The sequence below is a fragment of the Eschrichtius robustus genome, chromosome 14 (genome assembly GCF_028021215.1).
Source record: "Eschrichtius robustus isolate mEscRob2 chromosome 14, mEscRob2.pri, whole genome shotgun sequence".
Taxonomy (NCBI): Eukaryota; Metazoa; Chordata; class Mammalia; order Artiodactyla; family Eschrichtiidae; genus Eschrichtius; species Eschrichtius robustus.
In genome coordinates, this window is record NC_090837.1 from 24,533,151 (window position 1) to 24,640,997 (window position 107,847).

Genomic DNA, 107,847 nt, shown 5'->3' on the forward strand with positions numbered 1-107,847 from the left:
GGGGCGAGCCGGGCAGCGCGCTCTGCCTCCAGCGTCCCAGCCAGCAGCGATGCCATGGCAACGCTTGCCAGGCTAGACTCGACAGCGGAGCGCGAGCGTGCAGGGATGGAGAGACGAGAGGCGAGCGGCGCATGACTGCGGACACGGGGAGCAGAAGCCTGGAGCCGGGCATAGGAGGACGAAGAGGCTGGTGCCGGAGTACCAGGTGCTTAACCAGCATGGCTTGGGTGTATGCCTCTCAATTAACCCTGCACGTGGTTATGGTGGAGTCAAGATCCGAACCCATGTCTGAGACCTCATGGCCATGTTCGTCCCACTATACCGCTTGGCCTAACAACTCTTATAGGTGTGGATTTTTTTTTTTTTTTTTTCCAAACTGCCCTCTCCTTTGTACCTACTATTTTTCTGGAGTAGCAATGTTGGAAAATGGTCCTAGAGCAGTCGTTCTAGACCGGGTCCTAGACAAGCGCCATTACATCACTAGGAATGGAGATACTCAGGCCTCTCCGCAGAGCGACTGGATCAAAAACGCTAGCGTGGGGGGCCCAGAGATCTGTGTTTTAACAAGCCCTCCGGGGGATGCTGATGCTTGAGAACTACTGTGGCTAGACAATTCCAGTGGCCTCTACAACCAGGCTATCCTGGGTTTTAAATTTCAGCTCTGTCCATGCCCCTTAGCGGATGACCCTAGGCAAGCTTCACTCCCTTTCTGAGCCTCAGTTTCCTAGTCCACAAAGTAGGGATAATAATGGAGTCCACGAGGGCTTCCCTGGTGGTGCAGTGGTTGAGTGTCTGCCTGCCAATGCGGGGGACACGGGTTCGAGCCCTGGTCTGGGAGGATCCCACGTGCCGTGGAGCGACTGGGCCCGTGAGCCACAATTGCTGAGCCTGCGCGTCTGGAGCCTGTGCTCCGCAACAAGAGAGGCCACGATAGTGAGAGGCCCGCGCACCGCGATGAAGAGTGCCCCCCACTTGCCGCAACTAGAGAAAGCCCTCGCACAGAAACGAAGACCAAACACAACCAAAAATAAATAAATAAAATTAAAAAGAAAGAAAGAAAGAAGGAAAGCCTGGGTTTGAATCCAGCTTTAAAAAAAAAAATCAAGGCAGGCACTTGCCGCTCCCAAATTTTCAATGCTTCTCCTGTTCTCTGGGGCTTCTCAAAGATGAACAATAATGATCCTGGGATCCTATTCCCAAGCATCGTTGGTTCTAGGGATTTCTTTTCAAGGAGAGCAGCGGGAGGAAGAGAGGAGCAAAAAAAATCATCAGAAGCTACTGTGGATTTGCTGTGAAGTCACCGCGTCTAATACAGGTGGATTCAGCATGATCCATAAACCGAATGATGCAAGGAGAGGGCAGACCCCATGTCCAGCGGGTACCGAAACCAGTGAGGTGTGGTCCTGCCTGCTGCCCTCTGTCCCTAGTTCTCTAATTTCTTTATCACAGGTAGCTCAAACTGGTTCTCCTGAGGGATTCAGTTGGTCCCTTGCCTTTCCTCTGTCCACCTGCTGAGTACTTTTGCAGTGAACAAAACCTTCCCTTGAATTCTCCATTATCTTGGGAAGGGGAGGGACCCACGGTGGTCTCCTTCATCCCCTTTATGCTCCAGGCACTGCTGCCGCCTCCTCTGGGATCCACGCCTCGTCTCATATCGAGACTTGGCATCCTTCTTGTCTCTAACCCTCACCTTATCCTGCGGGTAGACCCATGACATGGCAGAGTACATCCCCAAGATGGTAGATGTCATTCTCACCACAACTCACCAAGAACCCCATCCTCCAGGGGACATTTACGGGGCTAACCTGGGCCCCAGGCAACCCACAAGTGGATAAGAGCCTCAGATGGCACCCCAAAGGGAAGTGTCAATGTCTTCTCTTCTGCCTCTCTTGAAAGTGGCTTGAGCTGCTTATAATGCAGTGCGGGTTGCCATGGCAACAGGAAGAGGTGCCATCATTCTGGAGATCCATTTCAAAATAAAGTTTCCTCCTGTAAGCTGGACCAGGTGGTTACCTCACCTATTCACATGAGGCTCTGCGAGCCTAGGTAGTCTGGGGCTCATTACACCTGCATCCCCCACCCCGCAGCCCAAGATTTTCAGGGGAATTCTGACGCTGGTAACATGTCCAGGAGAGGGGACTCTGGTTTCTCTTTATCCCTAGAGCAGCCCCTGGAGACATTCAGGTGGTCCAGGAGTCTAGGGTTCCAATTACAACTCTGTCATCAGCCTGCCCGGTGCCTCTGAGTACTCACTTACCCCCCTGTGCCTCCTTTCAAAAATTTTTTTTAATTTTTTGATTTTATTGAAGTATAGCTGATTTACAATGTTGTGTTAATTTTTGCTATACAGCAAAGTGACTCAGTTATAGATCTATATATTCTTTTTCATATTCTTTTCCATTATAGATCATCACACGATATTGAATATAGTTCCCTGTGCTATACAGCAGGACCTTGTTGTTTCTCCATCCTATATATACTAGTTTGCATCTGCTAATCCCAAACTCCCAATCCATCCCTCCCCCACATCCACCTTGGCAACCACAGTCTGTTCTCTACGTCTGTGAGTCTGTTTCTGTTTCGTAGATAGCTTCATTTGTGTCGTATTTTAGATTCCACACATAAGTGATATCATATGGTATTTGTCTTCCTCTTTCTGGCTTACTTCGCTTAGTATAATAATCTCTAGGTCCGTCCATGTTGCTGCAAATGGCATTATTTCATTCATTTTAATGGCTGAGTAGTATTCCACTGTACATATGTACCACATCTTCTTTATCCATTCATGTGTCGATGGCCATTTAGGTTGCTTCCGTGTCTTGGCTATCGTGAATAGTGCTGCTCTGAACATAGGGGTGCATGTATCTTTTCGAATTATCGTTTTGTCTGGGTATATGCCCAGGAGTGGGATTGCTGGATCATGTGGCAACTCTATTTTTAGTTTTTTGAGAAATCTTCATACTGTTTTCCACAGTGGCTGCACCTAAAAAAAAATGTAGGTGAATTTCACACAATGTAAAACCAACCACTTTAAAGCAAGCAGTTCAGCGGCATTTAGCACAGTCCCAGTGTTGTGCAGCCACAACCTCGATCTAGTTCCAAAACATGTTCGTCCCCTCCAAACACTACCCCACACCCACTAAGCAGTCATCCCCCTTTCTCCCCTCCCGCCAGGCCCTGGCAACCCTGAATCTGCTTTCCGTCTCTTATGGATTTACCTATTCTGGTTATTTCCTATAAATGGAATCATATAATATGTGTTCTTTTGATTCTGGCTTATTTCACCAAGCATAATGTTTTTGAGGTTTATCCACATTGTCACACATACCAGCACTGTGTTCCTTGTTATGGATGAATCGTATTCCATCATATGGATATAGGATATCTGTGTGTCCATCCATCCGTTGATGAACATGCGGGTTATTTCCACCTTTTGGCAATTGTGGATCATGCTGCTGTGAACATGTGTGGACAAGGATTTGTTTGAGCCCCTCTTCTCAAGTCTTTTGGGTACATGCCTCTCTGTGCTTCATTTCCTTTTATACCCCCCTGACCCTGCACCTGGTCAGGGCATTCTGGAAAGGTGACAAGATGGGCTTCATCACCTTGTTACCTAAACTAATCACACAGACCCCCCTCAGCCTCCCCAGCACCACCTCTCTTCCTGGCCACACCTGCCGTACCCTCTAAGGAAGGGCTCTGAGAAAAGCCAGATTTCATCTGCCCTCCAGCCAAGCTATTAACCAAGCCTGTGTGCATCCATCAGGGCCTCAGGGGAGCTTCTCTCTGAGGGCTGTTCCCCGAGCCAGCAGCTCCCAGGCTCACTCAGATAGAAATTTCATTTTGACTCATCCTCACTGGGGGGAGGGTGGAGCTCCCTAAATTCAGGGGAAGGTGCTTGTACAGCAGAGGAGAGGCGCATCTGGTGTGGCCCCGAAAAGCATATGCTTTTCAACAGTTCCCCCATGACCTCTGCCTTCCCTTCTCATCACCTTCAGAAGCAATGAACTTAACCCCTGGCCCACTTACTTGACACTATTCAGAGGGCTTTACCCACATCCCCTGCCCCGGGCATTGTCTGAGGAAATGTCAACATCATCTCCATCTGATAAGGAGAGAGAGGCTCAGAGAGGGGGAGTCATTTACCCAAGGTCAGCCAGCTAGAAAGTGTTGAAGCTGAGATTCAGACTCAGCACTGTTTCCAAAAGCTGCGCTCAGATCTCTGGAAAAACCGTCTGCATTCACGCTCACCCGCTCCTTCCCCTAGGAAGGATGCAGTGGCCCACAGTCAGCTCAACCCCACCACCTTGCTGGGGTCCGTTCATTGTCCTGCCCTGGGCATGCACAGCAGCGGTTAATATCTGTCCAAGAAGCACATCATTGGTTCAGGATCATTGCCATGGACGAGTAGAGTTCATGTTTTCCAGTTTTATCTCTGTCCTGCCCCCAGTGGCTGCCTTCCTGTGCAAAGGGCAGCAGTCCCGCTAGATAAGGCGTGGACAGGAGCGTTAGCCTGGACTGTCGTAGATACAGACTCCGAGACAAGGATTCAAGTGCGTGTAGTTTATTTGGGAGGTGATCCCAGGAAGCACTGAGAGTGGAGTAAAGTAGTGAGGCAAGGAAGAGAAAAAAGCCAGACTAGGTGGATTAGTGAGTGCATCACTCTGCTAAGGCTGTAGCAGAATGCCACAGGTTAGGGGGCTTCAGCCACAGCCACTATTTTCTCACAGTTCTGGAGGCTGGAAGTCCAAGATCAAGGTGCCAGCAGGGCTGGTTTCTCCTGAGGCCTCTCTCCTGGGCTTGCAGACAGCCAGCTTCTCCCTGTGTCCTCACCTGGCCGTTCCTCTGTGTGTACACCCCTGGTGTCTCTTCCTCATCTTCTAAGAACCCCAGTCCTGTTGGATTAGGGCCCCGTTCTCTGACCTCATTTAATCTTCATGACCTCCATAAAGGCCCTGTCTCCAAATACAGTCACATTGGGGTCATATTCAATTCATCCTATGAATTTAGGGAGACATAATTCAGTCCATAACAAGAACCAAGTTGTTGTGGCAACTAGGACACAGTCCTGCTGAGGTCCCTCTAGGAGACTGGGTGGGACACGCCGGAGTTGTCCCACCTGAGGTCCAGGAAACCAGGGTACTTACTCACCAACTCTTATCTGTCATGGTTGAAGAATGCTCCCCGTGCATCAACCCCTTGCCACCTCCAGGCTGCCCTTGGTGCAGACCAAACACATGCCCTTGGCCAGAGAAAACCGTCAGCAGGGAGTCACAGGGGCCTGCAGTATGAAGCCACTGGTGTGCCTGGGCACAGTGAGTGTCCAGGGCACATCCCATGAGGTCAATGGATCATGCATACTCCCATCACCCACCACGGCCCCATGCCACTCAGCAGAGCCCACCCTGGGCTCCATGAATACAAGGTCTCCCCAGTTTGAGGAGCTTCCACCCTCTATGTGCCAACCTGGCATAGGATGGTGGGTAACACAGAGTCCTGCCCTCTAGAAGCTCCCAGCCTAGTCAAGGAGGGAGCAGAAGTCACTGTGGGCAAACCATCACGAAAGAAGTTCAGGGAGCTTATGGGAATATACATTAGTGACCCAACTTGTCTTTGAAGTCAAGAAAAGGCCTACTGAGTGCCAGACGCTGTACCAGGGACTGAGAATTGAAAGTCACAAAAAGTATAACTATTCTTTTTCAGGACCTTTTCAGTTTCAAGTGGCAGAAATAAGTCTACCACTATAATGGTTTCAGGCACAGCTGTAGCCAGGTGTCCAAACAACATTACCAGGCATCCATCTTTCTCCAGCAGTGGGGAGGCACTCACCAAAGACTGCCAGGCTCTCTGCCACCCGGGTCTTTGTCTTATTTCCTTTCTCTGCCTTCCTCTCAGCTCAGTTGGCAGCTAAGACATAGACGTGGGAGTCAGGCAGACTTGAGTTTGCATCTGCCCTTTACTCAGTATGCGACGTCCCTCTGGGTCTCAGTTTCCTCGTCTGTAAAATGGGCATAACACAACCTGTCTTGCAGGGCTTTCCAAAGAATTAAGTGATTTGATTGCAGAAAACACATGGCTTGGTTATGGGATCAGTAAATATCTTCTCTCTCTGTCTCTCTCTCTCTCTCTCTTTCTCGCCCTCTCTCAGTTGGAAGGACCATTACAGACTATCCAAGACTTGGAGTTCTTAGCCCTGGGAAATTATTGTAAGTGGGTCTTACAAACACCACAGACACCAACCCTGTCTGCAGAGCGTATAAGTAGCAAGTCCTATCCACAAATCACTTGCTCTTTTACATGCGTGTGTCCAAGCTGTTGGTTTAAATGCAGGTTGATGTGGACCCCACACCGCATTCACGGTCACTTTCTTTAGCATCACCAACCACAGGACCTGAAAGTGTACTCTCAGATTTATGGAGTCCACGATCAGTTTTCCTTTGAGGAAGAGACCATCGGACTGGCGAGGTCCGGGGCCCACTGGTGTCCCCCAGCCTCTTTGTTTACGGTGCCCAGAGCAAGGCTCAGAGACCAGGCGGCCTTGCCCGAGGTCACGCGAGCCTTCCCCCCTCCCTCGCTCCTTGTTCTGCGCAGACCTGCCTCTGCCCTCCTCTCCTTTGTCCCTGGCGTGTGCGTGCCGTGTGGGCCTGCCTCCTTGCGGGGCTGTGCCCTGTGTCCCTGCTGCTTCTTTGTCTGGGCTTTTGTGTCCAGAAAACAGAGAAGGCGGACAGCGTGTGTGCCATTCTCATCCATCCCATCTCGTGATCCATCTGCAAACAGAGCCCCTCCAGACGCCCCGCACCTGCTCCCCAGCCGCTCCGGCAGGTGCTGCAGCCAGCCTCTCCTGCGGCTGTGGAGAGCCCGGCGCCGCCTGCAGCCTGCAGCCTCCAGCACAGCCGCTGCCTCCCCATCCTCCCCGCCCCTCCCACCTCAGCTCTTTTGCGGTAAGGGCAGACGCTGGCAGAGCCAGAGATGGGGCCCGGAAGGAACTGGAAAGGGGGAGATGAGCCCTGCAGAGCCTCGCTCCCAGATCCAGTGCGCCCGCAGCCCCGTCAGTGCATCCTCTTGTCATTTCACCAAATCCTCCTCACCCCACCAACTGCCACCAGGGTCTCTCCCTCCATCGTCCCCAGCTGGGACCTCCAGCTTCCACGCCAGGGCCCTCCAATCTGTTCCCCCCACTCCAGCCAGAAGATTCTCGAAATGCAAAGCTGACCTCATCGCTCCCCCTGCCCACAGCCCTTCAGGGTCTCAGGATGAAGAGGAAGCTCTTTACCTTTACCAGCAAGGCCCTGCCTTGGCTGACAGCTCCACGTCCATCCCTCACCAAGCTCCTGCTCCAGCCATGCGCCGCCCGGCCCCCCCAGCCCTGCCCGAGCATCCTTGTCTCCAGTGAAACCTTCTCCAGCCTCCTGGTCAAAGTCAAGGCCATTAGTTATACACACTCCTTGATTGACCCATGCCCCGCTCCTTCAGGGCTGATTTCAGTTTGAGATTATATATTCATTTGCTTGTCTGTTGTGTACACGCGTGCACACACACACAACACACAAACACCAGCTCGTAAGATCCTTCATGGGAGGAACCTGCTGTTTTTCAACCATCGCATCACCAGAGCTTGGCCCAGGGTCTGACTCACAGGTGGCCTTCCATGTATGTTTGTCGGAAGTACATCTGAACCTTGAAGTGTAAATGCTACAGTTCTGGAATGCCTCTCAGAAACCATTTTATAGATGGACAAACAGAGACCCAGAGAAGGAAAGTGACTTACCCAAGCCCTCTGTTCCAATGCAGCCATGCTAACGGTGTAATCTATGTCCCCAGGGTCCCCAGCTCCTTCTGTCTTCCAAAGATCACACTCTCCTTTAGAAGCCAATCAAGCAGTTCAGGCACCTACGCAGAAATGGCTGCAGAAATGCTGTCCCCTTTCCGGAAACGGTCTGGCTCTTGTGCGTTGGTGGTTGGTGGTTGTGTCTTCATCTCTTGCTCCAAACACCTGCTCCTGTCGCCTTGAGCCTCTCCTCCTGTTTCCTACCCTTCCTATGGCCTGTAATCCTCTCCCCACACTCAGATGCAGTGTGAACCCTGTCCTCATTGCTCCCCAGAGCAGAAGCAATGCAAAGCTCTTGGAGAAGAGACTAAGGAAATTCGGGACAAATAATAACACTTACTGAGCATTTACTGTGTTCCAGCTCCTGAGTTAAACGCTTTAAGTGCAATGGCTATAGCAGCCCAATGGCACTGGTACTGATATTATCCCCATTTTACAGATAAGGACCTTGAAGCTAAGGGACACAGTTAGAAGGTGTCTGAACCAAGATTCAGCCTCAACAGGCTCCATCCAGCTCCTGCCCTCATGGAGTCTCTTCCCCACCCCGGCCCCATTACGCCTTCCTAGGCTCTCAGCCACCCCCGAGGCACCGCTGGTATGGGACAAGCAGCGCATACGGTCCTCCCCACCTCCCGTGGCTCCTTCTAACCCAGGCTTCCCACCCCCGCGCAGCCACACCGCAGCCTTTCTGCAGGAACAGTACATACTTTATTTATGAGATGTGCCTGGACTCTCTGCAAATCAGCTGGGAATGCCACAGCATCTGCAGGCAGGAGGCAGAAGGTTCTGGAGGCCAAAAGTCTTCCAGGATGTAGACAGGGACTGGTCTCAGGGCACCAGGCTCAGGCAGGGGCACCCAGTAGGTCTACAGAGCACAGAGTGGGTCTGCAGGCAAAGTGATCTGTGCTTTGGATCCCCTTTGCATCCTGGCCTGCCCTAGGCAAGCAGCAGAGAGCCCAGGGCAGGGGGTTGGAGAGATGGGAAATAAGGCAGGCACTAATATTTACCCGGCATCTCCCCAAACCCACACAAAATCCTATAGGGCAGGGATTCTTGTGCCCACTTTATAGGGGAGGAAACTGAGGCTTGCAGAAGGTAGGAAGTGCTCTCTGAATTTTTAACCCTGCTTTGTCATCCCTCTTCCCCACAAAGAGGGGGATTAAGGTGGTTTATAAGGATGCCCTCAGCCCAAGCAGAAAACTAAATATAAAATAAGATAGAAAAATGAGGCTCAGAGAAAGGAATATGGAGTCAGGGATTAAGCTCCTCTTCCAAATGCCTGCCACATGGTAATTTACTTGCCAGTAGTGGATTGTACATTGGTCTGAGCATCCTGGCAGCCAAGGCAAAGAGGGAATGCAATTCGTTTCAAAGGCGTCCAAGGACTACAAGGAGAAAAAGAAGATGTATAGAGACACAGGTGTGACAGAGAAACAGAGAAGGAATCTCAGGCCCCTGATCAAATCTCAGATTCCAAAATTCCTAGAAAATGCCCCATCGATCCCTATCCCACCACCCCTTTCCCTATCCCATCCGCCCCAGGGCAGAACAATCTCCTGACAGCCCCTTGGAGCGTGTGTTTTTATATGTGACCACCAGGTGGCGGTGCGGCGCAGGTCTTTGGTGGACGTTTGTGTAGATCCGGAGGCAGCCTGGTGGGCTGAAGAGGCCGGGCGGTGCCTGAGGGACCTCCATGAGTTGGTGCCGAGACTTTGGTTGAACCTCAACGAAGAAATCGGTCTCATACTCGGCAGAATTAGGCTGCACTGCTTCCCCACAGGGGGAAGGAGGAAGAGCCCTGGCCAGAGTGTCAGTCCCCAGTTCGAGTCCCAGCTCTGCTTCCGGTTCTCTGTGCAAACGAGCACATTAACTTGCACGTCTCAGCCTCAGTCTTCTCACCGGAGCAAGGGTGTGACTAGTGCCTGTTGGGGGAAGAGGAGACTGAGACCGGGATGGAGAATGATCGTGGTCACTAAGATCGAGAAAGGCCAGAGGGTGAAAGACCGAAAGCTTCTGAGCTACGGGTGAGAAAAAAAGGGGGCCCACATTCCCCGAAAGAAAAGTCACCAGGGTCCCTTGTTAGGGACAAGGCGGGGAAGTGGTCAACTCCTCTCTGCTTCCCCTCTGGTGGGTTTGGAAGAGCCAGGACTTTTTCAAGTGTAAATTACAGAAACCCATCTTAAAATGTCTTAAGAAAAAAAAAAAAAAAACGGGGAGAAGGTGTTTTTCGGTTCATGTGACGAAGAGCACATGCGGCGTTTGCGTAACAGGAGGGTTGTACTCATTCTCTCCGTTTCTGGCCTCCAGGGCTTTCCCCACCTCGGTTTTGCTTTCAGGGCTGCCTTCGAAGGCAGGTCGCAAGCTTACACCTGTAAACTTCACAAGCCCAGCACGTAGAAAGCATCTCTTTCCAAAAGGCTCCAACCAAAGTTCCAGAGAGAACTGTCATTGGCTCCCACTGGGTCACGTGCCCATCCCTTGGCCCAATCACGGTGACTGTTACCCGGGTCGCTGGTGTCTTCTTCACCTCTGCAATCAGGTGAGTCAACCTCACTGGATGCGTTGATTCGGAGAGGAGGATGGGCAATTCTCTAAACCGAAACTGGGGTGAAAAGGGCAGACTGCCACCTCAGGAAGGAAACGGTCATGACCTGCTGGCCTGCCTCCCCCAGGTTTTGTGTCAAGAGAAGATTCAGGAGCGTGAGGCAGGAAAAGAGCCTCTGCACCTTGAGATATTTCACCTCCATTAGTCTTGTAATTAAGCGACAGGTAAACAGCCCCAGGAAGTAGGGATGGGGGGCCGGTCATCTCCCACCGAGTGGGCTTGTGCCAGACTCCGCACCCGACCCCGGGTGCTGTGGCTGGGTGGCGGCTTCCCAAACTCAAGTCCCTCAGCTGGTGAGCTGGGGGCGATGGCCTGCTTGGGGGGGTGGGTGGGGGAGGAAATGGTTGAGTGCCTGGCCCTGTGCCCAGCTTGACGCAAACCTCAATAGATGCTGTTTCTTTACAAAGGGCTGCGGTGATGAGCTTGTTACTGTAATCATCATTGCTTTGGTCCTTGCTAGTGTTGAATAGGTGTTCCACCCAGCTGCTTATGACAGGATTTGCAGGAAGAAGCCCAATATCTCCCTCTCTCTCTCTCTCCCCCTCCCTCTCCCCCCCCCCCCCTCTCGATCTTCCACTTCTCACCTCCTTTCATTCTAGGTGGTTTCTTTACTCAGTAAGACAGTAGTATGAGGACCCTGTAGACCAGAGAAAGAACCGGAAGGGCGGGAGCGGGTGTGCAGAGCAAGTGAAGAATAAGAAAGAGAAACGTCACACAACGTCCCATCTCATTTTTTACAGCACTTTTTTTTTTTTGGTATTGTCACTGTTTTTTTTTTAATTGAAGTGTAGTTGATTTACAATGTTGTGTTAGTTTCAGGTGTACAGCAAAGTTATTTAGTTATACATATATACATATATATGTGTGTGTGTATATATTTTTTACATTGTTTTTCATTATAGGTTATTACAAGATATTGGATATAGTTACCTGTGCTATACAGTAGGTCCTTGTTGTTTATCTATTTTATATACAGTAGTGTGTACCTGTTAATCCCAAACTTTTAATTTGTCCTTCCCCTTTCCCCTTTGGTAACCATAAGTTTGCTTTCTATGTCTCACATCACTTTCTCAAGTATCAACTCCCACTTTATGAGATAAGGAAATTGAGGCTCAGTGAGGCAAAGCACCCTCCCCCGCCCACACCAAAGGTCATCCTGTCTGGAAAACTCAGGATCCAGGATTGAGACCTAAGTGTGTGCAGTCCCAAATGTGTTGCCATCCTTTGTGCCATGCCACCCACGTGGGGTGGGAGTATCTGGGTGATGAGGCTTAGGAGCAGCCACGTGGATAGTGCTTGCTGTGTGGTCTTAGACAAGTCCCTTTCCCTCTCTGGGCTAAGAGGACGCTGGTTTGAGATCCGCAGTCCCAGACCCTTTGGTCGGTCGTGTTCTCCAAGTGTGGAATTCTGGATGATGGGTGTTCTTACCACTTACTTCTGAACAAATAGCATCAATAATTCAAATTCCCCTTCCTTTATAACCTAGGAGAATTTGTCTCCCAGCAAGATATGAAAAATAATTTCACGCTCTCTTTCCTTCTCTCCCAAGATCACCCCTGAAAAATTGTCTCTTTATTGCCTGTCTCTCCAGCCGTCATCTCACATCTGGGGTCCCATTTTTTGTAGTTGCCAGTCTCACTCTTGGCTCTGACTGGGGCTGACTCTTAATAGGGCCGCCATCAAATGCCAATAAGGCAACCCCCATTCATTCATTCATTAAGCAAATATTGCCTGCTTTGACCCCAGGAATCCACAGCTTTCCTATGGTAGATGAGAAGGTCCCTAGTTATTCATACTGAAGTGTGAGGGGCTACTTTCTTAACTATTTTAAAGGAGGACATGGACCTAGCAATTTACTGTTTATAAATCCTATTCGTGCCTAGTATCTCTTTAATACTCCATGAAACCTTATACAACCCATAATGAGCTCAATGCTCTTACAGGCTGGGTGGCCTCAGGTAAGTTGCTTGACCTCTCTGAGCCTCAAGTTCTTGATGAGTTTTATAGGGATAATAATAATGTCAAGGAGTTATTGTGAGGTTTAAATTATATCCCATGTGAAAGAAACCAACGCAATATGTATTATCAATGTCACCATCATCATCATTATTATGAGGAAGGCATGCCCCAGGTAAGGGGGTTGGGGTGGAGATGGGGGGCTATGAAAGCAAAAAGACAGAGAAAGGTAGACTAATACTAATAACAATACTGAGAATGATACCAACAACTTCCACCAACTTTTCCTGAGAGCTTACCAAGTACCTTGTATATGTTCTGGGCACAGGCATGTATAATATGTCATTTAGCTTTTCACAAACAAAGAGGTGGGTATCATGTTTCCCCCGGTAACAGATGAGGAAACTGAGGTGACAAGCTGGTAAGCCCAGGATGCAAATCCAGGGCTGTGATGGCCTCTGCCCCAGAGGGTGGTACCAACTCAGAGCTGTCAGGGTCAGACAGCTGCCCCTGTATGGTTGGTACAGCTTTAGGGGTACAACCTCCCTACATCCAGTGCCTTCTAGGGTCTCAGGGGCCCAGGGTGAAGACACTTCTGTTTGGGAGATGGTGACCAGGCCCAACCTCCATCCTAGGCCTCAGCAAAACCTCAGAATCCACAGAGATTGACTTCAGGACCCTCTCTCTAAATTGTCCTCATCCCTATGTCTTTCTAATGCCCATTCCCTAGGACTGACCATGAAACCACTTCCTGGATAGTATCCCTGCTCCCATAGCAGCACTTAGCATTTCCACAGTGCCTTTCCTAAAGCCCTGGTGAATGCCAGCACCTAAATGCCCCCCAAACTAATTCATACTAGGCTGTGAATGACTATCACAGCTAACTGCCCATTTTCCCACCTATATTCCTCAGGTCACTCATGATGCAAGATGCTCCACCAAAAAATAAAAGATAGTAATAGTTGTGTGGTCAAATAAGTTTGGGAAACTCAATACTCTATTCTCCCTTCCAGAGTATAATACACATTAAACTCTTGCAAGCTGTAAGAACTCCTGCGGTGTCGACACCAATGGTACCCAAAGCTATAGGACATAATTTTTTTTCAAGGAACAAAGTAACAATATCCCCAAATGGCCATTGATAAATCCTAACTGAGGAACCCTGGAGTGTGGGGATAACATCAGTGTCCCTCCAACTAGAATGTAAATCCTTCAAGGGAAGGGATTTGTATCTGATTTGTTCCCTTTTAGATCCTCGGTGCCTTTAATAGTGTTTGGTACATAGTAGAAGTTTGATAAAAGTTTGTTGAATGAATAAATGAATGAATGAATGGAGGTGAGTTGGAGAATGTCAGGAGGTCTGTGTTCTAATCCTGACTTTGCCTCTAACTCACAGTATGTCCTTGGGCAAGTCCCTATCCCTCCCTGGTTTCCATTTCCCTACATGTAAAAAAGGGATGAGGATACATTACACTTTTTTTTTTTTTTAAACATCTTTATTGAAGTACATTACACATTTACAGTGGGGGCAATAGTGCCCCCCAAAGAGGCGAAAATTGGCTCTTGAGGAGCAAACAAACCAAAGAAACCCCCCAAACCTTATTCTTTTTATGTATAAAGCACAGATACACATATTGGACATACACAGACATACATTATATCTGTGGTATTAAAATTCCATGGAGGAGAGGGGTGGCAGTTTGGAAAACAATGTCTAAAAAGACTCCGGAGGGTGGCAATAATGAAAAAAAGCTTGAGAAACACTAGACTTGATCTAGAAGGTTCCTTCTAGGTCTGACAGTCTATGAATCCCTGATTCTAAGTGAAAGGATTGGTGGGAAATGTCTGAGGGAAGAGGGAACAGCAAGAATCAAAAACCTCAGGCAGGAATAAACCTGGTGTTATGGACTGAAGTGTTTCCTCCCAAAATTCACAAGTTGAAGTCCAACCCCCAATACCTCAGGATATAAGGGTATTTGGAGAAAAGGTCTTTTAAGAGGTAGTTAAGTTAGGCTTTTAGGGTGGGGCCCTAATCCAAGAGGACTGGGGTCCTTATAAAAAGAGAAAGAAGCACCAGGGGTTGAAGCACAGAGGCAAGGCCACATGAGGACACAGGGAGAAGGTGGCCGTCTGCAAGCCAAGGAGAGAGCTCTTACCAGAAACCAACCCTGATGGCATGTTGATCTTGAACTTCTAGCCTCCAGAACTGTGAGAAAGTAAATTTCTGTTGTTGAAGCCATCCAGTCTGTGCTATTTGGTCTTGGCAAACATAGCGAACGAATACACCTTGGATGTTTAAAGAAGCATCGCTATGGGGACATGAGGTCAGAGAGACCACAGGGGAGGCAAATGATGGCCAGCCTTGTAGGACTAGGAAATGTTTTGTTTTGTTCTTGGAGTGGAATGGGAAGAGTGGGAGGGTTTTGAGCAGGGGAGCGAAGATCTGCCTTACATTTTTAACAGGACCACTCTGGCTGCTGGGTGGAGAACAGGTTGTTCAGAGGCAAAGGTGGGACCAGGGAGACTGAGGAGGAGAGACGGGAGGATGGCTTGGACCAGGGTGGGAACAACGGGGATGGTGATAAGGGATTGGGTTCTGTTACATTTTGAAGGTGCAGACATCAAGATTTGCCAATGGATTGGATTGTGGGTGTGAGAGTTTTTGGATTATTCCAAAGGTTTGGCCCAGACAGCTGGAAAAGTGTAGCTTTGGTTTTGGATGGATTCTGTTTGAGATGTGCATTAGACATCCACTCGGAGGTGTCAAGGAGGCAGTTGATATTCAGGGATGGAGTTCAGAGGAGAGGTCTGAGTAGAGACAAGCTCCAAGGAAGAACTGCCTCCCCATCCCTCTCCTATCACCTGCCCCAGGCCCATTCTCATCTACCCTACAAACCCATGCTTCCCCAGCACAGCACGTATCACAGGATACTATAGTCCACTGTAGACTTGTCTGTCTTCCCCATCCAACTGGATGAGAGAAAGGACTTTGTGTATCTTGTTTACCATTTCCCAGGGCCTGGCGCACAGTAGGTCCCAAGCAAATGATCGTTTGAATGAATGGGATGCCACAAAGAGGGGTTAAAAATTACTGAAGTGCAAATGTTCCCAAACACTTCCCTCCCCTTCCTGAGCCAGATAATGTTATCTTTTCCAGCCGGCTGTTCAGAACCCCACCCCTTCCTGATTCTATCAGACTTACTTATGACAGAGGAAGAGTGTCTAGAAAAATAGCCAGATGGCTTATGATTGTTAAGACAATCTATATGTACAGAACCAGGAGAGAGAGTAAGGAAGGGTGGGGGTGGGGAATGTATGTGTAGATCTTGCCACTCAGGCTGCAAATGGAATAGGAGTTTATTTCTTTGTTTTAAAAACTTTTAAGGTGGAAGATGTTAAACGAGACTCCAGGGTAGTATGTGTGAGAAAGAACTGGGGAGAAAGAAAAGGAATGTGAGAAGCTTTAGGGGAGAGAACTGGCTCCCTCCATGCATGGCTTTAAAAAACACAAGCTTGGGACAATTTATCAGGAAGACAGCAATGATAAATATATGTGCACCTAATAACAGAGCATCAAAATTCTTGAAGAAAAAAACAAATCAGGAAGCAAAACTGGACAAAACTAAAGGGAGAGGCAGATAAAGCCAAATCATAGTAGGAGATACTAACAGCCCCTTCTGAGTGATTGATGAAAAACTGACTTTTTAAAAAATTGGCAAGGATATAGAAAAATTTAACCAACATTGTGAACCAACTCAACTTAATCAACATTTATAGAACACTATATAGTAAGCCCCCTACATACGAACGAGTTCCGTTCCGAAAGTGTGGTCGTTGAGTCCAATTTGTTCGTAAGTCCAACAAAGTTAGCCTAGGTACCCAACTAATACAATCAGCTATATACCGCTGCTTTTACTCTTGCTTCTGGACATCCTAGGCTTAAAATAAAGATACTGTACTACTGTACTCTATACAGTACTGTACAGTAAAGTATACAGAAGCACAACCACTTGTAGAGGATGCACACATGTGACAATGTACGCCAGACACGTGAACTAACTGACATGATTGGACATATGAACGCACGTTCGCATCTTTGAAAGTTTGCAACTGGAAGGTTTGTATGTAGAGGACTTACTGTAGCTAACAACTGCAGGATTTAAACAGTTTTCAAGTCTATCAAAAATAGACCATAAGCTGGGCCATAAAATAAGTTTCCATTCATTAGAATATTGAAGTCTTGAGTATGCTCTCTGACCACAATGGACTTGAATAACAAATCAATGACAGTAAAATATCTAGAAAATCCCAATAAAATATCTAGAAAATAAATATTTATATACCACACCTTTAACCCATGGGTCAAAGAAAAAAATCAAGGGAGACTAGAAAATATCAAACTGAATGATAATGAAAACACATCAAGTCAAAATTTCTGGGAAGCAGCTAATGTAGTACTGGCAGGGAAATCTACAGCTCTCAACGACTATACTGGGGGGAAAGAAAAGAGGGGCCAAAATTAATGACCCAAGAGTCTACCTTTAAAAGCTGGAAAAAAGAAGAATAAAGTAAACCCAAAGCAAACAGAAGAAAGGAAACGCTAAGGATGAGAGCAAAGCTCAGTAAAATAAAATACAAATGATAGAGAAGAATCAACAAAGCTAAAAGTTGGTTCTTTGAAGGGATTAATGAAATTGAAAACCACAGGCTGACCCTAGACCTTTTTTTTTTTTTTTTTTTATTACTTTTAGCTTTTCGTGCTGACTGTGCATGGACTGGCCCACATGGGTGCTGGTGTCGTACGGGTTACGGGGGGGGGCAGAGGAGAGAGCATGTAACAGCCTCCAAAGCGCCTCTGTTCCAGACAAGCACATGTTCACTGCTCAGCGCTGGCCCGCCTGCTCACTGCTGGATCCTCCGGATGCTCTGCACCTGGAAGGTCTGGGCGTGAGATCCCCACTCCCGGAAATGCTTGTAGTCGCCTGAGTGGTGATCACACTCCAGCACATACTGAAAACCTCGGTAGCCAGGAAACTGGGAGCCAACCCAGCTGGAAAAGGGAAGAGGCAGACTGTTACCCTGAAGAGGCACCAGCATGGTGATCAAGACAGGGACAAGGGGACCCCATGCTGCAAACACACTCCAGCCATCCTGGACTTCCTTCCCTGGCATTCCTGCCCAGAGTGTGCCCTGCTCTCCCCACCACTGGGCCCTTTTGATCACGCTGTTCCCTCTGCCAGTAACACCATTCCAACCCTTCTTTGCCTGGTTAAGTTGGATTTATCCTTCAGGTCTCAGCTCAGTCATCACTTCATCAGGGCCGCCTGACAGTCCCCTATTGTACCTTTGTAGCACTCATGTAATTAGGTAATTAACAGGTGATTTGTAAAAATGTCAGGCTCCTCTGCCAACAGGAAGCTCCTGGGTGTAGGGGTGTGTGTGCCTGGTTCATCCTTATCTAGTGCCTAACATGATGCCCAGCACAGAGGAGCTCAATAAATATTTGATGAAGAAAGGGAGGGAGGGAGGAAGGAAGGAAGGAAAGGACAGAGGGAGGAAGAAGCGGGGAGTCTTATTCTTTCCCCCTCCTGCCTTATTCAGGGGTACTTCCAAGGAAAAGGCTATTCTTTCAATTCATCAACCCCTGCATTGTTCAGGACTAGATAAGGATTGGTGTCTCGTTTTCTGAGCTTCCCTTTCCCTTTCTGTAAGAGGGAAGTGGACTCAAGAATCCCAAGAGTTCCATCCTACTCTGAAACAAGATCCTCTGGTGCTTCCCGAGAAAACTAAAAAAATAAAGTAACCCTACCTCCCACCTTTGCCCCTGCCAGCCAGGAGCCAAGGGGTACGTCAGAAGGTGACTCATATCCTATATAACTGAGGATCTCACACCTCAGCCATCCCCTGCGTGAAAAGGGTGGGAAGGGTCAGTGAGTCCTGGGCTTGAAGCTGGATTCAGTTACCTACCTGCTGTTGGATGTGGAGCAAGTTGCTTAACCCACATCTCTTTGTTTACTGCTGGGCATCCATCCTCTCCTCTTCTGGTGACAGACCCTGTCACATCCACCTGCCTCAGTCAATGTGGGAAAATCCTCACTCTAGCAATGAGCATGTGACCAGGTCTAGCCAACCAGAGCATCCCATTCCTGTGGGCATGGTGATTGGTTTAGAGTTGAACCTGTGACCCAAGCTGGACCAATGAGAGCCTTTCCTGGAACCTTTGTGGAATCACTGAGAAAAAGACACTCTCTTTCCCTGGGGCTGGCTGGAATATAAGGATGAAACTGCCATCTTATCTTCACATGGGAAGAGCTTGCCTAATAATATAGCCACACTGAGGCAGGCAGAGCAAGACGGGGAGAAAGACAGATCCCTACTGTCACAGCTGGATCCAGCTGTGCCTGAAGCTAGTTACAGGGGCCAATAAATAACTGTTAAGCTTAATATCAGTGTGATCTGGGTGTCCACTACTTGCAATCCCAGAAACTTTGCCTGATAGCTCCCTGTGCCTCAGTATCCTCTTCTGGAATGTGGGCATCAGATCCCCAAAGTCCCCAGCATACTGTTTTCACAGGAGGTGTTCCCATCCCTCTCAACATCCTCTCTGTCCCTGCCAAGCAGAGCCTTGCATCCACTTACGCCCCCGAGTGGACGTGGAAGGAGCCCACTTCATTGCCATCCCAGCCCATGGCCTGGAGGGAGGGATAGTCGTCGCTCAGCTCTCCTTTCTTGCCCAGGAAGTTCTCTTGCTCAAAGATGGTCAGCCTCGAGTCGCGGTGGTTCTGCAGGTACAGGGAACAGAGTCAGAGCATCAGGTCCTCAGTTGGAAACCCAGGAGCCTCTGCTGGCCCCTACACCCCTGTTCTTGTCTCCAAAATCAGCCTTCCTTGAAACTTTCTGGAAGGACAGTAAGGCAACAGGCACCAGAAACCTTACAAGAGGTGTACTGCTTGTCCTTCCAGAAATTCCTGTTTCAGAAATTTACACAAAGAAGATAATCAAGGAAAAAAGAAGCCTTGTTGATAACAGGAGGGGGCGGGGGAGGGAAGGGAAGAGGGAAGAGAAGGGAAAAAAACAACCTGAATACCCGATAACAGGGGATCAGATGGTACACTGGGATATTGCACTACGGTTAAGGGAAGGGTGTGGAGATCTGGGTTCGAATCCTGACTCTCCACTTAGCAGCTGACTGAGCGTAATCATCTAAAGAAAAAAAGTATGGGGACTTCCCTGGTGGTGCAGTGGTTAAGAATCCTCCTGCCAATGCAGGGGACACGGGTTTGAGCTCTGGTCCGGGAAGATCCCACATGTCGCGGAGCAACTAAGCCCATGTGCCACAACTACTGAGCCTGCGCTCTAGAGCCCGCGAGCCACAACTACTGAAGCCCGTGCGCCTAGAGCCCATGCTCCGCAACAAGAGAAGCCACCGCAATGAGAAGCCCGCGCACCGCAACGAAGAGCAGCCCCAGCTCGCCGCAACTAGAGAAAGCCCGCGCGCAGCGACAAAGACCCAACGCAGCCAAAAATAAATAAATAAATAAATTTATTTTAAAAAAAACAAAAACACGTCACACAGCATTTCTGAGCCAGTTTCCGCATCTCTAAAATGAAACTAACCACATCTGCTTTTCAGGATTGTTTTGAGAACTAAATGAAACCAGAAGTTGTAAACTGGTAAAGTCAAGGACTGCGTCTGTCAGAGTCCTTCCGAGTCCGCGTATTGGCGCAACGCCTGGGCCGTTTGTGAAACAAATGATCATTCACCAAATGATATACTAGGGCGCTATGGAAAATGATGCCATAGGTGAGATTTAATCATCTGGGAGGGTGATTTTGATATACTTGCAGAGAGAGAAAAGCTGGTTTCCAAACTTTAGGTTTGTTATGATTCAATTTTTATAACCCAGTGATACGCATGTATAGATATATAGATATAGATGGATATACAGATCTAGACATAGATACTGATATCAATCACTGCAGGTATAATCTGTGGGTAGCATATAAGACCAAGGAAATCTCCAGCACTGATAACAGTGAGCTTCTGTCTCAGAGGTGTGGGTATAAGTGACTTTTATTTTCTTATTCGGCCATATCATGTTTTCCCCTGAACTTTAGGTGATAAATATGTGTGCCATATGTGATTTAAAATCCATAAAAGTTGTTTGTGAAGGGAAAAAAGTACACCTTTCCAAGCCTCAGTTTTTTCATCTGTAAGATGGGAGTAATAATGCCCACCTCCACCCATACTCTAAACAGTAGCAAAAATATAAAATCAAGAACACTGATAATGAATTAGGAACAAGAAATAGAACGCTTCTTCCTCGCTTGCCCTGCCATCTCTGGCACCCAGCCTTTCCCACTGTCCCTCAGTCATGAAAAGAAGGACACAAAACACGGAGGAGCTCATATTATAACCAAAGTTGCAATGGGCAGAATGTTTATGGAGGGCTCTGTCCAGATGCTATACGTACATCCTTTTACCCCACAACATAGGTACTATGGCCCCATTTCAATATGAAGAGACTGAGGCTCAGGGGAGGGACTGCCACCTCACACAGCTTGAAGCAGTGACATGAGAATTTGAACTCTGGGACATCTGGTTCCCAAACCCCCACTGGAGGGGCTCAGGCCCCCCCAGGCCCAGGCAGTGGCAGGACTCACAGCGCAGGCCACGGGCCGGAAGGAGGTGAGCCTCTCCGCGGGGTAGGACGTGTTGCCACTCCAGGCATCCCAGGACGGGTACTCACCCCGCTCCAGCACATACTGCTGCCCTTGGAAACCGGCGTGCTCAAAACCCACCCACCTGCAGACAGAGGGTAGAGAGTACAAGAGGTTAAGAGGCCCCCCACCCTGAGTTCTAGACCAGTGGTTATCACGCAGGGGTGACTTTGTCCCCCAAGGAGGAATTTAACAATGTCTGCAGGCATTTTGAGTCGTCATGCTGGGAGGAGGGAGCAGAGGGTTTTGCAGCTGGCATTTAGTGAGTGGAGGCCAGGGACACTGCTAAACATCCTCCAATGCACAGGACAGCCCCCCAGCACAGAATTACCCGGCCCCGAACATCCAACCTGTCGACATGGAGAAGTCCAGTCTAGACCTAGTAGCCCACTGCCCCGCTGTGCATCCTGTAGGTAGGGGACCGGCTCCGTGCAGGTACCTGGCACTCTTGCATGTGTCCCTCTAGGCCATGTAGATGAGGCTTGACCACATGCTGACTTAAGCCTTGGCCATCTCATTAATCTCTCTCTCTCTCTCTTAACAAAACATATCTCATGCTCAGAGCCTCAGTCAGGCAACAATGTTCAACTACGAAATGCTAGTATTATTATTTTTTTTTTTACTATATTTAGTTATAGTTACCTTCTACTTTTGGTGAGTGATATTGGCTTTTGATTTGTGCCTAAGAGGGACATTTCAGACCCAACACTGGGTTTTAAAGGTCTACCCCCACAGGGCTGCCTCATCCAGTGGGAAGGCTCTGTGTGAATGGCACCCCTTACATTTGAGCAGTGCACAACCTGCACAACCTTACACTGCCATCCTGCACACTTCCCAGCATCTCAAACCCAAGGAAGGCACACCGGTACAGTTAGAGCCTGGGAAGATAACACCTAGAACATCTAAAAGTCCCAGCACCCCTCTCTAGATCACTTCCTGTCTCCCCCACCCCGATTCCAACCCCCCTGGACTCACGCTCCACTCAGCACTTTCAAAGATCGCACAGTCTCAAAACCAAGCTCCAGCACACTGGGGCACTCAGCTGTGAACTCATGCCGCCGGCCTTGGAAGCCCTCCTCATCCCACACCACGATCTATGCCGGAGAGAAAAGGTGGAGACGAGCATCAGAGTCCCGTGAGGGGTTAGGGCTTCACCCCAGGACTCAGGGTGGGGCAGATCAGGTAAAGCAGGGTTTGCAAACTCAGATGCCTCCAGGGGCCAGGAAAGGAGCGTGAGGGCTGAGAACCCAGGAGCACAGGCCCTGTGGAAGTGGGTGGCGTCTGCTCAGCGCCACCTACTGTTGTCACATGATAATGCGACCAACTGTTCAATTTCCCAAGACAATCCCTATATCTGGACTTTTCTGTGGACCTTCCATGTTTTCAAAGGCTGATGACAAATTCAAAGGTTGCGTGTTTTTTTTTTTTTTTCTTTTTTAACACAGAGGAAGTCAAAGAAATCATGCCCAGAGACTATATGCAATTACCAGTTTGCCATCTCTGCCAGAGAGACCGTTGAATTTGGGACCATAAGACACAAGTTCAAATCAAGACCCCAGTGTGTGAACTTGGGCAAGACCCTCTCCCTCTTGGAGCCTTGATTGCATCCTCTGTGAAATGGGCCCTCATTACCGCCAGCCAGGGGTGAGGTGGGGATTCAATGAAGGTGGGGGCGGTGGTCCCCAGGATCTGGGTTCGACCTGTGCCCTCCCACTTCCCGAACATCGCCCCCCTCCCATGCCTCCTCCTACCTTCCAGTGTCCCGCTGACTTGGTGCACTGCAGAGACATGTTGCTTGTTTCCTACGCAAGAGAAGAACGTGATAAGCTTCTGCCCTGACTCTGCTCCCCTCCTTGAGGCTGAAGTCTAGTTTGGGCTGATTGGGATCCAGATGGGGTCCAGATGTGCCTGAGGTCGGGGGCAAAGTGCGGCTTTGGCCTGTCCCTCTCCTACCCTTTCCATCTGTGACCAATACCATCTCCTTTTCTTCCATCCTACCGCTATCTCAAAATGTACCCATTCTGGGTCCCATTCCTCTAAGCCCTGCTCTGTATTGTTTTATCTGCTCACTGTGGGAAATTTTCCGTGGCTGCTGGTGGGCGGATGTTTCACCCCAGGCAAGAACCAAGGTGCTCAGCTTAAGAGAGCCTCCCAAAGACAGCATCTGACCCAAAAAGGGAACTCTAATAGTGGAAGTTGAGGCAACAGGATTGCAGGAATAATTCGGGTTTTAAATGGGGGTTGCAGGTACTAGTCTTGATGTCTGGATCCTAGTTAGGATGTGTTGGTTAGGATGAGGATGTTATTCAGGATGGCACAGTGATGTCCCCAGGACTGGGGACCTGGGCTCCCCTCCCTCCCAGGATGCTCACCCAGAGCTCAGATCCCACCCCTTCTCCGAGCCTGGGACTTACCGAGATGGACCCAGAGAACATGCCAGACCTCGCACCAGCGGAGGTCAGGCTCTTATAGGCAGGGAAGAGAGAGGGCCCCTGGGGGACAGAGCCCTGACTCAGCAAGTGAGTGACGGGAACAAAAGCCAGCCCTGGCTGGAACTCCAGTAGAGAGGTGTCAGCAGCATTGGCTTCGGCTGGGAGGGAAAGGTCAGGTTGCCCCCACTCAGGGATTACCCATGAAGAAGGCAAGAGGAGGAAGGTCCGCCTTAATCAGCTCCATGGGACTCCTGACTGGAGAAGGATAACGAGCGGTGGACACAGAATCTAAAAACCTCGTCCTTCCTAGCTGTGTGACCTGGGGCAGGTCGTTTCCCCTATTTCTTCCTGGAAAATGGGACAAGAATAAGCTATATCACAGGGCTGGTGTGAGATTATGTAACATGCCTGGAACAGACATTCAACAAATGCCTATACGTTTCCCCCTCCCAGGTCCCTTCCTCTTCCGGTGGGGGCAATCAGGGTAGGCTTCATGGTGGAGGTGGCATTGAAACTAGGCTCTGAAGGGTGAGGAGGATTTGTACAAAGTGAGATGGAAGGAAATGCTTTTGCTAGGCAAAGCTGCAGAGGTAGGAATATGGGGCTGGTGGCCTGATGGTGCTGGAGTTCTGGGACCCTGAAGGAGAGCAGAGGGACAGGCAGGAAAGGTGGCTGGGCCAGGGCCTCCAGGGCCCACAAAGCTCAGAGAGGAGTCCAGAGGGCTCTGTGGGCAGAATGAAGGAGCTGGTGGGTGTGAACATGCTTTGCAAACTGTACCGCACCTGCTGAATATCCAGGGTTTGTAGAATTCGCTTTGTGCGCCCTCTCCCCACACTCCCACCCTCTGAGTTGGCCTAAGAGGGGCCTTTCACAGCATGGGAAAGAGCATGGCTGGAAACCAGATCGCTCTGGGTGACCTGGAGGATGTCCGATGTCAGCTCATGGCACTTAAAATGGCAATATTAGTTCCCTCCTGGGAGGGTTAAATGTAGCCCTATCAAATGCATAACTTTAATATTAGGTTGCCATGAAGATTAAAGGCTAAGAATGTAGGCTCTGTAGCCAGACTGCCCGGGGTTGTGTCCCACTCTTGCTGGCTGGGTAACCTTGAGTATGTTACTTAATCTCTCTGAGCCTCAGTTTCTTCATATGTAAAATGGGTATAACAAGGTAAATTGGGTTTAGCGTAAGAGATAGGGGTATTGTGAGGGTAAGTGTGAATTACACATGAACAGCAATTGCTGTTCCGGAACTTCGCCTGGAACATAACATTCATCATGTGTCTCCATCATCATTGTCGTCATCATTGCTAATAAAAAAAAATTACTATTGACACATCTGCACTCCCATGTTTGTTACAGCATTATTCACAATAGCCAAGAAGTGAAAATAACCTAATTATCCATCAATGGATGAGTGGATAAAGAAGAGGTGGTATATAGATATAATGGAATATTATTCAGCCTTGAAAAAGAAGGAAATCCTGCCATTTGTGACAGCATGGATAGACCTCGAGGGCATTATGCTAAGTGAAATAAGTCAGACAGAGAAAGACAAATACTGTATGATTTCACTTACATATGGCATCTTAAAAAGACAAAATCAGAGAAGTGGAGAGTAAAATGGTGGCTGCCAGGGGCTGGGGGGTGGGGGAAACAGGGAGATGGTGCTCAAAGGGTATAAACTTCCAGTTATAAGAATAACAAGTTTGGGGACCTAATGTACAACATGGTGATTATAGCTAATATGTATCATATACTTGAATATCGCTTAGAGAGCAGATCTCACATGTTTTCCCCACAACAAAATAAATGGTAACTATGTGATGGGATGGAGGTAGCAATCATTTTGCAATTTGTAAATGTATCAAATCAACATATGGCACACCTTACACTTACACTATGTTGTGTGTCATTTATATTTCAGTAAAGCTGGGGAACATGATTACTCTTAAATACAGGAGGGCATCGTTTTTAAGAGCTTGGGTTCAGGAGTTAAAAAGATGTGACTGGGACTTCCCTGGCGGTCCAGAGGTTCAGACTTCGCCTTCCAATGCAGGGGGTGTGGGTTCGCTCCCTGATCGGGGAGCTAAGATCCCACATGCCTCGTGGCCAAAAAGCAAAATAAATAAATAATAAATAAATAAATAAAACAGAAACAATATTGTAACAAATTCAATAAAGACTTTTAAAAAAATGGTCCACATCAAAAAAAAAAAAACTTAAAAAAAAAGATGTGACTCCCAATTCCATTTTACAGATGAGGAAACAGGCTGAAAGAGGGGAAAGGGATTTGCCTCGGTTTCCTCATCCGCAAAGAGGATTAATCTCAGAGTCCCCACCATCATAATGAGGATTATAGGAGCCACGTCAGTCAAATGCTCCCAGTGGAGCCATCCAGCATGGGGCCGTGCACCCCCTACCTCTGCCCCCACTGTTTGGCTGGCAGCCCATTACCACGGGGATCATGGAACTGCCCCAGACATCTTGACCTTGAAACCCAGACCTGTGGGTGGCCCCTACCACAGGCATCTTGGCCCCCATTACAGTGGCTGCCCCATCCTGCGGTCGCTGGCCCCCTCCCAGGCCTTGGCCCAGGATGAAAGGCTGAGGGGGAGGCCAGGAAGTGAGGCGGGGGTGGAAGGGCAGAAGGCAGAGCTGGCCCCAGGCCACGGTGACCTCAAGGCGCAGCTGGGCTCCGCGGGGAATCTGAGTTCCTGGACCCCCATAGAAGAAGCAAAAACCTATGCAGAATCCCCTTCTCCCTGCCCCACCACCACCTGGGGCCAGGGAGTCAGACTGCAGGCTGGCCTGGCCCAGCAGCGCCCCTGGGTCCCTCCAGCCCTGGCTCTACTATGAGTTCGCCCTGTGTGACCTTGTTGAAGTCCATTGTTCTACCCGGGCCTCGGTTTCTCCATTTGTGACATGGGGGGATTGAATGATGTGACTTCTGGCATCTGTTCCATTGCTCTGACTCTTTATTGCTCTACCTGACATCCGTCTCTCTCTCTCTCTGTCTGTCTCTCTCCCCATCACCGTCCATCTGCCCCTCTGTATGTCCATCTCCATCATCTCTCTTTCTCTGTCGCTCTCCACGTCTCCCAATCTGTCTCCCTATTTCTCTCTCCCGACCTGGTTTCCCTAGCTCCCCCTTACCCGGGCCAGTTCCTGACTCTGACCTCTCTGTACCCTAGTTTTGCTCATCTGCCAAATGGGTATAATGAAAGTGCCAAATAAGGTGGGTTGTCCTGGGAACTGACCAGATGGCAGGCGTAACGCATTTAGCGCTACTCACGGTCCCCTTCTTTCCCGTGCAGCACCCCATAGGGATACCTGTGCCACTGGTAACTGCAGACACAGAGGCCCCGAGGGATAGAGACTTGCCAAATGCCAGAGTGCAGAGTGGCTGAGCCTGGACTCAAACCCAGATCCCCTACCTTCTGGGGGCTCCCCCTTTCCCTGCCCCAGGATTGGCAGCCAGCGGGGACGCTGTGGGCCCATCCCTGGCTGGGGTTTGTGAGAGCGGCATCCGGGCAGGGGCTGGGCAGAGGCCCGGCGATGTGGCTACCGGCCAGGGTTTCTGCTGTGCCTGCCGGGCTCACAATGGAAAGTGCTTCTCTTCGCAGGAACCCGGCAGGGTCGGGGCTCTGAGGCCCCTGACTCTCTGCCTGGGGCCTGCTGAGCCAGCTCCCCCCTTTGTGCCACAGACCACAGGGTCTGTTGTCTGCCAGACTATAAAATGGGGGGTCGGCCCCTGTCACCCACTGCACCAGCCTGCCCTCCTGCCTGCCCTCCAGCAGGAAGTAGCAGGGCCCCAGGTAAGAGGGGACCCACCGCAGCTAAGAGCCCCAGGGGAGGGGAGGGGAGAGGACAGAGGCAGACAGAGGGGGAGGCAGAGAGAGCAGGAACAGAAGAGAGTCAGGGAGACGGAGTAATCAGGAGAAAGGCAGAGAGAGAGAGAAAGAGAGAGAGAAAAGATAAAAATAGAGACAGGCAGAGAGAGGAAGAGAGGGAGGGAGGAAAAGAAAGACAAAGAACAGATAGAGAGATGCAGAGGTATAAAGAGAGCAAGATATTGGGGAGAGAAACAGACAGAAGCATAGGCAGAGAGAGAGAGAAGTAAAAACAGAAATAAACAGGAAGGCAGCAAGAGGGAGGGGGAGGGGAAGGGAGGAGGCGGGGCGGGGGGGGGAGGGGGGAGGGGAGAGAGAGAATATTGAAGGAATGAGCACATCCCAGAAAGGAAGGAACCCAGCTACCAGCCGAGGGGAATGTTGATTCATAGACTGACTTGGCCGGGGTCAGGGTGGGGGTAAGCAAGCGCCTGGAAGCCACAGATGTGGCCCAGATGTGTGGCCTTGCCCATTGTGGGCAGAGCACCCCAGAGTCACCACAGTCTTTCTCAGTGGGAGACGCAGGGAGGGATCTGCTTGCCCCAACCAGCTCTTTCTTATGGAAAGTGTTCAGGAATCCACTGCCAGAGGGTCTTGCTGATCTGCGCCATCAGGGGGTCCTGGAGCCTCCTGGAAATTGTCTCCAAAATTAAAGGGGGCATTTTTTTTCCCTGGGGACAAGGACAAGGCGTTCTTCAAACACTCAAAGGCGTCCATGACCCCAAAGTAATGAGGAACCACTGGAACTGACCAAAGTCCTCTCCACCCAAAGCCTACACAGCCACAGCCTCCTTTTAGAACCCTGCCATGGGCTAAACACGTCCTCCTGGAGCCTCCTTTACGCCCCAGTCCCAGGCCTGTGTCTGCACCCACACACCCGTTCCCAGGCAGTGCCAGAGGCAGCAGTTTGACTGGGAAAGGAGAGAGGAACATGCATTCATGCAATCTCTGAATAGATGTTAATTGAGCATCTCCTGTGTGCCAGGTGCTGAGCCAGGTGCTGGGGATGGAAGGATGAATCAATCAGAATAAGTAAATGGCAAAGCCCAGTTGCTGGGTTTGTCTGCTTGCACTGAAATTGGGAGTCCTACCACTTAGTAGCTATGTGGCCTTGGGCAGGTCACACCCCTCTCTCTGAGCCTCAGATTGCTCAGAGGAGATAAGAGGTTACGGTGAGGGACAGATGCGTTCATTCATGAATGTAACAGAGCCTGGCCTCCCTTAGGCTTTCCCAAACGGGACTTCTTGTTATGAATCTGCTGAGCCAAGTTGAGGTTGCCCAAGCCAAGAAGCATGATCAGTGTTGAGAAGCATAAGTGACTCCGGGGGCGCAGAGGAAGGACATAGCAGGGGGACAGCGAGGACACGGCTGGTGGAAGCACCGGCAGGGTCTGAAGCCTGGAGAAAAGCATACAGGGATGAGTGGTCCCCAGACAGGAAATCCTTGACGGCAAAGGGAGATGGGGACAGAAAACTTCCAGGCTTCTGTTTTAGAAGGAGAAACAGACTAGATGAATTCGGAGAAGCCTGAGCACACAGGGTGATGGGGGATGAGAGCCGGGGAGACAGCTTGGGGGTGCCATCCCTGACTGAACCCAGGCCGAAGGGTTCTTTACAGACTTTTGCAGCTGGGAACCATGTCTCAGCCAGCGGCCAAGGCCTCGACCACAGCTGCGGCGAACCCAGGGCCTGATGGGAAGGAGAAGGGGGCCCCGCCCCCAGGATCAGCCCCAGGCTCCGGCCCCGCCCAGGCCCCAGCCCAGCGGGTGCCCGCTGCCAAAGGGGACGTGCCTCCCGGGAACTACAAGGTGAGGACCGGGGGGCGGGGCGGCTGGTCTCCACCCCGCGCTTCCTCTCCCTCCTCCCCTTACCCCTCCCCTCCCTCTTCCTCCCCCTCCTCCGCTCCCCTCCCCGCCGCTCTGCCCAACCGGCTTGCACCTGCTTACGGTTTGTCGCATGCAAGAAACAGATGGAGAAGGAGAGAAAGCGGGCTGGCTTAGCAGCAGGAAACGGCTGTCCCAGGAGGTCCTCCAGGGCAGAAGGCCGGCCTCAGACCCTCTTGAAAAGTGTTCCAAGCGGTCGGTCAGGCTGAAAGGGCTCCTGGAAAGCGAGGCATCCGGTCCCCTCGGATTGGGTTGGGTTGGGTTTCAACCTCGGGTGCACGGAACTGGGTCATTTCACCACCCTTGGTTCATGACAGGCTGTCATGCAGTCCACCCCAGGCCAGCTTTTATTTATGTAGTCGCTTATTTAATAGTTAATTTCAATTTAATTTTTAATAATACAATACGCACCTGCAAACCCACCACTTGTGTGAAAAGCCAGGACTTGGTAAACATCCTCAAACTAACTTCAAAGTGTTTCCGCCCCACTCCGTTCCCACCCCTCCAGCCCCCTACCCGCCCCCCACCGTCCCGTGAGCCCACCTCCCTCCTCCCCTACGCGAGGCAACTGCCATCCTCACCCCGTCCATCATCAGCTTGCTTGCTTTTTTATGTACTTTGATGCATTGTTCCTTTAAAAGTATATATGTGTATTTTATTTGTTTTTAACTTACTGAAATATACCGTATGTAATCTTTCTGGATTTTTCGTTTTTCTTTTTTCTTCCTATGAGATTTCTTTTTACTTCCTATGAGATTTCTAATAGTCACTGGTACTGTTGTGCATTGCTGTGGGTCATTCGTTTTGGTTGCTGTGTGATATTTCAGAGTGTGATTGTCACTCCTGGGTGATTGGTAGCTTTGCTGTCGTGAACGGCTTGGTCAGGGTGTTCTTAGCCATGTCACCTGCAAGAGTTTCTCTTGGGCAGATAAGTGTAGGAGTGGAAGTGCTGGGTCAAGGGTATGTGAACCTCTCTCCCTTTTACAGCTGGAGAAACTGAGGCTCAAGAGAAGGCACCCACTTGCCTCGGTTCAAGTGAATGGCAACGTTTTCCCAACTTGGGACAACAAACAGATAAAAACCAAAATTGGATGCTTAGTGAGAGGAGGGGATTAGCCCACATTTACACAGGGGCCCCTGTTTCTGGCCTCCCCTATGGTTTGGTGGGTAGACTGGTGAATGTTTCCTGAGCATCAGCTCTGTGGCAGGGGCTGGGGCTTAGAGATAAAGAAATGGATCCGCCCCATTGGTCTTTGGAAGGGTTGAGTGAAAGGGGAGAGGGGTGCATAGAGATACCCAGAAGCAAAGCAGCAGTGACTGTGTAGTGTGTTACTTGTGCTGCCGATGGGCTGAGCACAGTGGGGGGGGGGCACTCAACCAAGCTCACCCAGGGAGAGGGTATCAGGGAGGGCTTCCTGGAGGAGGTGACATCTGAGCCTAGAACAGGACAGGGGACATGAGCTCCAGGATGGGGATATGTGATGAAGAAGACATTCCAGACAGGAGGAAGAGCACAGATAAAGGCCTGGAAGGAAGATCCATCAGTTCCTAAAGATGGTACAGATATTAAGTTCACAGACCTTGGCTCATGGCAAACTCTCGTGTGATCTGGGCACAGCCTGCTCTTATTTACATAGGTACTTAATGCATATTTGACCTGGAGCCTCTCCAGTTTGGAGGTACTCCCTGCTCACTCTGCCCCCTTGGCATGGGGGCTTCTCTCCTGCAGCTGGTGGTCTTTGAGCAGGAGAACTTCCAGGGCCGGCGGGTGGAATTCTCCGGAGAGTGCTTGAACCTGGGAGACCGCGGCTTCGACCGAGTACGCAGCCTCATTGTCACCTCAGGACCGTGAGTGTTGGGCGGTGGAAGGGCACTCCCACAGCCCTAGTAAAGTAATGAGAAAACGACCGTAGCTGCCATTTGCTGGCCACCCGCTCCACTCCACGCCTATCACCGTGCTATTAGAGACACATAGTCATCCCTCAGTACCCGAGGTGGATTGGTTCCAGGATACCCAGTGGATACCAAAATCCTCGGATGCTCAAGTCCCCGTAGTTCAGCTGAACCTCCATATCCGCAGATGTAGGATGCATGGATACTGGGGCCAACTGTATATTATTTCCAGTACTTCTTTCAAACCCAAGAGGGAGGAAAGAGAGGTATGATTCTCCTTCCCATTTTACAGGTGAGGAAACTGAGACTCTGAGAGGTGATTTGATTGGCATAAGGTCACACTGACAGTAAGTCATGATTCCAGGCTCCAGAGAGATGTTTTTCTGCTATAGAAGGAACCCTGCCCATCACTGATGGCAGGAGGAGGCCAAAGAGCCAGGTGTCCATTAGCTGTCCCCTCTCCTGGGCATCAAGCAGCCTTAAAGGTAATAATAAGCATCTGTTGAGTACCCATTAGTGCCAGGCACTGACTGGGGGCTTTACCTAGATGATCCTACAGTGCTGTATGAGGTAGGGGCGATTCTTATTCCCATTTGACAGATGAGGAAACCAAGGCTCAGAGAGGTTAAGTCCCTTGGCCAAAGTCACCTAGCGGTAAATGGTAGAGCCTGGGTTCAACTCAGGTTGATCAGTTTCATCTCTAGAGCTTTAATCACCATGCTCCACAGCCTGCCCCTAACTCTATGGGCTTCTCTGGGCCTTAGTGACCCCCATATAAAACAAGAATAATTGTCCCTTGGACACAGTGGCTGCACCAACTTCAGCCCCTGTGCACTAAGCTCAGGGCGCAGGGCCAGCCCCTGGGTAAGACCCACAGGGCCCCCTTGCCTCTTGTCTCTCCAGCAAAAAAGCCCTCAAGGAGTGTGATCAGCCTGTACACCCAGCATGCAAAGAGCAGAGATAAGCTTTGAGGTCAGACAGGTCTGGGTTTGAGTCCCAGCTCCCCTGTTTGCCTTGTTCAGTGTCCAAGCCTCAGTTTCCTCATCTCCGAAATGGGCAGAGTAATGGTCCCCACTACCCTCCACTGGATTATTCTAAGGTCTGAAGGTGATAATGCAGCATGGGCCTGGCACTTTGGGGGTGCCCAAACATGGCAGGTGGCAGTGAGGATTATTTACCCTCCCCGTTGCCCTGTGAGTTTAGCCAAGTTACCCTGGGCCAGGGTAGGCTGGTAACCTCAGCCCCACCCTCAGACTGCCCAGCAGGGAGCAGAAGCTGCCGGATGTGGCCAGTTTGGGTTTTCAGGCTTTTTTCATTGTCTGTGACTCAAACCCAGAGTATGTCTCCTCAGACAAAGATGCAGCTGGCCTTCGGTGTGTGCTCTGGGACTGCACCTGATGGGAGAGAAAAGATCCTGTGTTCCAGGGCCCTGGGTCTGTGTCAGGACCAGCAGGGTCATGGGAAAAACAATGGTGGAAAAAAAAAAAATGAGGGTATGAGGTGGGCAGGGGGAGGGGAGGAGAGGTGTGCCCTCACATAGATGGGGAGGGGAGGCATGCCTGCCTGAAACCTCGGAGGCCTCAACTGACACCTGACACCATCATGTGACTTTAGACCAGTGACTTAGCCCCTCTGAGCCTCAATTTCCATATCTGGGAATTAAGATTCCTGCCCTACCTCTCTCCTTGCTTGTAAGACTCAAATGAACCTAGGAGATGAGAAAAGGCACTGAAATAAATATTGACAATTCCTCACTCATATAACAGGTCCTCACTGGGCATTATGACTCCTGAATAAGACAGTTTTGGGGGAGGGTGGCAGGGTGGCAGGACCACATCAATGTCTGTCTTTCCATAAGCTCAGATCTCCAGCAGCTTCCCTTCCTCTTTAGTCATGAAAGATATTACTGATTGTGCTTTCTCTTTTAGACTCTCATAACCTCCTGACAAGGTAGATGCAATCATTTCTTCTCCTTTACGGGGGCTTAATGAGTTTAGGTGACTTGCCGAAAGTCACACAGAAAATAAATGATGAACTGGGATTAGAACTCAGGTCCATCTGTTTCCAAAGTCTATGTTCTTAACTCCTACAAGGCACCATCTTCCAAGACTCCCTTCCCATCCACCCGTTCATCCATCTGTAGATCAACCCATCCATCCATCCATCTGTCCATTCATTCTCCACCCATTTCTTTATCCCTCTATTTACCCCTCCCTCCATCCATCCATTCTCCATCATGCATCCATCCATCAATACACTCATCCAGAGACCCAGCCATCTATCCATCTATCCAGCTACCCATCTGCCTGTCCATCCACTTATCTACCCATCCATTCAACCTCCCTCCCTCCCTTCCTTCCTTCCTTCCTTCCTTCAGGCTTCCTTCCTTCCTCCCTCCCTCCCTCCCTCCCTCCGTCTTCTCCTCTACTCTAGACCAGGGAGGACTGAGGCAGATTCACCTCTATTCTGGAAGAATAAGTCTGCATCTTCAATTCTGTCACTCCAGTGTGGGTTGACGCATTCCTCAGACAAGACTTGAGGCTCCTGGGACACATTCTGTTTCAGTCTGTGGTGGTAGCCCATCCCCCCCATCTGCCCCATCTCCTTCTGGGTAGAGGAAGGTGCCAGCAGCCCCCAGGGAGATAAGACTAATGTCAGTGACCCCTCAGCCCTCTCATGTTCCCTCAGAACTCCTGAACACATAGAGAGCAAAGTTCAAGGGGCTCCGTAGTCTCAGCCTTCTCATGTATGAAATGGGGATCATCTTATCTCCCCCAGAATCCCCAGTCCCTCTAACACAAGCTCACTGCCATCCTCAATCAGGCTGCACTGAGAAAGCCCCCATCTGACATCAAGCTTAGTTAGTCCTTTTAGAGAACTGAACACCTGCATATGTACAATCACATTTAATTCTCCTAGGTATCTGAGAGGTGAATATTACTATCATTTCCCTCCCACTGCCCTCATACTGATTACTGTCTTCTGTATGCCAGGCCAGTCTTGACCAAAAATACAGATGATTCAAGCACCTGTATCAATTTTTCCCTACCCCCATACCTCCAGGACTATTATTTATTTAATATATTTCATTTTAAATGACCCTTTTTTGACACAAGTAAACATATATCAAAAGAACCTTTGCATCACTTTTACAAACGGACAGCTAATATCATCTGCTATAAGTAAAAGGTATCCATAAACAAATTTATACAATGAACACAATATAATAGCCTGCTCAAGGCTCTGGGCTGGTGGCCTGTTCTTCCTTTGCTACAAAGAGAGATTAGTAAGTGTTAAAGACACATTAGTATCCAACAAAGACTTCCTCCTAGCTGGAATCCGTTTTTTAAAAAATGTCTTCTTATGTGTTATTTCTCCCAAGTCCTTATAATACTTAAATTATGTGTAAATCCTACATCTGGGGAAACATTTTGCTCGTATAATTACACAGATTGTCTCATTTAATCCTTCACCAACTTCAAGAAAATAGGCGTATTAGATGAGGAAACCAAGGCTCAGAGAAGTGAAGCAACTTGCCTGTGGTCACACAGCCAGTCAGTGGCATAGCCTGGGATCAAACCCACCGGCCTTGGGGCTGCCTTGCAAGGGGAAGATTGGAAGGCAAGTGGAGGGAGGGGCTTCTGCTAACGATTCCTCTCCTCTCTGCCTTTGCCCCTCCTGACTATCCCTGCCCTCCCCATCTCTCTCATGTCCAGCTGGGTTGCCTTTGAGCAGTCCAACTTCCGGGGGGAGATGTTCATCCTGGAGAAGGGCGAGTACCCGCGATGGGACACATGGTCCAGCAGCTACCGCAGCGACCGGCTCATGTCCTTCCGGCCCATCAGGATGGTGAGTGGCTCCTGGACCAGGCCTGGGGGATTAGTGCGGCAGGGCAGGAGCAAGCGTGAGGTCTGATGGCCAGGAGAGCAGAGGAGTCAGGTGAGCAAGAAAAATAAAGAAGGAATGGTGGGCAGGGAGGCGCAGCGACCTCTGAGTTGTCCAAGGGCAATGGCTCTTGTGCTCAACGATTCATAAGGCATCCCTGATACACTCATCGTGTGTCCAGCTCCTACTAGGAGCCCAGGGCAAATGGAACCTAGTTTCTTCCTTCTCTGCTGCTATCAAGAGTGGACTGAATTCCCAGTTGTTATCTTCCTTGACTCTCTTTGTGGAATGTTTCTAATTGCTGACTGCACATTAGACACCCCTGGGGAGCTTCGAAAAATCCCAAGGTCCATCCAAATCATCAGACATGCAGGTTGAAGCTCGTGTGATAGCTGAAAAGAGGGATATTGTAGAAAGGCACCACGAAAGGCACCTTATCCTGATGATAAGACTATATACTGAATTAGCCCCTTTATAATGTTTAACTAAAGTAAGTAGCATAACTTCAAGAAGACTCGAAGCCAAAATAGGTGGAGTTATCTCCAAGCCAATCACAGGTTTTCTCTAGAATTATGTTGATGACGATTCATGAACCAGCCACATCTTCACTCACCAATGTTAGTGTCTGATGGTGACCAACTTTTGCCTTCTGAGATGGGAATTTTCTTGAAGAGTTTTCATGCATGTCCATCTGAGGCTATCACGTGCCCACAGCCAGCTGTTTTGGCATCACCAAACTTATCTTAATGGGTTATCCATTCCGATCATTCCTAGTGTTTTTCTCAAATTGAGGCTGAATTATCAGCCTTAATAATGGACCCTTTGCAAGAATTCGTAGAAATCTCTCAGTCAATGGTCCTTATAAGGCAGTCTGTGTCAACGGACCTTGTTTGGAAGAGCGATCAGCTAGGGCATTTCCAGTAGCTTCTAGAGCCTTGCTGTCCAATATAGTAGCCATATATGGCTATTAAACACTTGAATCTTGGCTAGTCTGAATGGAGGTGTGTAACATACATGCCAGGCTTTGAATACATAGTAAAAAAGAAGAATAAGAATGTAAAATACCTCATTAATATTGCCATGTTGGCTACATATTGAAATCATCATAATTTAGACACATTTGCTTAAATAAAATATATTATTAGAAAAAAATCCCCGAGGGGGAGGGAAAAATCAGGAGCTTGGGATGGACACACGCACACTACTATATATAAGATAGTTGACTGACGGGGACCTACTGTGTAGCACAGGGAACTCTACCCACTATTCTGTGATAACGTATATGAGAAAAGAATCTAAAAAAGAGTGAATATATGTATGTATAACTGAATACCTGAAACTAACACAACATTGTAAATCAGCTATACTCTAATAAAAGTAAAATATTAAAAAAAAGAAAAAAGAAAAAATTCCCAGTGCCTGGACCCCACCCCAGACCAATTAAATCCACATCTCTGGGGCTAAGTCGCAGGCACTGATATCTTTTCGTGCCTCCTAGGTAGTCTCTGGGTAGCCAGGGCTGAGCGCCACTGGTCTAATTCCTCCTCTGTATCCCTGCCACCAGCCTAATGTGGCCCATCTTCTCTCATACCTGGGTGGCTCCAACTCCCTGCCAGCTGGTTCCCTGACTCCTTTCCAGCCCTCTCTCCTGGGAAGTTAGGGCGATCTCTGTCTCCACCATCTTCCACCTACAGTCATTCATTCAACCACAAACACATTGATGTGTTTCTGCCAGGCTGTGTCATAGGCTCTGGGTGTGCAGCTGTGCTTGGGAGAGGCAAGGTCCCTGCCCTCGTGGGAGGCAGCTACTGAAAACCTAATCACAAAAATCAATCTGTAACGGCGAACAACTGTTGCACAGGCTGCACGGGGGCCATGCAGTGTGCTAGCAGAGGGGAAGAGGAAACCAGGGCTCTGATGTTGGGAAAGAGGGGTTGGGAGTGGTCAGGGGTGATCAGGAGAGACAGCTTGCAAAGGATGGGAACTGAGTCAGCCATGTGAACAGCCTCCCAGGGAACAGTTAGGGAAGAGTTCCTGGAATGAACATGGAGTGGGTGGGACCAAGGAACTAAAATAGGGCCATTGTGGCTGCAGCAGAGGGAGTGGAAGGGAACAGGGTGCAAGGTGGGATGGGAGGAATGAAATGCTTCTCTGGAAGGTTCTGCCCTTCGCTGGCTGTGTGACATTGATCAAGAACCTTGACTTCTCTGAGCCTCTGCATCCCTGATCATCATAATAAAAATAATAAATTTGCTTGGAGCACTTGGTGTATGTATGCCAGACATCATGCTAAGTGCTCTGTATGGATTAACTCCAGGAAGTAGAGGCTGACACCCCCTTTTCCCAGATGAGGAGGGCGCTTCGAGGCTGGACAACTGCAATCCTGGGCGAGTCCCATGGTGGCCTGAGCAGACTCCGCTCTCTCTTTCCATACCCAGAAGGCCCTGCTAAGTCACTTCTCTTTGCCCCATTCATACTTCACAGCCCTGACCCAGTCTCTCCTTCCCCAGGACGCCCAGGAGCACAAGCTCTGCCTGTATGAAGGTGCCAACTTCAAAGGCAACACCATGGAGATCCAGGAGGACGATGTGCCCAGTCTCTGGGTCTACGGCTTCTGTGACCGTGTGGGCAGTGTGAAGGTCGCCAGCGGAACGTAAGCGTCCCTCCTGCGGGCCCTCATCCCCTGCTTCAAGCTCAGACAGATTCGGACGCCGTTCCCCTTACAGGATGTGACATCAGACATACAGGAAAGGCTCCGGCTCCTCCTAAATTCTCTCTGTGCCAGTGGCTGGGATTCCACAAAGAGAGCTTCATCCCTCTGGGGAGTGGAGTCATTTGTTGACGAACTACATGTCAATGTAAACAGACCTAGCAAGTTGTTCTAAAAAGTGGGAAGATGGAGCGAATAGGGGCTTCTAACCCTGTATTTGGGTTGGAGGAATAATTAAGTACAAGGGGCAGAGCTGACGTGAGTAGATGAGTCTGGATGTGTCTAGGGAAAGGGAATATTCAGGGAAATCGGAGCCTCTGGGGGCATGAGTAGAATGACATCTGAGAGGTGAGACTGTGTAACGAAAGGGCCTTAACCCCATCACTGATGCGCTGTGGGACCTGGGTGAGCCACATGCTCTCTCTGTGACTCAGTGTTGCCATCTATGCAATGGGCTCAGCAGACTCCTTATTCCGAAGGACTCCTTCTGCTCTGAACTCTCAGGATTTGAAGCATTCAAAACAGAGCCCCATGTCCATGAGAACAGAGGGAAGGGCCGGATACCCGAAGGAGGTCACTTTATCCATCCCCCTGCCTCCAAACAACCATGCCAGACACCCCTGGTCTCCTCTAGGCAAATGTAAGGTGTCTACCTCTCCACCCCAGACCCTTTCTGAGCTCCTGTAACACTGTCAGGGCTCTGACCTTTTTCTTGCTCTTTTCTCCTTCCCTGAAACCCAGTATCCCTGCATTCAAGCAATCTGAAATTTACTAAACATTGCTTGGGAGCCAGGCTCTGTGCTCAGCACACTGGGGGAGGCAGAGATGAAGAAGGGCCAGTTCCTGCCTTCAGGGGGCTTACGCAGTCTAGCAGGGAGATGTCAGTACACCTGTGAGATGATGTCCAACAATAATAGTTAAGAGATGGTCCCCACAGGAGGTCAGAGGAGGAAGGAAGGTTTCTGGGACCGGGGTATGTGTGCTGGAGTGGAGGGTGGGTCCGAGGCTTATCTGGCAAGGCTGGAACTTAAATCAGACTTTGAAAGATGGGCAGAGGGTCTGGGAGAGGCCTGGAAAGACCCTCCCAGCAGAGGCAAGGACAGAATTAGAAATAAATCATGGATAATAACTGGTATTAAGTGCTTACTGTGGACCAAGCACTGCACTAACTACTTTCAATGAATAGTTATTGAGTCTTTACAACACACCAATGAGGCAGGTATGTCATCATGCCCACTTCACAGATAGCAAGCTGGTGTTCTGATAAGTCATCTATCTAGTAAATGGCAGAGCTAGGATTTGAACCAATTATATACGATACCAGAATGTGTGTTCCCAACCACTACATGCAAATTCACTTTCATACAAAGGAAACCATTTTTTGAAACAAAACTCCCCCTTCTTATCTGCCTCATTGCTAACCAGTCCCCAAGCCCTATCTTCACTCCCTTTTATCCTGTTCTCTGAGCTCTGGGTCACCACTTTCAGTGGGATGTGTATCAGTCTCCCTACCATGTACATGTAACCCACTTAGTAAGTACTTTAGATGCATTTTCCCATTTGGCCCCCAAACACCCTAATAAACCAGCTCCCATGACCATCCCCACTTTCTAGAGGAGAAAACTGAGATCTGTCAGAGAGGTGAGATCACTGGCCAAAGCCAGCAGGAAGCCAGCAGGAAGGGGCAAAGCCAGGACAGAGGAGCCCCCGGTGAACCCAAGCCCAAACCCTCACAGGTGAGGGATGGAGAGCAGACTGCAGGGATGGATGGATGGATGGAGAACTGACTGGTCCAGGTGGGGGTCCAAGTGCCAGGTAGTGAGGCTAACCATCTCCACGCTGTCCTTGCTTTCCTACCAGCTGGGTCGGCTATCAGTATCCTGGCTACCGCGGGTACCAGTATCTCCTGGAGCCTGGTGACTTCCGGCACTGGAATGAGTGGGGAGCCTTCCAGCCACAAATGCAGGCTGTGCGCCGCCTGCGTGACAGACAGTGGCACCGTGAAGGCTGCTTCCCCGCGCTGGCTGCTGAGCCCCCCAAGTGAGTCTACACACCACTCTTCTCTCGTGGCCCACCCTTCCGGAGGCTCATCTTCCCCATGCAAATAAAAGTTCCTGAAGCCAAAATGTCTCCTGGGTCTGTGAACAGAGGGATGCCTCAAGGTCCCCTGTCATTGCTGGCATGTGACTTCCTCTGTCTTGATAATTATAATAATAATCAAAACAGTGAGCACTGCTAAGTTCTTTACATTCTCTTAGTGTATATTTTGGACTACTCTAGGAGGCCGGTATTATATAATTATTCCTATTTAACAAGTGAGGACATTGAGGCTCAGAGAGGGAAAGTGACTTGCCCAAGGTCGCACAGGTGTCAAGTCAAAATCTGAACCCAGGCAGTCTGGTTCCAGAGCCGCGCTCTTAAACAAATCTGTGTTTTCAAATTCTACTCCTTCAGGTACCACTCTCCTGATCTTTGCCTTCTCTGCTTACCACCTGTTTTGTTAGTTACTTAATATTTTTATTTAAATAAATAATATTGTGTGCTTAAATGCACTGACTTGTAAATAAAACTTGATAACACTACAGGATGTGGAAAACAGGTATCATATGGCATAGATAGAAAGCAGTCATATAAGTAAATACAATTTTAAAAAGGCCAAGTATTGAATTCTCAGCAGACACCACCGCTTGCTGAAGGTTTTAGCCTGCAACCTGCTCGCTCTTTGACAAAATGGGTGATTAGCAAGAGTCAGAGAGAGGTCTGAAAGGCACGCTTGCCCAAACTGAGATGTTTCTCCCTGATTTAATCAAAGAAAAGTAAAAAGAGGTTTATTTTCTTGTATCTGATTTAGTGTTATTTAATCCTGGGTCCAAGTTCCACCTAGAATCATCTCTCCTGCTACAAATGGCACATGCCCTGCTCTGGAAATCTACATCAGGCAGTATTGACTCCTGAATCAACAAGTAGCATTGATTGATGTTATTAACCATTAATCTATGCAGGAAGCCTAGGGGAGGTGTTGCCATGGATATCTTCCTGGAGGAAGGGATATTTGAAGAGGGCCTTGAAGGATGGAGCAGGAGCTTGCTTGGTGGTGAATGAGGGAGATGACATCCCAGGCAGAGCAAACGGTATGGTCCCTGCTACCCCATATGGCACCTTTGTGAAAATGATAAAAAGATGCTACTTCCTCAGGACATTTGACTGCCATCTGCCAGAAAGTATTGATATAAATCTGTGATGTCTACGATGTCATTATGGTACCCTTGTGCGGTGCCCAACCTGCACAGCTGTACTTGGCAGCCGTGGAGCACCATGTGCAAAGGCACAGAGGCTGAGAGAGCTTGTGGTGGGTCCAAGCTTATTAAGATGGGAGGAGTAGTTTGGTGGTTGTGTGGGTGGATGTCGGGGGTGGGAAGGGACTGCTAAATGTGGCAGAAGAGGAAGCCAGAAAGAAAAGTGGGGCCTTGTGACACCCCGCTCCGTGGTTTTGCTGAGCTTCAAAGTTGAAGCACCACCTCAGATCTTTCTTACCCTCTGGGACATGCATTTTCCATCTTCCTCCCACCCTAGTTCTCCCAACCTTCACCCTCCAATTTGACCAGCATCTTGTGTTAGAAGACAGGCTGTCTTGTCTTGGACCAGAAGATAGGATTCCTGGGTAGGAATCAGGAGATATGGGTGTCAGCCCTGCTCTACTGCTAGAAGCTACCAAGTGTTGGGCAAATCATTTCCATTCCCGGGGACTTATTCTTCTCATCTGTAAAGTGACAGCTCCAATGTCCGTCCAGCCTCAAGATTCTGATGCTGGGATTCTATGGTTCCAAAGTTCTGTGATTCTCCAAAATTCTGTAATTTATGTCTAAGTGTCCACTATTCTCTGATTCCAGTGTCAAGCTACATAGATTCCCATCCTTGGTTCCTAAGGCGTGTGAGTGCAGCTCTAAAATTCTACTGTGGTGGAACCACACAAAACCAACTTTCACATTTCTTCAATGCTAAGACTTCATCAATGGCAAGATGCCCTATGATTTTATGATTTGAGAAAGAAAAAGAGAATTACTATCCATTCAAATATAACACAGCTGCTTTCTGATCACTTAGAATTTTTATTTCATCCTTATTGAAAGAACTATTTTATTTTATTTATTTATTTTTTTTTTTTGCTTTTTATATTTATTTATTTACTTATTTTTGGCTGTGTTGGGTCTTCGTTTCTGTACGAGGGCTTTCTCTAGTTGTGGCAAGCGGGGGCCACTCTTCATCGCGGTGCGCGGGCCTCTCACTATCGTGGCCTCTCTTGTTGCGGAGCACAGGCTCCAGACGCGCAGGCTCAGCAATTGTGGCTCATGGGCCCAGCCGCTCTGCGGCATGTGGGATCTTCCCAGACCAGGGCTCGAACCCATGTCCCCTGCATTGGCAGGCAGATTCTCAACCACTGCGCCACCAGGGAAGCCCGAAAGAACTATTTTAAACTTATTTAGACATAACTTTTTCAGTGTATCAATCTTGTGAGTCCTATAAAAGGAAAACACAATAGGGGACTTCCCTGGTGGTCCAGTGGTTAAGGACCTGCCTTCCAAAGCAGGGGACGCAGGTTCGATCCCTGGTCTGGGAACTAAGATCCCACATGCCGCGGGGCCTGCACGCGGGCCTCAGTCAACTACTGAGCCACAACTAGAGAGCCCACGTGTCACAACTACAAAGCCCACGTGCTCTGGAGCCCGTGCGCCACAACGAAGAGCCCACGCGCCACAACTAAGACCCAATGCAGCCATAAATAAATAAATAAATTTTTTTTTTAAAAAGAAAAACACAATAGACATCCATCAATGAAGTGAGTCCTTAAATTTCTTTGCAGTCATAGTCTAGACCTTCCAGATTGCTTTCAACTCAAAGCTGTTGATGTCCTTATTTTCTCACAGGTGTTATTTAAAAAATATGCCTGTTAGGATTGCTGAAACAATATACACACTTGGCAAAACAAACCAACATAACTTGGAAGTAAATAACAAAGCAATTATTTTATATTTAATTTGTTTTATCCATACATTTATGTAGCTTTTGCTACTGAATTTATGAATAAACAAAACACGGTAATAGAAAACAGAGAACAAATAAAAATTACAAGCAAAAATAAGTAACAAAGATAAAAAGAAACAAGTAAAAGAAAAGAACATCTAAAAGGGCCAGGAGTGTGACATGAGAGTTATAAACCTATTGTTCCTTCCGTGGGTCCTAGTTCCAAAACGTCTCTTGAAATGTGAGCATCTCACCACCTGGAACAGAATTTCAGAGCTTAAAGATGTCACATATTTGCCTCAAAACAGAAACTTTCAGTTTCGACTTCATCAGGTGCTTAGCAGAAGTGATGATGGGTACGATGCTGGAGGATAGCAGTAGAGCTGGACTTGACTGAGTGGCCGTGGTGCCCACAGCCTTTTGGGCATAGAGACATCGACACAAAGTCAGCGATGTGCGTGCAAGAGCAGGATGGGGACGGGAGGACCACCTGAGGCGTGATCCCTTTTGTGCCAGCGCTAGATGGTGATGGATACACAGCAACTGAGTTTTGGAAAAAGAGCATGGTGCCAGGGTGCCCTGAGGAGGTTCTAGAGAGATGAGCATATTTTTAGGGCCATGTTGCCATGACAGCCAGTCATCGGGATCAAGAACCCAAGATCAGGGTACTTTGTGAAGCCTGGGTACCCAACTAGGAAGGAGAACCCCACATCCTTCCAGCAAGAGGAGGGAACCTGCCCCTCTATCCTAGCTTCCTGCCTGCTGCTGGACCACCTCCTTCCCCCACTGTCCTGAGTTTGCATCTCAGCTCTGACATTTACTAGCTCTTGCCCTTGGTCGAGCCCAGTTACCTGACGGAGGCTCTGTTTCCTCATCTGTAAAATGGGAGTAATGGTAATAAAATCTTAGAGGTTGTTGGAAGGAGAAAATGATTAGCTTGAATGTAATTCTTATAAGGTGCTTAGAGCATAGCAAGCATCTGAATCATCATCGGCATCATCTCCTTGAATGTCAGAGATGGAAAGGGGTTTACAATCCACGTGATTGATTGATTGATTGATTGATTGATTTAGCCACACCGTGCAGCATGCAGGATCTTAGTTCCCTGAACAGGGATCGAACCTGTGTCCCCTGCATTGAGAGCTCGGAGTCTTAACCGCTGGACCACCAGGAAGTCCCAGAATCCACGTGCTTTATGCTACATTTATTCTTCCTGCTTTCGATGAATATTGACTGAGGGACTCCCATATGCCAGGCTTTGTCTAGAAGCTGGGGAGACAGGTTCTGGAAGAGAGAAGAGGCCCCTGCCCCAGTTGTTCACAGGCTGGAGGAGCAAACAGTAATGAGCTCGTTCATCTGCCTACAGAGTCACATCAATTTCCCCGGCTGCCTGGTCCAGTGCCCGTCTCATCAGGACATTCGCCAGGGGTGGGGAGGTGGGGTTAGGCTTCCTCAAGGAGGGGACAGCCAGCTTGAGACCTGAAGGGTTTCGCTGAGTTGGGGTGCTGAGAGGAGAGGTCCAACCTAGAAACCAGGTGATCATTCTGGTCCCCTTCTTTAGCGCCACCGCTGAGATCTGCCAGTTTTGTCTTCCAGATATCTCTGGAACCTGAACACTCCGCTATGTCCCCAGCCCCACCTGGGTTGACCAGCTTCCCCTGGAGAATTTTAATAGCCTCCAAACCAGTCTCCCTGTCTGTCCTCTTCTGCACAATAGCCAGAGGATCTCTGCAGAAAGCAAAGCTGGCACGTCCTTCCCCCACTGAACGCCTTCCATATCTCTCCACCTCTGCAAGATAAAGTCCTGACTCCTTCTAGCCCACAAAGCCCTGCAGCATCCAGCCCCTGCAGACCCCCGCAACCTCCTCTCACCCACCCCACATCCTGTCCACTCTGCACTTCATTCAGGGCCCCTTGACAAAGGTCCTTCCTGCCAGACCTTTGCACCTGCGGGTCCCTGTGATTAGCACAATCTCCTATGAACCCTCAGCCGTGCTTCAGGCTTCAGTGTAAACACCCCCGGCCCTCCCTCCTTGGACCAGGTTGATCACCCTGTTCCCAACTCCACGATGCTTGTTGGAGGATCCAGATTACCCCAACTGGATGCAGGACCCTAGTCCTCCTGTTACCTGCTGACTCCCAACGCCCAGCACAGGGCGCTCAGGAAATGCATGTTGCTAGAATGTTCTTAAACACATGCCCCATTCAGACCTCTTCCTTTGATCTCCATTTCTCCACCCAGAAAGGGACATTATAAAACACCCAGCAGGGCTACCCCATAGTGAGTCATACAAAGCCTGTGATATGTGCACAATAAACACTATATAACGTTATTCCATTGTTTCCAGGCCAGTAATAGCTGGCTCCATGGAAGCAGGAGATTTCATTTTGTCAGTTCCAGCACTTTGTACATGGCAGGTACTATTTATTAGACATATAAATGAATGAATTAATGATCTATGAATAAACACATGGTTGGCCATGGACAAAATACTTAATATCTGTATGTCATCTTTTCCTTATCTGTAAGATGGGGACGATAATAGACCTCTCACAAGGTTATTAAAGGTTTAAGTGTGTAAATGTAGATAGAGTGCTTAGAGCAATGCCTAAATAGTATGTAATTATATAGATATACTATAAAGGTAAGTATATAGATATAATATATATATGCATTTGCTGTTATGGTGGTAACTACTATAGAAATTTATTTTATTTTTTGTTTTAATCTTTTAAAATTAATTTATTTTTGGCTGTGTTGGGTCTTCGTTGCTGCATGCGGCATTTCTCTAGTTGCGGCGAGCAGAGGCTACTCTTTGTTGTGGTGCGCGGGCTTCTCATTGCGGTGGCTTCTCTTGTTGTGGAGCACGGGCTCTAGGCACGTGGCCTCAGTAGTTGTGGCTCGCGGGCTCTAGAGCACAGCCTCAGTAGTTGTGGCACACGGGCTTAGTTGCTCCGCATGTGGGATCTTCCCAGACCAGGGCTCGAACCCATGTTCCCTGCATTGGCAGGCGGATTCTTAACCACTGTGCCACCAGGGAAATCCTAGAAATTTATTTTAAATAGGTAATATATACAAATGGTTAAAAAAGAAAAAAAAATTCAAACAGAACAAAGGTTCACGGTGAAAAGTAAGCCTGCATCCTTTCCTCCCCTTCCTTCAGGTATTCAATGCATATGCATATGATGTGTAGATAGATCTATTATCTTCCCAGGTTTACAGATGGAGAAACAGAGGCACAGAGAGGTTAGACTGAGTTGAGCTCTACCAGCCTGGAGTTTTATTTTATTCGTATCTAACAGGGTTTCTCAACCCTGCACTACTGACATTTTAGGCTGGACGGCTCTCGGTTGGCAGGGTGGAGGGCTGTCCTGAGCACTGTAGGATGTTTAGCAGCATCCTAGGCCTCTATCCACTAGATTCCAGTAGAAACGTATCCCCTCCAACCCCCCAGCTGTGACAACCCAAAATGTCTTCAGACATTGCCAAATGTCTTCCTGGGAGGGTGGTGGCCCGCAGGGCGAAATCACACCCTCCTTGAGAACCACTGATGTATATGAATTGTATGATAGCTCTTCCCAGTTTTCTCTTTGCTTTCTACAGACAGCAGCATTAAAACTCTCTGCTCAGGGTCTAGTTTTCTTCTTTTACACCACTTCTTGGCGATCATCCCACTCCCCTGCTTGTAGACAGAGGGAACTTCTCTTAAGCAGAGCAGTAGCAGGGGGTGGGGGAGGCGGTGAGCTGCCCACCCTGTGGGTAAGCCGGCCGGCAGACCAGAGTTTCCGGGGCGGGCAGTCAGCTACCAGGGACGCCCCGCCCCACAGCGCGGTCTGGAGGCGGGACGGGGGGGGCGGGGAGCGGCCGTGGGCGGGGGCCACGTCCCGGACCGCCCCCGCGCGACGTCACGGCGCCATGGCCCCGCCTCCCCCGGCCGGGGCGGCTGGCGAGCGCTGAGTCGCTGGGCACGCGGGGCTGCCGCGGCGCGCCTCTCGTGGTAGGTGGCTCCGGGGCGGCGAGGGGGGGTCCTGGGCTGCAGCTGTCGGCAGGGGGCCGCCTGCGGGTCGGCCTCGGGCGGCGGGGAGCCCTCGGCCCTCGCGGCTTCTTCCCGGGCCCGGCGCAGCTGCTCGGGTTCCGCGGCTGGGTGCTGGGAGGGAGGCGGCGCGGGCGGGCGGGAGGTTCGCGGATTCGCACCCGCCCAGCGCTGCGAGCGCTTTCCCCCGGGTGCGGCGGAGACCCGGCCCCCGTGACCGCGATTCTCGCTTCGGACCCTGCGCGGGGGAGACGCTCAGCGTGTGTGTGTGTGTCTGTGTGTGTTTGTGTGTGTGTTTTGGGGGGAGGCGGCGTGTCTCCGCTGTCTGAGCCCCCGACCCCTCCCCGGCGCGCCCCACACGCGGGCGCCTGGACGCGCGGGGGGCGCGTTGAAGTTAACTTGCAGCTGCCGTGGAGTTACGAGGCGTATCTAAAGTGAAGGGGTTGGGGGGCGGAAATCGCTGCCTGGGGAGGGGGGCGCCGAGAGCATGGGATAGGGGCAGCCCTGGTGAACTTGGGGGTCACCCGCAAGGAGAGGGGGCGGAATTTGACCAGAGGATCCCACCGCCCAGTAACCTCCCCTTCTCAGTGGGAGCTGAACGGGAGGGGCCTCGTAAAGCTGGGACGTGAGTGGCAGCAAGGGAAAGGGGGCATGGTCACCAAGGTTGGGCATGCCTGACCTGGCAAAACCTGTTATTATTATGTGGGACAGAGGTCGAGGTCTTGCTTTTCCACACAAAGGCTGGTCCCCTCGGGAGGAAGGGTGGGAACCATCCGATTGAGTGCAGTAGTTAGAAGGGCTGATCACCTTGTCTGCTTCCCCTTTTACAGATGGGGAAACTGAGGCTCAGAGAGGTCTTGTGCCCACGGCCCTAGGTCCAACAGCTAGGATGTGGCAGAGCTGAAACTCACCCTTATGTGGCAGAGCTGAAACTCACCCTTAGGCCCCCTGAGTTCATGCGTCTTATAGAGGTGTTGGGGAGGGAGGGCTGATAAACTCCTACTCATCCTTCAGAAGCCTCCTTGGGCAGCACCTCCTCCTGGAAGCCTTCCCTGGCACTCCCCAGGCATTGTTGGGTGCTTCGTGTTTTGAATCCCACAGAGGTATCTGGCCCTTTCCCTCACTTATTAACCTCTTTGCAGGTCTGTCCCCCATTCTGGGCTGTGGGCATATCTCCCCATATCCCATCTCAAATCCCTTCATTCAGCTGCGTGTCTAGATGGTTAGGCCAAGCTTCTGTGTTTGGACAAATTTTGGTGTGACTCACTCTGGTTTAGTAGTGATGTGGCCTGGGCGAATCATTCCCCCTCACTCAGCCTCAGTTTCCATGACTGTGAAATCGGGTTTATTGCGTCATTTATAAATGAACCGTTTTTAACCCATTGAATCCCAATTGTATAATATTGATACTATTATTTACTTAATGTATGTATCACTTTCTTTTTTAAAATCTCATGTAATTTTTTTATAGTAACCTTATTGAGATGTAACTCATATGCCATACAATTCACCCTTTTAAAGTATTCAATTTAGTGGTTTTTAGGATTTTCAGAGTTGTGCAACCGTCACCACTGTCTAATTCTAGAACATTGTCATCACCCAAAAGGAAACCCTGGGCCCATCAGTGGTCACTCCAAATTCCCCCACACCCCTACCCCAGCCCCTGGCAACCACTAATCTACTTTCCACCTCTGTGGATTTGCCTGTTCTGGACATTTCCTATAAATGGAATCATGCACTATGGCCTTTTGTGATTGGTGCTTTTCACTTAGAATGTTTCCAAGGTTTGTCCATATGCTAGTATGCAGTACTTCATTACTGTTTTATTTCAGCATTTCATTCTTTTTAATGGCTGAATAATATTCCATTGTATGGTTATAACACACTTTATTTATCCATTTATCAGTTGGGCATTTGGGTTGTTGCCACTTATGGGGCTGTTACGAGTAGTGCTGCTGTGAGCATTCATGTACAAGACTTTGTGTGGCGTATGTTTTCAGTTCTCTGGGGTACAGCCCTAGGAGTGGAATTGTGGGGTCATATGGTAATTCTGTGTTCCACCTTTTGAGGAACCGCTAAAACATTTTCCAAAGCAGCTTCACCATTTTACAATCCCACCAGCAGCAGTTGAGGGTTGGGACATAATCTTAAACAAATTTAGTCTTCAGCAGTCCTAATCTTTGAAATCACTGGCTTTGATGTGCTAGTTAGAAATTAACACACATGAAATTAACATACATGAAATTAAGCTCCTCCTTAGCAGAGTAACTGGGAATGCCTCTGGGACCATCAGTTAGGGAAACAGATCAAGCCTGTGGGCCTCTTAGCCGAGGTACGTGTGCACTGTGTCCCTTCTGTTCCTGAGCGGGACCAGGGGAGGCCATGAGGAACCCAGGGGCTCGCAGTGCCCAACCCAGGACCCAGCACAGGATCTGGTGGTGCCTTTAGGGACCTCTGCATGGGATGAAGGTAAAGCGAGGGGGACAGCTCAGACCTTCCCACACCAGGCCAGCGGGGGTCCCTTGACAGCTGAGGCTCCATGTGGAGGCCAGGGAGACCCTTGGCGGGTTTCCTAGACTGCAGCCCTAAGAGGAGGCCTGTCCCTTGGCTCGGAAGTGGGGTCTGGTCCTGCCTGTGTTCCACCCGCTACCACTATGCTCATTCTGAAGGTGACCTCCCCTGGTGGCCACGTGGTTCCCTTAGATATACCCTAAGTGAGCCACTGCTTATTTCCAGAGATGCCACCCCTAGGCCTGAGGCCAGCAGTCCTGAGCGACAGATGCCCCACCCGTGACACGCTGGACACACAGACACCCCCGTCCCTCCTCTCGGGTGTTGTCCCCCCACCTGGGACGCCCACCTCTTCCCACATGCTCTTTGCCTTCCATGAGGCCAGGCTGCAGGGAAGATCCGAGGTCAGAGGGTGGCAGCATCACAGGATAACAAAGGGGCTTGAAGGTCATCTGTTCTTCCCGAGGTTCAACCTGTAACCTGCTGGTTCGGGAACTTCAACCAGCCTTGGGCTCTGTGTTCCCGGGTCCCAGCCACCGGCCTCCTCCTACCTGGGCCGTGGAGACGAGGCCTTCTGGTGGCCGTGTCCAGCCCCTCCTGCTTTTATTCACTTGTGCGTACTTTCCCTCTCTTGGCCTTTTAAAGTCCTGATTTCCTGTGCACGAAGAAGGCAGCCTGGGGAAACGGAAACAGGGTTGAGGAGGCTAGTCAAGGGGCTGCCCCTTGCTGGGCCTCAGTGTACCCTGCTGGGGAATGGGCATGGACTGAATGCAGTACCACCTTGGGAATCATAAAGTGTTCAGATGCTTTATCGACGTGACTTCGTGGATCAATTTGTAGCAGGAGTGGCAGGTCAGAAGTGGCTGGTATTGATGACTTGAAAGCCCGGGTGTGGCCTGCGTGGCTTTGATTTGCCATGTGGCGGCGTGGAAGCTTGTCTGGGTAGCTGGCTCCTGGCCTCCCCACTTACCGCCCGTTCCTACTGCCTGCAAAGCCCCTTGCTCTCTGCAGACATATCCACCCTGAATGGGGCTGCTCCAGGGAAGGTTCTGGGATGCCTGCCCCTTCCCATGCCCCTGCTTGGGTCTCCTCCATCCTGGGCTGCCGCAGCCTGAGGAGGATTTGTGGGAATGATTCATTCAGAGCAGCCCGAGAGCTGGGGCAGGCCCCAGAAATTGCAGGGAAGGACCGAAGAGGGCAGCGCCCACGTGCCCTGGGGAGCATCTGGGACTGCCGCCCAGAGAAGCTGCTTGTTATCCTGCGTGCTCAGAAGGTGGGCAGCAAGGGCAGGGCAGCTGCCCTGGCTGCCAAGTGAATTTTGCATCAACCAGACTTTTGACCCACGTGGCTGTAGCCAGAAGGTGGGCAGGTTGCCAGAAAGCGGGCTGGGTGATAGCATCCTCCAGGGCCCAGGCCTGTGTTAGAATCCGGCCAGTCCCCTTAGGGGTGATGGGTCTGGGTTCCCTAGCTGCCTTCCTATGCCTCAGTTTTCTCATCTGCAGAATAGAAGCACAAATGGGACCTACCTCCTGCAGTTGTTGATGGGAGGGATCGGGGATAAAGTATTGGGGTTGGCCAAAATATTCGTTCGGGTTTTTCCATAATTTTTTTTTTCTTAATTTTATTTTATTTATTTTTATTTTTGGCTGCGTTGGGTCTTCGTTGCTGCGCACAGGCTTTCTCTAGTTGTGGCGAGCGGGGACTACTCTTCGCTGCGGTGCACAGGCTTCTCATTGCTGTGGCTTCTCTTGTTGCAGAGCTTGGGCTGTAGGTGCACAGGCTTCAGTAGCTGTGGCACTCAGGCTCCGTAGTTGTGGCTCACGGACTCTATAGCACAGGCTCAGTAGTTGTGGTGCACAGGCTTAGTTGCTCCGTGGCATGTGGGATCTTCCCAGACCAGGGCTTGAACCCATGTCCCCTGCATTGGCAGGCGGATTCTTAACCACTGCGCTACCAGGGAAGTCCCTTTCCGTAACATCTTATGGAAAAACCCAAATGAACTTTTTCGCCAACCTAATACCTACCCTTCTACCAGGCAAAATGCAAGGCCCCAAGGTCAGACAGGATCTTCGGAGACACTTGAACGTGTCCCTTTGTGAGCCTCGGCTTCCCCATCTGTCCAGAGGCAATAATTATAAATAAAATGTCAACAGGGCTTACTGGGTGCCAGGCAATGTTCTAGGTACTTTATGTACTTGAACTCATTTAATTCTCCCAGCGGCCCTCTGAGATGTACACACTGAGGCACAGAGAGGTGAAGTAATTTGCATAAGGTCACCCAGCTAGGAAGTGGGAGAGACAGGGTTTGAATCCAGAGTCTACACTCTTAATTTTCATCTTACCCCCTTCTTGATACCCTGTCTTAATGCCTAGCACACAGAAAACGCTCAGAGAATGTCAGTTGCTATTATTACATTATTATAGAATTATTCTTACATATTATATGATTGTAAAATTATGTTATTAATAATTGTTCATCCCTTTTCCTGCCTCTTTGTCCACATTCTTTCCTGGACAGACAGAACAAGCAGGGCTCTTGGCTTGTCTGAAGACTAGATTCCTATCCCCCTCCCCAATGTCCCCCCACTCTCCCCACTCTCATGAGCAGTTGGGGGCTGGACAAGAGCTTGGAGGCAACTGAGTCCCAGCTCTGCCTCCACATTGCTGTGTGACATTGGGCAAGGTGCTTCCCCTCTCTGAGACTCAGTTTCCCCACCTGTGAAATGGGCAGGTAGTGCTGTAACAAGCTGCCAGTCAATGGCTTCACCCTGCAGGTTGGTTTTTGTGTAGCTCCCACAGTGCTGTATTTTATTTTATTTTAATTAATTTTTATTGGAGTGTAGTTGCTTTACAATGTTGTGTTAGCTTCTGCTGCACAGCAAAATGAATCAGCCATTCATATACATATATCCCCTCCATTTAGGACACTACCAGTGCATTAAATAGAGTTCCCTGTGCTATACAGTATGTTCCCATCAGTTGTCTATTTTATACATAGTATCAATAGTGTATATGTGTCAATCCCAATCTAGTGCTGTATTTTAAAACGAGAAAACATTCAACTATTTTTAGAGAATAATTCCAGTGTCTCACTTCTTATGGAAGCTCAAGAGCTTGAGCCAAACTAGAGTGGCCTGAAGCTGCCCCGTCGATGGCCTGGGCTGTCCTGGTCGCTCCCCACGGTCCCCTGGCCCCGAGAGCCCCCTGGCCCAGTGCACGCCTTCAGGGCTCTGAGGACACCAGGGACCTGCCTGGGTGTCACATGAACAAGCAGATCCGTTGCTTTAAAAAATGATATAGGGGGGCTTCCCTGGTGGCGCAGTGGTTGAGAGTCCGCCTGCCAATGCAGGGGACACGGGTTCGAGCCCTGGTCTGGGAGGATCCCACATGCCGCGGAGCAGCTGGGCCCGTGAGCCACAACTACTGAGCCTGCGCGTCTGGAGCTCGTGCTCCGCAACGGGAGAGCCCGCGATAGTGAGAGGCCCGCGCACCGCGATGAAGAGTGGCCCCCCGCTTGCCGCGACTGGAGAAAGCCCTCGCACAGAAACGAAGACCCAACACAGCCATAAATAAATAAATAAATAAATAAAATATTAAAAAAAATAATAATATAGGGCTTCCCTGGTGGTGCAGTGGTTAAGAATCCGCCTGCCAATGCAGGGGACGTGGGTTCGAGCCCTGGTCCGGGAAGATCCCACATGCCGCAGAGCAACTAAGCCCGTGTGCCACAACTACTGAGCCTGCGCTCTAGAGCCTAAGAGCCACAACTACTGAAGCCCACTCACTACAGCTACTGAAGCCCGAGCGCCCTAGAGCCCGTGCTCCACAACAAGAGAAGCCACCGCAATGAGAAGCACACACACCGCAGTGAAGGGTAGCCGCCACTTGCCGCAACTAGTGAAAGCCCACACGCAGCAACAAAGACCCAACACAGCCAAAAAATATATCAATTAATTAATTATTTAAAAAAAGAAAGTTTAAAAAAAATTGATATATTTTTTAAACCACTGGTTTCGATGTTCTCCAAGAGTCTTTCCAGCTCTGCTTTTCTAGGTCATTGGAGGCTGTCTGAGGCCTCTGATACCTCTTCTGCCACTGTAAACCCTCAAGGCTTTTAACACACCCTTGTCCCCATCCCACACTCCCCGGGTGAGGAGCCCCTGTCTCTGGGCCCCAGGGTCCCGCCTTACCTGGTCCAGGTCCCTGGTTAACCCACAGAGTTATTCGGGGCCAGCCGAGGCCCCTCCGCTGTGAGCGCTGGCGGGTGTGTGTCTGTGTACCAGCACATCCACACCGCCTGCACAGCTGCTGGGACACCATCCCACTCCTTCTGCCTGTCCTCACAGGGTACCAGGGAGACATTTTTGTTATTGACAACTCCATTTCCTGGAAACTGAGACTCGAGTCACTTTCCCGAGGTCACACAGGCCTGAAGTGACAGCACCGGGTTTCGAACCCAGATCTGCCCAACTCCAGTGGCTGCCCGAGGGAGTCATCCATCCATCCCATCACTGCACGGAGAGCCACGGAGTGATGTCTGCAGTCATTGGCATGTCCCCTGCACCTGGCCCTGGGCCTGGGTCATACTGGGCACTCAGTAACTTGCTGAATAGGGACATGCTACAGGTTCTCAGCTAGAGGCTGGGTGCAGGATTCAGGAAGCCACCAGGTCCCACTTTTTCCAGAGTGCACCTTCTGGTGGAGGCAGCAAACAAGAAAAAGGGTAAATCACATCTCTGACCCGAGGTGCCGAGCTGGGAAATTGGGGACCACACCTCTCAAACTTAAACACTTTCAGGAATCCCCTAGAGCTCTTGCCAAAGTGTAGATTCTGATTGAGTGGGGTGGGGACAGGGCCTGTGACTGCCTTTCTAGCCAGCTCCTAGCACACTCCAGTGCTGCTTGCCTAAAGACCACACTTGGAGCAGTGACAGCCTATGTCAGAGGTCAGGAAACTACAGCCCCTGGGCCAAATCCGGCCCATTTGCTGGTTTTTGTAAGTAAAGTTTTATTGGAACACAGCCACGCTTTTACTTACATTTTGTCTGGCTGCTTCCGTGCTACAACGGCAGAGTAGAGTAGTTCCAACAGAGACCCTGTGGTCCACAGGACTGAAAATACAACAATTATTGGGCCCTTTACAGAAAGTCTGGCCGTCTCAATCTACTCATCTCTTGGGTTCCTTCAAGTAATAATATTTTGTGATTTGGTGAGTGTAAGGTGGTAATAAAAAGAATGATTGCAGTTAACATTTGAGGGCCTCCTGGGTACTTAGCTCTTTACGGGTAGTTAGTTCACTGCTGTATCCATTTTATAGGTGAGAAAACTGAGGCTCATAGGGATTGGGTCGCTGGCGCAGAGACTGGGGGGCCAGGAGCTGGGTGAGGCCGGTTGGAACCAGGTCAGCTCATTCTTTTTACATGAGAGCTTCTGCCTGGACATTTTTCACGGAGCACAGAGAAGCTTTTGTTTCGATTTCAACCCGTCCAAGGGTGCTCAGGTACCTTCATTTCTTTATTTGTCTGTTCTTCCGTTGAGTCAACAAATATCCTCGCAGCCCATGCTGGGAGTTGGGGGCCTTGCTGAGTCCTGAGAAGATGTGGGGGATGCCCAGCCCTTTGCCTTCCGGTGGAGGAGGCCATGCAGGCTGCTAAGCGCTTTGAGGGACATTGACACAGGGATGGGAGGCAGTCAGGGAAGGCTTCCTGGAGGAGGGGGTATAAATTATACCAATAGGAGTTAGCTGGGTAGAAGAAGGCAGGAAAGGTTTTCTAGGGGAAGGGAACCACATCCACAAAACTGGGGGCTTTGTAGGTTAGAGTTCATGGCACTGAGATTTTAGTATGTTTGCGTGTGTTTGTTGGGGGTGGGAGGGTGTTAAAATTGGCCAGGTCAGAGAACCTGGATTTTACCCTGGAGAATGAAAGAGTTTTCCTCTCCAAGTCCCCTTCTACCCTCTGATGACTTCCTGGACAGAGTCTTCACTAGGTGCTACCTCAGTGTTTCTCTCCAGAGTCCTGTGGATTAACAAAGAGCAGACCCGCACTGGGCCCCCCTGGGGTCCTTGGGCAGGCAGCAGTCTCCAGCTAGGAGGCAGAAGGATCGCTTCCTTTGCATGTGTTTTTGCAGTTACTTTTTAATTAGGGTGTGTTTTTAATTTAAGCTGGGGGGTTAGAGTTTCCTTTGAAAATGTTTTAACGATATTGAATCCATTTAACAAAAATATTAAGTAGGTGAGAGTAAAGAGGGTTCTGGCTGTAGCCAGCGTCATGAAGGTGGTCTTCAGCAGGTGGGAATTTGGGGAGCCCCGTGGCAGGAGGGGGCCAGACCAGCAGCAGCCTTCCTCTTAATATTCTGCTCTTTCTCTGAAGCCCCAGGGGCCCTGACCTGGGGTGGGGGTGGGGAAGGACTCCGTTAGCCATGGTGGTGCAGGCGTGGGTCCTGGTTCTCGCTGGGCAGCTGAGGTTCCTGTTCCAGGCTACTCCCTCTCCCCGTCTTGCTCCTCCTCCCCCACGCCCTGTGTCTGTCTTGGTCTCTATTTTTGTTGCTCCCTGTCTGTCTCTCTTTCCCATCGCTGTCTCCCTCTTGTTTATGTCTCTCCCCTGACTCTGTCTCCCCTGTCTCTGTCTCCCTTCATCTCTATCTCTCCTTGTTTCTCTCTCCCCACGTCTCTCTCCCACCTCTGTCTCTCCACATCCCTGGTTCCCCCATCTCTATCCCTGTCTGTCTGTCTGTCGTCTCCCTCCCCCACCTGCACTACTTCCCCTTCTCCTCCCCCCACGCACACACCCTAACACCTCTCTTCCTTGCTTTCCCTTTCTTCATCTCCATCCCACTTCCTTTGGCTGTGAGTGATATCCTGCCTCAGAATCACCAGAGCCCTTGCAGAGCCCGGGGACCCGGCCAAGCATCCCCAGTGGAGGTGTGGGAGACTTGGTGTGGGCCACTTCCCCGGTGAAGAGAGGGAGATTAGGAGGTCTGCGGAGGCCATGCCGTAGTCCAGGGTTTGGAATCCAGCCCTGGCCCCGGGCCTCTCGCCCGGCCCAGCTGGCCCCAGGGCCATGGGGCCCAGGGATGCGGAGAGGAAGCCTGGGTTGACAGCAAGAGGGCTGAACGCCGCTTTGGGTTTGATCGAGGATCCTGGCTCCCAGGAGTAGGTGCGAGGCCCACGGGATGTCGCCGTCGCCCTTCCTTGGGCCACCGAGAGGCTGTGAGCTCCACGGGCAGGCACCACGCAGTGTGTCCTTGGCTCCCCTTGAGCACACAGTAGGCCAGCAGTGCATATTTAAGGGCTGAGAGTTTGGGGGAGCATAGCCAGATTAGAGACTGAGTCCAGCCCCTTCCTTTCGCCAATGTGGAAACTGATGTCTAGAGAGTGGAGGTGATTTGCTGAGGATCGTGCAAACAGGTTTGGAGCACAGAGCAGAGTCTGGGTCCCCGACCCCCAGCAAGACAGGGAGAGCAGGTGGGTGCTCTAGTGGCCCTCCGTAGGTGTCCTGTGAAAACCGCCTCTTAGGAGGCGGGAGACTCGGGTTTGAGGCCACCTTGCCCTCCTGCTGGGGGACCCTGGGCAAGCTTTTCCTCCCTGGACGTCCTCTCGGTCTCTACATACCCTCCAGGTGATGATGCACGGTCCTGAGGATTGCAGACGGGGTCAGGTCTCTGCGGTCGGAGGCCGCTGACCTCACAGCGGGTGGACAGCGTGCTTGTTCTCAGCAGGGGCTGTGGCTGCCCTGGCCTTGGGAACCTCAGTCCTCTGGTTATATGTTGCCTGGTCTGGGTCACACGGAGGATGCTGTTGTAATCACAGGCCTATTGTGGGTTCGCTGGGGAAACCCAGAAGGAGAAGACATAACTCCCTATTGCCTGCAGAGGACGGAGGGGTACTCCTCCTCCCCCGACTCCAGGCCCCGAGATCGGCCCCCGCCTGCCTCTCGCCTCCCCACCCCTTGTGAGAGGGTTCCTGGTAGTGCAGTGCCTTTGAACAAGCAGCAGCACCCCCTGGAGGGCTTGTTCTACACAGCTTGCTGCACCCCATACCCAGAATCCCCCATCCAGCAGGTCTGCAAGGGGCCCGAGAATTTGCGTTTCTTACCGGTTCTCAGGTGCCGCAGGATGCAGCTGTCTGGGAACCCAGTTTGAGAACCACCATAGTAGTGCATGCTCTAAAACCAGGCAGTGTAGGCTTAAGACCCTGCTCCACTGTCTCCCTGCCTTGAGCTCTCAGGCGAGGACTTTACCTCTCTGTGCCTCGGCTTCCTCGTCTGTAAAATGGGATGATAACAGCACTGGTCTCGTAGATTAGCTGTGAGAATTAAATGAGCTAATACGTGTATACTGCATAGAACAGTGCCCAGGCACGGAGTAAGCGCTATATCTGTGTTTGCTGTTACTACAATTACTGTTGTTGTTACTTTTACTACAATTTCCCTTCTCCCCCACCCCCACCCACAGACTGTTCTGCTTACGGGGAATCCTTTGCCAGTCTCCTAATTTCCAGCGCACATTCACACCTCCAGGACTCTCTGATCAAGCTCTGCCCTCCCCCTGGGGTGCTTCCCCTCCCCTCTGCACCTGCTGAAACGCAGCCCATCCTTTTAGACTCAGCACAGATTCCTGCTTGGGCCTCACCACGCCCCCGCCCTGCCCCAGCCAGAATCCACAGCCTTCTGACTTCCCTGATCACATGACTTACTTCCCTAATCCAGCTCTCACTTCATTCAGCCCATCATCCAGTTACTTGGGCATCAGTCTCCCGTGGTGACCCACAAGTTCCTTCAGATCCAACTTCTCCAGGCTTTGATGGCACAAGGAAGGTCCCCTTGGAAACGTTACCCCCAAAGTACAACAGCCTTGATGTGTTTCAAGAAGGCCGGCCCCATCGGCAGCCTCCCGGGTTGCGAGGTGGAGCCCTGTTTGGGATGTGGGGTTTCCCTAATTCGTAAGAGCGTCAGCTTGGCGTCTGAAAGCCCCAGTTCAAATCTGAGTTTTACCATTTAGTGCTGTGCCGCCTTGGGTAATTTTCTTAGTTATTTGTACCCTTCACATCTTCAGTTTAAAGTGACTCTTATCTACCATCATTGATGTCAGTAGGTTTTTGTGAGGATTCAGTGGGGTCTCATTTATGCAACGAATATTGAGCTCCTTCTGTATGCCAGACTCCGTGCTAGGCACTGGGGATCCAGCAGTGAGCGAGACACACCATCCCTGCCCTTGGGGCGCTGACGTTTTAGGGGGAAAGACGGACGCACAGGGAGACGTATTAGGGTTCGCCAGAGAAACAGAACCAATGGGACATATATAGAGAGACAGATGTATTTTAAGAGATTTATTGCAGGAATTAGCTCACCCAGTTATGGGGGCTGAGAAATCCCATGATCTGCCATCTGCAGGCTGGAGACCGAGGAACGCTGCTGGTGTAATTCAGTCTGAGTCTGAAGGCCTGAGAACCAGGAGCATCTGTGTGTGAGGGCAGGAGATGGATGTCAAGCATGCGTCTCCAGCAGAAAAAGAGCAAATTCCTTCCTCCATGTTTTTGTTCTCAATGGATTGGCCGATTCCCACCCACATTGCTGAGGGCGATCTTTACTCTGTCTAACAATTCAGACATTAATCCTTTCCAGAAACACCCTCACAGACACACCCAGAATGTTTGACCAGCTATGTGGGCATCCCTTAGGTTGCCCATACAATTAACAGGTTGACACATACAATTAACCATCACAGGAGAAGTACAGGAATCACAGTGGCATTGTTCCAGGAGGATGTGCTGGGAAGGAGGTGGTCCGTGTGAAGAACTCTGGGCACAGTCTGGCAAATAAGAGGCCCTCAGCAATTGGTAATTGTGATTATTACTATTGTTATTACTGTAATTATTAGAGAGAGGAGATGAGAAGGGAAGGGAGGTGTCATAGGAAGAAGGTATAGTGTCAGTGACAGTATAGGGACAAGAAGGCATTTGGTGTCACAATCATGATATTCGTAGCCAGTGTTTACTGATGCCCCAGTGTGTGCCAGGTATTCCGCTAAGGGCCTCCTAGGGACAAAAGTCATCTCATCCTCCAGGGAGGTGCATTTTTATCCCCATTTTCGGATGAGGGGAATTGGGCCTCTTATCTGGGGAAGTAGAGGGATGGGATTTGAACCTGGCCCTTCTTCGGGGGGCCTGCGGGCTCCATAGGTGAGTGGTGGGAGGTGAAACTGGTGGGGCCGGGGCAGGTGGGGAAGGCTGGACTCTCGCCTTGGACCTCAGAGGTTGTTTAGCATGTCTTCCTGCTGGAGACCCTGGGCGGTCCTGGGCTGCATGGCGCGGGGAGGTCCACAGCACATCATCTTCTCACCTTATGGTCCAGAAAAACCAGTGTGGGGTAAAGCCCCACACGGATGGGTGAGAAGGGATGGCTCTTCCCTGGCCCCCTTCTGGTGAGGTCGGCTGGTGGGTGGCAAGTTCCCCGTGGGGCCGGGGGTGTGGCAGGAAGTGGTGGGCACAGCCAGACCCATGGCGGAAAGCCCACATTGTGGAGGGTGAGGACACCCAGGTGTGTGCACCTTTACTGAAAGGATGTGATTGCTTACTGTCAGTGTCTCCCAGCTCCGCTGTCTGGGACCTTCTCCACTTAGGACTAAGGACATCAGGAGCCCAGATGAAGCGAGTAGTGAGGACTCAAGAGATTTATCTGTGTCTCCATCCATTCATTTCTCAAATACCTAAATCCCTATGACTTGCCAGTTTCTGAGCAAACAGCTGCATCTTTATCTTTTTGTGTGTGATGTCATTGACACCTCACAATGACCCATGAGGCAGGCATCAAGAGGAGCCCTTATTTGGTGGAAAGATGGGGATTTTGGGTCAGATGCACTTGAGTTGGCTCGTGCACAAGCTGTGAAACCTTGGGCCAGCCCCTTCCCCTCTCTGGGCCTTAGTTTCCTCACCTGTAAAATGGGGATCATATTAGTGACCATCTCTTGAGTTCCTGGCACGATTATAGATAAGGTTATGTGGTGCCTGATGCATAGACTTGCTCAGTAATTCACAGTGATCAGGATTGTGTTGTTCACCCATTTTATAGATGAGGAAACTGAGGCTCAGAGAAGTTCTGGGACTCTCTCCACAGCATCTTGCTCCCTGGCTCTGTTCCTACTGATGTCTGGGCAAGTCTGCAGATTCAGATACTCTCCAACAAGGTCCCAGGCCCCCTCAGAGCCCCAAACCATTTTCCTTTAAAGAAAGGCCATTCACTCACTCTGAATCTGGCTTCCAGAAGTCAGTGAACTGTGAGGAGACGGTTCTCCTCATGGGTTCCTCCCTTTGATTTTTTAAGTGTTCTTGTTCTGAGCAGCTCGTGAAGCTCTTTGAAATTCTTTCTCTTCCACCTGCTTCAGGAGCACGTGAGAGGGAGGAGGGTCTCCCAGTCCTGGGCTGTGTTTATCCAAGAGGGAAGCAGCAGGGCAGGTTGATGTCCCAGGAAACTAGATTCCCAGGGATGTGCTGCTTGCAAATTGTGCTCTTAAGACCCCCACCCAAATCCCACCCCTGTCCCCCGCTCAGATGTCCTAAAGATCACCTGGACGAAGGACCTGTCTTATCTGGGAACATTACATCAGCAAGTATTTATTATCTGCTTGCTTTGTTCTTGGTCAAGCCTTTCTACCTTTTTGGCTGTCCGCCACTGCAAAACCTCTACAACAAAGAAGTGCAATCAGAAAAGCCATAAACTACAATTAAGGGGCAGGGGAAGGGGGAAGTTAATCAAAGACTTTCTAAGCATAAAGTATCAGAACAACCTTCTGGCCTCTGGTAAGGATATTCTCCGGTTAGTTTCGCTTGAGGAAAACTCAGATCCACACCTTTGGGGCAGAAGTGAGAGTGGTTAGCTGGCTCCAGCCATCACTGTGAGTCTTCAAATAAGACTTTGGAAATCAATGTTGCTTAGATTGTCAAAACAAATTTTTTAAAAAGTCATGCTGGGGCCTGGGAGAAGACCACTTGAGAGGTAAGTGCAAAGGTCAAAAAGAGTCTATTATGTGTCTGAATCAGTTGGCTTTGAGTGGTAAAATCCGAATTTAAAATAGTTAAGGTGGAAAATAAGGGAATTTATTGAGTTAGGTAAATGGTTAAGTCCAAAGGTAGACTGCCTTCAGGTACAGCTGTATCCAGGTGCTCCACTGTCTCAGAGCGCTCTCTCTTTTGCTCTCTGTCTCTCAGATGGGCTTTCTTCTGTGACGGCTTCTTTCTCAGGCATGCTCTCCCCAGTAACATCTCCAGGCATACATCCTGCTAATTTAGCTATCTCACCTATAAGAGAACTATTTCTCTAATAATTCTTGCAAATCCTGGGATTGATTCCTATTCATCCACCTGGAGTCTCTTACCCATCCATGAGCATCTGTACCCTCTTACTGACCAGACCTCAGCTGCTGGTCTTGGGCATGGGGTCAGCCCTACCCCAGTCACAAGGACAGATCCCAGAAGACTGGAGAATGCATTCTCAGCAGGCAGGTTGACAGATGCCCACACCAGTGGTGGAGCAGCAATGAAAGGGAAAGGCAGGGTTTATGTCCTGGGGGAGAAAATGGAAGCAGGCACTGCCCTTAATGGAGTATTTAATCTGCTCCAATATGGTATGAAAGCCTTTATGTGTATTTAACTGCTCTCCTCTCTCACAGGTAAGAAAATGAGGCTCAGAGACGTTAAGTGACTCACCTAAGGTCACAAAGCTGACAGGTGGAGAATTCAAACTCACCTCCATCTTCCTGCAAAACCCATTTTTTTCCACAGCTCCCTGATACTTGGGGAAACTTAGTAACCTGCAAAGTGAGCTCAAAAAATAAAATATGAATGCCTTTGGGTGGGCCAAGCTCTGTGTTAAGGTTGGGAAGAGAAAAAAAAATTTTTTTTAAGACTGCAAGACCCCTCAGCCCGTGAGCTCCCGACATTCAAGGAGGTGCAAACAGCAGTTATCATAGAGAATGGTAAGGGGTAGACAAGGGACCGGGAGACATAGTGGAGTGCTTACTACAGGCTGGGTGTTCAGGGAAGATTTCCTGGAAAAGGTGATGCTTAAGCAAAGGCAATAACAAACAGGCCAAGGTAAGGATGAGGAGAGGGTATGTAGGTACCAGTTAGTTGGGGCTCTTGAGTAACAGAGACAGAAACCCAGTTTCCATGGAATTAAGCAAAAAAGTAAATTTATAGGCTCATGTAAAAAGTTGAGGGGTAGTGATGGCTTCAGGCGTGGCTGGATCCAGGAGCCCAACTAATATCAGAGATTCATGTCTCTATCTCTCAGCTCCACATTCTTGGGTTGGCTTCAGTCTCAGGAAGGCTCTGAAGTGGTGACTAGAAATGGCCCCGTACCCTACTTGTTTCGCCTCCCCAGAGGATCTTGCAAGAGTCTCTAGCCAAGTGCCATTGAGCTAGATTGAGTCATGTATCCATCCCTGAACCAGTACTGTGACCTGGGAGCAGAATGCTATCATTATCCAGGCCTGGGTCAGGTGTCCGCACCTGGAGTCTAAGGTAGCCTGAGAATGTGGATAGGAAAATCTGGGGTGCGTGGCACCCTCCGGGCTGATAGTAGTTCTGTTTGGCCAGAGCTCGGGGTCAGATTTCAAGGCCCCCCATAAGCCATGTGAAGAATTACCTCCTGAAGGTAGTGGGGAGCCTTGGGGAGCCTCAGCAGTGTCGTTCAAGCAGAAGGCAACAGGCCCGCTGTGCAGAGAGGGGCAAGAGCAGGGGGCCAGGTCGGAGGTGATGGCGGTTTGGGGTGCTGGACAGGGCTGAGTGGTGAGCTGAATCAAGCTCATGGAGGGGAGGGGGTTCACAGGGATCTGGATTCTCTGGCTTGGACGACAGGGAAGCCTGGAAGGGAACCAAGGTCAGGAGATAACGTGGTGAGTTGAGATTGCCCTGGGAAGTCGGGTATTTCATGATTGCTGTGCAGAGAGGGGCCCGGAGAGGGGCCCAGGGCGAGAATTCTGTTCAGTAAGCATTTAGTGCTAAGTATGCACTATGCTCCACTCTGGCGAGCAAAGCACTCAAGGACCCCAGACAGTAAGTACGGGAAGTCAGTTACGGGCCGTGTTAGCTACTGGGAAGTGCTGGGGAGAAAAGACAAATGGTGCAGGTTAGGGGGGTCTGGGGTGCTGTGTTGGTGGGGGCAGGGTGCAGTGTGAAATGGGTGCTGGGGAGGGGGCGTGAACGAGGACAGGAAGGCCAAGTGGATGTCTGGGGAAAGGGCGTCCAGGCAGTGTGCGTGTGTGTGTGTGTGTGTGTGTGTGTGTGTGTGTGCGTGTGCGTGTGTGTGTGTGTGCGCATGCGCGTGCGTGTACGGACCAGCAAAGGGGCCGTGTGGCTGGAGGAGAGCGAGGCAGGGCAGGTGCGGAATGAGGACAGAAGGCAGTGGGCAGGGTTGAGCCTCTAGAGCCTGTGGGCTGTGTGGGGACTGGCTTCTCCCGAGTGAAGCGGGAGCCACGGGAAGATTCAGAGCAGAGGAGGGCCGAGACCTGACTTCCATCTTCATCCAGTCACTCTGGCTGCTCGCTGACAATGGACGGAGGAGACTAAGGCGGAATCAGCGAGGCCAGTTAGCAATTAGGCAGGCAAGAGACCTGGGTACCTTGGTCCAGGGTGATGAGACGTGGATACACAAAATACAAACGCCCAGCAAGTGTGAGTGATGTGGAGCAAGTGGCTTCTGGCTCTGGTTTGGTGGGGGTTTTTTTCTTTTTTATTGTGTTAGAATACGCACAACATAAAATTTATCATCTTAACCATCTTTAAGTGTGCAGTTCAGTGGTATTAAATGTCTTCACATTGCTGTTCAACCATCACCAGCATCCATCACCCCAGTAACTTTCATCCGTCTTGTAAACTGAAGCCCTGTACTCATCAAACACTGGCTCTGCATCCTCCGTCCCCCAGCCCCTGGCAGCCACCATTCTACTTTCTGTCTCTATGAACTTGGCTGCTCTAGAGACCTCATATAAGTGGAATCATCCAGTACTTGTCTTTTTGTGACTGGCTCATTTCATTTAGCATAATGTCCTCAAGGTTCATCCATGTTGTAACATGTATCAGGATTGCCTTCCTTTTTAATGCTGAATAATATTCTGTTGTATAAACTACCACATTTTGTTGATATATTCATCTATCGATGGACACTTGGGTTGCTTCCACATTTTAGCTATTGTGAGTAATGCTGTGAGTAAAAATACCTCTTTGAGACCCTGCTTTCAATTCTTTTGGGTAGATACCCAGACCTGGAATTGCTGGATCATATGGTAATTATATTTTTAATTTTTTGCGGACCCTCCATACTGTTTTTCACAGCGGCTGTACCATTTTACATCCCCACCAACAGTGCACAAGGGTTCCAGTTTTTCAACATCCTGACCAACACTTGTTATTTTCTGTTTTTCTGGGTTTTGTTTGTTTTTAACACTAGCCATCCTAATCCGTGTGAGGCGGCATCTCACTGTAGTTTTGATTTGCATTTCCCTGATGATTAGTGATGCTGAGCATCTTTCCATGTGCTTGTTGGCCATTTGTGTATCTTCTTTGGAGAAATGCTCTTTCAAGTCCTTTAGCAATTTTTGAATCGGGTTGCTTGGTTTTGGTTGTTGAGTTTTAGGAGTTCTCTACAGATTCTGGATATGAATCCCTTATCAGTTCTATGATTTGCAAATATTATTTTCCCGTTCTGTGGTTTGCCTTATTACTCTGTGGATAGTGTCTTTTGAAGCACAGAATGTTTTCATTTTCATGAAGTCCAGTTTGTTTATTTCGTTTCTTTTATTACCTATGCCTTTGGTGTCAGATCCAAGAAATCATTGCCTGGCTCTGTTTTGAAGGTGCAGTTGACAGGATTGGCTGCAAGGTTGGGTTGGGGTGGAAGAGACAGAGAGGGGTCAGGGCTTCTTGCTGCCTCTGAGGCTTTTGGCCCGGGCATAATGAGCTGCGCACAACTGGAGTGAGTTAGGGGGAGAAACGAGGAGATTAGCTTTGGATACGTTAAGTTTGAGGTCCCAGCTCAACGCCAAGTGGAGGTGACGCGGAGACAGTTGATGGCCAAGTCTGGTGTCAAGGAGAGAGATTTGGGCTGGAGATGACAACACAGGAGTCATCAGCCTGTGGGGAGCAGAGGAAAGCCTGGCAGGAGGGAGGGAAGATGGTGGCAGACAAGTAGCAGAGTACGAAACCTTTTCTACCTGTGCCAGAATGGCCGGGATTGGTCCAGCATAAGGAAAAAGCGGAAAACTTTCTCACACCAAGCGGGAGAGAGAGAGCAAAACAAGCAGACATCACCTCCTTGGCCCCTGATCAGAAGCCACCCCAGCCTGGTGGCTCATTTTTTGCATGTGGGTTTGGGGGGTACGTGTGCCAGGCACTGGGATGTGAGTGGCAAAATCGGGGGCCGAGGCTCAATCCACTTTTCTGTCCCTGGCACCTGGCACTAAGCCGGGCCCTGGGAGAGTGCCTGGCAGCCAGAGGTCCTTGAATGAATGAATGGAGTCCTGTGTGTTCCTCTGGAACGGACAGGAAAGGTGTGTGGGTGGGAGGATGCCCAGCTGCATTTGGCGAAGTGTGATTCTTTAAGACTATTTTTATTGAAGTCAAGCAGACATACAGAAAGGTGCACACATCATAAGTGGACCACTCGATGAATTTTCAAAAGATAAACATGCCCCTGTGACAGTACCCAGATCAAGAAAAACGCATGCCCAGCACCCGCCCCCCAAGACACCTATGCCCCCTCCAGGCTCCACAAAGGGTGACCACCATCCCAAAGTCTCCTACTAGAGATTAATTTCACCTGTCTTTGTACTTTATTTACATACAAAGTGCTTTACATACATAAAAATGCTTTACATACATAAAAACTTATGTTCTCTTTTGTACTGGCTTTTGGGGCTAATATCTCAGCATAATATCTGAGCGATTTACCCATATTTTGTGGAGTTCTGGCTCGTTTTCTCTCCTGGCTGTTCAGTATGGATGGATTTATTTGTATTTGCTTATTTATCCATCTTCTTGTTAATGAGCATTTGAGTAGTTTCCAGTTGAGGGCGGTTGCAAGTAATGCTGCCAGGAACATGACATGTGCTCTGCGGTGAACAGTTAGATGCATTTCTGATGATATATACTTAACGGTGGAATTGCTGGTCATAGGGAAGGTGCAAGGTCAGCTTTTGTGTCTTATGCCAAAGAGTTTTTCCAAAGAGATTGTGCCAGGTTACTCTCCCACCCGTGGAACATGAAAGTTCTGATCGAATCACATCCTTGCTAACGCTTGGTATTATCCTCTTTTTTTTTCTTTTTTTAAACCATTCAGAGGTATAGTGGCCCCACGTTGTACTTTTATTTTGCATTTATTTCCCTGCTGGATAATGAGATTGAGCGCCTTTTCACATGCTTATTAACTATATAGATAACGTCTTGGATGACGTGTCTCTTAAAATTTGCCCCTTTTCCTAATGGGTTGCCTCTCCTGTTCTTATTGATTTCCCAGAGTTCTTTATGTATTCTGGATACAGATATCTTGTTTGCCATATATATTGCAAATATCTTCTTCCACGTGTAACTTCTTTTGATCAGTAAGAGGTAGAACCAGGAGTTTTGAGCCTCCAAGTCATTGATTTGAACACAGGTCAAGCCCTCACCTGTCTGAGCCTCAGTTTCCCTCTCTCAACGCTCTGCTAGGCTAGAGTGTTTAGCCTAGTGCTTGGTGTGTAAACGGAGCTGGCACTGTTATTGGCATCTTTGCAGGGATGAAAGCCCTGAACTAAAACAGGCAAAACTAGCCCCGTGGGGCTTTTCAGCATAAGTCATCCCTGTTTCTTGGGTCAGTTCTATAAATATCTATTAAGCATCTATTCTATACCAGTCGCCGAGCTAAGGATTGAAAATATGGAAGTGAACAAGACCCAGTTCCTGCCCTTGGAGGAGGTTGCACCGGGGTGAGTGCACTGGGCTGTGGGAGCCCAGAAGAACACGAACCGGGCTAAGGCATCATGGAAGACTTCCCAGAGTAGGCGAGCTTCATAGTAGAGTATACTTGGGTAAGCCTCTTCTGTTTAGGTGCACGCTTGGGTGCCTTCTGTGTACCAGGCACTGGTTTCCAGTCAGGAATGATTGTGTCCCCAGGGGACAGTTGGAGATAGTTTTGGCCGTCACCACTTGGGGAGGGGACGCTACTGGCATCTGGTAAGTAGAGGCCAGGGATGCTGCTGAACAGTGCACAGGACAGCCGCATAACAAGAATTATCTGGCCCAAATGTCGATAGCGCTGAGGTTGGGGAACCTCTAGATGGACCATGCCAATGCCATGTGAAATTATTATAAGGGGGATGAACAGAGGGACCAGGAATGTGATCTTGGATGTCAGAGAGGGCTTGAAGTGGGGGATGCTGAGGAAGGACACGGATGAAGGAAGTGGAATTGGCAGGAGATGGGGGATGCTGAGGAAGGACACGGATGAATCCCGGTGATGGGAGCTCAGGGCGTGCTTGGAGATTCCACTCGTGTCTAGGCCAGGCCTGGAAAGGAGGTGTGAGAGGGCTGTGGGGACCAGGCAGTTAAGGACTGAACCTGTGTGTCTGCTTCGGGAGCCACAAGCCACTTGTGGCTGTTGAGCCCTCGAAATGTGGCTAATGCAGCTGAGGCACTGAATTTTCTATTAATATAATTTAAATTTAGATTTCAAAACAGATACTCCATTCCATTCTTGGAAAACTTTTAAATATGTGTAGAACTATTCGGGGATGTGGATGTACTTTTCCATCTGTGAATTTTATGAACTTTAGCTACAGATTGGGTATTTCTACTGACAGTTGATCATCCAAATTGAGATGCATTGATGATAGAAGATACAGCCCCAATTCCAAAGAATTAGTACTAAGAAAGCAAGTAAATTGTCTCATGAATCATTTTTATATTGATTAATAATATTTTTGGATATACTGGGTGAAATAAAACCTATTATGAAGTTTAAGTTCACCTTTTTCTTCTTACCTTTTTAATGTGGGTGCTGGAAAATTGACTTTCACGTGTGGCTGACCTTGAACTTCTACTGGATGTTGCTGTTATAAACCGTGGGGAGGAGCTGGAGCGTTGTGCCGAGGCTGAGGGCTCATGGAAGGGTTTAGACAGGGGGTGACGTGGTCAGGTTTCTGTGGCAGCTACACCCTCTGGCCACAGTGGCAAGAGAAGATTCCAGAGGACAGGTCAAGACCAGCCATAGGGAGACCGAATAGCCTGGAAGGCCTGAGCTCTGGCCGCAGAGAGAAGCTGTGATGTCCCAGACAGGTAGTGTCCACTGCCAATCCATGAACAGGTGGCCAGGCTGGGCCCCCAGGGAGGAGGAGCGTTTGGGGAGAAGCGGGCACATCCTGGGACTGACCAATCCTTCAGAGGGGCCTCACTGCTAAGAGCCGGTAGGAGAGACCTCGGCCGGTACAGGTCCACCTGTTCCTGGTGGCCACCGCTCCAGACACCCACCAGCCCCAGCCTGGCCTGCACCCCTACCCTGGCTGCTGCCTGTACCCCACTCAGGTTGGATACCCCGCCTCTTGCTGCCTGGCCCTGCTCTCCACTGCTTACCAGTTGTGCGACCCTGGGCAGGTGGCTTTCCCTCCCAGCGGGCCACCGGCTCTGCCTGGCCTCACCCATGTTGTACGGAGAGTACAGGAGAGATGATGGGTGCTGACAGGTGACGGGTCTTCCTGGGCTGGGTCTTTTGGGGATGACAGCATGGAGCCCGGGGGGAGGAACATCTGGTATGTTCTCCAGTTTGCAGGGGTTTCCCATCTCCGATCCCTGCACTACGTTCCCATTTCACAGCTTTGGAAGCTGAAGCTCAGAGAGGCGAAGCAGCTTGCCCAGTGTCACACGGCACAACAGAGGCAGGATTCTGATGAGGAGTCTGACCCTATAAGGCCCAAGGCCACCGCTCCCATGGCCATAGCTCAGTGTGTGATGAAGGGCAGGGTGCGGCACCTCTCTCAGCCTCAGCTTCCTCATCTGTCAAGTGGGGAGGATGGCGACGCTGAGCACAGCTGATTGCCGTGTAGCGGTAGTAAGTTGAGTACAGCAGCGCAGTGCCAGCCCAAGGCAGGGCTCCAGATGGCAGCTACTGTTTGTTGACTGATCTGCACATAAGTCCTCACGGCAGCTCTCCAAAGTGAGTGGCATGAGCCCATTTTTCAGGAGAGGAAACTGATGTGCAGCTAGTGAGAGCAAAGCTGGGGTCTGCACCAGCTCCTTGGCTCCAGAGCCCTTTCCTTCCCCCATCCTTGCCCTTATCCCGGAGTCCTGGCGTCACCTCCTGTGCATTAAAGGGCAGGTGGGCACCAGGATCCAGCTGGTCCTTTGTCCTGGATGACTGGACATGAATGGGCACAGGGCAGCCTCCCCGGTGATATTTACAGAAGCTCCCCTTCCCTCTACAGAGCTGCTCTCCCGCAGGATGTCTTCCTTTGCTAGGTGAGCAGCTTTGCTTTCTGAGAGCCAGAGTGCTTGGGCGGGAAGCTGGCATGGAACATGCCCAGGATGTGGCCAAATCCTAAAAGCCAGAGATGGCAGAGGCCTTAGAAGTCATCAGCCCTGGGTTTTGGTTGTCTAGCCTCAGTCTCCACATCTGGAAAATGGGAGGAATCGTCAGCTCGGCAAAAACAGTAACATCTGACAATACAGAGTTAGTGCAGATGGGGGAATTGCAGACCGTTGACAGGAGGGTCTTTGGAAGGCACTTCTGCTGAAACGTAGAGGATGCCTGGCCCCCAAGCCAGCCAACTGCTTTTAGGTGGCTACTTAGAGTGGAGCCGTGCTTCTCAAGTTTTAATGTGCGTGGGGATGCCTGGGGGCTGGGTAAAATGCAGACTCTGATCCTGTACCTCTGGGGTGGGACTAGCAAGCTTCCAGGGAGCCCTGCTGATGCATTGTCAAGGCCGTGGGGTGCCTCTCACTCACGAGCACAAGGAGGCATGTCCCTTTGTGATGGGGCGTGTTGCGTCAAAGATGAAAATAGCCTAAATGTCCATCAGGAATGCTTTGGCCAAATGAATGGTCAGCCATCCCTGCCGGGGATGCTCTGGAGCAATTAAAAAGAGGGAGGGAGACCCATTGGGGTCCTGCATGTTGATGTGTCTTGTCTCCCGAGAGGATGGCAGTACTCTCTGAGTGCCAGGACTTTGCCTGTGTCATTAACTGATGTGGCCCCATGCTAAACAGGGCCTGGCACACAGTAGGTGCTCACGCAGTGTTTACTGAATGACAGAATCAGTATGCTGACATGGGAAGATCTCCCCAATCTGGTGTGGAGTGAACCGAGCCAGTTTCAGGTTACGTGTGATCCAGGGCCTCTCAGCCCTAGCATTACCGACATTTGGGGCTGGATGATTCTTTGTGGTGGATGCTGGGCATTGTAGCATCCCTGACCTCTACCCATCAGATGACCCCTAGTTGTGACAGCCCATACTGTCTCCAAACATCGCCAGTTTGCCCCAGAGGGGCAAAATCAGGCCCAGTTGAGATCTACTGTGTGATAGGACAGTATGTGGCTAGAAGGAGGAAGGGTGAATGGAAGGACCAAAGGATGGGTGTCTGGGAGGGTGGGAGAGAGGCCCTATGTAATTTCCATTCAGATATGATTTTGGCTGTAACTTCATAGAAAGCAGGTGTGGGGGGCTCCTCCCTAAGATGATCGACAGTGGTTACCTCTTAAAAATGAGGGAAGAGGACAAGACTGGAGATTTTGCTCCAAGGAGACTTAAGCCTTTTCTCTTATTTTTAAATATGGAGGTTATAACTGTGACTTGAGTAATTAAATAAATTTTAAAAACAGGGATGGTCCAGGGACCCACTTCTAGAGTGCAGGGATTTAGTGAGAGTACACACCTGAAGTGCTCAGCACAGCACCTGGCACCTAGCAGGAGCACAGTCAGAGGAAACGATTGTTGTTTTATTGTGTTGCATCCCTCTGGCAGCCCCTAAGCATATGAAGCAGTTAAGCTCTTCTTTCCATATGGGCAAACTTGAGCTCAGAGATGGGAAGGGACTTTCCCAAGGTCACACAGCAAAGTAGGAGCTAGGCTTGACTGGAAACCGGTCTTCATGGCTCTGATGTAGGGACCACTTCTCCTGTGCCACCCTGTGTTCCCTGCCGGGCATCTGGACCTCCTGGTCATCACATGTGAGGCTGTGTGGGCTGCTTCAAGTCCCCCAGCTTGTTGATCACTTGATGTTCAGCAGCCCAACTGGCACCCAGGAAGCGGGCAAGGCCGGAGGTGGCAGGGCTGTAGCCTGTGGCAGTTGCACTGTGGTTTGGCCCAGCAGCACTGGGAGGACTGCCAAGGATGTGGAGCCTGTGATGAGGACCTTGGCGGAGACAGTCCCTGTAGGTGGGCACTGGCAGCCAGCGCTGTGCAGCTGCAGAGTCGTACTGCTCCTCTCCTGCTCAAACACCTGCCATGGCTCCCTAGTACCCAAGTCGAAATTTCCTTCCTGTTGAGTTAGCATTCCATGCCCTACAAAAGATTCTCTATGACACTGCTAGATTCCAAATACACTAATACTGGTAGTAATAATAATAGTAACAATAATAATAATAATAGGGCCTAGAGTACTTACTGTTTGGTAGGCATGGTACAAAGTGCTTTTCATGCATTATCTTACTTAACCCTTACAAAAGCCCTATGGCACTGCTGCAAGTCTGATTCTAATTGTACAGAGGAGGAAACTGATGCCCACAGAAGTTAAGCGTCTTGCCCAGGGTCACGTAGCTCATGGCCCCGCCAGGATCTGCAGCCTGACTCCAGAGCCAGGCTCTTAACCAGGAGGCCAGCCTACTTCATCTTACTAGGAGAATGAACCAGCATGATGCCAGCAGGGAGGAGCCTGGGTCGGGTGTCTGGAGAGCTGGGCCCAGGCCTGACTGCACCATGACCTTGCTGTGTGACCTTGGCCAGACTCTCTGGGCTTTCACCAGGCTTCCTCCAAGGCCAGCTCTACATTCCGAGGCTTGAGGTCTCAATATTGTGCAACAAACCTAGAAATCACCCAATTTCTTTTTTCCATTCTTTTATTTTATATCACACCATTGATAAATATCCACTGTAGAATAGTTAGAAAATTCAGAGGGAAAAAAGGAGAAATTAATGAAGCTCCAGTTAGCAGTTTAGGGTATACCCTTCTGGAGTATTTTCCCAACATAAATATCTACCAGAGTGGAATCAGATAACCTTTTTATCACCTAACATCACATCCCAGATGACCCATAGGGTAATGAATCCTTCTTTTTTTACGGTCGTATCCGTAAAAAATAACAGGTCTGTTATTGTTGTACCGTGGAATATTTAATTAGGGTGTCTAGTTAGAGATGATGATAAATTCAGAGCTGGCATTTACTGAAATCCTCCTCCTGCCGGGTCCTGCCCTAAGCACTTGCCTCAGTGGTCATCACAGCAACCCTCTGAGGTGGGCGGTTCAACCCCATTTTACAGATGAGGAAACTGAGGCTGTTGAAGTTAACCAGGCCCAGGCCTCCTGGCCTGTCCTTGGCAGAGCCGGATGCGGCCCCAGCCCCTCCCGAGCCCTCCATGCAGGCCCTTAACCACTGGGCCACCCTGCCATGTGCCTCACCTCCCGTGTTCTCAGATGCCCTGTGTCTTTGAGGTGGGTGTGCTCTGACTGTCCAAGGAAAGGGAATGAAGTGGCTGCCCACTGAGCCCAGTGTGTGGAGAGGTGACACATGATGTATACAGCCAGAGCTCAATAAATGCTCATCTCAAAGCAGAAGTTGCAGTAGGATTTCTCAGGGCAGGTGGAGACAGAATCACTCCAGGAGGAGTGGGGCTTTGTGGGGACCCATTTCCACCACTCCACATGGATTTCCTCAAGGGACTCCCAGCATCCTTTGCTGTCAAGGCCGGGGGTGGTTTGGGGGGGGGGGTCCCAAGCTCCCCAGCTCCTGGGTACAGTGTGAACAGAACTGTGTTCTCAATTTAGGGTTTGCAGATACCCGGGTTTAGTCTGGAGGGATCCCAAGACCCAGGGCTGAGATTAGGTATATGAGGCACTTGACTTGGGTACAGAATTTAAGGGAGTGCCCCAAAGCTCAGCAATCAAGATAAATACTGTTTTAATGCAAATTAAAAAAAAATCAAAACCAACGGGTGAACCTTGAAAGCATTATGCTAAAGGAAAGAAGCTAAAGACCCCGTTTTATGTTATTCCGTTTATATGAAATGTTCGGAAGAGGCAAATCCATAGAGACAGAAAGTATTGAGTTGGCCATAAAGTTTGTTCGGGTTTTTCCCTAAAATGTTATGAAAAACCAGAACGAACTTTTTGGCCAACCCAATAGATTAGTGGTTGCCAGGCGCTGGGGGGAGGAGGGGTAGGGGGTGTAGCTTGAGTGCGGGGCTTCTCCCTGGGGTGATGAAGATATTCTAAAATTGATCGTGGTGATATTTGCACAACTCTGAATGCACGAAAAACCGTTGAATTGTACACTTTATATAGGTGAATTTACAATATATGAATTAGAGCTCAGTAAAGCCGTTAGCAGAAAAAAATCTAAATCGATGAAAAAATATCCATGATGAACAATATGTCCACATTTTAAACAAAGACAGGATCAGTATTACTGATTTGTTTCCCTTTTGCCTCAGGCTCTAATACAGCTTAGCATAGTGCCATTATTTATCCTATTTAAAAATGTGATGTTTTGTTCGTCATTGTTTTTGGGCATTCGTTTTTAAACGTTGCATTAAAATGTTATTGATCTTGATTACTGAGTTGGGGGCACCCCCTTAAATTTTGCGGTCAAGGCCTCATCATCCCGGCCCTGCCAGGCAAACCTCTCGCTCTCCGTTGAGTCGCCAGGCGCTCCCTGGCCACTTTCTCCCTTCCGGCTCCCATTGGACAGATGAGGCCGGTGAGGCCCATGGCAAGAAAGGCTGTGAGTTTGCCTGGCCTGAGGCTAGAGTGGAGTCTCCGTGTCACCTCCTCTGGCCCAGAGCATGTGGCCTCTTGGCTACCTTCTTCCCTCTGTCCTCCGTCTCCTCTCCTTTGAGGTGGTCCCTGGATCCCCCGGCACCTCTCACCTGGCCTCCAGCCCTCACCTTCTAAGCCATCCTACACTAGAAAAAGCCGGGTCCACCCCCAGAGCCCCAACCTTACCAGCACTCACCACTTCCCACTGCCCCCAGGATAACCCCAAGCTCCTTACTTACAGCCTGGGCCCCCGCCAACCTCCTTTCCCCACCCTCTTGCCCCCCATTGCTGACTTCTGTCTCACAGGTTCGTGTGGAACCCATATTTATCCAAAAGCTACAGCATCAGCCTCAGCCCTCTGTGCTTTCTCACAGTTAAGCCTCCATCTCACTTAAATCCTCGCCGCAGCCTTGCTAGTGAGAGTTGGTGGACCCATTCTACAGATGAGGAAACTGAGGCCCAGGGAGAGGAGAGGACACCGCTAGGGGCCTGGAGCAGAGGCAGGTGTACACCCGGGCCGACTGACCACATACCTGGGACTCTGTCCTCTGCTGGCGACGGAGATGCAGACGCCTTGTTCTGCTTCCCCTCAGGGCCCTGTGTGCAGTGTCTGAGGCCAAGGTCACCCCCACTCCGGTCCCTGATGTCCTCCACCCACTTCTGACTGGAGTTACTCTCCAAGGTCACGTGCTGGCGTGTGAGGCCAGCATGGGTGGACGTCACATGCCCTTCATAATAGTTCTATTGTCTCTGATTTTTATTTATTTATTTTTAAAATTTATTTATTTATTTTTTCCCCGTGCCACACGGCATGTAGGATCTTAGTTCCCCGACCAGGGATCGAACCTGGGCCCCCTGCAGTGGAAGCGCAGAGTCTTAACCACTGGACCGCCAGGGAAGTCCCTTTTATTTTTTAAATAAAATCAAAACAACTAAACCACACCCCAGAATATGCCATCAAGCTTTTCCTGGTACACACCCTTCCCATGCTCTTGTTCGATGGTGGAGCGAGGAAATGGGCAGGGAGAGGGAGGAATGGGAGCCCAGGGCCCTCCTGAGGCAGGGGTGCAGCTCCTGGCTCTCCGAGTCACAGTCTTTGATTCCCAGGGGCCCAGGAATCTGGATAGGAAAAAAAATGACATCTTTATTTACACTAATTAGCATCTCCAGGCATCAGTGTAGGTGACAAATTGCAATCATAGTAGCAGCAGCAGTTGGGCCTTGGTCACCAATAGAAACCGTATGTATCTTCATATCATATTTCTGTTGCCGCAGACACCTCTACCCATCACAACACGCAAATGACAGTCGTTATGAGGCCCACCCCTCGATCTGGTTATTCATGGCTTTAATCAAGCCGCGTATAGGTGACAGTATCACAGCGTCTTCATTAATGTGTTCTTAGCCAGACTCGACTATAAATGGTTTCCTTTTACTCCTACGTAATTGATTCCATTTAAAAACACTCTTCTGGGAAGGGGTCCGTAGGTTTCACCAGATGGCTGACGGGGTCCATGGCAGCGGGAAGGTCAAAGACCCGATTGGGCGTGGGTTCAAGTCCTTCCGCTGCCCGGCACCGCCCTGAGAGCATGGGCAGCCGCTTCCCTAGTCTGCATTTCTTATTTGTGCCCTGATCAGAGAGGTGCTTTCTCCCTCCGGGTTGTGGGAGAGTCAGTGATGGTGCTGGACGCTGCCCCGTGCGGGGTCCGTCCGGCTGACCGTTGGGTGTGGCCCTGGGAGCTCTAGCACCCGGATGTGTACGCCCCCTGTCCTGGGGTCCATCCCCCTCTGGGTGGCTTGTCTGTCTGTCCTGTGTCTGTTGCCCTGACACTCCTCACTGGCAGACCTGTGTCCCTCCTAAGAAACGATGTCACTAAGCTCACGCCGTGTGCCAGCCTCACGACAGCCCACCAGGCGGGTGCGCTTTGCACCCTTATTCTGGAGAGGAGGCAAGTAAGGCCCAGAAAGGAGAAGTCGCTGGCTCAAGGTCACACAGCTGGTGGGTGGGTGAGCCCAGATTGCACCTGGGCCTGTCCGGCTCTTGGCCTCCGTGCTGGGACCACTGCAGTCCCCGAGCCTGGCCAGTAAATAGCCCTCAAATGCTGAATTCAGTGCCCCACGCAGTGTTTCATAGCTCAGGGGGGAGGGGCAGCGCTCGGTAAATGCAGATCCCTGGGCTCCGTTGGGGAACTTCCAAATCAGAATATTTGGGGGCAGGACCCAGGAATCTGCCTTTTAAGAATTTCAGGTGATTCTGATGTGCGCAGAGGTTTCGAACCACCTTAAAGGGGAGAAATAACAGGGATACAGTAACAAAGCTCTGAGCGCTGTCTCTCAGTTCATATTAGCATCCACAGACGAGAAAACTGAGGCACAGAGGAGATAGGTAGCATCGCTCTTTACCTCCCCTGCTCCCACCCAGGCTGCATTGCTAGTAACCACCAGAACCGGGACTCCAAGCCCAGTGTGTACAGCTCCCACTACGGTGCTCATCCCACCCCCCCCCCACCCCTACTTCTGGAAGCTTCTAGACAGAGGAATGGAGACAGGTCGTGTGTGTGTGTGTGTGTTGTGTGGCGTGGGTGCAGGAAGCCCAGGCCTTGCAAGGTCACCCTGGCCCTTTCCTGTTTATACTCTTTACCAGGCAGGGGCCCGTGTGTTCCCGAACAGGAAGCCCAGAGGGAGGGCTGCACCAGGCGCTGGGGGCAAGGCTGGGACATGGGAGCCAAGAGGCTGAGCTGGTTACTGCCCCAGGCAGCTGCATGACCTTGGACATGCATCGCCCCCATCCATGAGTTGGGCAGGGTAGCGGTTTGGGGGTGATGGTTAAAAGCTTGGCTTCTGGCATCAGACAGAGCTGGGTTCCACTTCAGGCTCAGACTGTCCCTATCTGTGTGACCTCGGGCTGCACACTTCACCTCTCTGAGCCTCAGCTTCCGCCTCTGTCAAACGGGGCTAATAAGCATGCCTCCCCTACTCCCCGGGTTGTTAGGGGCAAAATGCACAGCAAAGTGCCAGGCACACACAAGTCTCTCTCCTTAAATCTTTACTTGGCAACAGGCCAGACACCGGATGATGCCGCCTGCGCACGTGCATTTCTTTTTCTAAAAAATATCAAATATTTTCCCGAGTTGCCCATTTTTCTCACCAGAGGCCGGCTGCCTGAGTCCTCCCACTAGTCCTTCCGAGACTGGGCCCAGAACCCGAATATACACCGGCTTCCACGGTCACCCGCGGCATTTGCGTTTTGTGGGTTTGTCCCAGTTCCCCTGGGAGCTCATACAGAGCAGGGGCTTGGCCCACGATGGCCTGAGGGACGCATCGAGGTTGCCGCCTGATTTCGTAAATAGTCTCGGCTGGAACCCAGCCATGTGCGTTCCTGGATGTGTTGTTTCTGGCTGCTTTCACGGTGCAGAGGCAGAGTGGGTAGCTGTCACAGACCCTCTGACCCACGGGGCCAAAATCATTGGCTTCCTGGCCCTTCACAGAAGTTTGCCAACCCCGCCTCACCGGGCCACTGGCTTCTTCGTCTTCGGGTTCCTTCCGGTCTTCATCCGCGTGCTGTGATGACAATGATATTCAGTGCTAACGTTTTTGCACGTCCGTGCTGGGCACGATGAAGTTATGGAATTCCTCATGACTCTCTTTGACCCACGTGTTACTCCCATTTCTCAGATGGCAACACTGAGGCTTGGAGAGCTGGATTGACGCAGGACACCCAGCCTCTGAGTACAAGAGCCAAGAAGTAACTTCCGCCCTAATCACTCCCCACCCTGAGCTTGTGCCAACAGGGTGCTGAACTGGGCCTCTGTGAGCTTGTGCCAACAGGGTGCTGAACTGGGCCTCTGAGAGGGAGGCAGGGTGGCACGTGGGGGTCCAGCTTTGATCATTTTAGGTCAAAAAAAAAATGCAAAGCTCGTCAGGAAAGAGAGATCCTGGATCTAGGAGCATGGGCTATGGAGAGAGAGGAAGATTTGGGTTTTCCTTTTAGCTCCCCCACTTACCAGCTGTGTGGCCTTGGGCAGGTGAACCTACCTCTCTAAGCCCCAGTAAAGAGATGGTTAATAAGGGAGAGTCAGATGGGGTCATGGACAGGGTAGTGAGGACAAAATTCCGTGATATATATAAAACCCTTAGCTCAGTACCTGGTGCACAGAAAGTGCTTGGTAAGTATGAGCTAATATTTTGAAGGCTGCGCTGCAGCCTGGCTTTTCTTCTTTCCTCTTGAGCCACCCCATGGTGCTTCTTCTGCTCAAGCCTCATCCAAAATCTCGGAATTATTCTTTTGCCTCTTCCTCTTGCCCCATTGGATTCTGGCAGGCTCTTCTTGGCTGGCTTCCCTCCGGAGTGGGTTGGAGGTCTCTGATCCCCAGGGATCCTGAAGGGGGAACTCCGGTCTCCCCTACTCTGCTCGGGAGGCTTGGGGCAGTGAGGTCGCAGGGCCCAGCGGGGTAGGTGGTCACCATGGTGATGGAATGTTTGGGAGCTGGTTCCCACTGAGAGGGCTTGCAAGGCTGATAGCTGAGCTTGGGCATGTGGCTACCAGGTACCCCTCCAAGGCTCCTCTGCAAGTGCCATGACCTGCCCCCTGAGCTGGCGTCCTGTGCTCCAGCCCCCCACCCCTGCCCCCCAATCTTGGGAACCTCTTGATCTGCCGAGCTTGGAGAAATCATGCAGAATTGGAAAGTTCAAGTGAGTCTGACCCCTTAGGGCATGTCTTCCCCCCCACCGGGGGCATTACACAGTCACAATTGTGATTATCTGACATGCTGGTTTCCTGGGTCCCCACCAGAACATCATCTCCGTAAGGGCAGAGGCCTTGGTGTGCTGCCCTTGATGTGTTCCAGCATCTACTTCCAAGCATAGTACGTGCTCAGTAAACATTTGGGGAATGAATGAATCTGGCCTAAGGGCATCTTGAAGACTGACCAGCCCCCTCCCCTCCCCTTCCTTCCAGTGGTCATTCAGGGCAGCCCATGGGTCAGTGGGAAGGGAGCGAAGTCCTCTCCCATCCTCTCCTGCTGCCCCCATTTTATGAGCCAGGTGACACGAGACCAAGGATGTTATTGCTAAGTCAGAACCAGATTTGGAAACTGGCTCTCCCTCTTAGTAAGGCACACTTGCTATGTGCCAGGTTCTGTTCTAACATGTTCTAACATTTATACTTCCCAATACTCGTATGAGGCTAGTTCCACATTTACCCTAGCCACATTTCTAGTGCCCTGGTGCCATACATGAGCCTCTTAGGAGGTATTGTTGTCATCTCCATTTTACAGAAGGAAACTGAGGCTCAGAGAGGTTAAGTGACTTGCCAAGATCACACAGCCAGTAACTGGTGGAGCCAGGATTTGAGCCCAAGCAGTCTGACCCCCTACTATGGCTGGCATACAGTTCAAAAAATACTAGCCATTTTATTATTATATAGATCAAGGTAATATTACACCATGTGTTTTTAGGAGAAAAATATTACCACCTACCACCCCTGTGGCATTTTGAGTCTGTTCCCTTCTCATTTTTCGTACATGGGGTTTGTGTGTGCTGGTTGGTTCGGTTGACTTGGTGGTTTCGCTTTTTGGCATAGTCGTGCTTACCCTGCACCCCCATGGGCCTTTGTCATCCGTAAACTGGAGAACCAAGGCGCCCCCTCCCCGCTCCGCCCTGCCATTGAGTTGTTGTGAGGATAAAATGAGGTAGCGGTGTGGAACACCCTTGGTCTGGTGTTAAATATACAGTGGTGCTTAATAAATGCTGATGTTCCTCCTACAAGAGAAGGAGGGCTCAATGACCCCTCCCCATGCCTCTCATGTCTTCCAAGTCTGTGTTATCCGATAGAACTTTGTGTGAATGATGGGAATATTCTAGATCAGGGGCCTGAAAACTTTTTCTATAAATGACCAGATAGTAAATATTTCAGGTTTTACGGAACACGTAGAATTTTTCTTATTGCTGCTGCTTCCCCCTCCCCCTCCCCCACCCTGCCCCGCCCCGCGTCCTCTTCCTTCTCTTTCCCTTAAAAAAAAAAATATAAAAGTCATTCTTAGCTTGCAGGCCTTACAAAACAGCCTGAGGGGTGGATTTCGCCCAAGGGCCATCATGTGCTGACTCCATCCTAAATCTGCTCTGCCCAGTATGGTAGCCCCCAGGGGGCCACTGGGCTCTTGAACTGTGACCAGTGCCAATGAGGAGCTGAATTTTAAATTTTATTTAATTTTACTTTATTTATTTATTTTTAATTAATTTTTTAAATTTTATTTTATTTTGGCTGTGTTGGGTCTTCGTTGCTGCACACCGGCTTTCTCTAGTTGCGGTGAGCGCGGGCTACTCTTCGTTGAGGTGCGTGGGCTTCTCATTGGGTGACTTCTCTTGTTGCAGAGCACGGGCTCTAGGCATACGGGCTTCAGTAGTTGTGGCACGTGGGCTCAGTAGTTGTGGCTCGCAGGCTCTAGAGCGCAGGCTCAGTAGTTGTGGCGCACGGGCTTAGTTGCTCCGTGGCATGTGGGATCTTCCCGGACCAGGGTTCACCCGTGTCCCCTGCATTGGCAGGTGGATTCTTAACCACTGCGCCACCAGGGAGGTCCTCGTTTTACTTAATTTAAATTTAAATACTGACCTGTGGCTAATGCGTCATGTCGGAGTCTTGGCATCGCAGCTCTGAGTGACTGAAGGCTCTGACAGCCCCGTTTCACCACCCTGAAAGGGGCCGTGGTAGCTGCCCGCCTGGCAGGCCTCTTGAACTCTCTGGCATTTCAAGGGCTGCCTGAGGGCAGCTGGGCCTGAGCCATCTCGTCTCCGGAAAAGCTTCAAGGGCCCTGGTCCCTAATTGTGTTTGTTGTTGTTATTCCAAGAACCAGGCTTCTCTTCACTGGCCACCCATATGCCCTGGGAATGCCAGGCCTGCATATTCTGTAGCTGCGAGGAGGGGGAGGGGCTGGGAACCCTTCTCCTCCTGGGGTTAGATATACTAATCCCTGGTATTTCAGGGAGAGGAAAAAAAACTGTATAGCGGCAAGGAGAGAGCGAATAGGAAGGGAGAAAGGACCACAAAAATGGTCCTACGCCCAATGTATTTGCATCATGGCACAAATAAAATAATCGCTGAGATTTTTGAGTATTTGCTATTGTCTTGTTTAAACCTCCCAATAGCCCATTTTACAGCATAGGAAAACCGAGGCTCAGAAGAACAACAATCTACCTAGTCAGGGAATCATCCAACTCCAGAGCTGCATCCTTAAACCACCCCCACCCCACCTCTTGGGCTGGGACGAAGCAAAGGGAAGTTGAGCCTCAGACTCTGTGACTCTGTGAAGAGATTTTTGCTCCCAAGCCTCAATTTTCACATCTGTAAAATGGGAAAAGGCGAGAATTGGACTAAAAATCTGCCACCCACCCCCTCCCCCAGTAAATGGTAAGGACATAGTAGTGACATGTACACCAGGATCCCCTTGGTTCCACATCAGCCAGGCTTCATGCCAGACCCTATGAGTTCACGGCCCATTCCTTTAATGCAGTGGTTAAGAGCTTGGCGTCAGAGTCTCACAGATGTGGATGGCGATCCTGGTTCCCTGGGTCAGTTACTCTTCCTCTTGGTGTCATTTCCTCACCTGTAAAATTGGGAGTATCGTACCTTCCTCGTTGGGGGATTAAATGGCACAAGGCACTCACAGCAGGCATTTGGTCAGTGTTAGGTGGCAGCGGCGGCACGGCATTGTCCAACTCCAGGGGGCACCATATTTGTCACAGGCTGGGTACGGAGTGCCCTTTGCAGTTGGGCAGTGCACAGCCTGTTCAACAATACCCAGCAGTTCCAGATGGTGATTAGTGGTACAGTGGTGGTGGTTGTTGCTTCTTGTTATATTTACTTTTCCTGAAGTCCAAGGTCCCTGGGCCAAGAAGAAGGGAGAGCCCGGTTGTAAGAGACCCATTACTTCCTAAGGCAGCAGTGCCTTAGCTCAGATTCTCAGCTCACACCCCTCTGCCTGAGAAGTGGGCCAGTTCACTCCCTGGCTGAATCAGTGAATTTAGACCCCAGCTTCAACATCTTGGGCTGAGGTGGCCTGTCCCTGCCTTGCCGCTCATCCCCTAGAGTCACTGCCGGGCACCCTTGGGAAGCCCAGCATCCCCTTCTGCCCCTCCGAGGGGGCCCAGCCCCTCTCCATAGCACCCACCCCTAATGCACCTAATGCAGCGTCTCTTCTGCCTCTGCAGGGCTCAACCCGTGGAGAGTCTTAGCAAGCAGCCACGAGGGCTAGATCCCAGGGATGAGAGTGTCCAGGGGAGGTAAGTGCTTCCCGAAGGTCCCCCAGAGACCCGGCTCCTCCAGGGACAGCCCCCAGCCTCCTGATTGGGCAGCCGAGCAAACTCCCCCAGGCAGCTCTCTCCTCTGTTAGAAATCCGGTGCCAGACAAAGCTGGATCCCAGCAGCGTGGAGAGGGCAGGCCTCTGCTCTTCCTCATCCCTTAGGAAAATGATTCTCCTGGTGATGGGAGAAGGCTGAGTCCCAGAGCAGGCAGGACTTACCCGGCGTTAGTGAGCAGATTCAAGGCACGGCCAGGATCAAACCCTCTGCGTGCCACCTTCCAGCGTCAGTGTTCTTGGTGTGCTTGCTTTGCGCTTCACACAAAAGCTCCCTGAACCTCATAATAGCTCCCTGAGAAAAGGTTCTTATCAGCCCCCCCTTTTTTGGAGGAGGAAACAGAAGCTCAGAGAGGTGAAGTCCCTTGTCCGGCTCTCCAGCTGGCAAGTGGCAGGGGCTGGGTTTGAACCTGGGGCTGTGAGACTCCAAGTCTGAGGGTCTTAGCCGCCATCCTCACTGCCAGGATGCCAGGACACCTCCCTCCACAGCGTCCAGCAGGGTGGTGGGGACGGAGGGCAGGCCGGAGCCCCTGGGCTGGGCCCTCTGGCCCTCCCTGGAGTGGGCGGAGTCTCTGGTTCCGGGTCCGGAGCCACCTTCTGCTCCCTCGGCTCCCAGCTGCTCTCCCTCTGCCAAGCGGCCCTGCGTTGCTTCTCAAGCCATCCTCCAGGTCTGTGCCGTCTCCTGCTCACAGCTCACTTGCCCGCTTTGAGCTGTTTTCTCCTGGCGACTGAGATGAGCCCTTCGCTGGGTCCTGTCCAAGGACAGTGGACAGTTCAGCCTCAGCCTGGCCTGACCCAGGCCTGCCACTCCAGCCATGCCATCCATCTCGGGCAAGTTGCCTCTTCCCTCTGAGCTGCTTGCTGGGCAGGAGGCGTCCCTACCCCCGAGGTGGCGGAGAGCATCCCGCTACGTGAGGCATGGAATAAGCTTTAGCAGAGGACGTGCTCTGTAAATGTAAAACACACAACTCAGTGCTTTGTTTTGAAGTGCTGTAGCCAGATGAATGCTCAGTATTAAGCAAAACTCATGAGTTGATAACATTTTTAAAAATTCTGTCTATCCCTTCTTCCAGGCCTTTTCCCCTGGTATTTAGTATCCAAATCACTTCCAACCCCAAACAGAAGCTCGAACAGTACGTACACACACACACACACACACACACACACACACACACACACACACACACACACACACACACACGGGCAGGCACACTGTGTCTATCCTTTTTCGAAACCACTTTCCCAAATTATCCCCTTTTCTCCCTTTCTCTGCATCCCCCATCGCCATCTGTTCCCCAAAGCTTCAGTCTCTCACTCCCCACCAAGTGTCAGGAAGAAAGGGTGATTGTACTAATTCAAGCTAAAGTGTGATTGACAGTGCCCCAGGGTTTTGTCGCTGAAATAATAATCATTGGCAGAATTCTACTCTCAGGTCTAAGGGGAGAATTTCAGTGAGCATTTAAAGAAGCCGACGGCTCCATAGAGGGATTTCTGAGGGACTTTGTGTCCTGTCCAGCCTGCCTCCCCACTGAAAGTAGCCGTGGAATTAGATTTCCCCATCCCAGACATGAATCCAGTGTACACATGAACTGCCAACAGTTTCAGCAGTATATGATAGGCTCAGGTTTCTGGGGAGAGGGTCGCCAGCTATTTTCCGATGCTCAGAGAAGCCAGCAACCCCCGGATGAGACTCATCTTTGCTTTGTCAGTTGCTTCTAGAACCCTCACAGCAGCCTTTGAGGTCAGTGGACCCACCCCTCTTTGCAGCTGAGGAAACTGTGGCTTAGATGGAGGAAGTGAGTCTCCCAAAGATACATGGCCAGGAAATGCCAGGGCCTCTTAGCAGCTTCGACCCCAGGCCCCGAGGCTGTGTGCTTCTTCAGCTTTGATGTTTATTTTCCACTTGCTATGGCCTGAGGGGCCCCAGGCAGCCCAGGCCCTTGTGGGTGGATTGGTACAGCTGCCAACCGGGTCCTTTAGTGGTTTCGGCTGAACCTCCCATCCAAAGAAGAAAGCCGCCTCCCACTCATTACCTTCCAGACCCTGTCCCATATCGCCAAGCCACCTGAAGCCCCCATCATGCTGGGCTCTTTCCTGCCTGTGACTTTGCACTGGCTGTTCCCTTTGCCAGGAACTCCCTTCTCTCTCTTCTCCACCTGGCTGTTCAAAACTCTTCCTTGTCCACTGCTCAGAACTCAGCACAAGGGCTACCTTCTACAGGAAGCCTTCCCTCACCTACACAAGTCGAACCTGTCACCCCCTCCCTAGTGTGGGTCCACAGTATGAGTAGACTCGGGGGGCTGAGGCTGTGTCTCTTAACTCCATAGCCCAACTCCCGCACACAGTAGGAACTCATGAAATGTTGGGGTAAATGAATAACCAGTCAGTGATCATGGCTAATATTCTTTCAAATGCTCCCTATGTGCCGGGCACATTCTTAAGTTCTTAAAGGGGGTCATTTAATGTTCATAATAGCCCTTTGAGGTGGACACTCTTAGACGCATTTTACAGATGAGGCTCAGAGAAGTGAAGTCTGTTGCCCAAGCTCACACAGCCACACAGGAAGTGGCAGAGCTGGGATTTGAACCCAGGTCTATCTGACTCCTTGAATGCCCAGAGACCTCAAGCCCTCACTTGGATTCTAGAAAGAGGTGAGAGAGGAAACGAAGGTTCTGAAACACAGCGGAGGTGAGGCAGAGAAGGGCTGGGTGGTCAGAGGTGGGCTGTCTGTCCAGCATCTGAGTCTGCACCTTTTGCGTTGGGCTGAGGTTGCATAATCAAAGGGCCTCGAGGGTAAACTGGGGAGGAGGACAGATCTGACATTTGAGTGACTCGAGAAGGGGTGGCTGGGCTGGGTGGACCCCTACTTTTTGAAACCAGCCCCTACCTAAAGAATTGGCATTGAGGTCTCATCATCTTTATTAGTGACATTTGGGAGGGGTGAGGAGCTAGGCTCAGGGTCATAATTCATGTCCTAAGTCATCCCCTCCCCCTGTTCGCACGTCACCCCCCCCAGTCTGAGCATCCCCAAGTCTCCCCAGGACACGGGCAGGAGCCTCCTGACTGACCTCCCCGCCTCCATTCCCACCCCTGCAGGCCCTCTCCCCAGGGGCTGCCCTTAGAGTCAGTCCAGCTCCTTCCCCATCCCCTGAGGACATGCCTGGCAGCTGCACCCCATCTTCCCCTTCCCTCCCCTCCAGCCCCAGAAGCCTCCTCTCAGGTTCTTGAACACGCCAAACCCTCTCCCATCTCGGGGTTTTGCACCCTCCGTTCCCTCTGCCTGGAGCACCTTTTCCACACATTTTCACACCGCCAGCTCCCTCTCATCCAGGTCTCAGCTTGGACATCACCTCCTCCAAGAAGTCCTCCTTAACCTCCCTCTTCCTTCCCCTTCTTGATCTCTCTCATGGTGTCCAGCTTATTTCTTCACAAGCCGTTATCACGGTCTGGCGGTAGCTTGTGTACCGTCCACATCCCCGACTCGGTTGTAAGCTCCTTGAGGCCAGAGGCCTGGCTGTCTCGCCCACTGTCCTGTCTCCAGCCTCGAGCAGGTGCCTGACACCTTTTATTGCTTCTGAGTGAAGACTGAATGAATGGACGGCAATTCTGGAAGAAGCCCAGACCAGGATATTTTGCACCTTCTGCAAAGCCTCTCCTGCAGAGGCAGACTGTGGTCACTCAGAGCAGACACGGAGCCGGCTGATGGGCCTGCTGGCCTGGGTCAAAATCACGGACCCTGGCCTGGCTCCTTTCCAGCTGGACAGCTGTGAACAGTCCCTCTGTGCCTTGCTTTCCTGCTCGCTGTACCATAATCATTTCCTAGCACTTACTCTGTGCCAGGCCCCGCTCATTGGACCCAAGCACGTTCTGTAAATATTCGTTAAGCATCTACTAGGGGCCAGGCACTGTGCTAGGAGCTGGGGAGACAGCCGTGAACAAAACAGGCAAAACCCCTGTCTTTATCAAACGAGTGTGCTGCTGAAATCTGATGTTCTAGTGCTTTATTATTTTCACATTTTAAAGAATTTCACATAAATGTATTTCAAGAAAGTCCATTTTTGAAAGAATTATTACTCTTTCCATTTATCAGTTGGGGAAACTGAGGCATTGAGTGGTTAAGGAACTGGGCAAGATCTCACAGCTAGGAAGTAGCCAGGAGGCATTTGAACCCAGGCCATCGGGCCCCCTGAGGTAATACTAGCAGCTACGCTTAGGGTTGTTGGAGGATCTCATGAGTTAAGATGGATGCAGTGCCCCGCAGCGTTCTGCTCTGAATGTCAGCACCCTCATACTTGCCGCTCTTAGGGTCTGGATGGTAAAGCGCCTGCAGGCCACAGGCCTCCCTGACCACCCGTGTCCCTCTCTCTCCCCAGATGTGAGCCCGGCGGGGCTCCCGCCCACCTGTCGCTGAAGCGCGCCCCCCGCCCCGGGCCCAGCATGCGCCTGTCGGTGCGGAGGGCACTGCTGGCAGCCGGCTTCGCCCTGACCCTGGTGCTGGCGGTCCAGCTGGGGCAGCAGGTGCTGGAGTGCCGGGCGGCGCTGGGCCCCCGGCGGGCCATGCGGCCGGAGCAGGAGGACCTGGTGGTGGTGGGCACGGACCACGTGGAGTACCGCTACGGCAAGGCCATGCCGCTCATCTTCGTGGGGGGCGTGCCCCGGAGTGGCACCACGCTCATGCGTGCGATGCTGGACGCCCACCCCGAGGTGCGCTGTGGGGAGGAGACCCGCATCATCCCCCGCGTGCTGGCCATGCGCCAGGCCTGGTCCAAGTCGGGCCGGGAGAAGCTGCGGCTGGACGAGGCGGGTGTGACAGATGAGGTGCTGGACGCCGCCATGCAGGCCTTCATCCTGGAGGTGATCGCCAAGCACGGAGAGCCGGCCCGCATCCTCTGCAACAAAGACCCCTTCACGCTCAAGTCCTCTGTCTACCTGTCGCGCCTGTTCCCCAACTCCAAGTTCCTGCTGATGGTGCGGGACGGCCGGGCCTCCGTGCACTCCATGATCACCCGCAAGGTCACCATTGCCGGCTTCGACCTCAGCAGCTACCGTGACTGCCTCGCCAAGTGGAACAAGGCCATTGAGGTGATGTACGCCCAGTGCATGGAGGTGGGCAAGGACAAGTGCCTGCCCGTGTACTACGAGCAGCTGGTGCTGCACCCCCGGCGCTCCCTCAAGCTCATCCTCGACTTTCTCGGCATCGCCTGGAGCGACACTGTCCTGCACCATGAGGACCTCATCGGCAAGCCCGGCGGCGTCTCCCTGTCCAAGTGAGTGGAGCCCCCACCTTCCGCTCAGATCCCCGGTCCCGGAGTCAGAGGTGCTCAGTGGGAAGGTCGGCTCTGCCCTTCCAAGCTGTGTGGCCTTGGGCGAGTCACTGTGCCTCTCTGAGCCTCCTCTGTTGTACTGGAGAAGATCTGGGAAGAGAGTGGTTAAGAGCACAGCCCTGAACCAGATCTCCCACCTCATAGCTCTGTGGCATTGAATAAGTCGCTGTACCTCTCTGAACTTCGGCTTTATTATCCAAAAAATGGGGCAGTCACTCCTCTGCAAACTGTGAATATGCTTTTGAGCTGTAGCAGGTAAAGGTTGAGAGTATAGTTTCTGGAACCAGACTGTCTGGGTTTGAATCCCAGGTCTGCCACTTTTTAGCTGTGTCACCTTGAGCAAGTAATTCTCCCTCTCTGTGCTTCCATTTTCTCATCTGTAGCATAGGGATAGAATCTACCTATGTTCACGTGTGAACATCAAATGGGTTAATACACATTAGGTGGTTTATTCCCGTTATCATCGTTTCAGTGTTGATCTTGCTTTTATTGGAATACTCATCAGGCTCACCTTCACTCTCATTTATCGAGTGTCTGCTGTGTGGCCAGCACTGAGTGAAGCCACAAACAATCATTATTCCTTTAATCCCCACAGCCACCTAGAACATAGGAACTGCTCTTATCCCCATTTTACAGATGGAGAAACTGAGTCTCAGGAAAGTTACTCGCCTAAGGCCACACAGCTAGCAAAGGGTGGTGCCAGGATTTGAACGCAGGTCTGTTGGACTCCAGTGCCTGTGTTCTCAAGCTCTCCGTGGCTGGGACCCATCCTCCCTCTCTTTCTGTCCCTTGCTATCTGCCTTCCTCCTTTGAGGAGGCTGTCCCTTTCCTGAGACAGTGCAGGACCAGAGTGTGCCATCCCCGTGTCTCCATCCTGGTCAGTTGCAAGCATCCTTAACAGCCCAGTGGAAGGGCGGTCCTTCCTGGGACAGCGCCTCCCATTTCTTTCATGGCTGGACCCTCCCAGGCTCTGCCCCCAAGAGCTCCTGATCCCTGAGCAGAGCGGGGGACTCTCAGCAGCTCCTGGCAGCGAAGTGCCCATGGGCTGGGTACCCCCACCAGTTGGTGCTGGAGCTGGGATTTTTGTAAATCATCATGACAAGACATCAGATGACCAAAGGAATACATCCTGATTGCAGGAAATTGGGAAAATACATAAAACAGGAAAGAAAAACCACCCACAATCCCAACACCCAGATTTTGATTTGTGGCTTGCTGGTCCTTGATCAGGGTATATTGATTAAACTGGGGTCCTGCTGGTCATGTTCCTGTGTAACCTTTCTTCACCTTGTATTTGGGACACTTGCCCATGGCCCCCAGCACTCTGCAGTAACATCGTTTTGAATGGCTGCATAATATTCCACTACACGATCACCATATTCTATTTAACATCTATTTTTGGACACTTTGGTTATTGACTCATATCAAGCCTGGCTCCTATCCAAGTTCTGGGATGTATCTATGTGATTTCTGTCCTGTGAAGTCCTGGAGACACAAGGGTTGTGGCAAAGGCCAGGCACATGTTTGATTGTGTCTGGTATGTTCACTGTAAACATCTTTGCAGCAAGCATTTTGTTATGAAAGATGAAATAACTGGTTGATTGACAGTTCTGGTTGTTGATTGACAGTTCTGGTTTCATTACTCTAGGAAATGATAACGTATCAGTTTCTGCAAATACTTCAGTGAGCATGGTTATCCCTCCCACCTGTCAGAACCAGAAGAGTAGTGAGCTGTGGTTCATAGGAAGGGGACAGCTGCTAATTCTCACCAGCCTTTGAGAGCATTAATGATGATTCTTTAGCTAATTTAGATACACTTACTTTCTCTCTCCTGCCATCTTTACCAGATTTATCACACAGTATTAGACATTGGAGGCCATGTTCATAGCAGCACTACTCACAATAGCCAAGACATGGAAGCAGCCTAAGTGTCCATCGACAGATGAATGGATAAAGAAGATGTGGTACATATATACAATGGAATATTATTCAGCCATAAAAAAGAATGAAATAATGCCATTTGCAGCCACATGGTTGGACCTAGAGATTATCATACTAAGTGAAGTGAGTCAGACAGAGAAAGGCAAATACTGTATGATATCACTTATATGTGGAATCTAAAATATGACACAAATGAACTTAATTCATGAAAAAGAAACAAACTCACAGATGTAGAAAACAAACTTATGATTACCAAAGCGGAAAGGGTGTAGGGGAGGGATGGATTGGGAGTTTTGGATTAATAGATACACACTACTGTATATAAAATAGGTAAACAACAAGGACCTACAGCATAGCACAGGTAACTATATTCAATATCCTATAATAGCCATAATGGAAAAGAATATGAAAAAGAATACACACACACACACACACACACACACACACACACACACACACGTATGTATAACTGAATCACTTTGCTGTATACCAGAAACTAACACAACATTGTAAATCAACTATACTTCAATTAAAAAAAAAAAAGAGGCAAAAGAAGAATCAAGCTCCTCCTATCCCCTCAAAAAGGAATGGTTACTTGATTCCTGATGTGTCTTGAAAACGGTGAAAATTCTAACAGAATCTGACTTAGATTAGCTCACCGAAGGATTTGCAGAAACTGATATGTTATCATTTTCTCGTGTAATGTAGCTGTCAACCAGTGATTTTATCCTTTATGGCAGAATGGCCTATGGCCAATTGTGGGGTGAAACTGCTTGCAGCAAAGATGTTTATGGTGAAAATACCTAGAACCGTATTGTGATTTTTGACACACTGGTTAGAGTTGAGATTTAAATCTGGGTCTGCAGACTCCAGATCCGTGCCCTCCCCACCAGTCCACATCCTTTCCCCTCCCCAGTTCCCCTCACCCCCCCTTCCCATCTTCCTTTTGCTCCATCTGTTTGCTTCTGTTCTTCGTTCCCAAGTTATCGCTTAGTTGGGATGGAAGCATCTAGAAATAGGTCCTCGATCCTAGGAGTTCCCCACCCTCTATCCTATAAAGCCTCTGAACTATAATTGGTAAGATCGTCATGATTCACACAGCTTGGTAACCCTGTTATATGGGAGAGCAAGGAAGCACATATAAGATGATGACTGTTTCATCCTAACAGCAAAATGAAAACAACCTAAATGTCCATCTTTAGGGGAATGGAAAAAGAATGAGGTATTGAGAGAGTGGGAAAAAAAAAAAACCCCACCTACAAACCAGTACTATGTATAGCATATAATTTCTGTTTTTAAATCTGCAAGCAAAACCATAGATTTTCAGTGTGTATATGTGTGGCAGAGAGAGAGAAAGAGAGAGAGAGCTAACACTGAGACCTTAAAATGTACCAGATATTCTTTTATTATTAACTCATTTACTCCCCAGAACAGCCCCATGAGGTAAGTACTATTATGATTCCCATTTTACAGGTGAGGACACTGAGGCTCAGAGAGGTTCAGTCAGTCTTCCAAGGCCACACAGCCGGTGTTGATACAGCTGGCATCTGCACCCAGGCAATCTGGCCCCTGAGTCTGCGCTTAGCCACTCTATTTTTAAATGCACAGAAAACAGATTGATAGGGTACGCTTCAGAATGCTACGGTCAGGTCCCTGTAGGGAGCTGAAGGACTCGGAGTGGTGACCCCAGGGGCTATTCGCCTTACCATTTGTGCCTTAGAATTACTTCTCAAGAACAAAATGTCCATCTTAGTCATATAAATAAAAAGTAATTTTTAAAAATTCAGAGAGGTCAAGGAAGCAGAATTTCAGCACCACTGAAGTGGTGTGCACTGTCTAGCCCTTTCTCCCAGCTTCCCACCCTGGGCTTTTATCCCCATTGTACAGAGCAGGTATGATGAGGCCATATGACTTGCCTGCATTCTTATACTTGATAAGAGCCAAGCGGGCCCTGGGGACCAGTCCCCACAACCTTTCCTGCTGCCCCAGAGTCCCTGAGCAGGGAGCCCGCCTGAGCACCACCTGGGTCTGCCTGTGCCCCATCCAGCCCGTCCTCTCTCCCCAGGATCGAGCGATCCACAGACCAGGTCATCAAGCCCGTGAACCTGGAAGCTCTCTCCAAGTGGACTGGCCACATCCCTGGGGATGTGTTGAGGGACATGGCCCAGATCGCCCCCATGCTGGCTCGGCTCGGCTATGACCCCTATGCAAACCCGCCCAACTACGGCAACCCCGATCCCATCGTCATCAACAACACACACCGGGTGAGTGCACGTGCACACAGGGAGATGCGTGCTCAGGCTGCGGTGGGGGTGGAGGCTCCAGCTACCCCAGAAAACACTTAGTTTCTTTATTCCTATGCAGCTGATTTGTTTCTGTCTCAGGGACGCGGTGATTCGTACGGCTGCTTGTATTTCCATTTTTGCTTGGGCCGCAAGGAAGATCGAAACCAACTTGTAGCCTGCCTCTCACACTGTATAGCATCTCATGGCAGGCCCATCTGTGTGCTAATTCCATCCTATGTCTCTGCTTTGATTTACCTTTTTTCCCCTGCTTTCCTGGCTGTTTGTTCGTCTGTTTGTAAAGTATTTCAAGTCTCTGTTGAGACTGGGTGTGAATAAATCAACGATTGGTCCCTTTATTGTCCCCATAAGGTTTAATTTTTAATTTTCTTTATTTATTTTTGGCCCTGCCTCGAGGCATGCGGGATCTTAATTCCCCAACCGGGGATCGAAACCATGCCCCGTGCAGGGGAAGCACAGAGTCTTAACCACTGGACCGCCAGGGAAGTCCCTGCCCCCATAAGGTTTAATGTTCACTTCTCAGACAAATGTAAGTTTAGGGTGGTTTAAATTACTTTTGAAGTTCTCTTTAGTGTAGGTGGTCAAGGGGAAATGACTTTGAGAAGATGATTTTGGAGCATAGAAGTAGCCTAATGCTGGGTGGAACAGTTAACAAGTCGATATTATTTACATGTCACTGTCACAGCTTCTTCTTTACTCTGGTTGCTGTGTTCTGACTTCCTCAGAGACACTAAGTTAATGAAAATATCTGAAAATGGGACCCAGGCCTGAGGAAGAGCCCTCCTACCCCTTGTGTCATTGAGAGCCAGAGTTTTAATTTAAGCTGAGTTTGGCATTTCTTTTTTTCTTTTTTTTAAAAAATTAATTCTAAAGTCCTCTGATTCTACTTTCAGAGAACTACTTTGTGTTTGGTCTGTTGAACTAGAGAAGAAAGGGCACACATCTTAAATTTATTTATTTAATTTATTTATTTTTGGCTGCATTGCGTCTTCATTGCTGCACGCGGGCTTTCTCTAGTTGTGGTGAGAAGGGGCTACTCTTCTTGTGGTACGCGGGCTTCTCTTGTTGGCTTGTTTTGTTGCAGAGCACGGGCTTCAATAGTTGTGGCACGCAGGCTGTAGAGCGTAGGCTCAGTAGTTGTGGCGCACGGGCTTAGTTGCTCTGCGGCATATGGGATCTTCCCGGACCAGGGCTCGAACCTGTGTCCGCTGCACTGGCAGGCGGATTCTTTACCACTGCGCCACCAGGGGAGCCCGAGTTTGGCATTTCTGAGCACATGCTGATTTTAGAAAGTAAACAGTTCTTTTCTTTCTTTCTCTTTTTTTTATTGCCTTATAACTGACGTATTATATTATTGTAGTTTCAGGTGTACGACAGAATGATTTGATATTTGTGCACATGGCAAAATGATCACCACAATTTGAGTCTAGTTACCCACTGTCTGTCACCATACAAATTTACAACATATGCAGTACAATATTACCGACTATAATCACCGTGCTGTACATTACATCCCTGTGGCTTATTTATTTTATATTATCTTGACCCCCTTCACCCATTTCACCTCCCCCGCTCCCAACCCAACAATTCTTGTACTGAATCAGAAAGGGAGAGAGTCATTCCTCTTTATTCTCCTTTAATTCTTCAGTGGACTCAAGGAGAAAGACTCCATTTGATGCCAACAAGTCCTTAACACGTGCAAGCTTGCTTTCTTTCTTTCTCTCTCTCTCTCTTTCTTTTTCTATTTTTTGGCCACGCCGTGCGCCATGTGGGATCTTAGTTCCCTGATCAGGGCTCGAACCCATGTGCCCTGCATTGGAAGTGAGGAGTCTTAACCACTGGACCACCAGGGAATTCCTGCAAGCTTTCTTTTTAACGGAGAGAATTTACTAACACTGAGCGTAGGCGGCTCTGCCCTTGTCCTTGAAATGCAAGCCCATCTATAGGTCTTATTACTTCCTCTTCCCCCAACATCAGTTGATTTTGTAAACATCTACTTGTGGAAATACTCAGGGATCCAAGGTAGATACCCAGAGTGCATGGAGAGCGTGGGTGCTGGCAACCTGGATGTGGCTTATTTTTATTATTTTTGTTTTAAATATTTATTATTAATTTTAATGTTTACTATTTAATAATAGTTATTATTCTTTAAACTGTACTTAGGTGTTTTATATACTTTCCTCTATATATGCTATATTTCATAATAAAAAATTCATTAACGGGATTAGGGACTTCCCTGGTGGTGCAGTGGTTAAGAATCCACCTGCCAATGCAGGGGACACGGGTTCGAGCCCTGATGCAGGAAGATCCCACATGCCGCGGAGCAACTAAGCCCATGTGCCACAACTACTGAGCCTGCGCTCTAGAGCCCACGAGCCACAACTCCTGAGCCCCCGCCACAACTACTGAAGCCTGCGTGCCTAGAGCACGTGCTGCACAGCAAGAGAAGCCACCACAGTGAGAAGCCCGTGCACCATAACAAAGAGTAGCCCCCCACTCACTGCAACTAGAGAAAGCCCGCGCACAGCAATGAAGACCCAACACAGCCAAAAATAAATAAATAAATTTATTTTTTTTAAAAATTCATTAACGGGATTAAAAAGAAGCAGCAGCAACTGGTGATGACCTTGAAATCCAGCCGCCAAATGCTTCTCAGAAGGGGTGGCTGGGACAGGATGAGGGCATCAGAGAAAGCTGGCCTCTCCTTACCTGCTTTCTTAACCAGGGGCCCAGCAGCAGCTCTTCTGAAGTCTCTCTAAAAGGCAGAGGCCCCTGGTAGGTCCTAGACTATGGGTCAGAAGCTCCCAGAGTAAGGCCTGACCTTGGGTGTTGTATAAAAAAAATTCTGATGAGCAGTGATGGGTAAGAACAGCTCTTTGGAGCTCTGTTGTTTATTTAAAACAGAAGATGTCTCTGGGTTTCTTCCAAAGAGGTTTACTCCCCAAAGAAAAACTCTGTTTTCTACTAACTTATTTAATGACACAAGTGTTAAGAGAACCACAATTCCCTGATTCACTTATTCTCATCCCTAACGGTGAATTTTTGTGACAAATACACTTGTACTACTGAGAAGAAATATTTTGACACTTCATCTATCTATGCAAGTAGAGAATTGATAGGGTCACTTTCAAAAATGATTCTTTGTATTTCAAGTTTCTGGCTTAAATATCCAACGATGCAGATTTTTACATTTGTAAGAACTAAATTTGGTTTAAAAAAAGCCAAAAACTTGCTCTAGTTTTGTGACCCTGTGTACTTTTAAAATAAAATCAAGGAAGCAAAGAAAGGAAAAACAAAAACAAAACAAAAGAGCTTTACTCCTTGGAGGTTCCACAAGTTTTAACAAGTGCCAGACACCTTGTTTAGTCTTTACAGTGGTTTTGCTGTAACTACAAAGATAAGTCCCCTCGTTGAAAGCCACAAGGGTGTGCACGTGTGTGTGTGTGTGTGTACTGAAGGCACAGAATGTTCCTGTACTGGATCCTGGGCAGTACACTCAGTTCTGAAAGGATCCCAGTGCTAATAAAACTGTCTATACCTGTGCTGTCCATTACAGCCACTAGGCTTGTGTGACCACTGAAATGTGACCAGTGAAATGTGATGAGTCCAAATTGAAAGGTGCCGTGTAAGTGTGAAACACACACTGGATTTTGAGGTCCTCGTACCCCAAAAAAGCATGTAAAACTTCTCCTTAATCATTTTTATATTGATTACATAGGGGAGGAAAACTTTTCCCTTTTTCCCTTCTAGGTTCTTTGGCTGGTCTGATAATGAAATTGACATAAGACAGATTAATAGGAGAGAAAACAAATTTAATATCGTACATACAGGAACTCATAAAAATAGGAGATTCATAAGAAGGGGCCAAAGCAGGCATCTTTCATACCTTTTAGATGAAGAAACAATACATTTGTGAAGTACTGATAAGACAAAGACATTTGGGCTTGGGGTAGTAAATTACTGAAGAAGTAACAAGGTTTGTGTACATAGCCCTCTTGGCCTTGATTTCTCCATCTCTGGTGATAAGGATGGCTCTCTACCTCCTGTTGCGTGGAGGGTACCTTTCACCTGGGAGATTTATTCCCTGCTCTCAAGGGCACAAAGGAGGGTCAGAGTGTCCTTCTGGCACCGGCTGTTTCTTAAATAACTTTAATTCAAAATAATATGCCAAAGTGGTAGATTTGGGGGGTGACCTGCCCTGAACCCCATCAATTACATGTTGAAGTATTAATATTTTAGCTATATCAGGTTAAATAAAAAATACCACTAGAGGGAATTCCCTGTAGGTCCAGTGGTTAGGACTCCACGCTCTCACTGCTGAGGGTCCAGGTTCAATCCCTGGTCAGGGAACTAAGATCCCAGAAAGATCCCAGAAGCTGCGCAATGCAGCCAAAAAAAAAAAAAAAAAAAAAAAAAAAACCCCACTAGAATTAATTTCACCTGTTTCACTTTTTTTTTAAAATGCGGCTACTAGAAAATTTTAAATTACTGACTCGGTTCACATTATATTCTATTGGACAGTGCTGGTCTATCCAGTGCCTTGTATTTCGGGAGATAGTGGAAAGGCCTGGAATTTTCTGGTTCCCACCTCAGGGCCTTTGCCCTCCCTGTGCCCTCTGGCTGGAATGCTTCTCCTTCAGAGCTTAGCCTGGCAGGATTTCCTTGTCACTCAGGTCTCAGCACAAAGGCCATGCATTCCAAGGGGCCCTTTCTGACCACCCATTCAGAAGAAGCCCCCCGGGCACTCCTAATCACACACTTTCCTTGTAGTACTTCCCATGGTTTGATATGTTCTTGTTTAATTGTGTTTGTTGTCACTTGTGGATTGTCTGACCCTCCCCACTCCAGAATGGAAGCTCCAGGAGGATGGGACTTCTAATTGTCTGGGCAATGTTGTAATGGCCCCCAACCCCCTCCCCACCCCCGAGCTTAGAATAATGCCTGGAATAAGAGGAGCTTATTAATACATGTTTGTTGGATGGATGCATGGATGAGCAGTTGGATAAGTGGATGGGTGGGTTGGGTGGATAGATGGATGGATGGGTGTGTAGATGGGTGGGTAGGTGGACGGGAGGGTGGATGGGCGGCATGGATGGGAGGGTGGATGGGGGCGGTGTGGGTGGATGGAGAGGTAGATGGATGGGAGGGTGGATGGGTGGGTAGGTGGACGGGAGGGTAGATGGGGGGGTGGATGGGAGGGTGGATGGGGGCGGTGTGGGTGGATGGAGAGGTAGATGGATGGGAGGGTGGATGGGTGGGTACCCGGATGGATGGGTGGGTGTGCAAGTGACGGACTAAATTTTATTTTTTGATCATTTCTACAATAGCGATAATTTTTTCTTTCCTAGGTCTTGAAAGGGGACTATAAAACACCAGCCAATCTGAAAGGCTATCTTCAGGTCAGAAACCCCAGGGGGAATTCTGCGGCACCACTAGCTTGCTCTGTATCCTTGAACACTTCACTTCTCTCATATGGTTGATGGTTTCCCCATCAGAAAATTGGGAGGGGGTGGGATTCTGGTCAGAGGCTCTCAAGTGTCTGATCCACCTGGGGCCACATCTCAGTAGCCCTTCAGCCTGAGCCCCTTCCTTGTCCCCTGGCTTGAAAGCAGTTGGAGGAACTTAGTGGGGACTTTCTGTCAAACTTTCTGCCTCTAGCCTTAAATTCAGCTTCATTTAAAGTGGCAGTTCCCGGACTTCCCTGGCAGTCCAGTGGTTAAGATTCCGTGTTTTCACTGCAGGGGGCGTGGGTTCGATCCCTGGTCAGGGAAGTTCCGCGTGCCGCACCGTGTGGCCAAAAAAAAAAAGTATAAAGTGGCAGTTCCCAACGCAGCACAAAAATTTCATCAGTCTACCAAAAAATGAGGGTCATGTGATGCAGGTATGTGTGCAGATGTAGACATAATACAGTCCTGTGTCCCCACACGCATCCCCACAGGCTGGCCTCCCGTGCATCCTGGGCGTGTCCATGGAGGCTGTCCCTGAATCTTGTCCAGAAGAACCGCTCCCAGGACTGACGTTGTAGCATCCTGCTTTTGGTGCCAAAGTGCTCCTTTTTAAATGAAGGGTGGTGATGCTACGATCAGTAGTTTCAGTTTGTGTGTGTGTTTTATTTAACTTGGCCAGGAAAGGGTGGGCCACCCTATGCTAATCCCCAGTTTAATCATCAAATTCATGGACTCTCATGGGTCGGGCAATGAGATTTCGGTTCTTTGGGGATGAGTCCACACTCCCTTTGTGGGAATCAGAAACCCATCTCTTGCCACTGTGAAAAAATATTGCCAGAATTAGCACTAATTTGTTATTTGTTTTAACCCAAAGAGGATGTAACAAGAACAACAAACAGAAGTGGGGTAAGGGGAATTAGCCACAATCTGAAACTCTTTTCATTTTTACATACAGTCTTTTTTTTGCTCACCTGGATATCCATTTTTGTGTTCCTTGCAATTCCATTGTATGAGCTGCTTTGTTTTAGTTTCTTACTGCTTTTCTATCTTGGGGGTCTCACTGTGGCCATTTCGGATGGCTACATAGTTTTCTCTGGAATGCATTATGTGCCACCAATTACTTAACTGTTGCCCTATGTAATTTTTGCAATATTTTGCAATATTTCAAATGATGTCATGCACCTATCATCCTGATTTTGCCTGTCTTCTGTGGGGCGAGGGCTGGGGGGGCCTCTATGGAATTGTTCCCTTCGAATACAATTTTTTTAATATAAATTTATTTATTTATTTATTTATTTTTGGTCGCATTGGGTTTTCATTGCTGCGCGTGGGCTTTCTCTAGTTGCGGCGAGCAGGGGCTACTCTTCGTTGCAGTGCGCGGGCTTCTCATTGCGGTGGCTTCTCTTGTTGCGGAGCTCAGGCTCTAGGCTCACAGGCTTCAGTAGTTGTGGCACTCGGGCTCTGTAGTTGTGGCTCATGGGCTCTAGAGCACAGGCTCAGTAGTTGTGGCGCATGGGCTTAGTTGCTCTGCAGCATGTGGGATCTTTCCGGACCAGGGCTCAAACCCGTGTCTCCTGCATTGGCAGGTGGATTCTTAACCACTGCACCACCAGGGAAGTCCCCAAATACATTTTTAAGGGGTGGAATCAGAGGATGGGAGGGTCTTTTTTTGTTTTTTGTGTTTTTTGGCCGGGTGGCATGTGGGATCTTAGTTCCTCGACCAGGGATCAGACCCGTGCCCCTTGCAGTGGAATCGTGGATTCTTAACCACTGGACCACCAAGGAATTCCCCATGGGAGGGTCTTTTTTGAGACTCTTGAACTACAAGGTTAAAATTGCTCTACAGAAGAGTTGGACCAGTTTACACTCTCCTGCACTGTGTGGCGTATTCAAGCTGGCCTGGGACTGTTTTTTGCTCTATTAGGAGCAATATGTAGAGGAATGGCATATGCTCTGTCATCGTGAGCCGTCCCACCCTCTGGAGAGCTGCCCCACAAATTACGTCAGACCCCTACATTCTGCCCTCTTCTCCTCCACTGTCCCCCACTGTGCACATGATCTCGTGCAGGATATTGCAAAACTTGGAAACAATATTAGGGCAACAGTTGAGTAATGGTGGTGTGTACATTGTATAGAATACTATGTAGCCATCTAAAATGGTAATCGTGAAACCCCAAAAATGGGAAGACAGGAAGCAAGCAAAACAAAGCTGCTCACACATTAGAATGGCAACTCATGCAAAAATGTATACTCAATCCCTAAACTCCAAGCACCCTCTCCTTTCCAGGGCTTTGCTATTCCCTCTGCCGGGAATGCTTTTCTACCCACATCCGTGCATGGCTGGCTTTGTTTTCATCTTTTAGCTCTTTGCTTATGGGGTGTTTTCCAACACCAACAACTAATTCTCTGATTAACTGGACACCAACTAGGTGTTGTGTAATTCAGTTCAATTCTGGCACTGATTTCCAGAGATAGCCTCTGACCCCACAGGTTAAGGGCCCAGTCCCACAAAACTGCCCCCACTTCAGATGCCCAGGCTACCTACCTTCTGCCCAGCCAACTACACATTTGCGGGGTCCCCATGCCCCCCCATCCCCTACTCAGGTTTGATAATTTGCTAGAACAACACACAGGACTCAGGAAAACACTTTACTTCCTAGATCACCAGTTTATCATAAAGGCTGTAACTCAGGAACAGCCAAGTGGAAGAGGTGTGTCGGGTGAGGTATGGGGGAGGGGCGTGGAGCCCCTGTGCCCTCTCTGGGTGCACCACCCTCCCGGCACCTCCCTGTGTTCACCCACCCCGACTCCCTGAACCCTATCATTTACGGATTTTTATGGAGGTTTCATTAAGTAGGCATGGTTGATTAAATCATTGGCTGTTGGTTATTAATCTCCAGCCTCCTCCCTTCCCCAGAGGTTGGGGTGGAGGGTGCTGAAATTTCCAACCTTTTAATCATGCATTGGCCTTTTTGGTAACCAAGCCCCCCATCCTGAAGCTAGGGGCCCCCAGCCACCAGTCATCTCATTTGCATACAAAAGATGCTTTTTATTACTAGGGAGATGCCAAGGGTTCTAGGAGCTTGGTGCCAGGAACCCAAGGCAAAGATCACATGTAGGTTTTTCATTACACTCCACCTTAAATGTCATCCCCCTGTAGTGGCCTCTCCGAACCACTTTATCTGAAGGAGCCCCAACACCAGTCACTCATATCAGCCCACTGTATTGCCTGGACTTGATAGTATCTTACGGATGTGTTTGTTGAGCAGGCTCTCCCCACTAGAACGTGAGCTGGATGGGGATAGGATGGGGTCTATCATGTTCACAGTAGCCCCAGCACCCGGCACATAGTAGGTGTGCGGTAACTACTCGGTGAGGGAGTGTGCCCGATTCAGTGATGCTGAGGGCTGAAGCTCAGGGCAGTGAGGCCCTGGCGCACCCACTTGGCTGTGACCCTTCCTCTGTGTGTTGTCTTCCTCCAGGTGAACCAGAATAGCACCTCTTCCCACCTAGGAAGCTCATGATTTCCAGGTAGGCCTGCGGACTTTGCCGGGATCTTCCGACACTTCTGAGCCCAGGAGTCACTTTTCTGAAAAGCTTGTCCTTCCTGAGCCTCCCTGGCGAGGAGTGGCCACCAAGGTGGGCTGACCCAGCCCCATCAGGAGGTTTCCCTGGCCCCAGCCTGGGGAGCTATTTATAGAATCAAGGCTTAGTCTCCTAGCTCTGGATCAGGGGTGTGGGCAGGGATCAATGCTGAACCAACCAGAAAAAGGTTTATCTGGCATTGGGGAGGGGGTACAGAGGACAGGTGTGATGGGGGGATTCTAGAACCATTTTGCACAGAATGCTGTCTGCCAACCCAGCTTCTATAAACAGCATCAGGTTGGCCCAAAGCAATTAACGTTGTAATAATAGTCACAAGCAGTTCTGGTCTAAGAATAACCCCTACTGCACTGGGCTGAGTGCTCCTCCTGTGTTGCTCCTTTAACCCTCAGCATCCCTGGGAGGCAGGTGACCTGACTGTCCCATTTTATGGAGGAGAAAACCAAAGCCCAGAGAAGGGCATTGACTTGCCTAAGGCCACACAGCCACCAAAAGTCATCTCCCCCAGAGTTTGCTTTTAACAAACGATTTTAAGTGCATATTTATCCATCCACGTTTTGCCAAGGGGCAGGGAAACAGGTTCTGAACTTGGGAAGTCAAAGATTTAAGAACTCACTCGAGGTTCAACTCCTGTTGGCCTCTGTTTTCCCCATCTGGAGAATGGGGATTCATCACTGTCCGCCTCCAAGGGTGGTCGTGAGATGAAGTGAGGCCGGCCCAGGTGGGAGTGCTGGGACCTCGCGGTGGACGTGGGCACTGGAGTTAAGGCTCCAGCGAGTGAGCTCACTTCCTTATGCTCCCCAGCCTCTCTGATCAGGCTCAGGGAAACCTGGGGGAGTCAGAGAGGCCAGGACCGACTTGCCTGGGTATTCGGCCTATTCTTTTAAACTGTAAAAGAGCTTCTAGCCTCGAGTCTATTTTTAGTTTCCTTTTCTTATTCTTAAATAATCAGCATATTTTTTAGTTTTTCTTGAAATCCACTTTGCACCAGCCCACAAGGCTGGAGACACGAAGTCACCCTGACTATCAGCATTCCCATCTTGAGTTGTGCTAAGATCCAGGACTTCCATTTAATTCCTAAGAAGTCTCACGTTGAAAGCAGTCTTTTTCCAAGTTTTTCCCCAACTCGATTTCCCTCTCTCTCTTTCTGCAGGTTCATTAGTAGAATCCTGAACCTTCTCCTTGACGAAAGCCAGATCTATTTCTGGCTTTACTCTTTAGATGAGGTCCCAGAGACAGGGTACTTTAGCTAATCTTTGCCATCTGCTCTTCATAAATCAGAAAAGTGACATCTTTGAGGTCAAGTGGCGACAGGTTGAGATGTGGGTAAGGACCCAAGAAACATTTTTAAAGGTAAATTCTCTCCGGCCATCTGGATGCTATAGGAAATCTCACATGCTTACATGAATGCATGAAGACCATCTGTCTTGCATTCACACATATAAATATACAAGATCTGTTTCAGAATTGTGACTCTGGGCCTAACACCGGTTTTCTCCCCTTTCAGATCTTTGCAAATGGCTTTGTTGCCAGAAGAGAAGAAACTTTGCATTTGAGTGGAAATCGGACCTCTAATCCAAGCATATTGCTTGTTATTAATCGCCAAAACAGGACTGCTCACGAGGAATGTATTTGCATATGTTTGCAAAAGCTGAATCATTGAAAACTTAACCTTGAAACACTCTATCTTAGGATAGTCTGGGGTAGAGAACCAAGAGTGTGGAGGTAGTCCGGCTTTTGAAACTTAGGTATTTTATATTTTTCCCCTCGAGAAGTTTTTTTTAAGAAATGGATTTTCCATTCTCCTTAATTTGCAGGACTGCCTTGGTGGCTTTGTTTGCTGGGACAAGGCCCACCACCCGTGCCTCTCCTGTTGACCCTTACTTTTGAATTCAAAGAATCTATTTAAGAATTTAATATATGAGGCTTTCTTTGATTGCTCCTCGGGTCTACTCACAGAGAAAAAAATATATATATTATTTGAATAAACTGAACAGGGACTCATTTGTCTGTGCCTTACTTTACAGAGTGAATAGATTTTTTTCTTCCATGTAGAGTTTTGTCAGGTGGATTGATGACAAACAAAGGCTGGAGAATAGGTCCACGCAAGGGCACAGCTGAACTCCTGTATCAGGGAGCCCCAAGGCCACCCTTGGGTTTGGCAATTTGCTACAAGGACTCACGGAACTCAGAAAACCTGGTGGTTTTCTGAGTTATGGTTTATTACAGTGAAAGGATATGGATTAAAATCAGCAAGGGAAAGAGGCACACAGGGCAGAGTCCAGGAGAGCCCAGGCACAAGCTCCCAGATGTCCTCTCCCACTGGAGTCTCACAGACACGCTTGATTCTCCCACCAACAATGTGTGACAACATGTATGAAGTATTGCCAGCCAGGAAGGCTCACCTGAGCCTTAGTGTCCAGCATTTTTTACTTGGCATCAGTCACAAAGGTATGCAGCAACTGACCGTAGTTACTTGGTCTCCAGCCCTTCCAGAGGTCAAATGGTACAGTGTGATCCAAGACCCCCCCATAAATTACATTGTTAACATAGACTCTATGGCCTGTTGTGGTCCAGGGTCCTAGGTATTCAAAGAGACTCCTTCTAGTGAGGACATCCCAAGGGCTCAGAGGTGAGCTCCCAGGAGCTGGTCCAGGCTGGTTCTTTCTTTGTCACGTGCAGGGTTTGTTGGAACTCTCCAAGCCTGCTGAGTTAGTCCTTGGCTGCACAAATGCTTAGGGATCAACCAGGCCCAGAACAGTTTGTTATCTTTTAAGGGTTAAATGTTTTACCCACACTGCCTTGCCTTAGCTGTCATGACAGCAGTGAGGCTTTGGGAAGGTAGTGACTCACAGTGGCGTGGGGTATGGAGTTTTGGAGTCAGGCCAAAGTACCAGCTGTGTGGTTTGCTCCCCTGTTTCTTCATCTGTAAAATGAGGAAGGTAGAACTTCCTGGGTTTAGTGGGAGGGGCCCATGGGTGACGTGGGGTGTGGTGCCTGGTGTGAGATGAGCCTGCAGTGTGAGGCAGCTCTTGTCTCCTTGTCTTGAGACGGAGGTGGGATGGGTAGTTGATGGAGTCATGGACACAGGAAGCTCATGATCACCCCTCAAGGGTTAACAGAAGACATCCGGCCTCGTTCACTGTTCCACCCATCTATTGCTGCGTGACTCAACAGCCCCCAGCTTCATGACTTAAAAGCATTTATTGTTGAATCTCTCAGTTCTAGGAGTTAACTAGAGCGAGCTCAGTGGTTCTCATAGTCAGATGGTGGCTGGGGCTTCTGTCCACTGAAGGCTCCTGCAGTCACATGTCTGGTGCCTGGGCTGGGATGTTTGTAGCATCTGGAGGTGTCATTATCATGTAGCCTCTCCGTGCGGCGAGCCTGGACTTCCTTGTAGCATGGTTAGGCAGACTCCTTATATGGCGGCTGGGCTCCCCCAGAGTAGATGCCACGCAGTTAAGGGATATGCCTGGAGCTGGTGCAGTGTCACTTCCGCTCACCTCACCTGTGTCCTTTTGAGGACGCTTGCTTTACAGATAATGTCCCAGGCCTGCAGAACCTCGTCCCAGCTTTCTATCAAAGGATAGTGTTCACAAATTCTTGAAAGATAAGTAGGGTAGACACCATCTGTAAGAAACACTTAAAGGAAACCAAATTTGCTAATCTCAGCTGATCTGGATCTTCAGTTCTGCCAAGTTCAGGACATATATATTTTTGTGAACAAAACTCAAAATAAGACTAAGCCATGTGCAACTGTAGAATGTCAATGTCCCAGAAAAGGTACTTGTGCTAGACTTTAAATATATCATCTTTGAAATGCCACTTACAGATTGTTTCTATGGTACCAACCTATTTAAAGTTGTAACTGAGTGAGGATTCCCCCCCCGCCCCCAAATCTTTTGAAGGCAATATGGAAACAGTGCTGTGTGGTGTGAGCTGCCTAAGGGGTGATTAGGAGTGTGGACTCGGCTGAGAAACGACCTTGGAAGGTTGAGGAATCGAAGAGATGACATGTGCAGAGGTCCTTGTGACCCTGAACAGACAGTAGTCACTCTATAAGTATTAGCTCAAGTAAGTGGACAGAAATGATGTGGGTGGGTGCATGCACCGTGTAGCAGAGAAAGGACTGGTCTGACTCTGTCCTTCAATTCTCTGTGTGGCCCTGGTACCTCCCCTGTGGCGTGGCCTCCTCTGTTGCCTCTTCTGTGAGAAGGGAGGGATGGACCAATGATTGTCCGAGAGCCCTGCCAGGCTTCTGCTGAGGAACCTTATTGCCTGGCAACCCCCTCCTGGGAAGGCTACATGTCTGAGCACCTCACTGGAAATCTAGACATGGGCCTGGATGTCCTTGGGTCCCAAATCAAGGGTTTATCTGGGCAGTGCCAGGAGACCAGGCTGGGTATGAGATCCTGAAACTACACCGCTGGCCGCCTCTCTCCTTGCTTTTCCTGAGGCTGTGCATTTGAGTCCAAAAGTCTGGAAAAACCACTGATCTTTGAGGCTAGAGACCATCTATGCAGAGATATGAGATTGGGTCTTTTAAATGAAAATAGCCACAACCATTTAAGAAGATCTTACTATGCCAGGAGTTTTACATGCATTAATTAGCCTTCCCCCTTTTTATTTTGGTCCTGGGAACAACCTTTTTAGAGCAGTGCTATCTTTATCTCCATTTTAGAGGTGGGAAAACTGAGGTGTAGAGAAGCAAAGCAACCTGCCCCAGGTCCCATATCTAGGAAGCAGCAAAGTGGAGATTTGGATCCTTAAAGTTTTACTCCAGAACCTTAACTTTTAAAAAATTCTAAGTACATAGAGAAAACATTATTTCTCTTAATCATTTGAGATTAAGTTGCCTATGTGATGCCCCTCCACCCTGCACCAAATACTTTAGTATTTCCAACAAACAATGACATTCTCCATCATAACCACAGGACAACCATCAATTTAAGGAAATGAACATGGACACATCACTACCATGGAAACCTCAGGCCCCGTTTAAGTTTTGACAGCTGCCCCAATAACTTCCTTTATAGCAAAAAGATCCAGTTCAGAGTCATGTGTTGCATTTAGTTGTCATGTCTCTTTAGTCACCTTCAGTCTGGAACAGTTGTAGGGTCTTTCATTTTCATGACCTTGGCACTTTTGAAGATGACAGACTGGTTGTTTTGTAGAAGTCCCTTTAATGGAGTTTGCCTTCTGTATCCTCATGATTCCATTCAGGTTATGCAGCTTGGCAGGAAATCACAGGAGTGATGCTTCGATCTTCTCAGGACATCCTATCACGTGATTCCCATTCGCCCCATTCTAGGGGACACACACTTGATCAGAGCCTATATTCTCAATGACCCCACAACCATCCAGAAGGTTTCCTCTTCCAGAAGCCACATGGTAGGGTCCATTTGGTGAAACAAATCCACTAGCATCAGTCCATCAAGAGCGAAGTAACTCAGATCCATAAAAATCTGCTGTAAAGCTATGGACGTAGCTACTGAGAAGCCAGGCTTATTTTTATTTTTGGCTTTGACTTACAAATAGAAGCATATACATTTTCAGGCCCAGGCTCAACATGGTTTATCTTGTCTCCGTGTTTCCCTCACTCTGCTCCGTAGTGAACTTTTCAGTCTGTAAGACTCTCTCCCCCGCCTTCTCCTCTACTAAAACCTCACTTCCCAGATTCTTTCCTGAGTACGGACTATGTAGTGTGTGTCTATGTGTAAGGCACATGGACTGGACATGTCACTGGGATACAGAGACCATTAAGTCACCGTCCCTGTTCCCAAGAGGCTGGCATGTAATTGGCTTCGTGTAGGTTCTCGTTAAATTAATAACAACCATGGGAACTTAGACCCAAGTCTTTTGACTCCAAGTCCAGTGCTCTGTGTATACTCTAACAATGCCTCCTGGATCTTTTCATCTTACAGAGAGAGAGAGTGAGAGAAAACAAAGCAAAAATTAACAGCTAACACTCCCTAAGCACCTGTTACGTACCAGGTACAGTTTTAATTGCTTACATATTTTGTCTCAACCGTTTTGCAGAAGAGAAAACTGAGGCTTAACATGTAATTAATGCCTTGCCCGAGGTCCACAGTTTGTAAGTGGCAGAGCTGAGATCGGAACTCTGGAGTCTGTGTACCCACACAGAGTCCAGAGCTGGTGAGGGATTCTCTGGGAGTGCCTGGTGCCTCTTTGTTCCCTGGATCCCTGGAGCCTAGCACAGTGTAGGCCCTCAGTACATTTTTATTAGATCATTGAATGGATTTATTTACCAACCTGTTGGAAAAGAAGAGAATGGAAAGGTTTTCTGGCGGGAATACTTGGGAATTCTAGAGTTTGCCCATTCATTCCTTCACTCCCTCAAACACCTGTATAAGGCAACTGATCTGTGCCCACGATGGTGCTTATACTGAGAGACCCAAAGACCCAGGAGACAGTCTTGACCTTCATTATTCCTATTTGAATGTCATGTCCCGTTCCTCACCTCTAACTCGCCCCCCGCCCCCCGCAAATG

The 107,847-nt window shown here is 49.7% G+C and overlaps 3 protein-coding genes across 7 annotated transcripts; 2 read left to right on the top strand and 1 right to left on the bottom strand.

Annotated features, from left to right (window-relative positions):
* Positions 1–17,291: 17,291 nt before the first annotated feature.
* Positions 17,292–29,392, bottom strand: CRYBA4 (crystallin beta A4). 2 transcript variants are annotated; one of them, XM_068562983.1, is made up of 6 exons: positions 29,381–29,392; positions 22,862–22,912; positions 22,086–22,204; positions 21,054–21,195; positions 19,029–19,171; positions 17,292–17,439 (listed from the first exon to the last, which is right to left on the bottom strand). In XM_068562983.1, the coding sequence occupies exons 1-6, from the start codon at positions 29,390–29,392 to the stop codon at positions 17,292–17,294; spliced, it is 615 nt and encodes a 204-aa protein (XP_068419084.1). The 2 variants fall into 2 exon arrangements, with proteins under 2 accessions (XP_068419084.1, XP_068419085.1); XM_068562984.1 differs by lacking the exon at positions 29,381–29,392 and adding an exon at positions 23,525–23,545.
* CRYBB1 (crystallin beta B1) lies at positions 27,123–39,919 on the top strand. 2 transcript variants are annotated; one of them, XM_068562981.1, is made up of 6 exons: positions 27,123–27,359; positions 29,034–29,242; positions 31,047–31,165; positions 34,927–35,059; positions 37,606–37,748; positions 39,666–39,919. In XM_068562981.1, the coding sequence occupies exons 1-6, from the start codon at positions 27,281–27,283 to the stop codon at positions 39,847–39,849; spliced, it is 867 nt and encodes a 288-aa protein (XP_068419082.1). In that variant the 5' UTR covers positions 27,123–27,280; the 3' UTR covers positions 39,850–39,919. The 2 variants fall into 2 exon arrangements, with proteins under 2 accessions (XP_068419082.1, XP_068419083.1); XM_068562982.1 differs by having other exon boundaries at positions 29,053–29,242.
* A 6,826-nt stretch (positions 39,920–46,745) lies between these two features.
* Positions 46,746–103,330, top strand: TPST2 (tyrosylprotein sulfotransferase 2). Of its 3 annotated transcripts, XM_068563615.1 has the most exons (7): positions 46,746–46,825; positions 82,572–82,643; positions 87,092–87,985; positions 92,049–92,247; positions 97,635–97,685; positions 101,216–101,264; positions 102,844–103,330. In XM_068563615.1, the coding sequence occupies exons 3-6, from the start codon at positions 87,156–87,158 to the stop codon at positions 101,255–101,257; spliced, it is 1,122 nt and encodes a 373-aa protein (XP_068419716.1). In that variant the 5' UTR covers positions 46,746–46,825; positions 82,572–82,643; positions 87,092–87,155; the 3' UTR covers positions 101,258–101,264; positions 102,844–103,330. The 3 variants fall into 3 exon arrangements, with proteins under 3 accessions (XP_068419716.1, XP_068419714.1, XP_068419715.1); XM_068563613.1 differs by lacking the exon at positions 82,572–82,643 and having other exon boundaries at positions 46,751–46,825; XM_068563614.1 differs by lacking the exons at positions 46,746–46,825; positions 97,635–97,685.
* Positions 103,331–107,847: the final 4,517 nt, after the last annotated feature.

What these genes read in the sequence shown, in the direction of transcription:
- TPST2 (XM_068563615.1), top strand. Translation starts at nt 87,156, where the DNA reads ATGCGCCTGTCGGTGCGGAGGGCACTGCTGGCAGCCGGCTTCGCCCTG. An exon ending in TCATCAACAACACACACCGG is followed by an intron (nt 92,248 to 97,634) that starts GTGAGTGCACGT and finishes TTTCTTTCCTAG; the next exon opens with GTCTTGAAAGGGGACTATAA. An exon ending in ATCTGAAAGGCTATCTTCAG is followed by an intron (nt 97,686 to 101,215) that starts GTCAGAAACCCC and finishes GTCTTCCTCCAG; the next exon opens with GTGAACCAGAATAGCACCTC.
- CRYBB1 (XM_068562981.1), top strand. Translation starts at nt 27,281, where the DNA reads ATGGGGGGTCGGCCCCTGTCACCCACTGCACCAGCCTGCCCTCCTGCC. An exon ending in AGGAAGTAGCAGGGCCCCAG is followed by an intron (nt 27,360 to 29,033) that starts GTAAGAGGGGAC and finishes GACTGAACCCAG; the next exon opens with GCCGAAGGGTTCTTTACAGA. An exon ending in CTCATTGTCACCTCAGGACC is followed by an intron (nt 31,166 to 34,926) that starts GTGAGTGTTGGG and finishes TCTCATGTCCAG; the next exon opens with CTGGGTTGCCTTTGAGCAGT.
- CRYBA4 (XM_068562984.1), bottom strand. Translation starts at nt 23,545, where the DNA reads ATGTTCTCTGGGTCCATCTCG. An exon ending in TGTTCTCTGGGTCCATCTCG is followed by an intron (nt 22,913 to 23,524) that starts GTAAGTCCCAGG and finishes TCTCTTGCGTAG; the next exon opens with GAAACAAGCAACATGTCTCT. An exon ending in TTGAAAGTGCTGAGTGGAGC is followed by an intron (nt 21,196 to 22,085) that starts GTGAGTCCAGGG and finishes CTCTGTCTGCAG; the next exon opens with GTGGGTGGGTTTTGAGCACG.